The sequence below is a fragment of the Astyanax mexicanus genome, chromosome 13 (genome assembly GCF_023375975.1).
Source record: "Astyanax mexicanus isolate ESR-SI-001 chromosome 13, AstMex3_surface, whole genome shotgun sequence".
Taxonomy (NCBI): domain Eukaryota; kingdom Metazoa; phylum Chordata; class Actinopteri; order Characiformes; family Acestrorhamphidae; genus Astyanax; species Astyanax mexicanus.
In genome coordinates this window covers 44,490,484-44,628,368 of record NC_064420.1, presented here as the reverse complement: position 1 = coordinate 44,628,368, position 137,885 = coordinate 44,490,484, and the positions used below count along the sequence as shown (strand labels likewise).

At 36.1% G+C, this 137,885-nt stretch overlaps 7 protein-coding genes and 12 non-coding genes across 29 annotated transcripts; 7 read left to right on the top strand and 12 right to left on the bottom strand.

The window, feature by feature from the left end:
* The first annotated feature begins 11,913 nt into the window (after nt 1–11,913).
* On the top strand, nt 11,914–18,933 carry ormdl2 (ORMDL sphingolipid biosynthesis regulator 2). The gene is made up of 4 exons (XM_007235714.4): nt 11,914–11,990; nt 13,065–13,248; nt 14,669–14,820; nt 15,044–18,933. Exons 2-4 carry the CDS (start codon nt 13,075–13,077, stop codon nt 15,177–15,179), a joined length of 462 nt encoding a protein of 153 aa, XP_007235776.1. The 5' UTR covers nt 11,914–11,990; nt 13,065–13,074; the 3' UTR covers nt 15,180–18,933.
* Nucleotides 18,934–22,819: 3,886 nt separating this feature from the next.
* nemp1 (nuclear envelope integral membrane protein 1) lies at nt 22,820–40,800 on the bottom strand. 6 transcript variants are annotated; one of them, XM_049462963.1, is made up of 9 exons: nt 40,574–40,800; nt 39,029–39,153; nt 38,456–38,675; nt 37,859–37,931; nt 26,956–27,049; nt 26,496–26,610; nt 26,033–26,258; nt 25,581–25,757; nt 22,820–23,330 (listed from the first exon to the last, which is right to left on the bottom strand). In XM_049462963.1, exons 1-9 carry the CDS (start codon nt 40,680–40,682, stop codon nt 23,135–23,137), a joined length of 1,335 nt encoding a protein of 444 aa, XP_049318920.1. In that variant the 5' UTR covers nt 40,683–40,800; the 3' UTR covers nt 22,820–23,134. The 6 variants fall into 6 exon arrangements, with proteins under 6 accessions (XP_049318920.1, XP_049318919.1, XP_049318916.1 ...); XM_049462962.1 differs by lacking the exon at nt 26,956–27,049 and adding an exon at nt 37,686–37,779 and having other exon boundaries at nt 40,574–40,799; XM_049462959.1 differs by lacking the exons at nt 26,496–26,610; nt 26,956–27,049 and adding exons at nt 37,279–37,393; nt 37,686–37,779 and having other exon boundaries at nt 40,574–40,795.
* Nucleotides 40,801–41,990: 1,190 nt separating this feature from the next.
* si:dkey-126g1.9 (uncharacterized protein C1orf115) lies at nt 41,991–53,902 on the bottom strand. Its single transcript, XM_007235709.4, has 2 exons — nt 53,538–53,902; nt 41,991–44,483 (listed from the first exon to the last, which is right to left on the bottom strand). The coding sequence occupies exons 1-2, from the start codon at nt 53,844–53,846 to the stop codon at nt 44,346–44,348; spliced, it is 447 nt and encodes a 148-aa protein (XP_007235771.2). The 5' UTR covers nt 53,847–53,902; the 3' UTR covers nt 41,991–44,345.
* A 3,185-nt stretch (nt 53,903–57,087) lies between these two features.
* nlrp12l (NLR family pyrin domain containing 12-like) lies at nt 57,088–71,063 on the top strand. 2 transcript variants are annotated; one of them, XM_022676842.2, is made up of 14 exons: nt 57,088–57,175; nt 61,093–61,179; nt 61,289–61,381; nt 62,028–62,147; nt 62,983–64,791; nt 65,070–65,243; nt 65,778–65,951; nt 67,121–67,294; nt 67,472–67,645; nt 67,871–68,044; nt 68,385–68,558; nt 68,647–68,820; nt 70,317–70,490; nt 70,655–71,063. In XM_022676842.2, exons 1-14 carry the CDS (start codon nt 57,129–57,131, stop codon nt 70,662–70,664), a joined length of 3,558 nt encoding a protein of 1,185 aa, XP_022532563.2. In that variant the 5' UTR covers nt 57,088–57,128; the 3' UTR covers nt 70,665–71,063. The 2 variants fall into 2 exon arrangements, with proteins under 2 accessions (XP_022532563.2, XP_049318787.1); XM_049462830.1 differs by lacking the exon at nt 65,778–65,951.
* A 758-nt stretch (nt 71,064–71,821) lies between these two features.
* On the bottom strand, nt 71,822–71,940 carry LOC125780694 (5S ribosomal RNA). Its single transcript, XR_007423974.1, has one exon. It is a non-coding gene; the product is annotated as a 5S ribosomal RNA (ribosomal RNA).
* An 822-nt stretch (nt 71,941–72,762) lies between these two features.
* Nucleotides 72,763–72,881, top strand: LOC125780693 (5S ribosomal RNA). The gene has a single exon (XR_007423973.1). It is a non-coding gene; the product is annotated as a 5S ribosomal RNA (ribosomal RNA).
* Nucleotides 72,882–78,733: 5,852 nt separating this feature from the next.
* Nucleotides 78,734–82,695, bottom strand: LOC111194054 (uncharacterized). Its single transcript, XM_049463098.1, has 9 exons — nt 82,177–82,695; nt 81,336–81,648; nt 80,773–81,142; nt 80,544–80,631; nt 80,211–80,452; nt 79,733–80,095; nt 79,453–79,643; nt 79,032–79,368; nt 78,734–78,874 (listed from the first exon to the last, which is right to left on the bottom strand). Exons 2-7 carry the CDS (start codon nt 81,548–81,550, stop codon nt 79,638–79,640), a joined length of 1,284 nt encoding a protein of 427 aa, XP_049319055.1. The 5' UTR covers nt 81,551–81,648; nt 82,177–82,695; the 3' UTR covers nt 78,734–78,874; nt 79,032–79,368; nt 79,453–79,637.
* A 1,676-nt stretch (nt 82,696–84,371) lies between these two features.
* LOC125780692 (5S ribosomal RNA) lies at nt 84,372–84,490 on the top strand. Its single transcript, XR_007423972.1, has one exon. It is a non-coding gene; the product is annotated as a 5S ribosomal RNA (ribosomal RNA).
* Nucleotides 84,491–84,821: 331 nt separating this feature from the next.
* Nucleotides 84,822–84,940, bottom strand: LOC125780691 (5S ribosomal RNA). Its single transcript, XR_007423971.1, has one exon. It is a non-coding gene; the product is annotated as a 5S ribosomal RNA (ribosomal RNA).
* Nucleotides 84,941–88,457: 3,517 nt separating this feature from the next.
* On the bottom strand, nt 88,458–88,617 carry LOC125780697 (U1 spliceosomal RNA). Its single transcript, XR_007423977.1, has one exon. It is a non-coding gene; the product is annotated as a U1 spliceosomal RNA (small nuclear RNA).
* A 2,430-nt stretch (nt 88,618–91,047) lies between these two features.
* LOC125780712 (5S ribosomal RNA) lies at nt 91,048–91,166 on the bottom strand. Its single transcript, XR_007423990.1, has one exon. It is a non-coding gene; the product is annotated as a 5S ribosomal RNA (ribosomal RNA).
* A 713-nt stretch (nt 91,167–91,879) lies between these two features.
* LOC125780711 (5S ribosomal RNA) lies at nt 91,880–91,998 on the top strand. The gene has a single exon (XR_007423989.1). It is a non-coding gene; the product is annotated as a 5S ribosomal RNA (ribosomal RNA).
* Nucleotides 91,999–92,283: 285 nt separating this feature from the next.
* On the bottom strand, nt 92,284–92,402 carry LOC125780710 (5S ribosomal RNA). Its single transcript, XR_007423988.1, has one exon. It is a non-coding gene; the product is annotated as a 5S ribosomal RNA (ribosomal RNA).
* A 508-nt stretch (nt 92,403–92,910) lies between these two features.
* LOC125780696 (U1 spliceosomal RNA) lies at nt 92,911–93,074 on the bottom strand. The gene has a single exon (XR_007423976.1). It is a non-coding gene; the product is annotated as a U1 spliceosomal RNA (small nuclear RNA).
* Nucleotides 93,075–96,190: 3,116 nt separating this feature from the next.
* On the top strand, nt 96,191–96,309 carry LOC125780700 (5S ribosomal RNA). The gene has a single exon (XR_007423978.1). It is a non-coding gene; the product is annotated as a 5S ribosomal RNA (ribosomal RNA).
* Nucleotides 96,310–96,599: 290 nt separating this feature from the next.
* On the bottom strand, nt 96,600–96,718 carry LOC125780690 (5S ribosomal RNA). Its single transcript, XR_007423970.1, has one exon. It is a non-coding gene; the product is annotated as a 5S ribosomal RNA (ribosomal RNA).
* Nucleotides 96,719–97,175: 457 nt separating this feature from the next.
* LOC125780695 (U1 spliceosomal RNA) lies at nt 97,176–97,339 on the bottom strand. The gene has a single exon (XR_007423975.1). It is a non-coding gene; the product is annotated as a U1 spliceosomal RNA (small nuclear RNA).
* A 3,779-nt stretch (nt 97,340–101,118) lies between these two features.
* On the bottom strand, nt 101,119–105,543 carry armc1l (armadillo repeat containing 1, like). 2 transcript variants are annotated; one of them, XM_007257839.4, is made up of 7 exons: nt 105,429–105,543; nt 103,909–104,073; nt 103,371–103,462; nt 103,095–103,275; nt 102,805–102,921; nt 102,529–102,603; nt 101,119–101,863 (listed from the first exon to the last, which is right to left on the bottom strand). In XM_007257839.4, exons 1-7 carry the CDS (start codon nt 105,495–105,497, stop codon nt 101,672–101,674), a joined length of 891 nt encoding a protein of 296 aa, XP_007257901.2. In that variant the 5' UTR covers nt 105,498–105,543; the 3' UTR covers nt 101,119–101,671. The 2 variants fall into 2 exon arrangements, with proteins under 2 accessions (XP_007257901.2, XP_015463506.2); XM_015608020.3 differs by having other exon boundaries at nt 103,909–104,076; nt 105,429–105,513.
* A 35-nt stretch (nt 105,544–105,578) lies between these two features.
* On the top strand, nt 105,579–117,886 carry mtfr2 (mitochondrial fission regulator 2). Of its 4 annotated transcripts, none has more exons than XM_049462922.1 (9): nt 105,579–105,648; nt 105,963–106,215; nt 108,294–108,398; nt 109,436–109,560; nt 111,238–111,440; nt 111,669–111,969; nt 112,919–113,105; nt 114,384–114,468; nt 115,398–117,886. In XM_049462922.1, the coding sequence occupies exons 2-8, from the start codon at nt 106,132–106,134 to the stop codon at nt 114,429–114,431; spliced, it is 1,053 nt and encodes a 350-aa protein (XP_049318879.1). In that variant the 5' UTR covers nt 105,579–105,648; nt 105,963–106,131; the 3' UTR covers nt 114,432–114,468; nt 115,398–117,886. The 4 variants fall into 4 exon arrangements, with proteins under 4 accessions (XP_049318879.1, XP_022532565.2, XP_049318881.1 ...); XM_049462924.1 differs by lacking the exon at nt 105,579–105,648 and adding an exon at nt 105,666–105,753; XM_049462923.1 differs by lacking the exon at nt 105,579–105,648 and adding an exon at nt 105,730–105,820.
* The last annotated feature ends 19,999 nt before the right edge of the window (nt 117,887–137,885 follow it).

The following is a 137,885-nucleotide window of genomic DNA, read 5'->3' as shown; positions in this document are numbered from 1 at the left end:
TATTAAATATTAAATATAATTAAAGATTATATTTGTATTCTATATAACTTTTATATATATATATATATATATATATATATATATATATATATATATATATTTTTTTTTTTTTTTTTTTTTTTTTTTTTTTTTTTCACAAATCATTCCTAAGTGGTAAAATAAACGAAACATTTCCTGGTACCTCATTAGACGTAATACTGCCATGCTTTACTTCAGTGTGCAGATTTTTTTTAATGTAGAGGGCGAGGCTGAACTGCTGTTAAATTGGCTGATAAATGTATATATGATGGACAGCAGGTCTTAATCTTATATGTTATGTGAAATAATATGCAATAATGAAGAAAATACATGATGCCCGTTGGAATGTTGTATCTTTTTAATGGCCCTTCATTTGACCACAAGGAAAGATGTATAGTAAATTTAATCAGAATTTTAGGTAAACTAAAATAACTGATTAGTCATTCTATGAACATCTAAAAATTACACCATTTGTACTCAGAGTTTATTATATGGGCATGACACAAAAAGGTGCACCATGAGCTACAGGTATCTGCAGTTTTATCTTCTAACTCATACATACATAAACACATACGCTGATAAAGAAGATAAAGAAAATCTACCAGAGAGAAACTAATTCATTTGCCTTCCCTATTTTGCTGGATTACAGCACTGATATAAATGAAAGAGTCAAACGTCACTCATTGACTCATTTAATGTGTGGTAATCTATTTATAGAAAGCTTGGTTAATATATAACTTGTGTTCATGTTTTATTCATTTTTGTATTTAGCTCATGGAGACAAAACATTAACATAAAAACAACTGTTTGTCAGCCATATTCAAATATTGCATATGTTAGAAATATCCCAAATAATATTTAACACAACCATTTAACATTTTTAACCATTTAACAATGTTGGTAATCAATATAAATACATTCCATAATACATCATACACTCTAAGAAACAGAGGTACGATATGAGTACTTTTTTGTACTCGAAGGTACACTCTTTATAATTGTACCCTCAAAGGTACAATATTGGTCTTTACAGGGTCAGATGTGTTCCCTTTGAAGTACAAAGTCATTTCTAACGGCAGTAAGTACAAATTTGTACCATTTAACCAGACAAAAGGTACATTCAGTATTCTGTATCACTGTACTAATAAACAATATATATTTAAATTGCACATTTTTTATTTGAAAGCCAGACAATTTTGTATCATCAAGTTTTTGAGCCATATTTAGTTGATGATAATGTTTATAATCTTTATAATCTTTACTGGCACAAAAGCCATGGGTACAAAAAAGGACTTTCACTGAAAGGTACTTTTTTGTACCTCAATATAAGGTACAGCCCCAGCGACAAGCTTTGTACTCTTTTAAGTACAAATCTGTACTTATATTTCTTAGAGTGTAAGGTGTATTTCTAAATATACATCTGCTTTGACTAACCAATGACTGATCATTTATGATCATGACTAATCCCATCTTTAATACTGTAGAAATCAAAATAAGGCTTCCCCACTCATGACAGGCTGACAGAAGATAAGAAGGGAAAAGCCATTTTTGATATCATACAGCGGTGTGAGAAAATATTTTTTCACTGGTATTTTATGTCCCTGTACTTTCTGACAGAGTTATTGATCTAACTTAATCAAAGGGAATTTAGTGGGGCAGACAGAAGCTAACAGTCACGTAATACTGAGGGTGTGAATCTGAGGCCTGACGTAAAGAGACACACACTCAGGCTATCTGTAAGAATGACTTACAGATGAAGCCACCAACCCACTTCCTCTGTACAAAGTTCAGCACGTGCTCCTGAACCACAAAAAAGAGCACAACATTTCTGCAACTGTACAGACTGGACAATAAGATCATTACGGCTGGAATTCTAGGAATATCGGGGTCTGTGTGCCAAATGATGGAAATTCTATGAGAGCCATGAGAGGTGTAGTTTAGGCTTCGTTGGAATTAAAAAATTGCCCCAACCCCAATGAAACTCTGCGCTGAGAGATGAATGATGGGATTTGGTTTAGTTGGAGTTAAGGCTGAAGTGAGAAATGTACACTCTGACTCTATTGTTTTGTATTAAATGGAAGAAACAAGTGATGTAATCAGATGAAGGTCACATGGTGGTTTGGTTGAGTGTAGATGTAGTGCTTGTAAGCTGCTGACAGATTTTGTGTGAATAATAAATCACACATCCTCCATGTAGGTTTTATATTGTTTACATTGTTTATATTGCATCATACACTATATATATATATATATATATATATATATATATATAAAATTATATATATATAAATACTGTATAATGCAATATATAGCTGGAAACAAAACTATATATATATATATATATATATATTTTTTTTAAATATATATCTATTTTCTGTCTGTGACATTTTAAGGGAGACCTTTGGGAGACAAATTAAGGATTTAGTTTTGAACTAAATGACTTTTTAAGAAACTTTTTATCCATCTAAAAGAAGCATTTTCACCTGATGCCAGTACTGTGCCGAATTCAGCACCACTGCAAGGAAAAGCACCCCCTCTCGGCTTCTTGGCTTTAACTTTTTTTAGAAAATGAAATTATCCAAAATGCTGTTATAAGCTATGCTGACTCCTAAGAAATAATGAAAATAGTCATGTCACCTGCAGCCTCTCCCATGAGGAAGTGCTGAATTCGACCCCGTGACCCTGACAGATAAAGCGGGTATTGACGATGAATGAATTAATAGAAAAAAAAAACATTAAAATAAAAGTAAATTTGTTGTACAAAAAGCTAGAAATGAGACTAAAAGGAGATGTATATCTGTTGTTGGAATTAAACTATGAAATAACGCTAACATAGATTTCATGTTCAGTTTTCAAAAAATGGTATGTAGGGCAATTTATAAAGATCATTTATATTATTTAAAGATTAAATTATGTTAATGTTTTTTTCTTTTAATACTGTAAGAATTCTAAAGGATTGCATAATTTGCTGACAATGTTTGTAGTGTTGATAGTTATTGTATTATATGATGATTAACTAGCTAAATAAAGATTTTAATTATCATCATCTGCAGATACCCTGTCAAAGATGCTATATATAAAAAAATCCAAGTAAAATAAAACAGTGTAGCAGAAATTGACCCAGTTTTAGACACAAGCTGTGGCTGAAGGGGGAAACATAGTGGATATCTTCTATGCCACCATCTTGGATTCAACTTGAGATTTTAAAATTAGAAGTAAGTGACTGTCAGTAAACTGGTAAAGAAATTTCATCAGAAAAATAACTGTATGCTTTATATCATCATGACGACAACACCTGGATGAACCTTTCCGGCATTATTATTGTATAGTCAGGTATATTGATGCTTTTAAATGACAAGCAAATATAGTATAGTATATATAGTGAGATTGAGCAAATTCTGTAAACCGGAGGTGCTCAAACCTGGTCCTGGAGATTTACCACCCCTAAGCCAACACATCTGATTTACGTAATAACAGTTTACAATCATCTTGGTATTAAAAGCCAGGTGTGTTTCAAACTCCTCAGAGCAGTAGATCTGTGGTTTGGGCACACCTGCGGTGAACTTTAGGGTAATTTTCTGATTTCACATAAAAACACAATTTGAAGATGAGAATTAATAAATTTCCATTAACATGAAACACCACAACATATTCTTCTGGTGGAATTCCCTACCAGTATGATGCATTACACACCTTCACACTGTAAACTCTGAAGTTGAATGAAGATGGTGTCATTAAAGATGACCATTATATTGGTGACATGGCCTAAAACTGGATCACCATCTGCTGGTTTCATTTTTCATTGGTGCTTCCTCAATTTTGAGACATACTATACATCCTATAATATGCTACATCTGCTATTATTTGTTTTCAGCCTGAAGGAATATTAAGTTCATCATATGTTGACTTTCTAAATGTTTTAGGAATTTAGCAAAAATATATACATATAACATATCAATGTAAATAATAAATATGGTGGATTCATCAGGCAGAACAACAAGAATTAGCAGCTTTATATTTAATAAAAAACATATTTATTTAGGTTAGCATTTTTATAGACATGGCTCATTCATTTGAGATGTAATTTGTTTTCATTCTAATACATATAAATAAAATATCGTGTTCATTCATTTATATTGTATTATTTTTTAAATAATTATTTAGAAATAAAGTGTATTTCTTTAAAATTATATTTTTATTATTTTATATTTATGTTCCATTCTCTTTATTTTTGCTGTTTTAATGCTCTGATATTGTCTAATCTGGTGAAGCACTTCAAATTGAAAAGTGAAAGTGCTTTGAGAAAGAAAAGTGCTGAATATATATTACTACTAAGTAATTACTACCATTATATTTTTGCTATTAAAACAACATAAAAAAACACAATTGTACATTCTTTATCCTAGACACATAAATAAGCATTTAAGTCAAACACCAGATCACAAAGTACCCACAACCAACCACTTTAAAAAAAGAAAGCAAATAAATAGGTTCCTAACATAAGCAAAAAGCACAAACATTCAGACTACTTCTTATTTCATTTTCCAAAGGCCAGGAGTGCATGACACCCACTTCATAAATTCTAATCACATGACAATGGGAAGTAATGGTTTTACACTATTACTTAAAAGGGAAACAGAAAGTAATAAAACTCAAAAACATCAAAAATAAAAGTGGTATCACAATGGGTTTTGCAGTGTACAGCACTGAAAGAACATTTCAAAGATTTGTGAAACTATTTCCGTATAAAATATACTAAAAATTATATGCTGTGGTACCCAGGTCCACCTATGATGTTTGTGAATCTAAAATGTATAAATTCAAACTGAAGTTTTCATCCATACAAATATGTATAATATTTCTTTCAAAATGTGCATGAAAAGGAACATGCTCATATGTTTAACAATAATAACCTTTCTAATTACTAATTTCAATTTAGATTTAGTTACTGTTTCATGTTATGATGGAATTTTAAAATATACATTCAAATAAAAACTTTTTGTAGTGTAATATTGATGTAATTACATAGACAGTCGTTCAAATTATGAGTTATGAAATACAGAAAATATAAAAATGCCAGCATGATAGGTTTAAAATATTAAAGTAATTATTATAGGTATTTGTATCGCTTGCCTACTGTTTTAACTAGCATTTACGCATAATATAGTGTATTTTGTTGATATACTTTTTGAATTCATTTGAATCAAATTATTAGTTCATTTAATAAAGGTTATAAACAACATTTATTTGCTTACTTTCTTATTCATACAGATTGTAAATCCTTTTTTGGTAATCAGTAGAAACCAGGAAAAACAAGATGATATTATTGGCACGTTCTATTTATCTAGAAATTCAGTTTTTACCTCATGTAGCTTTTATCAAAATATTCGCTTTAAGTCTGTGTGATATTCCGCCCACTTAAAAACTCCATGATCCGCATATTCGATTAGTAATGATTAATGATTAATCCGCTACTCAAGCCCAGGGTTTTTATCGTTTTCAAAGAGAATACATCATACCATCATCAGTCATACATCCTAGTCATCAGTTCCACACAGACATATGTCGTTTATTGAACACATTTGGTAACATTACATTGAGGCTTCCAAATGTTTGTAGTAAAAAGAGAGAATGGACTGAAATATCATTCCTTTAAAAATGATAATTAATTTAAAATAGGGTGAATTGAGGGTGATTAACTGCCTTTAACGGGACAAGATAACCAAACAAATAGCTATTGTATAGCTAAACTGTCCCATTTTACTTCATGTAGCCTACAAATATTTCACCCCATGATTGATTTTTCCCTACCTTTAAAAATGGTCTTACTTGTAAAGTGTTTATATTAATGGCGCAATAAAACCTCATTGATTTGCGTATTCGCTGAGCAATGTGCTTATAATTATAGTGATTGACGTGTTGTCTATTCGGATTAAACTTCAGCGCTAAACTAGAACCTGAGAAATGTAAGCAACCAAGGACCTGATTTAAAACAAAAAAGGTAAATTAAAGCTATTACTAATAACATTATAAACTTAACATGAAGGGTTAAAATGTGCGTTAACAGAGGGAAAATGGATTTATTAAAATTAAGATATACATGTGATGTATTAAAATAGGGAAAAACGTATCTCTGTTTTTTTAATGCAACAATTTAAATACAAGAAATACAATTTCTAATATAAAATATCTAGATAGAGAAAAGCTTTATCAAGTAGATAACGATTCGTTAACAGAAATACCAGCTATTCACCAGTCTGGGTGAGACTTGATCTTCACAAGGCTTTTCTTTTAAATACACCTCTTTTAATAAATGCATTACGCTACGTTAAGCTGCAACCATTGCTGGTACAAATGTGCAAATGCACACATACAGCTTATAACACTATATTCCACCTCCCTAAAATACATGCAATGTATTCTGCAATGCAAATATATATTAGTTGGGACATTTTGCTCGAGTTCTCTCGAGTCTCTCCACGGATCAACTTCATAGGCTACATACTTCTGCTGTTCTTGCTGAAGTGTGTCCGAATATAGTATATGTTTATACTTCTCTACATCCAATCAAAATCAAATTCTCTGGATGGAGAGATTTGTCTGGAAAATATATTTTTTAACAATATGAAGCCGGAATAAAAACAAGCCGAAATGAAATAGTAACGAGTAAGAAGGCTATTTTTAAAATGTAAGGAGTAGAAGGTTCAGGTAATTGTTTGAAAATAAGGAAGTACTCCAGTAATAATTACTACTTACTGCTACTTTATAAAGTATAGATAGCAAAATTTGTACTTATAAGCAAAGTAATGAAACATGTGCACTTTGTTAACACACTACAGAAACATTTAAAATGTAAATTATTGTTGAATATAAAATCACTTATTTTTAAACCCCGTCATTGTAAATCTATAGCTGAATTGTGCGATGTTTCAATAGTGTGAATTGTATTCTATTTTCTACCCAGCTGGCACACAACCGAACTTCAACGTTGAAATATAATTAAAGTAATGTCTATTGTTGATTCAACGTTAAAATATGGTTGAAATATGATTAAAGTAATGTCTGCTTTTGTTTCGACGTTGAAACAACTTTGAACAAACATAATGTTAAATGGTGCAAACGTGGACATTTTAACGTTAAATCAAACTTCTGCCTTTTAATTAGCATTTTACATTTCATTACCATTTTTTTTTAAAACGGTTGGATGGAGGAATGAAAAGTGTTTTGCTTCCATTTCCAGTAACTGTTTTTTTTTAACACCAATTCTTCAGACCTGGGGGAATGTCCATGTTTTATTTGTTTTACTGTTGTGTTTTTGAGATCAGCTGTTGAATCAGATTCAATTTTATACTCAGATTTACTGCAGTGATGTAAGTTTATCGTTAACACTGTTTAGTGAGCTATGGTTATTAAAGGTTGAATATACAACGCAGAAACAACGTTGCTATTTTAACGTTGATTCACTTTTCAAAATCAACACCAAATCCAACGTCGATTCAACATAACATCAACGTTGATCAACGTTGATTTAACGTCTATATGCCACCTGGGAAAATAGAATAAAATTCACACAAATGAAACATCATTGCTTTGGCTATAGCAACGATGTTTCAACGTTCAACCTTTGATAAACCTTTAATAGCTCGCTAAAATTAGAAAATCCTATGGTTAACAGAGTGTTAACAATAAACTTACATTACTGCAGTAAATCTGGATATAAAGAAAGTTACCCATCACTACCAATCTGATTTAAAACCTAACCTCAAAAACACTAAAACAAATAGAACATGAGCATGGTGTTAAATTAAAAAGCAGTTACTGCAGATAGAAATAAAACAATTTTTCATTTCTCCATCCAACCATTTAACATTTCAACGTGTGCCAGCTGGCTACCGTTAGTTTTTTTTTTAAACTAATATTATATAAGGTTTTATATAAAGTCTGATGCTTTATAATTATTGCTGGCTGTGTTTAAGTGATTTTTGAGTATGTTTTTTGTATATAATGAATAAATGTGGGGAGTTTGATGGAAGGAGGAGTGAGGGCTCCGGTTTACCTGCGGGGGAATCTCCGCGTGAGTCATCGCTCCTAACAGGTCTATAAAACAGCGCGCGCAGAGCATCAAACACAAACACACAGCAGGAGAAACAGGGTTTACTATTAAATACCATCATAAATAACAGCAGCAGCAGCAGAATGGGGTCTTCTCGATGTCTCGCGCTCTTCTCAGCGCTCTTAGCGCTCCTGATGATGTGCGCGCACGGAGCTCCAGCGGGAGCGCGCATCCAGACACAGCTGGACTACAGTGCAGGAGAAACCCTGGCATTGAAGCTCAACTCAGAGGCCAGACATCTGTACAGAGAGGTGAGTGTATCTATCTATCTATCTATCTATCTATCTATCTATCTATCTATCTATCTATCTATCTATCTATCTATCTATCTATCTATCTATCTATCTATCTATCTATCTATCTATCTATCTATCTATCTATCTATCTATCTTTGGTCTGTTGGCAGAAGTTGGTTTATGCAGCAAGACAATGACCATTTCCAGAGCTCATCTGCTGTCTTCTCTTTAGATAGATAGATAGATTCAGTAGCAGCAGGTATACACACTACACAGAAGTTACAAAAAAGGATAAGATAATATGATATAGATAAATATACAGTAAAATAATAAAATAAAGTATAAAGTATAAAAGTAGAGTCTTTTTAGTGTGTGTGTGTGTGTAATGGGATTACTGCAGTTAACATTAAGTTCAGCGCCACACTAATATTTTCTTTACACAGCTTTTTTATTTCAAATAAATTGTAAAGGATCTAAAATTATTTAAATCCACTATAATAATATTTATTTTAGGCTACATAGTAATTTTAATATCTACATGTCTGTCTTGACTCTCTTCAGATGAAGACGTTAGATGTGCTGACTGCAGTCACAGAGCCCCCACTAATGATCCGGACTGAGGACAAGTGTGATCCTGAGAGTCTTCTGGAGAATCATGAGGTAATTAGTACAAAGCTGAATTTCAGGCATTGCATGGGATTTGGTCAAATGGTTTTGATCTGTACCTGTGAAAAAATGCATTAATTTAAGTTGTATAACACATTTAACAGTAAGGTCTAGCAAATGATGTTGGTAAAAGTGTGGGCTGTTTATGTATTTCAATGCTTCAGTGATGAGAGGATGCAATCATTGTAATAATCACCACACTAGTAACCACATCAAAAATGCTTGAAAGGATAGTGTTAGTAAATGAAACTTAGCACAAACTCAGAAAATGATCTTAAATGACCCACACTGGGTTATAAATACTCATTTTACGAAAGTGATGTCATAATGTGACCTGATCAATTTAATTTAATAAATTCTTACCATGTGTTCTTCATCTTCCAGCCTTGCCTGATGAGGGTTGCTCTTGCTTTGAAAAACTACAGCAGGATCTTTGGGGATGCTGGACTTTTTAAGGAAGGATGTACCAAGTGCAGCAAATGGAAAAGCAACGCTGTGACTGTGGTTGAAGTAACAAGAAAACTCCTTGACGAACTGAAGGTATGAATTGATAATACCAGCAGATTTAACTTTAGCAAATGTGTGCAAAGTGCCTTATTCTCATGCCTAATTGTGGGTTAAAAGTCCTAAATGTAGATATAGTCTATGAATACCTAAAAACTCTAGAGATTGAAAGCTATTATTCAGCTTTTAATCATTTATCCCACATTATGGTTTGGTTTCCCAGATAGGGGTAAAACCTTGACTATAGAGCAATGTAATTGGAGATTCTCTCTATAGAAAGAGAAATGTTGTCTAGGCTTAGGCTTAATCCCTGTCATGGCTGGGGAAACCATCCCTATATGTCTTTCATGACATTTTAAGTGTTGTTATTCTTAAAGATCAGTCTAAAGACACATTATTAATAAAAACCTTTTGACAATACTGGTATAGAACAAACTGCAAAAGTGCAAGTTCTGCAGTTGCAATACCAAGGAGTTGAATTAAAATTCCAGGGACTTTTTAACATGCAGTTTCTTACTTATGACAGTTGTTATCATTAAATTCCTGCACTGCCCCTCTAATGTGTCTTTAATTTCTTCTCCCACAGCAAAAACATGAAGCTCCAGAGCCATTAAATCCAGCAGACTGGATGATTGAAGGGTTACTGCGTGACAGTGTGGACCGCCTATATTCCTTCTCCATCATAACGGCTCGCATCTTCAGCTTTCTATCTCATCAGCACCAACAGACAGGAAACTCAGTTAATGATAACCTATTATGACCATGTTGGTCTAAATGTATTTGACTGAAATACTTAAAAAACCCAATGTTCTCATATATTATGATTACACATAGTAGCTACATTGATAGCCTCTTTTAAAAATGATCAGGTGTTCATGTGTTCACTTTTTGCATTGTATAAGATTTATGGTTTTATGAAGATGTATTTATTATTGGTCTTATTTATTTTAAACTTATTTATAGTTTTTAATTTATTATTTATTTAACTGTGTATATGTGGCATGTGCCAACAGTATGTTACTGCTGTTTTGTGTAAGATTTTTTAATGATCAATAAATGCATGAACAACTATTACAACTGTCTTGCGCAAGATGTTTTATCTTTTAGTTGCATGTTCCTTTAGTCTGTAGGGAATTACTAGGGAAACCAGTAATTTTCAGGAAGCAAGTTCAGACAGTGGTAGACCAATGAGGAAATGACACGATTGATAAAAGCGAATTTCCCAATCTAAAGTCAAAGCCTGTTTGTGAAATAAGAAGGAAGGTGTGCTTTCCTTAAATATTCCCATTGCTCTGCATTGCTTCCTGATACATTTAAATACATTTATGCATTTAAATTATAAAATAAGTATGTTGTTGCTGTCACACAAAAAACTTGGTTATCTCCATTTCCTTTTTTTGTCATATTTGAAAAATGTGACATTTTAGTCAATGTTCTTTACACAATGTGGAGATTTTTATTTGGAGATATTTGTTCTTTTTTCTGTGATATTCATACCATTTGTTGCAATCTGAATCTATTACTTATTTTAAAATGTGGTACATTGTTTGTATTTATGCATTATGTTTTAATACATGTAATACATGCTAAGGGAGAGCACACAGTCCTGGGCTCTTTGACAGATCGAACCTGCTATCTCCCTTTCTGACGTTTTTCTTTTTGATCATAATCATAATATTAGTGGTTGTTTACATTGCGTCACAATGTTATAATAAACTGACCTATAGAAATGCTCCAAAATTACTTACATTTACTTTCAATGAGTTAATGAGTTAAATAGATTTCGCCCCGTTGTCATATTAACTCTTATTTTAGAGATTTTAGAATAAAAACTTATTTTGGAATATTGAACACTTTTATTATTTTTGCAATGATTAATTAATATTTTTTTGTAAACCTTTTAAGGAAACAGAGCTAAATTAATATACACACAATATACTCACACACTTGTGAGTGAGAGTGGATAATCCTGGACACTTTATAAAAATTTCACTCATTGTAGATTGTGTTTACACAATCAGTGAGTCACTCTGCATCTCTTCCTTTTTCCTCTTCGTGGTGAGGAAATGGGAATGCTGCTGACTGGGCAGCTAAGTTATCTGGAAATTGACATGTAAAAATGTGATAAATGTTACAAAATTATTGGCGGCACACAACATTCAACTACACTACACTACAAAATTTGAATAAATAAAAATTAAAATAAATATTACAAAAGTATAATTTTTAAATTAACTTTACTTTGTTTTTTCACGGTAATTATAAAAGAATGAAAAAAATTGTCCAATAAAAAACTCAGGCGGGACAAACGAGAGCAGCTGACCAATCAAAAACACAGAGGGGCGGTGCCTTACAAAGGGCGCCAGCCAATCAACGTTGAGTAGGGTGGAGTCCGCCGGGGAACTGCGATTTCCTGGTTACGGTGGAGGTGTGTTATATGACAGCAGTCGTTAGTAAGTAGCGTGTTTACACAGTTTTACTCGCTTTAATCGGTTTGTTCTTAATAAAAACTCTATTGTCCGGGGTAACGCGCGTTTACGGAACGCAGAAGCCACAGAGGCTTGTAGGTTAACGAGTTTAATCACTAGTTTACTAGCGATAGCAGATGTTGCTAAGCTAGTTAGCATTAGCTGTAACTGGTTACGCAGTTTGAACGAGAGAACTAACTATAGATATATAAACTTTTTTTTTGGCTATTATCTATTGCTGAATTCAATCTAAACACAGTCTAAAATGGGTGGGTAGTAACTGTTTACTATTAGTTCGGGACAAGATCAAAAACATCCCAGAACTATTCGGAAAAGACAAAAAGAAAACAAATCAGCCGTTCTGTTGTCAGTAAAATAATTTATAATTTAAATTAAAGGTCAGGCCACCCTAGCAGGTACTAAAGTGTAATCCTTATCTTTTTTACCCACTTCTGCAACAAATACTGAGCAAATGCTGCTGTAAATACTGAAAGTACTCTGATTTTAATTTAAAAGTGGAACTTATTTTTCTTTGTTTCTACTTTTCTATGCTTAAGCTTTCAGCTGAAATGTTTCATATTTCAGCAATTCCTAAATATGCTTTAATCACTGTAATCCTAAAGTGGAGTCCAGGGTGCAGAGGAGAAAAATTCTAAATTCAAGAAGTATGATGTCAGTCAGTAGTCAGTGATACTGTGTTTTATCTAGCATTTGCACAGTTCTTAATCATTATTTTGTGGTATATATGGTGAGGTGTACGGGAACGATTCATAAATACCAATGTTGTGTAAACTATTGTGTGTCAACTTCTCCATCTCTGATTGAACACAGAAGCTACATCTGTGTTCTCTAGTAAAATAAAAAAACCCACACAGCTCTCATTGATGGGAATGTATGAATAAAATATAGACTCCATTGTGTAAAATGCTTTTAGCACTTTTAGATCCCTTAAGACTGAGATGAATGTGAAAGATCAGATAAGTGACTTGGAGCCTATGTGCATGTGTGCATGAGTTCATGAGATGTGCATGAGCCTCCTTACAGTCTTTTTCCTTTCAGATCTGTCACAATGAATGTGGGCGTTGCTCACAGCGAGGTGAACCCCAACACCCGGGTGATGAACAGCCGAGGGATCTGGCTCACCTACTTGCTGTTGACCATCGTGTTGCATGTCGTCCTGCTGAGCATCCCTTTCTTCAGTGTGTCACTAGTGTGGACTCTAACAAATGTCATTCACAATCTGGTCAGTCACAGTAACATCTTAGATAATAATGGGAATATAGCGAGCACTACACTGAGTTGCCATGTTGATATTTATGTATACCTACCATGTGCATGCACTGTATAGCTGCATCTCTAAAGCTTTACATCACTGGAAGCTGTTCCTTTTTTGTTGGATACCTTAAATACAACATGGATATGGCAAAAATATATATATTATATTTCTTAATTTCAGTCGATACAGTATAATTTTTACACTGATGTGAACAGTTTAAAAAACAGGAAAAACAGCTTGGAACGCCTGTAATGGTTGTGTGTACCTTTAAACATCTGAAAAATGAATTGGCAAGTTCCTGTAAAGCGCCCTGTAATGAATTCCGGTCAATAACAGGTGAAGTAAATGATAATGAAATATTGGAAATGTGTTAAAACATTTTATTTTGTGACATACGTTGTTATTATTGTCCAGTCATTAATACAACAAAGAAATGTGCCCTTTGCTACTGTGAAGGACTCAATGTTAGTGGCTACCCCTTCTATTTATCGCATTTAGCTACCTTAAATTGCACCCATTACTGACACAGATATGCAGATACACACACAAAGCCCCCCATCCAACATTCTGATATCTCTTGTCTACCACTACCACTTTTGTTGCTTAACACAGTCCAATTCTCACAGCAGTGTTTTACTATAAGACCTAGTTGAAAGCCTTCTACGCACAGTAGAGACAGATACTCCAACAAAAGCAGGATAAACTCTTTTTTAATATCCTTGATTTTAGAAGCAACAGTGCATGCACAGTTGTCCTGACACCTTTGTGCATATGGGACAGGAGGCAAATACAGACTGTAAAACAGCAAAAGTCATACAGAAGTCAAGTTAAACACACATTTAACATTATTTAGAAATGGACACTTTTTGTAATCCTTAATTTTTAAAAGCTTAACGAAACCAAAGAAGTGAGTGTGGCCAAATAGCATGCTCTTTTTACTGCAAGCTGAATCATATTCTCAGTGATAAGCTCAGTTGTCAGCCACTGGAACTCCTCGATAGTCCCTATGATACTGCTAAAGATGAAACAGATACTTCGCGTGCAGCATTGCTCTTTAGCATATGGAAAGGTCAGTGTTCACCTGCTCATCCAGCAATAATCCAGAGTTAACAAGGTGTGGGTGTGAGGCCTTTTCTGCAGAAACAGCCTCTACTGTAGGGACATTGCTGTAAGGAACTCACTGTATTTTGCCACAGTAGCATTAGTAATTGCAAACAAAACTTCAGTTAATTTCAAATGTATTTTAATAGAGCTCCATCTTTTGAAGGAGTAACTACAGTTCCAGAGTTTTTACTTTAATTGTATGTACTTTTAGGTTTGTTACTTCAGTTCTGCATCCTTAAACTCTCTCTGTCTGTGGTAAAGTCCTAATTGTTTTCTTCTCTAGGCAATGTATGTGTTCCTGCACACAGTCAAGGGGACTCCATTTGAGACACCTGACCAGGGCAAAGCACGATTGCTCACACACTGGGAACAAATGGACTACGGCATCCAGTTCACATCATCAAGAAAATTCCTGACCATTTCACCCATAGTGCTGTAAGTTACTGTTAATGTTGTCTGTACTTGTATTGTAATTGTATTGTAATATCGCACCAGCTACAAAATATGCCATAGAAAGGTAGCAGTATAACAATAAATTTATCAGATACTGGTGCTTTATTATTATATTTTAGTAAATTCCCATAATTTTCTATCATATGCTTCCATTTTCCAGTAAAAATAAATGTGACGTGTCATCTTTTTTCTCATTCTCTTCTAGGTACCTGCTGGCCAGCTTTTACACCAAATATGATGCCACTCACTTCCTGATCAACACAGGCTCCCTCCTCAGTGTCCTCCTTCCAAAGCTGCCTCAGTTCCATGGAGTTCGTTTGTTTGGGATCAATAAATACTGACGCATCGCTCATCATTCATTCAGGAGGCTTGACGAGCTAAAGGAACAGTCTAGCAGAAAGCAGTGGCTTAGTTTATTCTCTGGTTTGTTGCCTTTACATTATCCAAGCTGGAAAAAGCTGTCAACCTAAACTGAACTGCATTTTTACACTGTGGTAATGTCTTGATTTTTTTTTTTGTGCTTTTGTCTGATTGATTGATATTTTTCCACAAATTTCAGTGGATATATATATAGGTGAACCAAAATGTTATGCCTGTATGACCAACATGCTGCTAAAACAACTTCACATTATAGTGCCTCTGAAGGTGTTGCGTGATACATTAGGCACCAGTAGTTCCTTTAACCTTTGACCAAATAGTCATCCATCCATCCATTCATCCAGGACAGGGCACCATTCCAAAGCTATAGGGTATTACATAAAAACAGTCATGCACACACTTACAACTAAGAGGAAAGACAACATCAAGCTCCATACAGACACTGACCAGTGATTAATCCCATAAACCTGTATGTATGCAGTACCTGCAACACCACATTTGTGAATTGGTCTTAATTTGAGCGTGGCATAGGACCAGAGTTGTAATTGAATACATTTGAAGCTGAACAAATACATGGAACCATATATGAAACCTTTATCTTAGTTGACAGTTGACAAAACAGACATTGCTCCAAGTTTAAATACCTTTAGGTTGCTGCTTCATAGAGTTTGTTTAAGATAACACATTGGTCTCTAAGAGTTTCAGCTTTTTAGACAAGGTTAAAAAGCGGTACCCTACAGGACAAGTTCTTCTGGGATAGAAGTATGTCAATTGATCATATCGGTCAGTAAAAGTTGTTGTGAATTAGCAAATGAGGTTGAACATTTAGCATGCTCATAAAGTGGCATCAACTATTGGTGTGGGAGTGAGGTCTGATAGTGGGTGCAGATGGATGGGGCATTCTATTTCTAACGTTTTAGGTGGAGGTATTTGAAAATTTTTCATTCCACAGTTTTACATGTGTACTGGGAATACATTACAGAAGGCATTACCACCCACAGCAGACAGCGCAGTGTGTGGTAATGTTCGTGGCCAACTGTGTATTGCTAGAATTGTCTGGATGGCTAGACTTTTTTTCTATTCACACACATCAATTTGATTTTTTACGTCTGCTGATTTCTTTCATAGTCAATTTGTCAACTGTACAAACTGACTTCACTTACCACTTAGATCATATCGCAAGTCTCAGACCATAACATGAGCTACTGTTATATATATATATATATATATATATATATAAAATACATTATTAGCTTCACCTTTGAATGTTCATAATGCTTTGGTTCATCAGTGTAGAGGGTCAGTCAAAGGTCGCAGGATATATGTTTACTTTAGAAACGAAAGGGATTGAGATGAAAAATGAAACAAGTCAAAAGGAAAATTACATATATGAATACACTAGAAAGTAATAAGTGAGGGGGCTGTTGTTTAGCCTATTTCTGGAACATCCCTGAAAAGCCACCATATTTTGTGTCCTGTGACTTTTTACTCACCCTGTATATTCCAGGCTGTTAATTCACTTCAAATGCAGGTTAAATTAATGAGTCTTAATAAGTCTCACTGCAGGCAGTGTGCAATACCCTGATTCCAAAATGTTCCAAAACGATGCCTGGATCCAGTTTAGTTTGATTGTGGAGTTCCTTGACTTTTTTTAGTTTCTGAGATTTTGAACCTTCTTTCATTATCATGTCAGATAGCAAATCAAATGCAAAAGTCACCTGAGTGGGCTTAGAGAAAAATAAGAATTAAATGATTAAAATGCATTTATTTAATACAGTTTCCTTTTAAAACTGAGCATCCCTCCTGCAAACATTTAAGTTGATATTCCAGTATCAAGTGCCTTGCTCTTCTACCATGTTTAATGCAGTTTCCGTTTTAAATGTTATTTATAAATTATTGCATTGTTTTTCATTTCCAGCCGTGGCAAAAATGGCTTTGTTTGTGCAAATGTAAAGATTTTTTCTTGCATCTTGAAAACTGAACTACTGCTCGATGAGATGTCTTTTTTTTTAAATGAGGTTTTGTGGATACTGGTGTAGATATTTGCCATTTACAGGTTTCAGTGGTCATCTACAGCTCACTTCTGCACAGTGGTTGGTTAATTCTGGTCAGGGGGAGGAATTAAGAATGACCAGCTCTCCTCTACACACCGGAATACCTGTTCCTGTTGGAATTCCGATTTTTTTTTTTCATGTTTTAAAGACTGTCCTGCATTTATTTCACATTTTAGATTTATGCTGTTTTGGATCTGCAGCTATGAATGTTAATGGCACCATAATAGATGATGCTTGTTTCTGTATTTGCTAATTGCTGTGTACTTTCACATAGTAAAAATGAGCTGCTGCCATTGTCATACATTTTATGATAAAAGATTAAACCACACATTAACACTTTCCTTTTTCCACTGGGTTTACCACTACATAGCTGTTGGTTATAGCCTATGCCTGTCCCTATTTAGCCTGGAATAACCTCTGAATCCTGCACAATTTTAATGTTTTCCCAGCTTCAATAGAACAGTTCAGCTTGGAAAACTATAATTTAATGGGTCTAATTTCCCCAAGCTTTGTTGTGTTGGGGTACTTTGATAATTCTGTTGGGCGTAACTTGTATAATAAACATGTACAATAAATAATGGGGGAAAAGTGTTTATATTATAGTATGTTAATATACACTTTCAAGCATAACATTATGACCACCATCTTGTTTCTATACCCATTATCAATTTTTCAGATGCACTGATCATATAGGAGCACATAGTAGTTCTATAATTACAGACTGTAGTGCTGTATCAGTTTTTCTGCATACTTTATTATCATTACACTGCATTCTCAAAGTTCTTCAATGGTCATTGCTTGCTCGGTTAATTATTTTCAGCACTGCAGTGATTAGCACTGATTAGCGTGGTGGTGTTTGTTGTTCTGGTACAGTGAGTGGATCAGATACAGCAGTGCTGCTGGAGTTTTTAATCACTATGTTTAATCTCTTACTGTCCTCCACTCGATTACACACTCCTACCTCCTGGTTTACTATTCTCAGTCCAGCAGTGACACTGAAAACTCATGATGGTCATAATGTCATGCTTGATTGTGTATATTACACACTTAAATCTTCCGGGTCAAAATTGAACCAAAACTGAGGCCAAACATGTATTTAAATATTTATTTATTTTTGTGTGAATTGTCTCCATAAGTAAACCACAGTATGTTGGGTGCATGTTTTAATTGTGGTAAATATTTCAATGCAGCAAACTTTGACTATTATTAGTAAATATTGATCATCACCTGTTTACTTTGTATTGTTTAATACAGGTCAGATGGGAATATCACTGCAATTCCTCTCTAACAGAAGTGGTTATCTGTTGGAGAGAGTGGTTAAGTGTGATGTTCCCGATCTTTTTTCAACAATGATCTTTGTGCTAAAAGGCTTTTGGGAAATCCAGCCCGACTAGTCGGATCAGGTTTTTTGGGAGCTGGGAAAGTTACAGGGAGTTGTGAAGGATAAGGGGTATTCCAGGATGCATTGATGGTAATCACTGTTCTGTATCAATTGAAATGATCTACTGTGCATTATGAATGCTTTTATAGTGTATTTTGTCTCTTTTTTTTTTACATGCAAATCTACTGTAAAAATGCACAAAGCTCAGAGATCTCTGGATATATTTCCAAAAGCCCAAAAGTGTGGACATTAAATATGCAATAAACATTTTAACCACTCCTATTAATGCTTAACTGTTTTTTGTTGGGACTAGTAGTTTAGAGTGTTCACTGAGAGTTATTCAGGCTATTATATGAAAACAGTTACATGGTAGCATATTGCCATTGTCACACACAAAAGGTATCTAAAATAGTTTTAAAAAATAGTCTTAATTTGCCTAGAGACTACAGATGAAAATGAGCTTTTTAGCTCACTCTGGCACATTGATGTAGAAACTACAATGTTGATCATGTGCATTGTCCCTGTTAAATACATGAAAAATTATATCTTTCAATGAGAGTTCAAATTTATTTTCTTTCTGGGGCATTTCTAAAGGTCCATTAATCAAGAATGTTTGACACAATGTAAAAGAACACCAGATTCAAAATAGCAAAAGTAAAGATTACCTTTGTTCCAATGATTGGTCAAGCATATGAAACAGTTTAGTATGGCTTAGATGATGTCAGAAGAAAGATCCTGTATCTCTTTTCTTTACAGGAATTAATTATGAATTATAATATAATTCTGAATAACATCATAAAATATTCATTGTAAAAAGTAGCATTTACTTCTGAGGCTTTTTTGTCAGCCATTTTTTGGTGCTGTTCTTTTCCCTTTCACTATTTATACTGTGCAAAGAATTGTGAGTAATAAGGGCTATTAATGATACATCAATTGCATCTTGAAAATCATTCCTGCACTTTGGAACAGCCTTCTGTGACATAGTGGCTGTAAAAACGCAGTGGTGGCTCAGCACTCAGCACCAAACCACTGACGACAAGGTTATGGGTTCGATACCCAGGTTGGCAGGCCCCCAATGTTGAGCCCTTGAGCAAAGCCTTCAACATTGGTCTGCCCATTGCTCCGGGCATGGTGTGTGTCTTCTGAGTTTTCCCACTAGTGTGTATATCGATGCTGTCCACAAGTTTCTCCAACACAGCAACTTTACAGGAGAGAGAAAAAACCTACTTAACTTTCAATGGAAGTCAATGCAAAAAGAGTTTTTTTTTTTAATCATTTTGGATAGTTTTTTATTGGTCCGTTCATCAAGAAAATTTAGCACAGTATAAGAAACAGTTTGTTCAAATTATGTAGTAAACTAAAAATCGGCAAAAATGGAGATACTTGTTTTTCATTGGACAGCGACGATATGTGTGTACACTCCACTCCATGGGGGAAAAAGTGAAGTGTTCTCTTAATTTTTACCAGAGCTGTATATGGTTGTCTTGTCTTCCTTAGCTTAAGCCTAGGCTTTGGACAATATTACCCTGTTTAACAGTAACCTTCCTGCACTGCTTAAGGAACCGAAAGCATCGCCCTTATCACCCATATCACACTTATAATAAAAGTAAATGGGCAGCTAAAGTAGTCATAGTCAACAGGTTAACTGTTTTTTTTTCCATGAAGATTTACTACCTTAATTTTAAGTACCTTAACTTTTAAGTATTTACCAGGGGAAATGTGCTCACATAGATGGTCACAGATGGTCACTACAGATTAGGCCAAATTTCTGTGCTTAGTAACACGGGAACCCTCCCTGATAAGAGTGACCACAGAGGAATCCTCTACAGCCCACGCAGTGTGGGGGCGTTAGCAGGAGGAAGCCCAGCGTACACCCACATCACACACATATACATTCTTCTGGACTACCTTTGTAGGCCCACCTGCGCGTCCCAGGGGAAATCCAGGCAGTTTTGCATGCCGCCTACACAGGGGATAGCCCGATGCAAGCTAGCAGTGGTGTCTGTAGGGAAGTCCCCCCTCCCTCCACAGATACTGGACACTGCTGGGTGTCTCCTGAACCACGCTGAGGGCCGGCTCTAGCGAGTTCAGTCAGGGAAGAAGTTGACGAGAGGAAAATGAGTTCCCTCCGGCCTTTAGCATTTGCCTAGTGGGTGAAGCGTGCTATCTGTTCATCAGGGAACTACATGCAAATGGCCCACCGTAACCGTGCTCTGTAGGTTACTACTGAAGAACCCGGTCAGCATGTGTCTGCTGAGAACAGTGGTGCAAACATTATTTCAGATGATTTGCATCATGCAGTGACCTGGCAAGTCTTCACACCTTACGAGGAAGTGTGTGTTTCATCAGCTGCGGGCACTTCTGAATCTCAGCAGGCAGGAAAACAAAAGCAAAAGCTAAAAGGGACGCGGCCCAGCACAAAAGAGCACAGTGTCCCGCATTTCAGTTCTCTCACCGTTCCTGAACAACAGGGCCACAAGCGGCAGAACTCTCTCAGAACACTGAAGGTCACCATCACCACACCATTTGAATAGTGGTGAAGGGCCAGACAGGAGAACTCGAAAGGGAACTGAGGTTGAGTCTGGTGACTGGAGACGGTCGTTTAGGGGAACAGAAGTTCGGTTTTGGGACAGAACAGCACAGCACTTTCCAAGAGTACAGAGACTTCGCTAGAAGTGCTACAAGAGCTGGGACAAAGAAGAAGAATTACGAGAATGCGAAAACAGGGAAATTAAGCAAAAATGCCAGTTTTCTAAAAACAACAACACGACAGTTCCTCAAAAGCACTGAAGAACTAGGCTAGTTCAGATAACACTGATTCACTCATTTCATACGTTTCATTAGCATGATATACAGCTCTGGAAAAGAAAAAAAAGAGAGACCACTTCAGTTTCTGAATCAGTTTCTCTGATTTTGCTATTTATAAATATATGTTTAAGTAAAATTAACAATGTTGTTTTATTCTATAAACTACAGACAACATTTCTCCCAAATTCCAAACAAAAATATTGTCATTTAGAGCATTTATTTGCAGAAAATGAGAAATAGCTGAAAATAACAAAAAAGATGCAGAACTTTCAGACCTCAAATAATGCAAATTCATAAAGTTTTAAGAGTTCCGTAATCAATATTTAGTGGAATAACCCTGTTTTTCAATCACAGTTTTCATGCATCTTGACATGTTCTCCTCCACCAGTCTTACACAGTGCTTTTGGATAACTTTATGCTGCTTTACTCCTGGTGCTAAAATTCAAGCAGTTCAGTTTGGTTTGATGGCTTGTGATCATCCATCTTCCTCTTGATTATATTCCAGATGTTTTCATTTGGTAAAAACAAATAAAAAAACATAGTTCATTTCATTGTGCTGAGGAATTATCAGAGTCAGAGTCATTTGATGAATTTCAAAACTCAAATGTATGTACCAAAAATGTACCAGCTGTTTATGGCTACTTTGCTGCCATCTAGTGGCCGCCTTACCAGCCCTGCTACTGAAGAGCATAAAGTTCCAGAAAAAAATTAAAAGACCACTTAAAAATGATCATTTGTTTTTTATTTTATGAATATGTATATGTTTGAGTAAAATGAAGATTATATTCTAAAAACTACTGAAAACCAAATTCAAAATAAAAATAGTCATTTATATAGAGCATTTATTTGCAGAAAATGAAAAATAATAAAAAAGAATAACCCTGGTTTTTAATCACAGCTTTCATGCATCTTTGCATGTCCTCCTCCACAAGTCTTACAAACTGCTTTTGGGAGACCTTAAGCCACTCCTGTAGCAAAAAGTCAAGCAATTTAGCTTTATTTGATGGCTTTTCCCCCATTCATCTTCATTTTGACTACATTAGAGGTTTTTAATTGTCAGTAGCTTTATTATAAAACAATGTTCATTTCACTTATACCTATAAATATACCCATAAAAAGTAAAATCAGAAACTGATGATATCAAAGTGATCTCCATTTTTTCCAGAGCTGTATTTTGGACCGAACTGTAATTCAGCTAATTATGCTTGCTTTTTTGAATGAGGTGAATTATTCTGGGCTAGAGTTGAAACCTGCAAAAAGCAGAAACCTCTCCTAAAAGAAGATTAGAGAAGTCTGCTGTGTAGTGTTGATTTTGGCTTTAAAATGGAGAAAGAAAAAAAAAAATCACAGGCGATAAAAATGTATCCATTTCCATTTTATTTTTTTGAATAATATTAAAATAAAGTTTAACGTGATTTTAAGAGACTAACGTGTAAATTATGGTTCTCAAATTGCTAACTTAAAAAAAAAAACGTAATAAATAAAAAACTCAAGTCGTACAGTGGGACCAATCCACAATATTCCCCAAGTAAAACAAATTCCATGAGCCTCTTCATCCATAAATATGACTCCACGCAATCTAATGGCTGCTGCTTAGGAGAAAGAAATTACATCCATGAGCTGTCTTCCATACCTCATCACTTCCATAAAAAGAGTGAAAAGTCAGGTTCTTTTTTCAGCTCTTTCTATGTGTGCTGTTCCACGAGGAGCTGATATTTGGTTTCTGATCCCCCTCCGTCTCCCACCCTTCTTCCTCGTCAGTATCAAACAGATCATCCTCGAAGAATGACCCTCCTAAACCGTACTCCTGAGCATGGAGCGACACTTCATTGGAGATCAGATGAGAAGAGCCCTCAACGAAGTCTGCAAACCTGAGAACATGATGACTTGTTTCAGAATAGGTACCACACATAAAATATTTTGCATTGTAGATTAATATTAAAGTCATTTAAACTATGAAGAAAAACATCTGGAATTATTTAATAAACAAAAGTGTTAAACAAACCAGAATTTGTTTTTTAGTTTACATTCTTCAGAGTAGCACCTCTTGCTTAGATTAGACATTTTTGAACATCTTGGCTGGATTTTTTTTTAGTCAGCTTTATGAGGTAGCGTCACCTGGAATTCAGGCTTTCAGTTAACAGCTGTGCTGAACTTGTCAAGAGTTCATTACTTGAATTTCTTGCCTCTTAATATGTAAAGTTGTGAAGAGGTACAGTTGGTATACAGTGCATATCCCTATTTTAGTAATGCTCTAATCCATCCTATGGCAATTACTTCTTTACTAAGTATATAAAAAATACTTCTTTATAAAAATGAAGATCAGTAAATACAAAAAACTTCGAGAGCTTTGAAATTATCCTTAAATGCAGTCGCAAAGACCATTAAAAATGTTATGATGAAACTGGCTCTCATCAGGACCACTCCAGGAAAGGAAGAACAAGAGTTACCTCTGTTGCAGAAATCCATTGATGCCAGTATTAGCTTTTTTTTGTATCGTATCTGACTCGTACCAAAGAAATCATTATTAAAGAGAGTGATCACTGGTTAAAATATGAATGGGATGCACAACATGACATCAGTTTCCTCTTACTGCAGAAGCGCCCTCTAGCGGGCCCGCCGGCGGGCCCGTTCTGACTATGTAAATTAGAACGCTTAAAAGCGTCAAATATTCTAAACATACCGACCAACTAACCAACTCATATTCATTAGTACTACTTTAACTACCTGCATGCAAATTTACAGCCATCTACATGAAACCAGTCGCCAGAAATCGCCAACTGAAAACAGCCTGTTTTTTCACATTGTTTACACGAGAAACACGCCTCCCCAACAAAATAGCCTTATAAAATAATATTAGTGTATAAAATAACATCATATTATATTATTGAAAATTCACTTACTATCACAGCATCCACAATACAGCACTGAACCGCAGGTAAAATATCCATAAAGTCCTTTATTTGCCTGCTCACGGCTCCTCAAAAACATGCGTTTAGTTTCAGCGCAGCCGTAACGTCGTATTCTCAAGCTCCCAGCGCCTACACAATGGAATATTTTCCGTAAAGTTGTACGTGAATACAAAGCTAAGGGTGTCCTCTTCTAGATTCAGTGGTTTTTATTGGTCTACAATCCACTACTTTTCTTGAGTGATCGTCTTTTGAACCAATGGCGTGAGCGCTGGATCGCGCTAGTGTTCAGGGCTGTCCAATCAAATCAGATCATAGCCTTTTTCCAGCGTCACAAAAGTGATTGACACCTATTTCAACCAATAGTCCACCCTTAGACGAAAACACTGATACGTAATTTGCCCTGATTGGTCTCCGAATGGCTGGGGGAGGGGCATGCCAAACCGTCACCAAGTCACAAAAAAAAACACCCCTCTCCAAACGCTAAAACTCCATAGCGCACACAGCGCGCAAACATGTGATTTTATGTGTCATTTCATCAAAAAAATATTAATATTACCCTGAGATGGACTCACATTAATTTATTTTATCACAAAGAAACAAAAAAATATTAAAATGTTGTTTTATAGAGACAGATTCATCTCTGCATTAGACTGGGGCGCTCTGGAGAGGTTTTTAAGCCTTTGGTGACGCCTGGTGGACACCTTATATATAATGCAGTATAAATTCCCATGCTGTTAAAATAATGTTTTCAAATTTTGTACTTTGTTTGACAAGACCCTAATAAACCAGGAAATGTAGAGAATGATTAGCTAATCATCACCAACATCCATACACACACTATAAACTCAAAATATAATAGGCGCTTTTTGTTTTTTTTACATTTTCCTCTGCATTTAATGTTCTCAAATAGATCCTAAATAATGAAAATTACCTCTTGAAAGTGAATTACTGTTTTGTCCCAAGTGTCTACTTCAGTTTAAGCCCTGACTGGTCATTGTGCTATATGTAAAACTTAAGATATCCAGTGTGATAGCATAGTAGTGCAAATCGCATGAAAATGAGCAAAAACATGGATCAGCAGTAAGGGGTTAAAGGCCCGTCCCTCAAACAAAAAGAGCCAATCAGCAAATTTAGGGTAGTTGAAACAGTTATATACATATTGTGTATGTGTATATATACACATTGTGTATGTCTACAGACTTCTCCTACCTCTTGGGAGACTGCAGTCCGCACACAGTTTTCAGTGTGTTGAAATCTGGATTGCTGCAGTACTTTCTCAGTTCCTCCAGAGCTTTCGCCGTCTCTTCTTCAGCTTGTTGGTAGTACTCCTTCTTTGTTAACTGACGCCGAGGTGCTGGTCTGCAGCGCGGCTTTGGCTTCAACTTCCTTCAGATTAAAAAAGTGCAAACGTAAATTAAAACAACAATTAACTGCAGTAACCCTTACCATCTGCTGGTAACAACACTACATTGTTTGTTCAAGAACCTACTAAGAACTCAATATTATATCAATATTGGATTGGTACATCTCTACTCCAAACATAAATACATTACACTTAAAGATCGAATCTACTACAAGACAGCACTGTCTAAAGATAAAAAATATGTAGAGATCCCACAGTAAAGCAGAAACTGTCCTGGGGATTTTAACATAATACTCACTGGTAAAGAGTGATGGCCATGGTCACTGGGTACTCCAGGTTTTTAGAGCAGAAAGCAGCCACCATAATCGCTAGTGCCACCTGCTGAACCTGAATACCAGCATAAATCAGCAACATGCCAAATAACTGCAACGTCCAGGAGAGGATGTTGATACTCCGCTCCTCTACCAGCGGACCATGACGGTAACACACTGCAAAGCTAATGAAGCCGACAACTGCAACATAGGCTGGAAAGAAACATATAAAAAAATAATAATAAAAAAATAATGTGGTATCATTAATAAAATTATACTATGCATGTGTGGACACCCCTTATAATAAATGCATCCAGCTAATTAAAGTTGCATCCATTGCTGACACATACAGCTTGTCTAGTCCCCATAGATCAGTACAGAGTTCACATTCCATATGCATTGGAAGATGTGTATATCTCAACTACTGGGCAGTAAATATACTGTGCTTACCAGCTGCTAGGTGCCAATACTCTTTAAGGATGACCTGCAGGTTCTTAAACACTAGTTGGATTAGGTACAGAGCAAAAGACCAGCCTCCCACTATCAGCACATAGAAAGAACTTTTCTGTAAAGCACAAACAAGAAAAGTACATACAAACATTATTATTAAAGTACAGTCCAAGAACTCACATTGAAATGCATCACACTGTGAATAATGAAGCCTAAGGATAGACGTTGGGGATTGTGGAGGCCAAACACAGTGTTTACTACATAAATCTGTCTATCTATCTTAATTATTTTGATGTCTTTAATATTAATCTACAATGTAGAAAATAAATGTAACAAAGAAATAAAGAACAACATGGAATAAAAAGGTGTAATCAAACTTTTGACTGACACTGTGCGTATGTATATATAAAGATTACATAAATAATGAATGTCAACTGTATAAGAATGAACTGGGTCTCACCTTCGGCAAAAATCGCCCCAATACGAAGATGAGGATAATGAGGGAAGCTGTCAGACCTGTGCTCAGTCCTGTTGAGTAGTAGAACAGCTGACTCCTTAAAGACAAATTACACTTTCAGTCATTATATAAAGGGCGTGCACTGACTTTACATTCCTGACAGACCATGCCTCTCAAATCACACAGAGCGGCAAAACATTCTACAACATCACTGTTTCTTAGGGGTAATGGATGAAGTGGCCATAAAACACTTTAAACATTTAAATTTGTTGAAATTGAAGGCAGCTGGTCTCAACACCAATCCATCGATTTTACCAAAGAAACAATGGCGCTTGGAAATTAATAAGTGGCCAGAAATTATTTCATGACCTTTTTACTGAATTTTCACCCAGCTTTCCTCAGAGAGGATCAGGTGGATCAGGTAAATTGTGATTAGTATAAACTTAATATACATTCTTAGTGCAGAAACACTGCAGTTTGCCAGTCTGTAAAGTCTGAATCTGTTTATACAGCCAATTACATGACAGCTCTTTCTTAATTTGGTTTTCACAGCATTCACACTGAATGCTTACTATGCTGTGACTTCACATGCACGTCATTTCACATGTCATTTCTAAGTCTCTCTCTCTCATATTTTACAACAGTGGTAAAAATAAATAGGAAAACACAGTAATATTACCTGCTGAGCGTATCTGCAAAGAAAAACAGCAGCAATCCGGCCAGAAACACCAAGAACAGTAAGATGTCGAATTCTATGTGAAGCAACAACAACTTATTAATAATCATTAATCATCATTTATTGTACAATAAGTCGATAATGTAATCATCACGAGAAGACAATTTAAATGTATTTATTCTTTTAAATAAGTAATACTGTAATTTTTAGGACTGTATTAATAGAATGCATTGCAACAAACTGGAACATTGTGTATTGTATAAAGTAATTGTATCAAAACATTCACAATTAACCTTGTGAGCATTATTAAGATGCACAACTTTTGTTTCAAATCGCATGCACTTATACACATTTAACTTTTTCCCTATATTTCCTTTCTTTATTTCACAAAATGTACCCAGCCTAGACACCACTGTATTGTATTGCATTGTTTTAAATTCATTTGTGCTCATGTCTCAGTCTTGTGTATATGCAGTATATTTTTTCTGTATGTATGTTTTACACATATTTCAGCCCTTTGTGTTGAATCTATACCCACAGTGCCCTCAAGTCCTCAGCATGTTTGCAGGGAAGTAAACTCACGTCGGCTCGGTTTTACAGTATATAACGTTCTGGAATCTGAAGGATCCACCCGGAAACACGTCTTAGGGCTGAAGAGGCTGACGCTCACAGTGGTTTCATTAGTCTGCTCTCGTATGAAGTACTGCACCAGGTCTGAGATGCTGAAATGCTCAAGATCATCAAGCTTCTCTTCATCACTAGCAACGGTAACCTTCAGCTCCTTGGAACTCCGAACCTGAACCTAGAAAATCAACAAATTAGAAAAATACATAAAAATCATACAAAAAAATTATCTAGTCATGGTTACATAACCAGTGGGGTAATTCAGAAAGCATTAGATTACCCAGAAAACATAAGAGAAAATCAAGCATCATTAGGGTATTACTACATTAAAGGTAAATTAATTCTATTAACATTTTATTTTTGTATAATAAACACTAGATTACCCGAACACTACACAGGTACCAATTACTGTATCTCGTCTGGTATGTTTATTTCGAGCTACTATATTAATGTGTGGTACTTTTTCCAGCTTTGTCAAGTTGATCATGCTTGCCCTGCTAAAAAAATCCAGCTCAAGACCAGCTGGTTAACCAGCATTGGGTATGTTTTCTCCAGATGATCAACTTGAGCTGGCCAGGTTGTTTATTTTTCAGCAGAGTACTGAATCATGATGAACTGAATTAAGGATATTGGGAATCGCTTCAACCCCAGTAAATGCACAGTTATCTTCCCTGGATTCTCATCCAGGTCTCTTTCCACCCAGGATCTGGAACCGGATTGATGTAGCAGAAGTGCTGCGCTTCATGGATTTTGACTTCTTGTTCATCCTTGACATCAATTGTGCTACGTGGAACACCTGCACAGAGAAAACACACATTTTCACTATATACAACTTTCTAAAGACATTCTAAAGAAATTAGTCAAAAGTAAAAACGTTGGTACTTGTTTCTCACTAATCTATATAAAAGGACAGTCATGTTATCACAGATACACAAACTCATAACATCCAAAGATCAACCAAAGCCATATTTTACTCCTAACAAAGAAAGTGGAACTCATATGTAACAGAAACAGGTCATCTCAACCGGCAGAAAATATGCAACACCACCTTCTCCATGACCAGTAATTAAAAATTCTGGTTACTACAATAGAAAATCTCCACAGAATCCACATTACAGGATCTAAACTTTACCGTAAGGGTAATTACTACTTTCCTATGAGATTTGTCCTCTAATTTAGCTGTTTCGTTTGGAGGTCATGAAGCTGCTCTCAGAGATTTTAGGACTTGTCATCACCCTCTATCTTATTATAGCTCTTCTTAATGATTTTTCTTCATTTACAGCACCTAATCATTTTAAACTATTTATAGTAATATCAATAACCATTGCTAAAAAAGTAATACTGCTAAACTGGAAAGGTAGAACTCAAATCTTAATTAAACATTGGCTTAATCTCTTACAGATCATTCCAACCTGGAGAGACTTACAGATAATCTTAAAAAATATAAATAAATAAAAAATCATTTGAGGAAGCCTGGTCACTTTTATTACAATACACTGAGACCCAACTTCTCTGTTTATGCTTTTATAAATTGTTTGTTTGTCCTGTCTAGTCTGTCTTGTCATTTTGTTATATATATATATATGTAATTTGTTTGTGTATGTATGTATGTATGTAAATCTGTGTATGTATGTGTATCTATATATTAGATATAAAAAAAAACACACACCATTCACAGTGCTTTTACATACCAAGTATTTTACACAATCTTACTCTATAAAAATTGTAGTTTTAAACGCAGTTGAGCTAAATGTTTTAAATGTATTAACAAAAAAGGGCCCTAGTTACATTTCTGGTGAAACTGAATTTATCAGTAAAGGTTTTCCAGTCAGGGGGTAGGCATAGTTGCAGATTATATTTACATTTTAATGAAAACTCTTATTTTAAAACTAACATAGGCTAAATCCTTGTCTATGAAACTGACTCAAAAGTATTTATTTTGATGTTTTTATTTAGCTAAACAAACGTTTCAAAACGAGGCTGAAGTTAGCTGTGCTTTCAAACGTCTACCAAGGACTTTTATTATGTAATGAACTGTATTGATCTTAACACTAATCAGCTAAAGAAAGACAGTCACTGACTAAGACTGATTGAATGAAAAAAGCCCATAAAATTAGTGGCAAACAAAACAACACAGTTAAATAATTTTTACATTTTTTATTTAATAAATGTTTTAATACAAAAGAACTTTTACGGTTGATTTAGGCTACTTCATTTATAAGAACTACAACCGCTAACGCTAGTTATCTAACCTAGATAACTAACTTTCCTGTAGCACAGACACACAGAAAACTCGCTACCCTGCAGCGGAGATTATACTCTGTGTAATAAAACAATACATTACCTGATGAGAGCTGGAATAACTGAAGGAGAAACAGTAGAAACGCCAGAGTAAATCTAATCCTAATCCTCAACAAACTGCTCTCCCCTTTGGATTTCAGCTTTCCCGCCATGATTCGTGACGTCATTTTGTAGTCGGCGCCATGTATGGTATGGTATGTATGGTAAACTGTTTTAGCAGAGCCGGTTTGTGGCTAACCGCCAGAGGGAGCCTGCGAGTGCGACTAAAATAAATGGGGGTGAACGGAGCTAAATGGCACTTAAATTAAATAAAAAATAGTATTTAACTATTTATCCATAACATATTTTTAATTTTAGAAAGTAGAATTATGTGTTTTGTAACTATATATTTTAATTGTTCTATAAAAACGGATTTGATCCGAGCTGAGAGGCTGGAGTTACAGTCAGAGCACAGTTTAAAATCTTTAAACATTATTTATTCAGCACTGAAACATGTAACATAGTTTTATGTTCAGGAAATTTGTAATTTATATATATATATATATTTATATATTTATATATATATATATAATATATTTATATTCTGATAATTCTGAGAAATTTTGGACTTACTCGGGAGCGCCCGCTGGTGGTCAAACAAGCTCACAGCTCTCTGTAATGTAAATTTTACCAGCAATAATTATCATTTCAGATATTACCTATCTACGGATCCCTTAAGGTGACATCATGTAAAAAAAATATATAAAATTATTAGGGCGTGGGAAGAAAATAATTAAGCCGTGGGAATGAGAGAGTTAAGTCTGAGCCTGTTAGCTTTCAGTATCAGAATGAAGTGTGTTTTACTTAGAATTATGCCATGTCTCACTGCAAGAAAATATCACCATAATTCATTCAGATATTAGAATAAAAATAAGTAAATTCTCTCTCCATTTTCTTTACAAAAGATTATCCATGGATTTAAGCTTTGATGTAATATTCAGTCTTCGTCATGAGCATTAATTTACAAAAAAAAGCAAGCTTTATTATTCTCTGGCTTCAGTTTTATTTTTCTTACTTTTTTTGGCACACTCTTGATATTTTAATCTGTGTCTTTATGAGGTAGAGTCACCTGAAATAGTTTTCTCAGCATCTTGAAGGAGTTCCAGCTCATCCCAAATTACCTCAAATCACCATCTCAGTGCATCAGATTTTATAAAAAAAAAAATATTGAAGCATGTCTATTGTACCATTTGACAGCTGCCAGAATAACATTACGTATAAAAAAAAAAAAAGTTTTTTTGCATGAAGTGTCCGAATGTGTGTTGCTGCTTTAAATTGCACCCATTGCCGACACAGACAGCAGCACTGTGGTCCTTATAGAAGACCACTGCCAATAGAATAGGGCTTTCTCTACCAGATGAACATGAATCTATTGGAATGTCTAAATTTGAGTGTGGGCTACAGGGGTAAAAAGCTCCCAGCACAGTGTTCTCTGGAATGGTGGAGTTCCATCCATTAGTTTTGAAAGGAGTTGGAGAGTTGGACATCCATCTCTCACTAATAATCTTGTTGCTAAATTCAATCAAATCTATGAATGGTAGAGACATAAAGGATAGTGATTCAACCAAATATTGCTTTCAGAAATTAACAGAGTTGAAACCTGCAGAAAAGTAGCTAGCTGTCCAGAAAAATGGTTGTTTTTTCTGGAGAGCCTTTAAATACATAAAAAAACACAGTAGAAAAACAATGATTTCTTTTTCATTTTTATTTATAAAAAATAAATTGAGACAAACAATTTAGGTAATACATTTATGCAAGTCACTCAAATTTCCTACTAATAATCAAAACTATGCAATCAACAGCAATAAAGATGGTACCTACCTAGACTCAGATATAAAACAAACAGAAGAAATTCATTAAATAAAAAAACATGAAAATGTGTGTGCAAAAACCTACAGTGGGACCAACATCCTACAAACTCCTCCAAGTAAAACTGAACTGTATGAGCCTCTTAATTTATAAATATGGCTTCATGCAATCGAATAAACGCTGCTTACAGCAAAAAAAACAAACAAACAAAAAAAACACCTCAGGTCTGCTTTTCCAGTGGAAAATAAATGTAGAAAAAGACAATAAGATAGGAAAAAAATTCAAACAATGATCAGATCTGGTCACAAAAAACAGTGGCAAGAAGTCTCTGGTTTAATTGGCACTCGTTATAGTCCTTGTTGACCTCGGCCTGAAGCTGGGAGTCAGCAGAAGCAGGCAGGGCTGCGTCACATTCACGAGTGGTCTTCACATTCTTTATCATCAGTTCCATGAGAGAGAATGAAGTCAGGTTCTACTTTTAGCTCCTTCTCGGTGTGCTGTTCCGCAGGGAGCTGATATTTGGCTTCTCGTCCTCCGTCTCCCACCCTTCTTGCTCCTCCTCCTCCTCCTCATCTTCCTCATCAGTGGCAAAAAGCTCGTCCTCGAAGAATGACCCTCCTACTCCGTACTCCTGACAATGGACCGACATCTCATTGGACATCAGGTGAGGAGATCCCTCAACGAAGTCTGCAAACCTGAGAACATGACATATAGGTCAAGTACATTAAACACACACACAAGGACACTCTTCTAAAATATATATATCTAGTCCCAATGAGAGAGAGCCTCAGTAATCCAAGATGGCAGCACTATTATACAACTTTGTTTAACAATGATGTTTGGATGTGTAAAATATTGTAGGCGTCATCAACTAATGTCACCAACTAATGTCATCCTTAAACTCTCAATATTATGTACAACATCTGCCACTAGATAGGAAGACATGGGTATATAGCTCAGGGGGGAAAAAAGAGACCACTTAAAAATGAGGAGTTTCTTTGATTTGACCAAATTGAAAACCTCTGGAATGTAATCAAGAGGAAGATGGATGATCACAAGCCATCAAACCACTAAGCTGAACTGCTTAAATTTGTGCACCAGGAGGAGTGACATTACATTATCCAAAAGCAGTGTGTGTAAGACTGGTGGAAGAGAACATGCCAAGATGCATGAAAACGGATTAAAAAACAGTGTTATCAACCAAATATTGATTTCTGGGCTCTTAAAATTTAAATAAGAATATGAGCTTGTTTTCTTTGCATTATTTGAGGTCTGAAAGCTCTGCATCTTTTTTGTTATTTCAGCCATTTCTCATTTTCTGCAAATAAATAAATGCTCTAAATGACAATACTTTCATTTGGAATTTCGGAAAAAATTGGTTCATAGTTTATAGAATAAAACAATGTTCAGCAAAATCAAAGAAACTGATTCAGAAACTGAAGTGGTCTCTATTTTTTTCAGGGCTGTAGGTAGTTCGTCGCTGTCCAATGAAAAACAAGCTTCTTCATTTTTGTTGATTTTCACTTTCCTATATTATTTGAACACACAACCGCTCCCTCACACACTATCAAGATTTACTGATCAATGGATGAATAGAACTCTTAAAAATGACTAGAAATAAACTTTTATCTCTCCCTGTTAAAGTTGCTGGTTTTAAGATCTTTATCTTATCTTTGGACAGCTACAATATACACAACACATAGAAGACAGACAGCAATAGACAGCTAGATTAATTTATTAATCCCTGAGGGTAATTCACAAACTGCAGTACAAACAGTACAACATACAGTAAATTTTAAAATGCCGATATTCATATTCACCTACGGTTTATAACTCATCTTACCTGGAACACCAAAAAGCTTATTTCAAGTCCCTTAGAAAATGATGGTCACAGTTTAAGTGTAATCAAAACAGTCATCATAAACAGTGTGGGAAATCCTAAGTAGCTGTTCTCCGCTATCAGTAATCTCAAACCACAAGCTCCCTCACTTACTGGAACTACAAAAGAGCACTTAAATAATTTTCTGACCTTTTAAAAAAACTACTCAATTTATGTTGTCCCTTCACACCAGTCCCCTCACAGTGTGAATTTTCCCAGCCCTTTAACTGTTTCCCAGAAACCTCACAGTAAGAAGCTGAAGACCAAGAATTTATCACCATAATTTACACACACTGTATACAATTTGGTAGTCAAATGAGTAAAGATAGTCAGACTAAATAGTGCAGCAGTTATTACAGCTGAGTTTCACTTGTGACGCATCAGTTTTCATTTGCGAAACAAGATCTATACATGGCGTCATATATATTAATATTTTAATTGAAACACAGGAGCTCAAAACATGGTAATACTCTCCCCACAAGTTCATTTACTAGAGTTACTGCTTCATTACTCCACATGGTGGCACTATAATCAAATGAATAAAGTAAACCTATGGCGACGAATACTGGTTGTAAAATTCTGTCACTGATAAATGTATAATAATTGCTGGTATTTAGATTAGATTAGATTAGATAATACTTTATTGTCAGATCCATGATCTGAAATTTGTTTTGCATAAAAACAGTAGCTCCGTTACAACATCATACATTAACAACACAACATATAAGGGCACAAACAACCATTATAAAAGGGGAAAAAAAAAAGAAAAGGGGGTACATTAAATACATAGTTCGCTCGCATCATCTCGGTTCATAAAGATCTTGTATGATTATAGATTAGGCTCCCGGTTCAATTTAAGGATTGACTGGTGCACGAAAGAGTGCTTCAGTCTGACTTTATTAAACCGCGGAACACTGTATCGTCGTCCCGATGGGAGAAGTACATATTCGCTGTTCAGAACATGATTAGCATCAGAAAGAATGTTTTTAGCTAACCGCATTGTGTTATGATAAGCGGTCTCATACTGACCTTCTAAACGCTGACCCACAATTTTTGAACAAATTTTGATCAAGCGTTTCAGTCCAGACTTTTCAGATAAGGACAAGCAATTATACCACACAGCATTACAGTACTGCAGAACACTCAAAATAACAGCAGTATAGAACAGTAGGAGTATCTGCCGAGTAGCTCCAAAAGATCGGAGACGACGAAGAAAATAAATTCTTTGTTTAATTTTTTTACAAATATAGTCCATATTTGCTTATTTAGGAGTATTTTATCTTAATTATCAGTAACACATACGCTGTAAAGTACTGTAAGAGAATGGTCTTGCCATATATTGAGGATCACAGAATCACAGTATGTGATTATTGTGATTCCCACTCCTATTGGTGAATTCGGCTAGGAATTGTATTTAATTTAACTTTTCTTTGGAAATGTAGTTATTGTATTGGGCCCTAGTTAATTACGATTAATAATAACTTATCCCTGAAGAAAAAAGCTGCTTAAAATAAATAAAACATTGGGGCTTGTATATTTCTTTTGTCTGGAAGCGGGGCAGGGAAATACTGGGTATACCCAGCCGTGACACTGGCCAAAAATGGAGAATTATAATTCATTATTATATTATATTATATTATATTATATATTATATATGATATTATACCATATTAATCTATGTTGTGTTATATTATATTATTTTATATTATAATATGTACGAATAATTTATACCAAACTTAGATTATTATTATTAGTTATTTTTTTAGTTAAATGACATGGTGAACTTTCCTACCTCTTGGGTGACTGCAGTCTTGACACAGTCTTCCATGTGTTAAAATCTGGACTGCCACAGTACTTCCTCAGCTCCTCCAGAGCTTTCGCCGTCTGTTCCTCTGCCTGTTTCTGATACTCCTCCTCTGTCAACAGACGCCGAGGCTCTGGTCTGAAGTGCAGCTTTTTCTTCAGCTTCCTTTAAATCAAAAAAGCGCCCGACCAAAAAAGGACATTACTTACATTACTTACTCATTTTGCATGTATCTGTAGCAGGTATATATCCATTTGTTGTATGCGTGGATGAGAATAAAACGAAAAAAGAAAAGACTGCAGTGTGTCTTATAACTAATAACTAACATTTATAAAGTTATCAGTGGGGGTATATTTTACACAATAATATTGCCAAAATTTTAACATTCTTAAAAAAATAAAGAAATAAACAAAAATAATATAAAACTCCATATCATAGTATTGCTATCTATTTTTATTTTGATATTAATGTCTATTTTAAATGTTTGCAGTTTACATGCACTAAATATGCTGCACCATTTTATACACAATCAGGGTCTTGGTATTTTTGTTAGGGTTTCTATATTTTTTGTCCTCTCTTGGTAGTTTAAAATGCTTATATTTATTGTAAAACAATGATGCCTAGAATAGTGCGGATGCCAAAAGCCAGACTCAATATTATATCAATATTGTGATTGATATTTAATCCTAATATTGGATTGGTACATATCTACTCCAAACCTAAATACATTACACTTAAAGATCGAATCTACTACAAGACAGCACTGTCTAAAGATATAAAACATGGGATCCCACAGTAAAGCAGAAGCTGTCCTGGGGATTTTAACATAATACTCACTGGTAAAGAGTGATGGCCATGGTCACTGGGTACTCCAGGTTTTTAGAGCAGAAAGCAGCCACCATAATCGCTAGTGCCACCTGCTGAACCTGAATACCAGCATAAATCAGCAACATGCCAAATAACTGCAACGTCCAGGAGAGGATGTTGATACTCCGCTCCTCTACCAGCGGACCATGACGGTAGCATACTGCAAAGCTGACGAAGCCGACAACTGCAACATAGGCTGGAAAGAAACGCACATACAGAAAACATACAACAAAAATAATTTGCCGTAATTTATACAATTTTATACCGTAGGCAACACAGTAAAAACATTATAATAGAAGACATCTTCATGATACACCATTTGCTTACCTATGGCCAGGTGCCAGTGCTCTTTGAGGATGACCTGCAGGTTTTTAAACACTAGCTGGATTACGTACAGTGCAAAAGACCAGCCTCCCACTATCAGCACATAGAAAGAGCTTTTCTGTAAAGCACAAACAAGAAAAGTACATACAGATTTCATTAAAAAACACACACAAAACGGGACAAGTAGAGTGTCAGCCTCATGCCTTATCTACAATAAACTGTAATAGCTTAACTTTACTCAAAGCCAGCGTTTAATTTTTTGGGTAACTGTTGAGGTAATAATTGTTTAGTAGAATAAAATGTTGGAATCTCAGCAATTTAGTCACTACAATCTAGAATACATACTCAGATTAAATTAAATGTGAACCAAAAATAATTTACGTCATCTGCACAAGACTGCAGAGTCTCACCTTCGGCAAAAATCGGCCCAGGACAAAGATGAGGATGATGAGGGAAGCTATGAGGCCTGTACTCATTCCTGCTGAGTAGTAGAACAGCTGACTCCTTAAAGACAAAAACAGCAAGTTTACTAATTACAATAACATGCAGGAACTACTTGAGAAATAATGAGTGATAATGTTACCTGCTGAGCGTATCTGCAAAGAAGAACAGTAGAACTCCAGCAATAAACACCAAGAACAGGAAGATGTCGTATTCTAGGTGAAACACATAAAATTACATCAGCTTGATGGTATTGCTAAGATGCACAAATGTTCAATAATATTAATTCACAAGTTAAAATATTAACATATACATTTCATATACTTTTATAGCTAGATATTACTGTATCATAATATCTAATTCAATAATGTAGTTAAACTAATTGTGTCAATCGATTATTTTTTTTATAATTAATCCAATTATTCAACCAAAATTCTGTGATTAACTGTGATTAATCACATTTGTTTTTCTACAGGCGCAAATTATTGCGGCGGAAGTAGGAGTCAAACTTGGTGCCTTAATTAACTTGCGTTAAAAAAATGTTTCCGCGTTACTGATTCCAAATTAACAGTGTGCGTTAACGCTTTAACGTTGACAACCCTAAGTTAAACCCTTCTGTGCTCATGTCTCAGTCCTGTATAAAGGCAGGGTATACTGTATATACTCATACATATTTTAACATGTGCGTCATATACAGTGCCCTCAAGTCCTCAGCATGTTTGCAGGGAAGTAAACTCACTTCTGCTCGGTTTTACAGTATATAACGTTCTGGAATCTGAAGGATCCACCCGGAAACACGTCTTAGGGCTGAAGAGGCTGACGCTCACAGTGGTTTCATTTGTTCGCTCCCGGATGAAGTACTGCACCAGGCCCCAGATGCTGAAATGCTCGAGCTCCTCAAGGTCCTCCTCATCGTTAACCACTGTAACCTTCAGCTCTTTTGAGCTCCATACCTGAACCTAGAAAATCAACAAAATTTCTAATTCCATAAAGCCAGTTCCAGGTAGCCTGAAAACCTATGCAAAAGTCAAACCTGGCCAGTAGTAAGTATTAAGGGATTCCGTTAGTGGACAAGCCTTTATTTTGGCTTTAATTATGAAACAGAAAAAACTACTTTGTAAAATGAAACCAGGACTACTTAAGACTAATAACAGGTCATAGAACATTACACATTACTTGTATTGCTTGTGGTAAAAGGTTGCCAGGGCATATGTTTGCTGAATCCGCTCTACTGATTTATAATGAACTGAATTAAGAGTAAGAGAATCACTAAAGCCTCAATAAAGCCAACAAATACACATTAAGATCTTGCCTGGATTCTCATCCAGGTTTCCTTCCATCCAGGAACTGGAACCGGATTGATGTAGCAGAAGTGCTGCGGTTCACGTAATTTAACTTCTTGTCCATCCTTGACATCAATTGTGTTACGTTTAACACCTGCACAGAGAAAACACACAGCAAAAAAAAAATAGTAAAAAGCATTGTTTTATTGTTGAGTATAGATACTACACATGATATCAGTATTTAAATCAACATATTAGAGCAGTGTCAACTCAGGTGCATTTACACATTGATAAATATTTAAACAGAAGTGTGGAAGAAGTAAATACATTTTGGGGTATTCATTTTTTTATTCTTGTAAAAAAAAAGGTTTTGGTTGTAAAAAATTTTGATATTGTCCAGGGTCTATGCAGTCTTAACCATGGTACAAAACAAAAAAGCCCTCTGGACAACAGACATGCAGGGCCTATATGTAGGTGTATAATCTACAGCAAGAAAAAAAATCTCTGCATTTTCCAGGTCTCAAGTGAAGGCAATGCTTAAAAGACATAAAAGGTCTGTCCAAAATTTGGACTGGTCCTGTATGCAACTTGAACCTATAGTGAGCTAAAGCTAGCAGCTACAATGCAACATTTTGCAGTCCTCAAAACATGTTTGACCCTTTCAGACTCCATGTGCACTGCAATGTACATGTTTTTTTTTCTTTCTGTCTTGTGCGTTCTTACACTTAACACAAATTGAGACCTGTTCTGCATAGGAATACAAATCTGTCAAATAATTACACAGCAGATTACCTCTGCCCACTTCACTGAAAAAAAAGAAAAAAAAAAAGAAAATAATAATAATAATAATAATAATAATAATATGCACACTGGAGTAAAGAATGGCAGCATACAGCTAATAAAGCAGAGTAAACACTTTAGAGAAGATTAGTGAAATAAAAAATATACTTAAAAGTTCCATAAAAAAGCAACTTTAACAAATTATTGTAATTTGTATTGCAATAAACATGAATACAATTAATATCTATGATTTGTGTTTACTTATTATTAACTTTTTTACTAAATTTTGTTTTTATGTGCAATAAAGCCAACAAAACTGCATTCTTATTTTTCCATAACTCAGGTCTAAAAGGGTTTAATACATTTTGTGTCTATCTACGTTTTTAAAAAGCAGTTAAATAATTTTTAACTAACCCGAGGCCAACGAATGAACTTTATACAACAAAACGATTTTTAGTAAAGCAGATATAAACAGGAACAAACATTTTTCTAAGAAGATTAGCTAACTAGGTTAGCTAAGCTAGCTAGCTTGCTGTTTAGGGTCTAATTAAATACAGTAGTTTATTATAATAACATTATACAGAACAGGGAATACAGAACAACACAGCTTAACTGGAACATTTACAGACAGATTATTTAGGCTCTAAACTGCGGAACAGCAGCGGAAACACGAACACTAAACTAAACTAACGTTCTAAACAACTCCTCCACACATATTACCCGCCGCTATCTCTCTGATTTATCTCAGAACCCCGCCGCCCTGCAGCAGAGATTAATAAAGGTATAAATATTACCTGATGAGAGCTGGAATAACTGCAGGATAAACAGTAGAGAAATCAGAGTAAATCTCTCCCTGATTCTCAACAAACTGCTCCCTCCTTTCAATTTCATCAGTCCCGCCATGATACTGAGCTGCTCTTATTCTCCCCGCTGTGTCTCACCGATCCTGCAGCACAGCGCCGCCTGCAGGTCTGTAGCGCTCCAGTACTGCAGCGCTGTTGGGTTGTTGCGTTTTAGAGCTGAAGTGGAAAATCCTGAGAAAGTTATGAAAATTCCTTAAATTGATGGCTAAATTTCAAACCCATAAATATAGATCTTTTCATACACTAATATCAAGTTTGGTCTTGTTTTGAAAGACAAAAAAAAAAAGAATTTTGAATTTTGAATAATATCATAATTATAGACAACCCAAGTTAAGATTAGATAAGATATAAGATAAAATAGCACTTTAATGACCCTGAAGGACATTGCAGTGTCACAGTACTGTATAAAATAATATAACATAATCAATAATATGATATTATTATATTATGATAATAATAACATAATCAAAATACATTAAAATAATAAATACAACAAAAGTTAAAGAGCTATTAACACACAAAATAAGATAAATAAAAATAAGCACGGCTAGTATTTTAATGGTATTTTAAGTGAAAATAGATCAATTTTATTACTAGGAATAACAGTAAAATAATAGTAAAATGAGTGCCTTAGATAATAATAATACACACAATAAGATAATAATAATAAAAAATAGAATGACATAGCAGTAGGTTTAGATCCGCACGGTTCAGAAAGTAGAAGATCTAGAGATCAGTAGTAAACATTGTTACATTATCTAACCTATAAAAAAAACCTTGTATTGTGGAAATTTCTGCCTCTGCAGGTCTGACTGTGCTTCAGGCGTGGATAATGTGTCCGTGTATTTTGCTACGCAGACACGTCACAATATGCAAATCAGTCAATCAATAATACTGCCCCCATCATGATGTCCAACCATCTGCCTCTTACTGCTATCAGAGGCACACTGTTCAGCCCAATCAGCTCTCCCTTCTGCCCCTCCCCTAAACCCATACATCAATGCAGTGCCCCTTTCAGGCTACTCCTCTCATTTTTTTGAATTTTTCACAGTATGATATGATACAGACTTATATTTAAGTTCTTGGACATGATATGGCAAAACCTGATTAATATATTCAATTGTCCATTTCTCATTTATTAATAAACCAATGTCATTTTTTATGTTATGCTGAAGAACACAGCGTATCTGTGATTGGCTAATGGTAACTGTGCAACAATTGAATAGAAATTCAATAAACACTTGAATCAGGTTATATTTTCAGATCATTGAGCAGCCCACACACTGGTGACAAAACATGAAATAACCTGGGGTCAGAATGTCTGCAATAAAATAAAAGTCAAAGGAGATTTAAAGATTAAAGAAACACTTTATTTTTATTATTATAACACCCAAAACACAATGTAGAAAGAGAAAATAACAATATTACACACAGTTATAAGCAAAATGAAAAAATATAGATGTTCTGTTCCTGGGTTGGGGGTGGCGGGTTGAATTAGGGTAATTTTCTAGTGGGCCAAATCAGACATTCTCATGCAGGGCCACACTTTAGGCAGGCCTGGTGCAGGCCATAGTTTCTTAAATGTAATGCACTTCAATACATCGATTAGGTCTATTTCTTTAACTAGAATTGCCTTGCTGCATGATATTAAAACTCTTACAAGATATTATTAAACAACCCTTTACAAACCATTACGCTATCTACAGTGAAATTCATTCCATCACTTTAAAAAAACATGCAAATAATCTGCTTTAATCTGTCTCTGCTGCACTTCCACTTTATACATTCTTTTAGCACTGAACAAATGTTAATGAAATTCAACCTTAAACACGCCTATAATAGAATTAATAGGACAGATTCTTCCCATTTGGTCTCTGTTATAAGCTGCAGCTACTTTAACAAGTTTGTAAGATGACCTCACTCAGGCTCTTGTTGGTTAATGCAATCAAATCCTCACTGCCTTGCTCAAAAATGTAAAATTTAACAGAAGTCTTCCCTGGACAGCAGATACATTTACTCCAACAAAAGCAGGACAAACTCTCTTTAATTTATTAAATTCATAATTAACAGCAAATGAGTACATGTACCATTATTTCTGTCCATATAGTGATATGCTACAGGTGATATATGCAGTATTGCTTTTAACCATTGAACGTTGAATGATCTTACTAGCTTTCAGGCTCAGACTTTGATCTCAGATTTTTTTCTCATGCACCTCCACATCCTGTTTTCTCCTGTCTCCTCTTCCTCCATAAACCCTTCCTGTCTCTAAAGCCGTCCAAACAGATTAGCCTACCTACAAACGCAGGCTACAGCCTAAATCTGCACCACCGACAGACGCACATACACCACACCATCCTTCACCTCACACAGCCCTGCCAGTCTCTCCTCTGAACAACAAGACAGCTTAGTTAAAGCTATAATAATCACAATACACATCAAATCTTGAATGAAGATCTGGTTCAATGTACATGATCATTCATACATAAAAAAAAATCCTAACATGATCAATAGGAAAAAATAGAAATCTCATGATAGTCTACACAAAAGAACCTTAGCTTATGATATACAACTATTATTAATTAGGGATGCAACTAATGATTATTTTGTAGTCGACTAATCTAATGATTATTTTTCATGATTAGTCGATTAATTAACGATTATTTCTGCCATGTTCTCCATCTCTACTATAGAATGATAAAATGAAAGAAACAGCTGAATATCAGATTTAAAAGGTCTAGATGTTATTAAAAAGATGAAGGTACTGTTATTTAGTGGTTAAAATGGAATCTGTAGTGTTTGAGCACTTTTAGAGTGAGCAAATTACCCATCTCCCATTGCACTTCTGTGCCCGTCACTTTGTGTAATGCAGTACAAATTACAAAGTAACAATTACAAATGAACAATTAGTCGACAATGAAATTTGTAGTCGATACATTTAAATAATCGACATTGTCGATTATATCAACTAATCATTGCAGCCCTATTATTAATGATGTCCCAGTCTGATGCAGGGACTCGGGATCCGGACTGATTCAGGTATATCAGTCTTTAATTTAACCATTTTTAATCTGTTGTCCTCAATGTGCCATTAATGCTTATTATTGTCTGCTTATTTGCAGCACTGAGGAGAGTTCTCAGAGGGTAAATAACAATTTTAGATAGAGTGTGCAGTGTGAATCTATTTTACCGTGGGGCATGAAAACATACCATAATACTGTATACTGACACAGAGCCCTTTATAAAATAATAGTGGGAGGAAAACCCAAGTGTTTAAGCGTTATACCAAAATAAAAAAAAAATGTATTATAATACTCCTTATCCTATATAAAATGAATTGGGGCTGAATTGTTGACACAAACACAAAGATTGCATCAGATTGGTAATGGTATTAGTGTTGGCTGACACTAAGCATTGCAAGAACAGTCTCAGATTTGGAAGATACATTTTCTATTAATGATATAATAACAGAAAGTCATACTAATGTAGGCTTTCCTCTTCATCACAGGACACATTAGCATTATCAATATGTACAGATAACAGTGTGAGAACATGAGCCAGGCTCTCCAGAGCAGGAACACGTGCCACCCAGTCCAGGGCTGTAAAGGCACAGTCTGAAACACAGGAATCTGATGTTCTCCATCAGAGACGTTCACAGCAGGTCAGCCCGTGGGGACTGTAAGAGAATAGAGCTCTGATCTCCTCAGCTCTTGGCGCGTCCTGTTCTGAACTCTGGGACGAATGCGGCGGCCGCGGTGACAGGGGTGGAGTAGCCCACAGTGAAGCTCTGGAGCCCAAACATCAGACACTTCCAGCTGTAGCGCAGAGCTTTCCCCACATTCTGCAAAACACAGAGATCAGCAACAGATCACAAACACAGCCAATGCAGAAAACAGAAAAACAAAAAAATAATAAATAGAAATTATGGTGACATCAGAAATTACATCCACATTCAATCAGGAGACCCCACACACATATCCCACAGATCAGTGCAGTGTTCTATAGCTTCTATGTGACATGGCAAAAGTCATGGGACGTGACAGTATTCCTTGTCTTGTGATTTTTTTTAAGCAATAATTTTTACATTTATTTTGCATAATGATGTCCAATGAAAAACACTGTCCATCTCCAAAATAGAAACTTTACAGGAGAGAAATAAAACCCTCTTAACTTTGAATGGAAGTCAGTGAAGAATTTCACTTGGTCCATTCATCAAGGGTAAGTGTTGGTCCATACACACAGTGTAAAGGACAGATTGTGAGTTCAAATTATGTAGTAAACTAAAAATTGACAAAAAGGGAGATACTTGTTTTTCAATGGATAGTAATGATGCGTTATGATTTATGATGATATAAATACATTAATGATTAAATTCAGCATGATTATGCATAAAAAATGTCTTATGCACTGTATTATGACAATGCTAATCAGTAAATATTATAATAACATTATGATTTATGATGATATAAATAAATTAATTATACAATTCATATAAAATGTCTTATGTATTATGACAATGCTAAATAATCAGTAAATATTACAATTACATTATATGTAACTTTCTACTAGGTTCTAGACCATTGCTGTGAGACTTTGATTGCTTTCAATGTACCATCATTCCAGAGTACACAGTTCCACTCTGTGTGTGTTTGTGTGTGCTTTTACAGATTGATTTCAGCAATGCGTGCAACTTGAGGTAGCTGAATGCATTTATTAGAAGGGGAGTCCACAAACATGTGGGCATACAATGTATTATGCATTATGATCATAGAAATACTGTATATGCAATATTTGCAGAATTTTTAACAAAGGCACAAAGAAATCTAACTTGGTTCACATAAAAACAGCTGAGCTCTAGGTTGGATCTATTGTGGACCACATTGTGGACAATAATTTAATGCTGATATTTATAAATATATATTTAAGAGGTGTGATTTTTACACATATTTCATATTTCCTAACTCATGTTTCTCAAGTTTTACCATCTTGTCCTGCCCTACTGACAAATATGAACATCTAAAGAATTCGTGACAAAGAATAAAATACACTTAGGCTATTTATAAAAGTAGAACTCACAGTAACAAACACAGGTAATTCAAAACAAAACATCTAACAACTGTAAAACACAGCCCTCGTACAGGTACTTTACGACCAGCACACCTTGTAACTCTCCATGATAAAAAGTCATAAACAGGATGTGCCAAAAAATGAGCTGGAAGGACATTTCCTCATATTCACAATGGTCTCCCTGCACATGGCTTACAGACGGCCCTTCCTGCTCCGAGAATAAACACAGACCTTTCCTTCTGTAACGCTACTGTGTGTCTGATCCTCAGAGAAAAATGTATTTAACTCCAACATGGCACTCACAAACAAAATTTTAAGATATCATTAAAAAAAGACATATTTAAATGTGCCTTTTATACAGTAGGAACTGATTTATGACTGCATGGAATGGCAGGAACCAGAGCAGCGTTTAATTCTGGTGAACCAATTATATTCATATTGATAAATAGTAAAATTGTGTAAAATACTGTAGACTTTGTTGGGAAAATCAGCACTACCCTCAACTGCTCCAGTGCATTCCCCTTGATTCTTTTGATGGAAGCCCAAAGTAGAGTTGATAGAGAGACAGGATACTTAGATCTTCAGCAAATTAGCAATTTATTACAACAGAGCTCTGGGAACCCCTTCCACTCAGACAGAGTTTCAGTAGAAGAAGTTCAACTATCCTTACATTTGCAAGACCTTATATCCCCAAAATCCCACCCATACATACTGTGCAAAGGCCAGTTAAGCGGTTCCTCAGCAACTGTTTCTAACTGATTAAGTTAAATCATTTATTGATTACTACTGTTTTCTATGTGTCCTCCGGCCTCATCTCTGCTGCTTAGGCGCTGACTTCTGCATTACATGCTACATACTGGACATTCAGTTTTGAGGTGTCAGCCTAACTGTCCTTTGCACACTCACCCACATACACAGTTCAGGTCAAATATCCAGAAACAACTCACTAGTTTCAGACACTTGAGTCAGCCCAAACAAGATCACTCACATGACACTTCATTCTCTTAATCATAATCAGGTTTTTGGATTAAATGTCATTTTGTCTGATCAGCTGAAAAATACCTTTAATATTAATATTTACTGTTTCTTAACAACTTCTTTCAGTTAGGGTTCTGTATCTCTCAGCTTGTCCAGAAATGCATGTGTAAGGCATGTGCTTTACTATAATTTACCACATATCATATACTATAATTTATAACAAACAGCACTGATTCTCCAAAACAGCCATAAAACACCTGATAACTGCCAGGATGGGTCAATAGCACAAAGTTTAATTATGTTTTTCAATCAGGTAACTTCCCCATATTCACTGTTTACCACAGCAAGTAGGACCTCACATAAACACACGTGCAAATTTCTGTTCCCAGAAAGCCCCGGAAATAAAATTCCAGGAAGAGTTTTATCACTTCAACTGTATTAAAACCTTTCCAATGCTGATCGCATTTACAGACTTAGGCTATAGATTTCCCGTTAAACTACAAATAAAGAACCTAAGGGGATTTTCATCAGAAAACACACATGATATACAGTAATATTGATAAAATAGCTCTGTAACCACCATAAAATCATGGCTAAAATGCAACATAATGCAACATAATTTATGCTTGTCTACCAGCAAAGGGTTTATTTTAATCTGGATGACCAACTTTTTAACCATCTTTACCATCAAAGACCATCTTAAACCATCCAAAACCATCCGTGAGCTGGATTCTTCTGAAGAATAGTTTTAAAAGATTGTGTAAAACTAGTGTAAAACATTAAAATAACACACACTGGAGTTTATTATATACAATTAAAGTCTGTCACAGAACCTAAGCAACTATGTTTTGAAAGTATATTGTTATTTTTCTTGGTAGCAGCTGAGCTATTTCATATTTTCAAAAGCTGATTCCTTCTGGTTTCAGCTCTTAATTGTAGTAGAAGTTTAGTAGAAACTCTGTTTAAACTCAGTTTAAATATGAAATTGAGTCAAATTGGAATCATATTTAACATGCACATTTTTTACGTGCATACAACAGGGCAGAATTTATCCATCTTTTTCCTTTATACAGTGCTGTCATCTCCAGGCAGTACCAGTGTCGTGCCGAATTATGACTTACTGCCAAAATCAGGCTGCCCTTTGTACACATGCAGTTGTAAAAAGCAGCAGTAAAGGCACAACAGATTACAGATTTTTGTTGCTTCTGTTTATGAAGTATTTGTTCCTTACAAATAACAGAACATTGCTATAGGGAAGTCGGATTCTGGTGGGAAGTTGTATTTCAGCAGCCCAGCAAAACAACAGAAGAAGAGGAAACAGCAGAGATTACATTTATTTGGTTGTAACCTGTCAACGCTTCAGGAGGGTGAGGAAGCGCACTGGCAAAATCACAACTGACCCCTCACATCCTGGACATCACCTCTTCTAGACTCTCCCCTCTGGTAGAAAGCTTCGGACCACGACATGCTAAGCACAACACGACATGCTAACAGCTTCTTCCCTAGAGCTGTAGCACTCCTTAACCACAGTGGACATCTCAAAGTCTCCAACCCACACTCACTGAACTGTATTGACTGGATTTACTATTGGCTCACTTGCACTTTGCTTATTTGCACAGCTGTACAGATGTTCTTCTGTGATGTAAACATCATCTGCAACATTCTTTAAACCAGGGGCGGATTTCGAAAAATATTTATGGGGTGGCAGGTGGGGTGCAGGTATTTTTGAGGGGTGGCAACTTACGCCAGGCGTATATATATATATATATATATATATATATATATATATATATATATATATATATATACAGCAGTTAGCAAAATAAAATTATCTCAAAATCAGCACTACAACTATACTAGCACCGTGCTTTCATTATAATTTACTGCAGTAAATGTCAAATTGGCCATAATACATTTTATTTTAATTCTGGGGTTTCAGCAGGGGTGGCAAGGCTTTCTTTTGCCACCCTATGCCACCCTGGTAGATCCGCCCATGCTTTAAACAATATTTAACATAAACCCTCCTCAAGAATATTTAGATAAAATAATATTCATATGTGTACAGTTCTGATTTCTATTTTATTTTATTTATTTATTATCTCTAAGCTTCTTGTTAACAGTACCTTCTTTCATAGTATAAAGTTTGTCAATAGTCTGTGTAACTGTTACATGTCATACATGTGTTGCTTTCACCAAGACTAATTCCTTGTATGTGTAATAAAGTGATTCTGAATACTAAATGTTTATCAGTGGCTGATAAACACAGCCTGACCTGACTGGTAATAAATAAATTCCAGGGTTAAGGTCAGTGCTAAGAGAAGTCCGGGCACACAGGACATGCGCTTGAAGCAGCAGCAGTGGAAGACTGGGATTAAGCTGTTTGGCTGTATGGGTTTCTCTGTAAGTGAGGCTGAAGATTACAGAGCTGTTCTAGTGAATGAGCTTTAATTGGCTTAGTCTGCTTCTTTAGCTCAGACAGTTGACGCAGATGATCGAGTCTCAAGCTGAAGAAAGCCCAGCGTTTCCTAAAGAAAGGAAGCCCTGATGCAGAAGAATCAACACTGGCTCATCCTGCATCCTCTCTAAAGACTATTAAAGTTTACGGTCTGAGATAATAAAGTTATACAAGGGTCCTGCTTTCTGGTTACGATAAGGAAATAAGTAAATTTTCCTCATGATTTCTCATTTATGATTGTGCAAAACAATTTCAAATTCTATTTTTGTTTTATTGAAAAAGTCAATAAGAATTATCACTAGAAAACATAACAGTCATTCATCAAAAACACTGTTTTATCAGTTGAAATAATTGAAATTCTCTAATTTAGTTGACTTTAATATTTTATTGGTTATATTTAAGGCTCATAAAAACACATTACCTTTAAACATACTATTTAATTTTGTTAATTGAAAGAGCTGTTTCAATCATCTTAAGGGGATAGATATGTTTGTAAACCCTAAATGTCGAACTAGTTTGAAGGAGTGGTGTACTTCAATTTAAGGAATAAGATTCTGAAATAATTAGAAGAGTGATGTTAAAAATGCTAGATCAATGTGTGTGTTTAAATAAAATGATAAAAGTTGGTTTGTTTAAAAAATATAAAATAGTATAATGTGTATCTGCACAAACTTTTGTTCGAGAAGGATTTGATGTTTTGTTTAGTTTTGTTTTTGGTAAATTACTATTGTTTGAAATTATTAATGGGAAAAAAGGTCTAATTCTTATTAGATTTTTTTTCTCCTTCTCCTGTCTTTCATGTTATTTGATATTGTGTATTTTTTTCTTTCTGTTTCTTCTGTACATAGACTTTCTTTTGTTTATAATGAAATTAATACATTTTCTAAATAAATAAATAAAAAAAATATATAAAGCTGGACAGAGAAGCTACAGTGGAAGTGTACACTCATAAACCTATATAGGGCATTAAACCATCAAATTAACTGATGCACTCGGTTGGTTGATCAGGTGTTTTGGTTGTTAAATGTGTCTTTTAGAGAGATGGATGATGCATTTACACTGCTATAATGTTTACAAAATGTGTAATGGCTCCCATTTACATCTGCTCACTTCGTGGATCTTGAGTAGGAGGATTTTCAGACCCTTTCAGACCCTGCACCCATTACAATGGACATCATGTATTTCATTTTTTTCTCTGATGTTTTGTTGCACATAACACCAACTGAGACCTGTTGTCCATCAGAATAGACCATAAACCAGCCAATAAAATGTTCGCAAGCCATTGAAATAGTAGATTAGTCCCGCCCACTGCGCTGGAAAAAAAACAAGGGCTAATTTTTACGAATTTTATGTTATTTAGAACCCTTTTTATTAATATAAAATAAAATGTTAAATAGGTATACAATGAACAATAAAATAAATTCAATATTTTAGTTAATTGGATTTAATTTTTATATATATTTTATATATAGTATGTTTTTTGTGTGTGCATTACATACAGAAAATAGCATTCAAATATTTGGAGTGACTAGAGTTCAGGTATGAAAGGGTTAAAATCAAATGTGGGCTGGAAGGGTATATAAATCCCCCCCCCAGCATTGAGCTGTGGAGCAGCTGAACTTTCTATTCTCTGGAATGATGGAGCTCTATACAGAACTTTTTGGATGAGGTAGAGATTTGAGAATGAGGTTGTTTGGTGATTATTCAAAACCCTGACCTCACTTATGCTGTTGTACCTGAATGCAAACAAATTCACATAGCAATGCTCCAAAATTAAGTAGAAAGACGTCACTGGACAGTAAAGACTCCAACAATGTTTAACTAATGCACAGGTAGAAAAAGATTGCGTTAGATGTCCTAAAAATAACGGTGCTTCAAACTGAAGTGGCAGTTCTTAATTTCTTAATAAGTTTATGTTAATACATCTCTATTACAAACAACTTGTAATGGTTCTTCTATGGAACTGGCTTGTCCAAAGAAATCGGTAAAGAACCTTTAAGAACCTTTATTTTTAAGATTCAATCCAAGAATGCTCATTTATGTAGTTCATTATTTTGGTACACACTTGAATCAAGAAAATTCTGAGAATTCATTCAAATTGCTTTATATTTAGATTGAATTGAGTGAGTGAAGTGCTTGCTTGGGAGCCAGCTGCATCAAAAATAACAAGATAACAGTATTATTTTAGCTACCCACTGCATCTTCAATCTGTATAATCAAACCAGTGATTTGTAATTGTTATAATACCTAGGCCTGTCATGATAGCTGTTTTAGTTTGGACAATATAGTGACCTTTGTATAATTAAGAATATTTATACATTGGGATTGGAGTATAACAATATTGAAACATTCTAAATAAATAAAATATAAATTAAATAAATAAACTATTTTTTAACAGTCAGCATACTGGCTTAATTACATTAATGGACTTAACTTCTTAGGATAACTTAATAGACAATATCTAAGTCAGTATTATTGACGTAATTTCCATGTATTTTATAAGCCAATAACACATGTAATTTTCATGACAGGCCTAAGTTTAATTAAGAAATAAATAAATAGCCAAACTCATTTAGAAAATTATCCAGAGAAAAACGCAAGAATCAGATGATCAGAGGAAGTGGATGATTAATTGAAGCTGTATATCAGTATCAGAACCTACTTACCCTTCGTCTGAGTATAGGCATAAAAAAATCTACAACTGCAGTGTCTGAAATAGAAATAATGCTGGGGTTTAATTAACTAGTTAGATATCATGGCCTGTGTCTGAAAAACAAGAAATGCTGACTTAATGCCTTGCTGAACACATTATCTCATTTATCTTAGACAGTGCAATGATTCTGATAGAGCATTTTGCTCTTAATACTCTTAATAATATGGTACTTGCTGCTGAACAGAAGTTTGTGTTTTAATTTTTTTTGTTTTGTTTTGTATGCAGCTGCCTTGTGTGAACTGCAAAAAAAAAAAAAAACGCCAGGAAAGTGATTTTACTCTAAAATAAAAAAATACTCTAATAAAATGTTTAATTGATCAGACTTTATTTTAGCAGGTTTAAATAAAAAATATTCAGTTTAGTCGTGTTTTTCTGTTGACATGTACACCAAACACATCTGAGTTTGCTAATCTAACTAAAAATATTTTAGCAACTAATTTCAACACATTTTTTAGTTGGCAAGTCTAGCATACATTTTTCGATTTTTAAGTTTAGCGAAGTTAAAATATTGGATAATGATAAAAGAACTATGATACATTTTATGTTAATGATTCAATAATTTAAGCTAATATTTAAGACTTGTTAGGACAACTTAATTTTGTAAGTGCAGAGAACAAATGAGCCATAAGGTTGTACTAACTTAAAAAGGCCAGGAAATTAGTTGCTTAATGATTTTAAGTTGTTTCACCCCTTACCAATACTGTATCAGTATCTATAATGATACTGGCATTTACAGTATCAGTATGCTATCAGTGTGCATGCCACTATATGATACGTGACTGAGGTCCACAGCATGCCCACAGTGTGGACTTACTATGCTTTCTTTACTGCATGTGTTTCTGAACTCTGAGACTGTAAATGCTGTTATATTAAGCTTATTATAGGATTGTCACAAATTTGACTAACTTTAATACCGATACCAAGAATATTGTCATGAATAAGTCAATGCTTTGGCCTGAGAATAAAGCATTTATTGACATACTTTAAAACAGGTCACATCTAAATAATAGTGATTATTATTATTTAGCGCTTATTAACTGAAATTGCAGCTGTTCTGCATTAATTTGTAATGATTAGATTAACACATCTATTTATTGATAAGTTATTTACAATACTTTACAGTAGTGCAGTCATATTATTTGTCTGTTATTTGTCAGTCTACTTGAGTTTTTGACATGGTCATGCTAGCTGACTACGTAGATTATATTAGATTCTCTTATTCAGTTGTACATAGTATTTAAAGCTTCAAGTACAAAATTGTTTATGATGTTGTCATATTGAAAAAGTATTGAACTTTAAATGGCTAGTGCAAACTTTAACTTATATAATAAGAGTTTGTCTTGGCATCTCTACTCTGTATCAGCAGATATTTAAAAAATTTAGTTCTCACCCAATAAATTAGAAGTCTAGATAACTAAACTTTGATTCAGAGATGACTGCTTTCCTTCCTGCATTTCCTACATATCAGACACAGGGATAAAATATGGGAAAACATACACAACTTTATGTTACATAGTGACATTTCTAAATAATACATACAACATAAATAAATGCTTATTAATGTAATGCTTATTAGAACTCATAGAAATGGACATTTGCAGGCAATTACAATAAAAAAAATAAGTTTTCCTGTAGTTTTTCTAAATTCTAAAGAGGTATTAAATGAATGGGTTGACCCTTACCTTTTTGTATTTCTTGTACTTCTCCTTCTTCTTGGCCTTCTTCTCTTCCTTCGCTCTCTGTTTACTCTCGTTCTCTTCCAAAGGCACATAGTTTTTGGGTAAGAAGGCAAAGTGCACTTCCTTTGACTGCTTCCCTTTAGGCAGGTCCTCCTCACTCTCTCCTCGTCCACAGCTCTGCACTGGAGCTGTTGTGTCGATTTGTCTCTGATACCCAACACCGCTGCCCCCCCAGCCTTCATTTAGGGTCTCAAGACCAACAAAAAGGCCAATCTGTGGCAGATGCACATCCAGGACAGATTTAGGCTTCATCTTTTCCTGCAGATGATGCTCCTCTGAAGCTTCAGGCCGGGCACTGGCTGACTTTTGTTCTCGGGGGTTGGACTTCTAAGGTGGAAGGGAGGGATTTATTGGATCAGCTTTGCATAAACAGTCGTCGCCCCAGCAGATTCCAAAGGGCTTCTGGCAGCCGTTGTAGGCCGCTAATCAAATGGGTTAATGGGTCACTATCTCTGCAGTCACAGACTTCAATTACAGGCCTTTTTTAATGATTAAATGTAAAAAATCAGACACGGGCCATTACTGTAATTTATTACTGTGGTACTGTGTTTGGTTCCCCCTGAGGTTCTACATTGTGATACGTATTACTAAGTAATAACACTGGAAACAATACAATTTAACTGCTTAAATGCTGTTATTTAAAGCTTATTATAGGGTTGTCACAAATTTGACTAACTTTAATACCGATACCAAGTATATTGTCATGATTCTGAAAAATAAATCAATGCTTTGGCCTGAGAATAAAGCATTTATTGACATACTTTAAAACAGGTTACATCTAGATAATAGTGATTATTACTATTTAAGCAGTGATGCGGTATTTGTAAGGATTGGATTGAAACATGCATTTATTGACAAGTTATTTACAATACTTTACAGTAGTGCAGTAATATTATTTGTCTGTTATTTGTCAGTCTACGTGGGTTTTTTTGTTATTTGTTAGTTATTATTAAAAGTGCTGTAAAATGCACTTATTGACCTCTTTAACTTGTTACTTGATGTGTAAATAGTAAGTATGTGGATGGTTAAGACAAAAAATGATAGCAGTTTTACCAGTCTGTTTGACACCCTGTTATTTTGCATCAGAATGAAGACAAGTGATTTCCTTTTTAATAGAATGCATTGCATAGCATAACAAGCTGAACAAGAACATTGGGTGTGAGCCAATTTTGAGGCTACTAATCAATTGGGTTAATGGGTCACTATCTCTGCAGACACAGACTTTGATTACATTCCTTCCAATGGTTAACTCTGATAAACAGATATGCGCCATTACAGTACTTAATAACTGTGGTATTTCAGTGGGGTCCTTTCTGAGCTTCTTGTTAATAAAGGCTCTTTGTTATTTGCTACATTGTGATGCTTATTACAGAATAATAACACTGACACACTATACAGTTAAAATGAGTTGCTATTAAAAGTGCTGTAAAATTCATTTATTGACTTCACTAAGTTGACATATGTAATTAGTTGACATATAGTTAGTGTGTAACTGGTTAAGCAAAATAATTAGATGCAGTTTTACAAGTCTATTTACCACTCTGTTGTTTTGCTTGTTGTTTTGACACAGGCACTCACCATGACACAAGAGGCACTCAGCATATCTTAGCATAGCATAGCTAGCCTAGCTTAGCACTGTAATGAGAACATTGGGTGTGGGCCAATTATGAGGCTGCTAATCAAATGGGTTAAGGAATCACAATCTCTGTAGTCACAGGCTTTGATTACTTTTTTTACTAGTTTTAATGATTAAATGTGAAAATCTGACATGTGCCATTACTGTACTTCATTTCTGCAGTGCAGTCCTTCCTAGGCTAATAATTGTATAGGCTTTTTCATTTACATCATTTCATCTACATACTGGGTAATCACACTGAACACAACACAATTTATAGTCAATGTAAATTCCAAAAATATACAAAATGCATTTTTTAGGTATTCTAAGCTGCTAAGTGGTGTATAAATAGTGTGCGTGGCAGTACCGGTACATGTGTAGATGCAGTTTTACAAGCATTTACCTCACAGTTATTTACTTTGCTTAACCCAGTTAATTATTTGCTTACTTATTATTTAGAATGTACCTTCTTTTCTATGTTTTTTATTATGAAAAAGACAAAATGAATGATGTGTTTGCACAATTCATGTGATACAGTATATAAAACAAAGGGATATATATATATATATATATATATATATATATATATATATATATATATATATATATATATATATATATATATATATTTCTTATACTTATACATTTATAATATAGCAATTTACTAATTTACTTACATTTATGTTTATACCCTTTATTTCATATACAGTGGTGTGAAAAAGTGTTTGCCCCCTTCCTGATTTCCTGATTTTTTGGCATGTTTGTCACACTTAAATGTTTCGGAACATCAAACCAATTTAAATATTAGTCAAAGACAACACATATATAGAGTATGTGAATAGAGATATTTAGAAAAATATACGTCTAATTTATACAACATTATCACTGGCTCATAAGTTCGTTGTACAATATGGACATAACTGTAAAGTTGTACATGAGCACCATTCCACCTAGAGAGAGAATGGGCAATTGTGCTCTCTCTGACTCTGGCTGCTGATGGCAAGCATCATAACCTGGCATGGAGCATGGAGTTTTAAAAAATAGATCAATAGAAAAGCTCTAAAATGATTTACATTGACTTCCATTGAAACACACAAACATCTTGTCTAGTCTGTGTAGAGAAGTATTGCCAAATGAATAGGACACTCTGGAGCAGATAAACCTACCAAAGAACCTGTCTTGAGCTTACTTATGACCGCTCTCCCACAGTGTTCCAAAATGTATTATAAGAAATTGGCACAAATTAAACAGTAGAGACAGTAATTTCCCCAATAATTTCGTACAAAAATAGTATATATTACTATTTTTGTGTACAGGGTGTAATGTGGATGAAGAAATGTAGACCACGAGGGCACAGATGAATGGAATTGTTGCACAAGACTAAAGACTCACTAGATGTCGTCATTGCTATTGTTGTTGATATGACAGGCATGTAGCATCTTGAAATGGAAAGTACCAGTCAGACCAGCCAATGTAGCAATACCTTCCTCAAGTTTTCCACCACTCTTATTTTTCTTTTCATGTTCACCTCTATCAGTGGGACTAATAACAAGTGGCACAGCAGGTAATAAATTATTGAATTCTTTAGTAATATTGTAATTTCATAATAATTCACACACACTAATTGGTGTTCAGCACAGTTTGTGAGTTTCGTCATTTAAACACACACCTAGTGGAACTGGCTTGTTAATGAACAGGTTTATTGTTTGTGGTTTATTACTGTCTTGTCAGGACTGGAACTGAAGAAGTTGGAAACTCTTAAGCTTTTCATTTAAGAAACAAGCATGGTGCAAGTTATGGCGGAACTGGCGTTACCGAAAAAGGCAACAGAAACTCAGGAACATGTTCAGTCATTTCTCAAGCTCCTCCCAACACCTCCACATGCGAAGCAGAAGTAAAGCCAGATTTAATACGACGCTATGGACTCATCAGAGTTAATCAAGAACATAGTTCCTGAGCTTCCTTCGTAAGTATGAGTTCGTTTACTTAAACACTTTCTTAAGAGCTTGTAGCTTTTATGTTAGATTTATTAGTTTATGTAATTTGTACAGTACTGTGCACAAAGTTTAGGTACCTAAATGTATTTTAATGTAATTTAAAATAATTTATCTCAGTAATAAGATTTTTTATGCTTGTAAAAACTTAACATTACATTATAATAGACACAATCAAACAAAATACAGCAAAAATGTAAAAAGTATATCTCACTATGAAAATAGTAGTTTATGTCTTGTGAACTAGTTTGAAGAACAAAGTTCAGGTTCAATTTCATCACCAGCTCACCTGATTTAACATACATAAGCACTGATGATATAAATAAACTATAAATAATACTAAACTCCCACTAGTAAAGTCTAAAGCGACCATGAAAAAAGAAAAAACACCACTTTCTGTTCTGCGTGCAATTACTAAAATATTAGTGCAATATTAGAATATATAATAAATATTAAATGTAATATTTACTAATTAACTACACTTTTACTTTCCAGACAAGGGTTTTTTAATTCAAATCAGTGGATCAGGTGCTTTTCTACTTCAAAATGTTTAAATATACACTTTTTGGCTTTTATTCTAATATATAAAAAATGTGTTTGCTACACACTTCTATTTTAAATTGAGTAACATTTTGACATGTATTTACACTGTCACTTTTAACTACAGTACTTTACTCTGTGCATTTCCACATTTCACAATGTAAAATTTCTTAGTTCTTCAAGCTCTGTTACTAAAATGGTTCTTTATGGAAACAAAAATTGTTATTCTGCTAGCACTTTTATTTGGTGAATAATGATAAATATAATTCTGACATTGAGCACAGTATGTGATAACCAGACATCAGATTGGGTCAGATTGGGTTTTAACAAGTTGGTAAAATTGAAACTGAAAGGATTTAAAGAAGGATTACGCTAAACTGTGTAACCCATATCATAACTATGTCAGTAATAGCTGAGCCAAAACTGTGATGTATCGTGTGGTTAGGATTCTGTAAATGACATGGAATTGAATCCACACTAATTATTTACACATCATTATTACATTATTTGTGTAGAAAAACTTAATATATGTATAGTAATCTTTGGAAAATGAAACTTTTATCCTTAAATGGGATTAATTAGTGTAATTTATTGTAATTAATTAGTGTATTTATGTTCTATATGTTTATATGAGACCCATAATGATCCTCAATCTGACCCAGTAGTGACAATAAAGGTGGTAACAGGTAAAGATTTAGAACAAAACTTATTAATTAATAAATGAAAAATAATTGTTTTTTTTATAATTTTATAGGTAAACCATTATCTGTAAAGGTTTTTATATTTATATGAACTGAGCTAAATATCATTATTTTAGAGAAATATATTCTTTTTACGCTTTTATTTTTGAGTTAAAGTCCAAAACGTTTAATATATACATGTTGGGTTTGCTGCTGTTCCACACATTTTTTATTTTATTTAATGAAGAAATTACAAAAAAAAAAAAAAACAGTTACCCTAAATGTAAAATACCTATATTTTAGTTTTGACCCCACTTCATATCGAGGGCACTGGGGAGGCACAACATTAATAATGTGAGGCAGTGAACAGGATAATAACAAGAGTAACACTCTGGTAGAGGCAAATTGTGAATGGCACTAAATAAAAAAACAAAATAAATCACACCTGTTTCCTAGAAAGCAAATATAGGGGACAGCAACTAACTACACAGAGCAGAACTCTTGCGTGGCATAGATTATGAATATATAGATGCACCTGCCTTATCTCTTAGAACTTCCAGCTGAGTTAACAGTGATAAAAATCCAATGCGAATCACGTCACAGAGAAAATACATACAATGCAAAGAGGACAAGACAACATTCCAACTATTGTGCAGTAGCAGTTCTATCTCTATTGGCCATCTTTCTTAGATAGACATGTTTCTCAGCATGTGTTCTTGTGTGTTTTGCATTGTTGTGTTTTTGCTTGACGTCATCGTCCACTGGCCAAGTTGCATTCCAAGGATGCATTTATTAAGAACTGTTGAAGTTCTGGATGTGTACAAAGAATGAATGAAAATATCCAACATTCACTGTGAATTTGATCGGGCCCAAAAAAATCCAGTCCGACCCTGCCCAAACCCGTGCATGCTCTACCCAAGCCCGACTCTTCCTGACCAATAAACTGTCCTTTTGAGCCCGAGCCCGAATTAAGCATGACACTTGTAAAGTAAAATAAAGCGTTAAAACTGAGCTTTTTTTAAAATAATTTTCGGGCTGTTTAAATGAGCGAAATCTGTTCAAAACTATGTTAATTAACATTACAACACTGAAGAAGCATAGACCTATTATTTAATAAAAAAATTTATTAAGAACCGATCTCCCTGTCTACTCTCATATAATAAACAATGTCTAAGAAAATAAAATACTTTCTGAACAAACAAATTTTTTAAACATATAGCTTACGACAAAACACAAATAAACTACAATAAGGCTACACACTGCACGCTTATTTAACCGAACTAGACTCTAAAATACACTAAAATAATTAACAATGTTTAAGAATATAAAACACTTTCTGAATCAACGATTTATTTTATTTTAAGCATACAGCCTCAGTACAAAACACAAAAACAGCAATAAAGCTATGCACTGCACAATCATTAAACCGAAATAGACCAAGAACAATAACATAATTTACAATTACTTTCCTCTACTCTTATATAATTAACAATGTTTTAGAGTACAATAATACAGGAAGATGATAAATCCTGCACCTAACAACTGGGGTTATGCATAGGGCTCAGCCAGGATCTATTATAACAACAACCCACCAACCACAGCACACTCTCTAGACACAGTAGTACAGAACTTTTTTTTTTCGAAAATAAGTGAACAGAGCATAAAATACTTTCTGAAGAAACAATATTTTTTATTTTAAGCATACAGCTTCAGTACAAAACACAAAAACAGCAATATGGCCTTCGCTGACTTTTTGCTGTGGAATGCTATAGGATCATGCTGAATTAACACAGTCTACGAAGCGCCACACGTGTTGTTATGATCACCAACTAACTTGAAGTAGCTCCATACCTCTGATTTCCTTCGCAGACCCAAAATTGTAGCTACGTTTTTAATTTTGCTTTTAAAAGTCTGCTTTGTACATGTACATGTTTTTTACTGTGCATGTTGGACATGTTTTGTCAGCTTGTTTGTACACTGTACAAGCGTTTAACATTAAGCGGTTTACAGAACGTCTCTGAACTCTCAACTAAGTGTGACCAAATGACCAACTCTACAGTCCACTTCCCTATTTTGGGTTGCAACACACTTTATGTGCATGACTGTCTATTAATAGTTGGGAAATTCTCATTACAGGATCTGTTACTTTTCTGTTTTTGCTGCTATTCACTTTTCTGATGAAATCGACATGCTAGAAAACTAACCTTTGGTGAGATGTTTGGGACACACTTTATTTTGATGGTTTGTTATGATAAAACTCAATGGATTTTCATCTTCAATGTTACGGCTGGGATACAGATTAGGTTTAGAGATTTAATAGAATCTTGTTTGATATTGTGTAATGTTTGTTTATTTAGTCGATGTTGAGGTAAAAATTTGTTAAAGGTGAGCTGATCAGTAACACACATTTTTAAACAGTGTCCACAACTGCATACAAATATTATAATTATAAGTAAAATAAAATAAAATAAAACAAAAGAGCATAATAAAAACTGATTGTTCAAGTCCAGCCTTTATGGGGGAAAGAGAGGTAAAGCTGCAATATAAGGAATATTTGCCATAATTAGATTTCAGTTGCTGAAAAAAGTGAAGAAAAGACTTGTTAAAAAGTGAATTTTTCACACCAGTTTCCATAGCTTGATTACTTTAATATTGTTTATGTTACGCAGGTGCAAAAATGCCAGAAGCCTAACAGTCAGCACAACATCTACAATGAATCACTGTGGAAAACGTGCTCATAACTTTGAGACACTGAGGTGAGGACCCGCCAGGTCTTGGTGCTTTGCTACTTATATTGTAAATCATTGTATTTGGGTTGGTTTGAGTCTCATTTAGATGATGATTTACATTTTTTGTCATTTGAAGGTTGGATAGACCAACATGTCTTTCAGTGAAAAGCTCCAATTCAATATTGGAGCCCATTGCATTTAAAAAAACAAACATTTCCCCCACACACAGGTAAGCATCTTGGTGATTCATGTATTTTACTTTCTGTCTTCCAGTTAGTTGCACACTCTCCAAATGTGAACAGTGAATGTAGAAATTAATTAAAACCAGTGTTCCTCTACCTATCCCAATACATTTTAGTGACCTAACAACCCCATCCATTTTCCATCACACTTTTTTTCTCTAAACTATCTTTCCATCTCCAGACCAGTCCAGACTGTTCCAATAGTTATTTATCTCTGTGCTAATATTGCCACTTTTTATTCTCTCCATAAATCCGTTTTTAAACTTTATTATTTAATAATATAAGAGTACCTTAAAGGATGAAAACCGAGGTTGCACATAAGAATATTGTGATTGACAGCCTTGGCTGTAAAAGGTCAGTTGCGTGTATGACCTGCATTGCGCTCATTTTCTTTACTACATGGAGTAGCCAACTTATAGTGGATTTTTTCACAAAGCATCCTACTAGTACAGATGTAAAACAGGCACATCAAATTTTAAAATTAACATGCTAGGTTTTTGATGATTTGGATTCAATTCTATAAAATGGAAGGGACAAGAACCACTAAATGCATGTTTTCTATAGCCATTCCTTAAAAAAACATTCACAGGATTGTGATATGTGGTAATGTAATTATCTGCATGATGTTTTAAGGTCACCTAAACGTCCCAGAATCATTTCCCTGGAGGCTGAATGTGATTCCGTCAGAAGTGAATCATCGCTGTTTGAACTTGTAACTTGTACAACAACAACAGACCTGTCCATCTACTCGGGGTAAGCCACTTATATAGCATTATTAACTTTTACACATAACATAATATGTACACTTGAAAAACTAAAAGTCTAAAAATTGTTTCGCTATGGAACTGTCTCTAAATATTACATAACTGCTCTGAACTGTCTACATTTAAGATCTGATCAGATCTGCTTTTAATTTATACTTTTTGTTTTCTTTATATGTTTATTGTATCTGTCATTTGTTTTAAGCCTTCTATGTTTTACTGTTTGTTCAATTAAATGACTGTATTTTGCATTATTGTTTTTAATAATGATTTTACTTTGTGCTTTATGCCTGTTTTGCTTTGTATGTAAAGTGGTTTTGAGAATCTTGAAACACACTATATAAATAAAATGTATTAATATTATTATTATCATTATGTTGTCTCTACTCTCCAGGAAAGACTTTCTAATCGATTTTAGAGAATTGTTAAGAGGATTTGATTGCATGCAGCAGCAAATAGCTGAAAATACAATCCCATTGCTCCACAGCTTGAAGCTGGGGGGCTTTATAACCTTCTAGGCATGGTGTCCATAGGTTTGTGTTTATTGGCAGTACTTATTTACATGAACTGCACAAGCTGTGGGCGTTTGTGTATGTGCATTTGCATATCTGTGTCAGCAATAGGGGCAACATTTGGTCATACATTTAGTATTATATGTTATACATAATTATATACTATATAAGTATAACTACATATTGTATACTACATAGCTATATAACAAAAAAAAAATTGCTGTATGTTTATGTAATTTATTTTCTGTGACATATATATGTATAAACAACTATAAACAAGTAATTTAAAACAAAAACTTTCTCATTTTCATCTAGGAATCATTCTATTGGCTTCAACAGTCCATCCCTTCTCTGGGATACAGAAATAGAGCTGCAACATGTGCACAAACGCAGGCTAAAGGAAAAGTTCCAGTGCATTTACAATGATGTGTCCGGACAAGCCCAACCGAAGATGCTGAATGATATTTACACTGAGCTCTACATCACTGAGAGTGATAACGGCAACGTCAATAAGGAGCACGAGGTCAGACAGATTGAAATAATATCCAGGACACAAACTGCAATTGAAACACCAATCAAGTGCAACGACATCTTCAATTCGTTTCACACACACAGCAGATCCGTTCGGAGTGTGCTGACTAAGGGCGTCGCCGGCATTGGAAAGACGGTATCTGTCCAGAAATTTGTTCTAGACTGGGCCGAAGGAAGAGCGAACCAAGACATAGAGTTTGTTTATCCACTTGCTTTCAGAGAACTCAACCTGATGAAAGGGAAGCCCTTCAGCTTGGTTGAGCTGCTGCACCATTTCAAAATGAAGACCCCTCAAGAAAGAACATTTAAAAACTGCAAAGTTCTCTTTGTCTTTGATGGACTGGACGAATGTCGCTTTCCTCTAGACTTTCAGAACAATAGGAAGGTGTTTGACCCAACAGAGGAAGTGTCTCTAGATGTTCTCCTTACAAACCTCATCAGTGGGATCCTTCTTCCAGCTGCTTTTATCTGGATAACATCTCGTCCAGCAGCAGCCAATCTGATTCCTTCTCAACTCATTGACCTGGTGACTGAGGTAAGAGGATTCAATGACCTCCAGAAGATCGAGTACCTCGAAAAGAGAATAAGCGACCAGAGTCTAGCTTGCAAAATCATCACCCACATCAAGTCTTCGAGAAGCCTCTTCATCATGTGTCACATTCCTGTCTTCTGCTGGCTTTCAGCCACCGTCCTGGAGCGAATGTTTGGAGACTCAGATGGAGGAGAAATTCCCAGGACACTGACTCAGATGTATACACATTTCCTCCTGATCCAAACCAAAGCTAAAAATGTCAGATACTCTGAGAGGAACGAGGCCAAAGATGAAGACATGATTCTGAAATTAGGCAAACTCGCTTTCCAACAGCTGGAAAAGGGAAATCTGATATTCTACGAGGATGATCTAAGAGCTTGTGGCATTGACGTGAAGGAGGCCGTGGTATACTCAGGAGTGTGCTCTCAGATTTTTAGGGAGGACTGTGCACTGACCCAGAGTAAAGTCTACTGCTTTGTGCACTTGAGCATCCAAGAGTTTCTTGCAGCTATTTACATGTTTGCCATGTGTAAAATACATAACTGGAGCGCTCTTGATCAGAAAAGCTTCAGCACATCAGATTCCACCCAGGATGCTCTACATGAGCTACACAAGAGCACAATAGATAGAGCCCTACAAAGTGAAAATGGCCACCTTGACCTCTTCCTACGTTTTCTTTTGGGCCTTTCTCTGGAGTCCAACCAGACCCTCCTCCAAAGCTTGCTGAAGGACAAGGAACATAGCGTTCAAAGCTTTCAAAGCACAGAGGCCACAGTGGATTACATCAAGAAGAAGATCGAGGAGAACTCCTCCACTGAGAAGTCCATTAATCTGTTCTACTGTCTGAATGAGCTCAATGAGCTCTCGTTAGTGAGGGATATCCAGCACTACCTGAGCTCTGAGGGTTTCTCCAAACTCTCCTTGGCACAGTGGTCAGCCCTGGTGTTCATGCTGATGACATCAGAAGAAAAACTGGACGTGTTTGATCTCAAGAAATACGCCAAATCAGACGAAGGCCTCCTAAGACTGATGTTAGTGGTCAAAGCTTCGGAAATTGCTTTGTAAGTTTCAATGGAAGCTTAAAATTTCATCATGCTTGATGACTGTAGATTCCTCTTTTCAAAGATCTTTCCAATCTTGTGTAATAAAGCTCAGTTAGGTGTTTTATTTGGTAACACTTTACAATAAGGCCAATAGTAACTGTAATAAACATACAGTTAAATGCTTAAAAATGCTGTAAATAATACTGGATTATGACATTTAGTTTAAAAAAATCTTTATAAGTATAGTGAGACACTCTCATAAGTACATTTAATTAATATTTTTGTATTTGCCTCAGGCTGGAAAACTGTGGCCTGACCGAAAGATGTTGTAAAGCTCTTGGATCTGCAGTCAGCTCTGCCTCCTCAAGCCTGCGGGAGCTGGATTTGAGCAGCAATTCCATAGGAGACACAGGATTGAGGCTTTTTACAGAAGGGCTGGGAGAATCAGAATGTAAATTGGAGAAACTCAGGTAAATCTAATGCGTTTCTAGCTTCTAATTATGAACATTGGGATAATTGGTGATAAAGATAAACAGGAACAAAAGGTAAAAAACTAACTAAAGACTCCATGATACTGAAGTTTTTAAGTATGGTATTGTATGCACAATAAAATCCTATGTATAGTTCAGTACCCTAAACATTCGAGATAGAGAACACTGTATTGTTTTCAACTTATCACTTACAGTAATATAAAATGTAAATAGCATTTGGCTAGAAATATACAGTATATATTATTTATATGTTATTGTGCTACCCTTCTGGTTTTATTCTTTTAATACTGTTTCCTCTCTCAGTAATTTTTCTAATTCCTTTATGATGAATTAAATGGAAGGGTATAGTTAAATTTCCTGAATAAAAATAGGATTTTTTATATACACATTACCATAGTCCTAACTTCTTTCTTTATTAGCATCACTGCATCAAACAATCTATGATACCCTTGTCAGGATATGGTGCCCACTAAGTTATAGCTCAGAGCTGTTTTTGTTCTTCTGTATCTGCAGATTTTCCTACTGCAGAATCACTATGCAGGGCTGCTCAATTCTGGCCTCACGTCTCATTCCAAAACTTCCACATCTAAAAGAACTGGACCTGAGTGAGAACAGCCTGAGACAGGCAGGAATCCAGATATTAGCTACACTGTTGGGGAATCCAGAGTGCAAACTGGAGATATTGAAGTACGTATAGATATATAGATATATAATTTAATAGTAAATTGGAAAACTTTATCTGACTGTCAAGCAAGTTTACAGCATTTGTTTCAGGATGATTCCTTGAAACTGATTTATTAGATTTACTAGCTAGACTGTATAGATAACCTTAAATTGATTGTTGACACATTGATGACACTAATTATCTGGTTTCAGTGGCAGTGGGAACAATTAAAGTGACAGTTGATGTTGTGGATGTGTTTAATCCTACATTCCTGCCCTTTATTGCACGTTTCAGTTAGCACGTAAAATCTGAAGCATGTCAATAGACAGAAGCCTGTGAATGGGCAGAAGCCTGTGAGTGGGCAGAAGCTTGTAAATAGGCATAAGCTTGTGAATGGGCAGAAATCTTGTGAATGGTCAAAAGCCTTTGAATGTACAGAAGCCTGTGAGTGTGCAGAAGCCTGTGAATGTACAGAAGCCTGTGAGTGTGCAGAAGCCTGTGAATGTACAGAAGCCTGTGAGTGTGCAGAAGCCTGTGAATGAACAGAAGCCTGTGAATGAACAGAAGCCTGTGAGTGTGCATAGGCCTGTGAATAGGAAGAATCTTGTGAAAAGTCAGGAGCCTGTGAATGGAGAGAAGCCTGTGAATGTTCAGAGAGCCTGTAAATGGGCAGAAGCCAGTGAATGGAGAGAAGCCTGTGAATGTTCAGAAGCCTGTAAATGGGCAGAAGCCAGTGAATGGACAGAAGCCTGTGAATGTTCAGAAGCCTGTAAATGGGCAGAAGCCAGTGAATGGACAGAGACCTGTTAATGTTCAGAAGCCTGTGAATGGGCAGAAGCCAGTGAATGTTCAGAAGCCTGTAAATGGGCAGAAGCCTGTAAATGGGCAGAAGCCAGTGAATGGGCAGAAGCCTGTGAATGTTCAGAAGCCTGTGAATGGGCAGGGGTTGTGTTGATCTAAAGGATAATTTATTTCAATTAATGCCTAAATGTTTTAGTTTTGTTACATCAATATCTGAATTGTGTTGATAAAAAATATGACCATGCTTGAATTAATAAAGATTGGTATAATACATTTGTTTATTTTAAGTATTGTTTAAAAAGAAGTGTAGTATAGCTATATTCAATCTTTCAAAAATCTTCCCTTTATACCCGAATGCATGAATTCTAAACTTTTTCCTCTGTGTTTGTAGATTGAAGGACTGCAGAGTTACTCCGAATGGAGTTTTTGCACTTGCCTCAGCTCTGAGGTCCAACCCCTCACACCTGAGAGAGCTGGACCTGCACTGGAATAACCCAGGAGATGAGGGGGTAGAGCAGCTGGTTGCTGTTATGGAAGATCCTGTCTGTAAGCTTGAAGTTTTATGGTAAGACTACTGTATCATTTCATTCTGTTATGTGTATTTTTTTAAATATTCCACTTTAATATTTACTATTTCTTTTTCTCATGTAAAACTAGGCCATATTTTCATTATTAGGTCTAAAATCATTATCTTCAATTAGAAACTTATGAATATTTGCTTTTTTGTCCGTTCTTGTTTTAGGTTAACTTATGGTTTACTGACTAAGAAGTGCTGTGAGTCGCTTGCTTTGGCCTTCAGGCGGTGCTCCAGTTCTCTGAAAGCTGTGGATCTGAGTGGGAACTCGATACTGGATGAAGGAGTGGAGCTGCTATCTGATGGGCTGGAAAGTCCAAACTGTAAACTAGAGATACTGAGGTCAGAGTTACTAAAACACTTTAAATCCTTTTACACATTCAAGCTAAAAAAAAAATAACACTGTAAATGTGGAAAAAGGCGATTTCTTTAGGCTGAATGACTAGAATGAATAGATGTAATGTAATGTAATGATGCTATTCACAGCTCATATTTTAAACACATACTGAATATATAAGCAGTGTGCTATATGATCTAGACTGAGGTGGAGAAATCTTGTTTTTGCAGGCTGGCATTTTGTGGAATCACAGAAAAAGGAGTGTCTGTTTTGGCTTCTGCACTTTTTGCACACCCTACAACCCTGAGAGAACTGGACCTGAGTCAGAATCCCATAGGAGATTCTGGACTGAAAGCAGTCTCCCAGGTGGTGGAAAATGTAAAATGCAGGATTCAAACATTGAGGTGACGTTTTAGAGGGTTTTCAATGTTCAGCAATTTGGGTTGTCAGTTTATCAGGTGGATAATTGCACAGCTGGGGACCATTTAGATTTGAAAGTCTAAATAATATTAATTAATTAATTAAATAATATTAATTAATTTAATATTATTCAATTGAACTGTGAAAAATAGGGCCCAGCTCTAAATCAACTATATGGTTAATACATACATGCATATATACAAACATACTGTGTTGACAAAGTAGAAATTTCAAATAAATAAGTGTAAACATTAATTCATACATTTGTATATTGGTTAAGCATGGCAAAGGGTGTCCCTAATCACTCTCTGTCTCCCTATACAGGCTTACAGAAAGTGGGATTACAGAGGAAGGCTGTGCTGCTCTGGCATCAGCTCTGACTTTAAATCCCATCCATCTGAGAGAGCTGAATCTGGGTAACAATAACCTTACAGATGCAGGAATAAAGACTCTTTCTGCTGTGCTTAAAGACAGGAAGAGTGGGATTTTGAAACTGGAGTGAGTGCTTCAGACATCATAATGATCTCGTGATCTTATATCAGTTTTTACAACATACTCAAAATGACAAAATATTTCTTCCCACCAGGCTGGACCAATGTGACTTAACTAAAGACTGCTGTGATGTGCTCAGCTCTGCTCTCTGCAGAAAAGCTTCAGGACTAAAGGAACTGAACCTGGGAGGCAATAATCTACAGGATGCAGGGGTGAAGGCTCTATGTGTCGGACTAGAGAACCAACACTGTAAACTGGAGATTCTGAGGTAATACACTGCAAAAAATTAAATCTTAGCAAGTGAATTTTCTCACTTTAAGGCAATAAATCTTATTTTCTTCTCTGATAAAACATTTTGTCTTACTAAGCATTGTAAGTTGGAATAACTATCTTATTCAGTCTTACTTAGAATTTTAACATTATTTTAAATAATTTGAACTCAAAATAAGCACAGAAAAGTCAGCAATCAAGTAATTATAATTCTTGTGTCCAGATTTAAGGTAATTTTGTTTGATTTAAGTCTTACTTCACTCATTTTGAGACTCAATTTGAGCGATTTTTATTTTAATAAATAAAGAAAAATCAGCTTACCCCATTGGCAATTCTTTTTCTTCTAATGTAAACATATATGTCTTGATTTACATATTGTTTGTCTAGTTGTTGCCAATGGATATTTTTGCACTGTACATTTAAGGGTGAATAACTTTTGCGAATAAATCACTTTTAAGAATAAATGATAACATCCTGTACACTTTATTGGATCTTGTATATAAACTTTACAACTGTACAACACTTTTTATTTGTTTAGTTACACTAATACTAAGTGTTTCCACCCCTGGTGGTCCTAACCAAAGAAGATTCAGTTAGATTGTACACATTTTTACTGGTTAGTTTGGTTTCACACTGCAGTTTCACGAGAGCACTAAAGAACTTTACTACATTGTGTCATCATCACCTACATGGACTGCATCTCCTATAATAGGCACTGATTGGGTTGTAGAAGAGTATTCATTGCATATCTGTGTGTTTCAATTGGGCAAGTTGTCTTTCCAGGTGTTATATTGAATTCTGCCTCCAAGCCAATGTGCTCATGTTGGGCTTACATGGTTAGAATGTTTATTAGGCTGGTTTCAGGCATGTTCCCGGTACTGGCACCCAGACTGGCCTCCCCTTTGGATTTATCTATTATATGCCACCCCATGTGCAGGGAACAACTTGGACGAGGCCCATGGGGACCTTCTGGTGCCATCCATTACCAGATATGGCTCACCAATATATCCATATTGGGGGCCAATGTGGGATTTGTGTACAAAAACTTGGTCCCATTTAATTTACACATACAGGCCTCACATGGGCAGATTATTTAGCTGCCCTAGGATCCAGTTATTGGTCCAAAAGTGCAAACTATATAAAAAGGTATTTTCACACTGCAGATGAACCAAGCCATGCTTTAATATATCCGGATAAATTTGGGTTCTTTTACCAAAATTGCTTTGTGCCATCTTTAACACCTGTTTTTTTGGTTCGGACCAAACTGAAAAGTCAGAAAGTAATGCTGTATTTTCCTCCATGCACAAAGAGTAAAAATCCAGTTCTCTCAAAATACACTTATAGACAACGGGTACACTCTTCAACACCTTCCAATAAGCTTCTACTATAAGTATTTTAAAGCCATGTTTTAATAAATAAGTGGAACATTATAAAGTATTCCTTTAAGTCTTTTATTTAATTATGTAATTTACGAAACTGTTTTTTTTCTTGCAGACTGTTTAACTGTGGGGTCACAGTGGAAGGCTGCACAATGTTAGCATCAGCCCTACGTAGCAAACACACAGTCCTGAGAGAACTGGACCTAAGAGATAACAACCTAAAGGACACAGACATACGGCAGCTGTCTGCTATACTGGAAAATCCAGACTCCAAACTGGAAAAGATTAAGTAAGCTGGCATTTAATTACTTAAGCACTATTACTGTACTGGAAATGTATTAATTGTATTTCAATTCTTATATTTGTATATAGTTTATATTCTTATATTTATATTTAATTGTGCACCTTCAAGTAATTGTATATTGATCACTAAGACATGTTCTCTTTTTGCAGCTTATACTAAATGATCACTCAATCACACTCAAAACGTGACAGCGCATCAGACCTGAAAGAATGGGATCCATGAAAATGGGACCCAAGGAGATGTTCTTATTTATTGTGTATTTATTATATTTATGTTTAGGGCCAATATCATAGTATCTATGTAGCCCACACATACTGTATACAGTGTTTCAATAATCCTACAGAGTAGGTTTACAGTTAAATTGGAGAAAACTTTAGGCCTATTGTGGTTAATGCCAGTTTTTTGTTCTGCTTAGGTGTTATAGTTTAAAGCATTAATGAGAACAGGAGAGAACAGGAACATTGAATACATTTGGCAAATGTAAATGAAATGGCAAATGTCATAAATTTGTGTATTTAATAAATACATTACCTAGTTTTATAAAGAAACAAAATAGCATTTCCAGTGTTGTCGATTTGTCTTTTTTCAGAGGACACACACCACATACATACACGCAAACAAACTTAAGATATATTTGAAAACACTTTCTCATTAATATGTGTTACTTATTTGTATTACTACACTGTACTACATTGTAGATTCATATTAAAAACTATGAAAGGAACACATATTCAATTTGGTGAAGCTGACAGAGAGAATGCCAAGAATGCTATCAAAGCAAAATGTGCTCTCTCTCTCTCTCTCTCTCTCTCTATATATATATATATATATATATATATATATATATATATATATATATTTATATATGCAGATCATGAACTAGTCAATGAACAAGTTTATACACCAATGAAACAGTAACTTGGCCACGCCCACTGCACTATATCTATAACAATTACTTTTTACTATTTAGGGATGGTTCATGAAATAAAACTGTCAATTTGTAATATAAAATATTACTTTGAGTAAAATGGAAACAAACAAAAATAAATGTTTAAATATTTTAGTTAATTGAATTTATTTATTATATACATTTTATTGTAGAATTTGTCTTCTTTTCTGTGCATTACAGACAGAAAACAGCACTCTTATTTTTTTTCCATCACTGAAGATAATTCAGGTCTGAAATGGTTAAAGTGAGTGAGGGTGGGAAAAGCTTACAGCATCTGGTAATAAGTTGTATTAATTTCTGAAAAAATAAAGTATCATGTAGAACAATGTTTAATACAGTGAGAGATAAAGTGCATTTAGAGTGAAAAAGCTTACAGCACCTGGTATTCCCAGGCGGTCTCCCATCCAAGTACTAACCAGGCCCGACCCTGCTTAGCTTCCGAGATCAGACGAGATCGGGCGTTCTCAGGGTGGTATGGCCGTAAGCGAGAGCAGCTCTCCCAACTAACCTACTTATAATCATATATCAGGAGAAGAGAGTTTATTCATACCAATATTCTTATAATAGAATACATATAATAAAAAATACTCTCACTTGGCAAATATATACCACAAACAAGAAATAAAATATAAATAATGTTTATTTAAGCTGTTCTTCCGCTGTTACCATAGCATATGTGCTATGCATGTAACTAAATTCCATTTTAAAGTGAATTGTAAATGAAGGTAGTATAAGCTTCAAATAGGGTTTTAAATTGAATCAAAAATCAAAAACTTAATATGGTCAGATTAGCCAAATGTTAAATATTTTGTCCCCCTTTTTTAAGACACATTTAGGAGATAACAATGCAAAACAAAACATAAAAAATAGAAACCTAAAACGGTGAATTTTACCAGAAAAACACAACAGTGTCATTTATATCTCCTATATATATATATATATATATTTTTTTTTTTCATTTTACATTTTTCTCATAATTCAACGCCAAGTGAGAGGGGACTTTTATTTTGGCAGGAGTCACCCAGCCCGTAACTACAGCTCTCTGACTAAACATCCCTGCATGTATTTTAGATTAATAAAATAGATTCTGTTTCACTGCAGAAATATGATGTGATACATGTTTATATGCTATATAGTTTTAATAACTAACTTTACTGTTTGTTTTGGAACGCATATAGATAAATCTAAATGAGTCGACTCCACTTTATTTTGAAAAATGGTAAAACTATACAGAAATGAACTTCACTAGGCTGTATTCACGTCTCCTGATCTGTGATTATAAGAGGGTAAGTAGGGAAAACTGTTCTCGCTTACGGCCATACCACCCTGAGAACGCCCGATCTCGTCTGATCTCGGAAGCTAAGCAGGGTCGGGCCTGGTTAGTACTTGGATGGGAGACCGCCTGGGAATACCAGGTGCTGTAAGCTTTCTTTAAAATTGTTTACTTTTTTTTTTTAACTCTTGTTTATACAGCTCTGGAAAAAAATAAGAGACCACTTCATTTTCTGAATCAGTTTCTCTGATTTTGCTATTTATTGGTATATGTTGGAGTAAAATGAACATTGTTGTTTTATTCTATAAACTACAGACAACATTTCTCCCAAATTCCAAATAAAATTATTTTCATCTAGAGCATTTATTTGCAGAAAATGAGAAATGGCTGAAATAACAAACAAAGACGCAAAGCTTTCAGACATCAAAGAATGCAAAGAAAATAAGTTTATATTCGTAAAGTTTTAAGAGTTCAGAAATTGATATTTGGTTAAATAACTGGTTTTGAATCACAGTTTTCATGTATCTTGGCATGTTCACCTCCACCAGTTTACACTGGATATTTGGTTTGATGGCTTGTGATCATGCATCTTCCTCTTGATTATATTACATGGGTTTTCAATTTGGTAAAATAAAAAAAAACTTATTTCCAGAGCTGTATATTCAAAAATTGTTAATTATCACATTGGTCAATCTTAAAACCAAGTATACAAATACGAGAAAACTCATTATACAAATACAAAAAAATAATTCATGATGAATCTCAGAACAGGAAAATGTTAAAAATAACTTTGGCATAAATGTGTAAATACTTATAATATATAATGTATGTTATATAATTATTTGTTGCAATATTGATCTATATGGTCAATCTGTGACATACTTTTCTCAAGTACGATTATGTATTTTCCCTCCGTAATTAAATGAAATCCAACCAACAAAGACAATACATAGACCATTTCTCCCTTTTGACACATACCTATTACAACAACAACAAAAAAAAACAATCATGTCCGCCTCCATTTAATCTGTCAGATATATCTACATGGATTGTTTTGTTATTTTAAACCTTAATAATCTCACATTAAAAGTAAATTTTGAGTAATACTGTAACAGACTTTTCCTATGTTGTCACTTTTCCTGAACAAATGCTGACACCTACTGGCAGCAGTCAAACTGAACTATAAATGCACTGTTGCAAGTGAAGATACTGAAGAGCTGTTTATATTTCCTAAATAAACCTTTTTTAATGGGTATTTTTCTTATTTTGCCATAAAATGTGCAAAGGCACAAGTGTATTTTCACTGTATCTGTTAGGTTAAACTCAAAGATTAAATTGCTGTGCAGTTTTTATACAAGGTGACCTTATTATATGCCTTACTGCTACAGGAAGAATTTCTGCCATTTCTTGTGATACCCCTGTGAAAATCATTAAAAAGCATTAATCCACAAACACATATTTATACTGGATTTCTTACACAGACAATTATTTTTACCTGCACAGGCCCCTAATCCCCATGCTCATAAACAGAAACAAAATGATCAATATGTAAACAATTGTAGCATATGTGTAAAAACACGCAGGTGTTTATTATGCAGGTAAGGAGCGAATTTTTAATTTTTAGGACTGAAATTGAGTGAAAAGTGTAACAAAGGAGCAGAACGCCTTGGAGGCTCTTTTTACCTCCTTAAACTCCACATTTCTGACTCTGTGTTTGGTAAACATTATTCTATCAGTTTATGTTCTTTATTTAATAGAGATTTAGCCGCTTTATTAATCCAGTGCTGGCAGTTTTACACAGTTTTCTACTGATGAAAGATGGCGCTCAGCTCGACTTCTTAAAGAGAAGCTGAATAAAGATGGTGGACCCAGCTGCACTAAACTACAGGCTGTGATGCTGAAAACTGTTTATTCGCCGCTTTATAGTTATTATAAACAGGCCATAATATTGTATTTTAAGTGGAATTTAATTATTTTAGAACAAATAAGGGTTTAAAAAATTAAATATACACTAACCTACCACTATAAAGCAGAGCTTTCCTAATCTGGTCCTGGAAGCACCTCCTGCTACTCTTAATTAAACCCCGGGTTTCTGAATCAGGTGTGCGTCTGTGTTAAATTGAAGGTAAAAAACTATAATATATTGATTAATATTATTAATAATATTGTAAAGACAAAAATAAGAGAACCAACAGTCTGACACATAAAACAAATGAAAATACGAAAAACAAAGGCAGAGAAATATTTTAGAGAATCAAATTCTTTTGGTGAACAAAAAACAAACATGGTCTTGCCTAGGGTTAAGGGAATTATCTGACTGCAACTATATTTCCAGATCTACTATATATATATTACTGTTCTATTTTATTATTCTACTCCGTTGTAAATATTGTTCTCTGCATTCGAGTGGGAACCTGCACGTTTTTCACTCACCTGTACTTTGTGATGTGACAGTAAACATCTTGAGGTTTGAGTTTAAGATAAAAGGGTATATAAATTGAATTGGTCTATTTTAACTCTGCAATATATGTACAGTTAAAAACACAGTAATTATAGTTAATAGTTCATTAGGCCAGTTCTCATATCCAAGCTAAATGCTACCGAGGGGTATGGGAGGGAAAGAAAGGGAACATAAGCTATTGCGACTGAGAGAAAGGGAACGATCGTGATTGGTTGAAACAGATCGCGGTGCTTTGTGGGATATGTAGTGTATTTCCTCTCTGCAGTCGTTCGCTAAACGGTGTTATATCTTTGTTTTTTGTTTGTTTTTCAGATCTGTTCTCGCGCTGTAACAGTTTATATAGTGTGCTGTTTATTCTGGTATCCGGTAGTTTCGGCTGGATTAAAGGATTTAAAGGAAACGGCGGGAGAAAATGAAGGGGGGTTTTTACTTCCGGACTCGGACACACGTCCGGAGTGAAGAGTGGTGGGCTGGTACTATACATTCGCGCAAAGGATTATGGGAGTCACTAAAATATTATTTTTAAATGTTTTAAAGGGGTAAAGTGGAAATTTGGAGCATGGAGGCTTTAATTGTGTGTGTATTGCACTGTGTGTTTATTGTACTTTGTGTGTTGGATACAGCAGTGTATTTTCACCCTCTGTGTGAAACAGAAAGGGCAAAATGACTCCTTTCTATCAGCTCTGAGCAACTCATACTTACCTGGCAGGGGAGATACCATGATCAAGAAGGTGGTTCACCCAGGGTGAGGCTCAGCCGTTGCACTCCGGTTGTGCTGCACATTAAATTCTGGCAGACACACAGGTACTTACAAAGGCTGGAGGGTGAACAGTGGAGGTTTCGTCACTGGTAAGAGTGATGTGGGGCAGATCGGCATCCAGGACACCCTTGTCCACTTCTACGTCACTCTGGTATGCCTCATCAGCTTCATCTGGATCAAGCTGCCCAGGCTGAACCACCTCCTCCTCTGGACTGGGTCCATCGTCGGCAATGTCCTGAAGAGAGAAAGGCTCCCCACTGCTCTGACTGAACAAATACCGTATTTTTCGGACTATAAGGCGCACTTAAAAACTTTAAATTTTCACAAAAATTGACAGTGCGTCTTATAATACGGTGCGCCTTTTGTATGGATTTTACTCGTCAGGTTGTAAGGAGCAGTAAACACACACTCCGTGCAGCGTTATAGAGAGTTTCAGTGCTATACAGAGTCCAGAGCCGTGCAGCTCCGAGGCTGGAGCAGCAATAGCATTAGCTAGATGCTAACCGCTAAGCTAGCTAGCTTATTCACTGTTCAGAGATCAGTATTATCTAAATTTTACTCGTCAGGTTGTAAGGAGCAGTAAACACACACTCCGTGCAGCGTTATACAGAGTTTCAGTGCTATACAGAGTCCAGAGCCGTGCAGCTCCGAGGCTGGAGCAGCAAATAGCATTAGCTAGCTTATTCACTGTTCAGAGATCAGTATTATCTAAATTTTACCCGTCAGGTGTAAGGAGCAGTAAACACACACTCCGTGCAGAGCCGTGCCGCTCCGAGGCTGGAGCAGCAATAGCATTAGCTAGATGCTAACCGCTTAGCTAGCTAGCTTTTTCACTGTTCAGAGATCAGTATTTTCTAAATTTAGCACTTTTAATACTGCTGGAGCAGTATTATTAGAGTTAGATGCTAATCGCTAAGCGTTCACCGTTCAGAGGTGAGTTATCGGCCTGTAAGTCTGTGCTGCTTTGCCTGGCTAGCATTAGCTAGATGCTAAGCGCTAACTCTCTCAGAGGTGAATTTTATCAGCCTGTAATCTGCTTGTTTACCGTGTTAAAACAAGCTACGGGGGACGAATCGCTAGCTAATATCTCACTGTCTTACCAGAACACGCAGGATTACTCAGTGTAACGCTGTCGTTTAAGTTTGGGTTAACTTTACTAGTTTAGGTGACTAGCTAGCGTGCTAGCGGATAGCTATGCTAACGCTGGTGCAGCAAGCCTTAGTGGACATCTGGAAATCTAAGCTTACTGTAAATAAACTGAAGCACGTTACTCACCCAAATAAACAGTTTTCAGGAGAGGAATCTGTGTAGATTAATATCCAGCACTCGTTTGACTTTGAAAGAGCTAACGTTAGATTTGTATACTGAGACGCTCCACCGGCAAGCGACCACCCCCGGTGGGGGAAGGGAAACATGGCGCCACCCCTGTTCACTTTGATATAGGCACCCTTTCTAGTGTCACTTAACGCGCCTTATAATGCGATGCGCCCTATGTATGGAAAAATAGCAGAAAATAGGCGTTCTTTGATAGTGCGTCTTATAATACGGTGCGCCTTATAGTCCGAAAAACACGGTACTCCAACCCGAGCAGCTCAGCAGAATGGACATCAACAGAAGCCCGGAAATTCTCCTCCACAGGCTCTCCAAACAGCTGCTGACAACGGGCGTTGAGGCGATCGATCAGAGGTGCAGAGTATATTCTGTGGTGTCGCCCTTTGCCACCAAACACAGCATCGGAGGTCCTGTCCGAATTCCAGCGCGCGATACCGCTTATCAGGTAAACCTGATAGGGGCGTGCAGCACAGTGGGGACCTGAACATTGCAATAAAACATATTAGAATATTTACACAATTAAATGTTACATTTGTTACAAGAATAAAGACTACACTTGCATAAGTTGCATACCTGGAATCATATTTGGAAGTGATTTGTGGAAACCCTCCATGCTGTTGCTTCCACGAAGACATTTATAGAACGGCACATCCACATTGTTGATGGTGGTGGTTCGTGCTACCCTATACATGCTCATGTCTGGGGGATCTTGCAAGCATTCCAGGTGTTGCTGCTGGGCGGCCCACACCTCATCGATGACTTCTGTAAATACACACAAAGTACATCCACATTGCATGTTGCAACACACAATTGGTTTAACTTCAATTAAGTAATTATTTAGGTTGAATAAAACTAGTTAATTTATTTTTACAGTGTACAGGCTTAACTAAAACTAAAACTATTTTATAGAGCCCATGCATTTGGTGTATTCGTTTTACTATTAACTTTATACAAAAAAAGTTATTAAAACATTTGATAGACTTTCATACCAGGTGTTTTAAAGAGGCTCACTCCATTCTCGTCCAGTCCGGCGGGGCCTTTCAGCTCCTCGATGGCCAAATGGATGAGTCGGAACGTTTCCTGAGCCCCAAGAGTCACCCTCCGCACACGGTGCTTCAGCTGTTCCCTCGAGATGTGGTGGCGGACAACGACCTCATCTGAGACCGTAGACATCGTTGCTGGATCTTTTGCTCGGACAGCTTTGATGAGTAGCTCCAAGTCCGTGCGGTTATAGGCCAGCACTGCCCCAGCTAGCGCAGATTTAAATGCAGCGTACTTGGAGTGAGACTCTGTTCGGATGGCTACATCAAAGCGGTGGATCCAGTGAAATATGTCCAGACGCACGATCATTCCATCATCCACCCAAGGCTGGAACAAAACCTCCACTGCTGTACGGCCCTGGGCACGGCAACAACCACTATTCACGTACAGGATTTTAGGAACGGGTTGATTGGCCATCCGAAACCTTCCAACTCAGCTTCTCAGCAGACTCCTCGCAAGTCAGAACAAAGGAAACTACCTGGGAATGCTCGTTTCCGATGCTGGTGAACCACTCGGCAGAGCGTGCACCTTCCCCAGACAGCTTCTTCACCACCTGAAAAACAGGTTTAGGTGGCATAATGCATATTGCATAGGTAGATTCTGTTTTGAGTAATTTATCAACAATGTTTACAGTTGACCCCAATTAAAAATGAATAAAAGCTTTCATGTTTTGCATTGTATGGAATACCATTATGTACTGATTTACATACCTTCTTGGTTGAGTCCATTTTCAGTACAGTGCCAAAAGTGGAGAGGATCTGGCTCCTGTAGTCCTGAACGTTACCAGCCTCTGCCAACAGGAAGGCATGTCGCAAGAGCCGCGCAGAGGGAAGCTCCCTTTGAGGAGATGGAGCCTGGAAAGTGTGCCCTAATGCAGAGACGATCCCTCCGGGTTCCACGAGAGTCATGAGGAGCGTGGTGTACAGGTCCATACGCTGAAGGTGTTCCTCGACGTGACTCTCTTGAATCTGCCGCCACACTTTGACCATCGTGTTACCTTCGGTTCTGTCCCTCAAAAGGCGCACAACGTTTCTATCCACACCGCGCCTGTAAGCAGAGCAACAGTCATTACTTTCTGTTATTTAGCTTTAACTTGTGTAAAGCGCACACGTCATCGTTCGGTATACTCACTTGCTGGTGAGGATGGCAGGGAACATGGCCTGATGAGCCTCGCTGAGTTGAGTTACAATAGCGGAATCCCATGCTAGCCATCGGCCGAATGCGCTGCCTTCTCCACTTCTGGCTGCCTTTGTACATGGCCCACAGCACAGGACTTCAGTGACCATCGTGTACCAGCTGGACACGTCACAGATGTGTCATACCTGTTGGTGAAAAAAAAATTAAACATGTGGTAATAAATATTCAACTGTAATGCAATAATTAAAATATGGTTGAGGTGAGACATACATACCCGGTGGTGGTAGCCAGACTTGTAGAGGTACACATTCTGTCCTCTTCCCACACACTCATCCCCTCGAGGACACTTCAAGGAGTACCTCCACACTCCTACAGGGCGCCACACAAAGACACGGTTCCGGAAAAAGGGCTGTGGAGATGGCACACCACTCCTGACGTAGCCAGGAGGCTCTGGTGGGTAAAACCACATGCGGTCAGACCTCATCACCCGCCGCCTCTTGAACAGACCCGCGTTGTCCTTGTACACCTGAACAGAGGTGAAAAGCCCTCTTTCTGTGTCCTCTTTTAGCCAGGAAATGTCGGCAGGGGGGATTCCGTTGGGCTTTTCCCACAGACGCACCCAACCCTCCAGCTCCACCTGCAACATGCAGCGCATACAAAACATTTACAAAACATTAAATGTACAGAATATTTTAACTACAAAAATCCTATAAAACACTGTTCTCATTTACACTGTTTATAATAAAAATTACTTTTGCAAGGGATTCCGCAGTCTGCGATGGCAAAGGACAGGCATGAGCCTGGCTTGCGGAGGGGACCTCTGTGGACTGGCTGGGACACTTTTTCTGAGGTGCAGGTTTTTTGGGCAGGGCGGCTGGCTCCGGCTGTTCTGGCTGGACAGTAGTCTCTGACCTCTTCGGCCGAACAGCGGCCTCCCGAGTCTTCTTAGTCTTGTTCTCTGGCCGAGACGGGGACTTTTGAGACTTCAGTGAGTCTAAAAATTCACAAAACAGAGTAGTCCATTATTTTATTATCTTGTCATTTAAATAAAACATGCATGTCTATGAAGTTGCTATCTCCCTTGCCTTCCACACGCTGGCTAGCAGCAACCAGTTCCATGTCATCACCTTGCCACGATGAGGGATCAAACTTAGAGGTGCCTGCCTGCAGTTGCTGGACAAAGAAAAAGGAGTAAAAACATCTGGTTGATATTGTTATTGTTAAAAAATAAAATCACTGATTGAACAGTTTTCATGTACTACACTATGCTGTCCATTTACTCTGCAATTCTTCTATTTTCCTGTTTACACTTACTTGGTCCTTATCAGAAATAAACTTCCTGAACCTCTTCATCTGCACACTTGTGATGTGGGTCACTGGTGTGTGTAGCCACCTTCTCACAGAAGTGTATGCCTTTTTAATGAGCTCCCTCTGATCAGCAGTAAACTGCTCTGGCCTGTCCTTTTGGGTAGGATACTGCCTGTAGAGTTCCCACATCTCTATAAAGGTGTGATCCTCAAACCCTCTCTGACCATAGATGCACCTGTCGATGTTAGCCTCGAGTACAATGGAGACTGGCGGGAAACTCTCTGCGTATTCTGTGAGGAAGTCTTTCACCCACCGGTTCAGTACCTCCCCCTTTTTCGGTGGGTCGGCCACCTCTGCCCTGTGCTTGTCAATTATACTGGAATCATATAAAACAACTTAGTACTGTCATAGTTTATGCAACTGCGAATGAGAGACGTTATTTACAAAGACTAAAAATTAACACTTGATAACAGCCGTAGTTTTACGCAAACACATATTCAGGTAACTTCTTTAAAGCACACTATTTAAGATGCACAGCTAATAATGGAATTTAATATAATACTGCTTACTACTTCATGTAGCCCACATCATTTGCCACAAGCCAGTGGAAAGAGCCATTCTCGTACTGGCCAAATGGCACAACCAGCCTTCCCAGGCACATCTGATTTGATGGCGCAGGAATCCCCTCTGCTCGAAGGAGCTTCTCAGCATGGGCCAGTGCTGTGGTCTCGTGCAGAAGCTCCTGTGGAGGTTTGGGGAAGACCTTTTTTTGTCCCTGTAGCATCGGGCCTCTTTAGTTGCCACCAGTATGGCCTGCTGACGATGAACAGGGGCATCTGGATTTACAATGCGGACCGTTGGGATCGCCATCCTCAGCTGTAGCTAAACACACACACGCACACACACACACACAATGTTGAAAGAAGAGTTCAGATCCTTTGTTCAATTACCAACACACAATTGTAAAAACATACCGTTATAAGTAAGTCTGACATGTATAAAAATACTACATGTGTAAAAGTATTAGAAGCGAAATGTGGTAGTAATAGTATAATAATGTAGTATTAAAGTACCAGTTTGGATTCTGTCACCACTAAATTATTAATGGTGAAGTATCTAAAAAGTAAGCAGCAAGTTGGGTATGCTGGGGGTGCAGCTAGTACATACTACTGTACGTACAGTTTTATATACAGCTATACATTATCTAGACAAAGGTAGACGCCAATTAACTGTTACTTTAGAAATTATGGGAACACAAAAAAGTTTGTCCAGCTTTTAGATTTTGGAGGATTGCTGTCAGGATTTGATTTCATTCAGTGTGTCAGTGTGTGTAAGCAAAAAGATTGCTTTAACTGAAAATTTACAACAATTCTGAAAGTAAGTAAGGTATTCCCAAATTTCTGCACTCACCAGGCTGATGATGGAGAGGATATTAACTGAGCACGGCCGGGGTAAGGGCTCTTGACTGCGTGTGGGGCTGCGGGAGTACCTCTCTCCACACCACTGGCTGACCCACACACTGGTCTGCAGGACAAGGAGAAGGTAGTGCTGGCAATACAAACACACGTCCAGCAGGTCTTTCGTAGGGAGGTGGTCTGCTACCGGAAAACCCTGAAATTAAAAGAGGTTTGCAAAATAGTGAGGGTTAGGAAAATAGTGTCAGAGAGACATTTTGTGAGGATATGATTGCATACAGTAGGCAAAAAGATGATACAGCTGGCAATACAAACACACGTCCAGAGGGTCTTCACTAGGAAGGTAGTTCTCGTTCCGATATCTCTGAATTGGAAAGAAGGTTGGGGAAAATAGACAGTGGCAGTAAAACATACAAACTCACAGATGTTGTCCAGTGCTACGCTTAATCGTAATTAAGATTATATATTATATGAGAAAAAAGTGTTAAAACACCTGTTAATTATTTTTTCCCAAATCAAGTTATTAAAAACAGAATTCTGATTTTGTGAAAGTAAATGTGCGTAAAATTCTACAAGATTTTGGAGCATTTTTGTGAGGATATGATTGCATACAGTAGAAGAGAAGATGATAGCCCTGGCAGTACAAACACACGTCAGGCGGGTCTTCACTAGGAAGGTAGTTCTCGATCCAATATCTCTGAAATGGAAAGAAGGTTAAGAAAATAGACAAAGACAAATTTACAGATGCCATCCAGGGCTACGCTTAATCCCTGTCCCTGTAATCAGTCCATATTCTAGATAGAGTTAAAAGCAAAGACACATTATATGAGCAATGTTGAAATTCATTTATAATTTCTTCCAAAATCAAGGTATTAAAAACGTGAGTAAATGTGCGTGGGAAAAACTTTCTACTAGATTTTAAAGCATTTCTAGATTTTAAAGCATTTCTGAGGGATCTGATTGCACACAGTGACGAGCTTTAGTGAGGTTGGGATGTTGGATGGAGCACCATCATTCCCAAAACACATTTATACACCTTTCTGCACCTTTATGGCATTCGCTATGGTGTCCGTAGCTTCTAGCTATATAAAAACTAGATGAAATGGTAATTTTAACTATTTTTAAGTTGAAGTGCAGACCCACAGTGAAATACAGAGATTGCCCCCAACGTATTTAGTGCTCGCATCATTCAGCCTCGTGTAACTGAACACATTTAACGCGATACTGAACTGAAACTGACATAACTGAAGCCGGGGTGGGTTAAAAAACATGTAGATATAGTTATTTAATTAGTTATTAACCTAGCTAGTTAAGTTAACAGATCTCCGACCTGGAGTAAGCTACGGAGATATAGATAATATAGCTAATTAGAGATAAACTTGCCGTCCAAAGAGCTCTCTAGAAGGCTAGCTAACTAATTAATGGTGTTATTCAAACATCGATTTGAAGAAACATGAACTTTATCCACTAAATATGTGTATAAATTTTATTTTTTAACAGACTGACTTACCGCACACTCGCGTCCGTCAAAGCTATCAGCGCAGCGCCGAACGAAGACCCGCGATTGGTCCGGACTCGTCTAGGGCGGTAGTATTCAAATATCGGCAATCGGATTGGTGTACAGTCTACAGTGACCGTAGACTCGACCGTAGACTCCCAATCAGATCGCGTAATTCCCCAAATGTGGGAATCTCGACTGCATAATTTCTGGTAGTGGGGGACTGCGTTCGCGCTCACCCCTGATAATTGGTGAAAAAATAGATTAATATACTAATTTTTAAAAATCTGATTTACAGCTGTCCAGAGCTTTGAGTATTTTTGTTGGTGATATGTGTTGTTTGTTTGTGTTGTATTTTTACATTTCACATGAAAGTTTTTTGTTTTATGTGCACATTGAATAATTGGCCCTGTTACGCTAAAACTTAGGCTCAGTAACCTATTGCCAGATTGTATAGCAAAAAAAGAAATCTTGATTTATATTTAATTAAACAAAAATAACTAAGAACCATAACAAACCAAAACCAGCAAGGAGAAAAAGGTTTTCAGTAATGTAATACCAAACAAGAAAAGAGCTTTTATTTTGACAACCTTGAGCTTCAGCTTTTTATTGTATGTATTTTATTATAAGAATGTTGGTGACTATTCTCCTGATCTGTAATTATAAGTAGGTTAGTTGGGAGAGCTGCTCTCGCTTACGGCCATACCACCCTGAGAACGCCCGATCTCGTCTGATCTCGGAAGCTAAGCAGGGTCGGGCCTGGTTAGTACTTGGATGGGAGACCGCCTGGGAATACCAGGTGCTGTAAGCTTTTTTCAGCCTCACTCACTTTACTCCACATTTACTACGATACTTTGTTTTTTGAAATTTTATTAAAAAAAATACAATTTGCTCATTCTCACAAATGAAGACTTCACTCATTATTTACAAAAAAATACGACAAAAATAAGTTTATATTATTTCTGCGATCTGAGAACTGTGAAATATTTTGTAAACTGCATGTTAAGGAAGAACAACACTACAACAAATAATCTAATTAAATATTCTATAAAACATTTATTTAACTGACTCAGTCAGGAGAAGCAGATTTTTTTGTAATTTATTTATGTGTGTATTAAAGTTAGAGAGTAAGGGTGAAAAAAAGCTTACAGCACCTGGTATTCCCAGGCGGTCTCCCATCCAAGTACTAACCAGGCCCGACCCTGCTTAGCTTCCGAGATCAGACGAGATCGGGCGTTCTCAGGGTGGTATGGCCGTAAGCGAGAGCAGCGCTCCCAACTAACCTACTTATAATCACATATCAGGAGAGGAAAGTTTATTAATACCAACATTCTTACAATAGAAAACATACAAAAAAGCTGGACGGCTCAAGGTTGTCGAAATAAAAGCTTTCTTCTATTTGGTATTATATTAGCGAAAACCCTTTTTCTCCCTGCTGGTTTTGCTAAATTACATGTAATGGTTCTTAGTTATTTTCGTGTAAATAAATTATATATCTACTCTACACATACTCTTTCTGTCATATTTCTTTTTTTGCTATAGAACCTGGCAGTACGTCAGATTGTGTTTCATTCTCTAGTAAAATTGCCATTATTCAACTTGCACACTATAAACAAAATCATGTAAAATGTAAAATTAAAATAGAAAGAAACAAACAAACAACAAATCTCTCCGAGAACACTTAGAAGACCTTTAAACAACCACTGATCCCAGATGTACTCAAGACCATGTTAAGCTAGTATATTAATCTATTTTTTTCACCAATTATCAGGGGAGAGCGCGAACGCAGTCCCCCACTACCAGAAATTATGCAGTCGAGATTCCCACATTTGGGGAATTCGCAGGCTTTGTGTCTACGGTAGTGCAAAGTCTACGGTGACTGTAGACAGTTACGGCTCCTGATTGGTAGTCTACGGTCGAATTACGCGATCTGATTGGGAGTCTACGGTCGAGTCTACGGTCACTGTAGACTCTACACCAATCCGATTGCCGATATTTGAATACTACCGCCCTAGACGAGTCCGGACCAATCGCGGGCCGCCGTTCGCTCACCGTCGGCGCTGTTGTGAATCTGGCGCTAGCTTTGACGGACGCAAGTGTGCGGTGAGTCCCTCTGTTAAAAAATAAGATTTATACACATATTTAGTGGATAAAGTTCATGTTTTTTCAAGTCGATGTTTGATTAATACCATTAATTAGTTAGCTAGCCTTCTAGAGAGCTTTTTGGACGGCGGATTTATCTCTAATTAGCTCCTATGTCTCCGTAGCTTACTCCACGTCGGAGATCTGTTAGCTAGCTAGCTAGCTAACCTAGCAAACTAAGTAAAAACTATATATCTGAATGTTTTTAAGTTATAGTTACCCATCCCGGCTTCAGTTATGTCCGTTTCAGTTCAATATCACGTTAAATGTGTTCAGTTACACGAGGCTAAATGATGCGAGCACTAAATACGTTGGGGGTAATCTCTGTATTTCACTGTGGGTCTGCACTTCGCCTTAAAAATAGTTAAAATTACCATTTAATCTATTTTTGTATATAGCTAGAAGCTACGGACACCATAGCGAATGCCATAAAGGTGCAGAAAGGTGTAAACATGTGTTTTGGGAATGATGGTGCTCCATCCAACATCCTAACCTTACCAAAGCCCATCACTATGCCTCACATTCCTCAGATATGCTTTAGAATATTAACTCTAACAAAAGCAGAGTCATATGCTTGCTTTCAGAAGTTTGGTCCATTGGAGTTACCTTTGTCTATATAATATATAAATGTATATAAAACTGTACTAGCTTTACTTACAACATACCCAACAATAACATGCTGCTTATTCTTAGATACTCCAGTATTAATAATCTAGTGGTGACAGGAAACAAGCTGGTACTTAAATACTAACTATTACACTACTACTGCCACATTTTACGTCTAATAATTTTACTTTTACTTTAATTTTCAGCTACAACTGAAGATGGCAATCCCAACGGTCTGCATTATCAACCCAGATGCCCCTGCTCATCGTCAGCAGTCCGTACTGGTGCCAACCAAAGAGGCCCGATACTACAGGGACAAGAAGAAGGTCTTCCTCAAACCCCAACAGGAGCTCCTGCACAAGACCACTGGACCACAGGCTGAGAAGCTCCTTTGAGCAGAGGGGATGCCTGCACTTTCACATTAGCTGTACCAATGCCACCGCTGGTAAAGAAAGCACCTGCCACCTGTACCATCGCCAGACCAGTGCCTGCATCTACTGCAGCTTCTGGAATTGCTGGTCCACCCACATCAGTCCCTCCGACTGTGCCCTCAAAGCCTTCCACTCAGACTCTTAGCGCATCACACAGTACAAGCAGCTCTTCGCTATGGGCGAGAGCTTCGCAGTACAAGCTGAATGAACAGCCTTCAGAAGTAAGAGCCAGACATTCACAAGTAAAAAAAATCTCCCTGTCTGCAACCCAGGGATATATATTCTGCCCCGTAAAAATGATGGCACTTTTGCGTGTTGTTAGCTGTTTTTGTTCTATGTATGCTTTATGTTCTTGGTTACTGGAAAAAAAATGTTTTTTTTTTTTGTAAATATGTGCATCCTAATGTAAAAGTTTTTGAAAGTGTTTAATGACTTTATATTCTTAATTATTCTAATGCCAATGGTTATTTATATTTTTGCTGTATTTTGTACTTTGTTCCCAGTTTCATGCACTTAATTGATAACGTGATGTAACTTTACAGTATATGTATGTTGTGGAGAAAAAAAGACTTTGTAACTATGTACATCTTAATGTAAAATTTGTTGATAGTGTTTAGTTGAATGACTTTATATGATTAATTATAATGCTACATTTGTTAACACTTTAAAACATTTTTAATAAAATGTGTTTGTTGGAACAATTATTAACGATTTTTCATCATTTTACATAATGCCTAAAATATGTTTTTAAATTAATTTGAATTCAGTGGATTTAAAACTAAACATGAATAAACATGAATATATATGTATATCTATTTATATTTTATACACATACATTATTTGCCTATACAGTGCATGGCCCTACATGCCAGATTTCTGGTGCTGATTTATACTGAGTCATAACAATAACAACTATAAAGTGCTAAAAAAAAAAGTAAACTTGTAAAATTCAGAAAGGGTTTGAAAAGAATAACTGATTTCCTATGTATTGTACAATAAATATAAGAATATATATTATAATTATGTAGACACACACTGTTACTAGCCTAAAAGTTCAGAGTTTATTAGTCATACAGTAATATACAGTATACTTGCAGTGAAATGCTTCATGACTGAATACATGAAAAAAAAAATCAATACAAGTAAAAAGAGTATGCAAGACAAAATTGTAAAAAATGAATAGACTGTAAAAATATAAGCTAAAAGAAAGATGTCAAACAATATGAAAAGAGTAGGTATATACAGTGAACAATGATCATAAATATATTTACTATCAGGGATTTATCTCACAGAGATCAATAGAAACACAATAAGGAAAAAATCCATGTGAAACCACATACAGAATGAACAAAACGAACAATTCACATAATAATCTTGGACGAAAATTATTAAATATGAGAGGAATAAAGCTTCAGAATCGTCGCATCCCTGTAAAACATGCCCTCAAAAGGTTATAGTTCACCCGGTAAAACGGCAACAGACAGCAGCTGTCAGGAAAACACAAAACACACGTGGATTAGAGGTTTGACAGACAAACAACCAATCAGCGCCCTCAAACTCTGTCCCTCCCACTGACGTATAAATCGACACATACAGCATCATGAACGTAGACAATTATCCAATCACATCGCGAGGAAGTTGCACTACGGTACGGCGCACCCCCATTCGCAGGGGTCAGCACAACCGGAGTGCAATGGCTGAGCCTCACCCTGGGTGAACCACCTTCTTGATCATGGTATCTCCCCTGCCAGGTAAGTATGAGTTGCTCAGAGCTGATAGAAAGGAGTCATTCTGCCCTTTCTGTTTCACACAGAGGGTGAAAATACACTGCTGTACCCAACACACACAGTACAATGAAAACACAGTGCAACACACACAGTAAAAGCCTCCATGCTACAAATGTCTATTTTACCCCTTTTAATATTTAAAAATCGTCTTTACAGTTTCCCATGATCCCTTGCGGTCAGCCCGTGTCCACTCCGGACGCCTCCGAGTCCGGAAGTAAAAATTCCCATTTATTTTCTTCCTCAGTTTCCTTTAAATCCTTTAATCCTGCCGAAGCAGCCGGATATCAGAATAAACAGCACACTATATAAACTATTACAGCTCGAGAACGGATCTGAAAAACAAACAAAAAACAAAAATATAACACTGAATAGCGAACGACTGCAGAGAGGAAATAAACGACATAACCCACAAAGCATCGCGAGCTGTTTCAACCAATCACGATCCTTCCCGTTCTCTCAGTTCCCTTTCTTTCCCTCTCTCGCCCATCCGGTGGCGTTTACTTTGGATATGGTAACTGGCCGAATGAACTATTAACTATAGTAATTATTATTTAAAAACACTGTACAGAAAAAAGTGCAGGTTTCCACTACTGTACAGGGAACAATATTTACAACGGAATAAAATAATAAACCAGAAATAGAAAAACATATATTTATTATACTAGCAAACTCTTCATAAAGTGTTATATATAAAATTCATGTTCATAGGTTCAAGATTTGAAAATATAGTTGCAGACACTTAAAACACAGAGCCCTATGCAGATCATGTCTGTTTTTTTTCCCCAAAAGAAAAATATTTTCTAAAAATATGAGATTACAGTCTAATAAAACTCAGTAAATAAACCGGTTTCAGCATTACAGCAAGTAATTTAGTGCAGCTGTGTACGCCATTTTTATTCAGCTTCTCTTTAAGAAGTCGAGCTGAGCGCCATCTTTCATGAGTAGAAAACAGTGTAAAACTGCGAGCACTGGATTCATAAAGCAGCTAAATCTGTGTTTATTAAAGAACATAAACTGATAGAACATAGAACTGATAGAATGTTTATCAAACAAAGAGTTAGACATGTGGAGTTTAAAAAGGTAAAAAGAGCCTATGCGTTCTGCTCCTGTTACACTTTCCACTCAATTTCACACACGAAAACAGGAAATTCACTCCTTACCGGCATAATAAACACCTGTGTTTTATTCTCCGTTCATTAAGAACCTTTATTTATGAATTTAATTAACCTGTTCTTACAAAACAGCTTCGACTTAAACTAAGAGCAAACAATTAGCTTAATTGGGAGATGGAAGGGGAGGGAGTCTCACTAGAGTTCTGATTGGTTGGTTTGTGGTCAAAGTCTGAAACGTGATTGGTAGTCTACGGTCAAGTCTACAGTGCGTGTAGCCTCTGAGCCAATCAGAAGGGTTAAAAGTCTGTAGACAGTGCAATACTGTATATCTAGGACACTGCCTTTGATAATATTCTGTGAAAAACACATTTGGACAAAAACTTTCGGAACACTCAGAATTAACAAACGGTTAGGAGTGGATAAAAAGATAAAATATGTATTTCTTAAATTACGTTTTTGTCATTTAAATATTTAATATTGTTTTTTCATGTACAAGTATTTTCACTTGCAACAATGCATTTATAGTTTGGTTAGACATCTTTATTATTAAAAGGAGAACATGGTGTATAATACTGATATAAGAAATAAGATGCATTAAAAACACGCCAGTAGGTGTCAGTATTTATTTAAGAGAAACTGACAGTGGGAAAGGTCTGTATACATGAGGAAAGTCTGTTACTGTTTGTATGTGTAAATCAAAACTACAACAAATAAGAAAATTACATCCTATAATATATATTGTGTAAATGCATGTATTAAAATCTATGGCAAAAGCATCAACCATTTCACCATATTCAAAAGGCTACATAAAGTGCAAGTTAAAAAAAGCAACAACACAACAGATAAATAGTAGAAGATTATAAATAGATTAATTAATAAATGAGGATTGAGGATACTGAAAATAAATAAGAGTAAAATGCATTTAAACTTGCTAGCAGGTGTCATTTATTTAGGAGAAACTGACATGTGAAAAGTCTGTTACAGTATGTCCATGTATTTTAACACTAAAACAAATATTCATTTTATAAAACTTTTCATATTATATTAACCTTTATATATATATATATCACTTTTATTAAAGTCACTGAAATGTAAGGCCACATCACAGTATAAAAAGTACTGATATTCAGATTTTTAATATCTGTATATTTGCCTTTTGTTCTAGAAATAAAAAATGAAATATTAATGTTTAAGAGTGCGTAAAATGTAGAGTTCTATTCATTCCTGAAAAGAAAATATCATGCAGAATTTTAAATATAAATGAGTGAGAAAGTGCATTTAGAGTGAAAAAGCTTACAGCACCTGGTATTCCCAGGCGGTCTCCCATCCAAGTACTAACCAGGCCCGACCCTGCTTAGCTTCCGAGATCAGACGAGATCGGGCGTTCTCAGGGTGGTATGGCCGTAAGCGAGAGCAGCTCTCCCAACTAACCTACTTATAATCACAGATCAGGAGAAGAGAGTTTATTCCTATATAGCTTTATATAATATATAACAGAATGGGTTTCTTAACAAACCATTAAAACTACATATTACACAGATATATTTCATATCCACATATTCATACATTTCTATAGTAAAACACTATTTATTTATTTAAATAAAATTAAAGATGTTTATTTAGAAAGCTCCATCCTGTTAAAAAAGCTCTCATTCATGACAAAGCTAATAATACCAAATAAAACCCGGTTAGTAAATATAAACAACTCTGCTGTGTCTCTCTTTGCAGTAACATTTCCTGTTTAGTTTGTCTATTTTATGTTAAAGAGTGGAACTGTAAAACTAAACTAAAGAATATTTGCCTAATTTGAGTCTGTTTATTACTTTTCTCCTGAAGACCTTCTTAGGAGTTTATACTAGATTCACTTTAAATTCACTTTAAACTGAACTACATTGTACATTTTGAACAAATTTGAGCCTTTAATTTTCTAAATAAATTATTTTTATATTTTTCTTAGTTTTACTATTAATATACTGAGTGAGAGAGCTTTTATTTTGACTAAATTGAGACATCCAGTGGTTAGCTTTTTATTGTAGGTTTTCTATCATATGAATGTTGGTGTTAATAAATGCTCTTCTCCTGATCTGTGATTATAAGTAGGTTAGTTGGGAGAGCTGCTCTCGCTTACGGCCATACCACCCTGAGAACGCCCGATCTCGTCTGATCTCGGAAGCTAAGCAGGGTCGGGCCTGGTTAGTACTTGGATGGGAGACCGCCTGGGAATACCAGGTGCTGTAAGCTTTTCTTACTTTAATAAACACTCTCACATTCATACACACTTTCTTACCTTATGATTTTTGATATTATTAAAACGTACACTGTGCTCACTTTTAAAAAATAAAGATTTTATTGTTTGTTTACAAAAAATATGACAAAATTTATTTAAAAACTTCGGTGTTTTGATAAATATTTTGGATACTGCATGTTCATTAAGGTCCATTTTTTAATGATGTTTGAAAAAATAAAGCATTATGTAGCAAATGTGCAGAGTGAGAGTGTATTAAAGTGAGAGAATATAAGTATAAAAGCTTACAGCACCTGGTATTCCCAGGCGGTCTCCCATCCAAGTACTAACCAGGCCCGACCCTGCTTAGCTTCCGAGATCAGACGAGATCGGGCGTTCTCAGGGTGGTATGGCCGTAAGCAAGAGCAGCTCTCCCAACTAACCTACTTATAATCACATATCAGGAGAGGAAAGTTTATTAATACCAACATTCTTACAATAGAAAACATACAAAAAAGCTGGACGGCTCAAGGTTGTCGAAATAAAAGCTTGCTTCTATTTGGTATTATATTAGCGAAAACCCTTTTTCTCCCTGCTGGTTTTGCTAAATTAAATGTAAATTGTTCTTAGTTATTTTCGTGTAAATAAATTATATATCTACTCTACACATACTGTTTCTGTCAGATTTCTTTTTTTGCTATAGAACCTGGCAGTACGTCAGATTGTGTTTCATTCTCTAGTAAAATTGCCATTATTCAACTTGCACACTATAAACAAAATCATGTAAAATGTAAAATTAAAATAGAAAGAAACAAACAAACAACAAATCTCTCCGAGAACACTTAGAAAACATTTAAACAACCACTGATCCCAGATGTGCTCTAGACCATGTTAAGCTAGTATATTAATCTATTTTTTTCACCAATTATCAGGGGAGAGCGCGAACGCAGTCCCCCACTACCAGAAATTATGCAGTCGAGATTCCCACATTTGGGGAATTCGCAGGGGTCAGCACAACCGGAGTGCAATGGCTGAGCCTCACCCTGGGTGAACCACCTTCTTGATCATGGTATCTCCCCTGCCAGGTAAGTATGAGTTGCTCAGAGCTGATAGAAAGGAGTCATTCTGCCCTTTCTGTTTCACACAGAGGGTGAAAATACACTGCTGTACCCTACACACACAGTACAATGAAAACACAGTGCAATACACACAGTAAAAGCCTCCATGCTACAAATGTCTATTTTACCCCTTTAAACATTTAAAAATCGTCTTTACAGTTTCCCATGATCCCTTGCGGTCAGCCCGTGTCCACTCCGGACGCCTCCGAGTCCGGAAGTAAAAATTCCCATTTATTTTCTTCCTCCGTTTCCTTTAAATCCTTTAATCCTGCCGAAGCAGCCGGATATCAGAATAAACAGCACACTATATAAACTATTACAGCTCGAGAACGGATCTGAAAAACAAATAAAAAACAAAAATATAACACCGAATAGCGAACGACTGCAGAGAGGAAATAAACGACATAACCCACAAAGCATCGCGAGCTGTTTCAACCAATCACGATCCTTCCCGTTCTCTCAGTTCCCTTTCTTTCACTCTCTCACCCATCCGGTGGCGTTTACTTTGGATATGGTAACTGGCCGAATGAACTATTAACTATAGTAATTATTATTTAAAAACACTGTACAGAAAAAAGTGCAGGTTTCCACTACTGTACATGGAACAATATTTACAACGGAATAAAATAATAAACCAGAAATAGGAAAACATATATTTATTATACTAGCAAACTCTTCATAAAGTGTTATATATAAAATTCATGTTCATAGGTTCAAGATTTGAAAATATAGTTGCAGACACTTAAAACACAGAGCCCTATGCAGATCATGTCTGTTTTTTTCCCCCAAAAGAAAAATATTTTCTAAAAATATGAGATTACAGTCTAATAAAACTCAGTAAATAAACCGTTTTCAGCATTACAGCAAGTAATTTAGTGCAGCTGTGTACGCCATTTTTATTCAGCTTCTCTTTAAGAAGTCGAGCTGAGCGCCATCTTTCATGAGTAGAAAACAGTGTAAAACTGCGAGCACTGGATTCATAAAGCAGCTAAATCTGTGTTTATTAAAGAACATAAACTGATAGAACATAGAACTGATAGAATGTTTATCAAACAAAGAGTTAGAAATGTGGAGTTTAAAAAGGTAAAAAGAGCCTATGCGTTCTGCTCCTGTTACACTTTCCACTCAATTTCACACACGAAAACAGGAAATTCACTCCTTACCTGCATAATAAACACCTGTGTTTTATTCTCCGTTCATTAAGAACCTTTATTTATGAATTTAATTAACCTGTTCTTACAAAACAGCTTCGACTTAAACTAAGAGCAAACAATTAGCTTAATTGGGAGATGGAAGGGGAGGGAGTCTCACTAGAGTTCTGATTGGTTGGTTTGTGGTCAAAGTCTGAAACGTGATTGGTAGTCTACGGTCAAGTCTACAGTGTGTGTAGCCTCTGAGCCAATCAGAAGGGTTAAAAGTCTGTAGACAGTGCAATACTGTATATCTAGGACACTGCCTTTGATAATATTCTGTGAAAAACACATTTGGACAAAAACTTTCTGAACACTCAGAATTAACAAACGGTTAGGAGTGGATAAAAAGATAAAATATGTATTTTTTAAATTACGTTTTTGTCATTTAAATATTTAATATTGTTTTTTCATGTACAAGTATTTTCACTTGCAACAATGCATTTATAGTTTGGTTAGACATCTTTATTATTAAAAGGAGAACATGGTGTATAATACTGATATAAGAAATAAGATGCATTAAAAACACGCCAGTAGGTGTCAGTATTTATTTAAGAGAAACTGACAGTGGGAAAGGTCTGTATACATGAGGAAAGTCTGTTACTGTTTGTATGTGTAAATCAAAACTACAACAAATAAGAAAATTACATCCTATAATATATATTGTGTAAATGCATGTATTAAAATCTATGGCAAAAGCATCAACCATTTCACCATATTCAAAAGGCTACATAAAGTGCAAGTAAAAAAAAAAAAGCAACAACACAACAGATAAATAGTAGAAGATTATAAATAGATTAATTAATAAATGAGGATTGAGGATACTGAAAATAAATAAGAGTAAAATGCATTTAAACTTGCTAGCAGGTGTCATTTATTTAGGAGAAACTGACATGTGAAAAGTCTGTTACAGTATGTCCATGTATTTTAACACTAAAACAAATATTCATTTTATAAAACTTTTCATATTATATTAACCTTTATATATATATATCACTTTTATTAAAGTCACTGAACTGTAAGGCCACATCACAGTATAAAAAGTACTGATATTCAGATTTTTAATATCTGTATATTTGCCTTTTGTTCTAGAAATAAAAAATGAAATATTAATGTTTAAGAGTGCGTAAAATGTAGAGTTCTATTCATTCCTGAAAAGAAAATATCATGCAGAATTTTAAATATAAATGAGTGAGCTCTCCCAACTAACCTACTTATAATCACAGATCAGGAGAAGAGAGTTTATTCCTATATAGCTTTATATAATATATAACAGAATGGGTTTCTTAACAAACCATTAAAACTACATATTACACAGATATTTTTCATATCCACATATTCATACATTTCTATAGTAAAACACTATTTATTTATTTAAATAAAATTAAAGATGTTTATTTAGAAAGCTCCATCCTGTTAAAAAAGCTCTCGTTCATGACAAAGCTAATAATACCAAATAAAACCCGGTTAGTAAATATAAACAACTCTGCTGTGTCTCTCTTTGCAGTAACATTTCCTGTTTAGTTTGTCTATTTTATGTTAAAGAGTGGAACTGTAAAACTAAACTAAAGAATATTTGCCTAATTTGAGTCTGTTTATTACTTTTCTCCTCAAGACCTTCTTAGGAGTTTATACTAGATTCACTTTAAATTCACTTTAAACTGAACTACATTGTACATTTTGAACAAATTTGAGCCTTTAATTTTCTAAATAAATTACTTTTATATTTTTCTTAGTTTTACTATTAATATACTGAGTGAGAGAGCTTTTATTTTGACTAAATTGAGACAACTAGAGGTTAGCTTTTTTTTGTAGGTATTCTAGTATATGAATGTAAGTGTTAATAAACTCTCTTCTCCTGATCTGTGATTATAAGTAGGTTAGTTGGAAGAGCTGCTCTCGCTTACGGCCATACCACCCTGAGAACGCCCGATCTCGTCTGATCTCGGAAGCTAAGCAGGGTCGGGCCTGGTTAGTACTTGGATGGGAGACCGCCTGGGAATACCAGGTGCTGTAAGCTTTTCTTACTTTAATAAACACTCTCACTTTTTTACACACTTTCTCACTTTCTTACCTTATGATTTTAGATATTATTAAAATGTATACTGTGCTCACTCTTAAAAATAAAGATTTCATTGTTTGATTACAAAAAATGACAAAATTAATTTAAAAACTTTAGTGCTTTGATAAATATTTTGGACACTGCATGTTCATAAAGGTAAATTTTTTAATGATGTTTAAAAACATAAAGCAGTATGTAGCAAATGTTCAGAGTGAGAGTGTATTAAAGCGAGAGAATATAAGTATAAAAGCTTACAGCACCTGGTATTCCCAGGCGGTCTCCCATCCAAGTACTAACCAGGCCCGACCCTGCTTAGCTTCCGAGATCAGACGAGATCGGGCGTTCTCAGGGTGGTATGGCCGTAAGCGAGAGCAGCTCTCCCAACTTACCTACTTATAATCACATATCAGGAGAGGAAAGTTTATTAATACCAACATTCTTACAATAGAATATATTTGGTATTATATTAGCGAAAACCCTTTTTCTCCCTGCTGGTTTTGCTAAATTAAATGTAATGGTTCTTAGTTATTTTCGTGTAAATAAATTATATATCTACTCTACACATACTGTTTCTGTCAGATTTCTTTTTTTGCTATAGAACCTGGCAGTACGTCAGATTGTGTTTCATTCTCTAGTAAAATTGCCATTATTCAACTTGCACACTATAAACAAAATCATGTAAAATGTAAAATTAAAATAGAAAGAAACAAACAAACAACAAATCTCTCCGAGAACACTTAGAAAACATTTAAACAACCACTGATCCCAGATGTGCTCTAGACCATGTTAAGCTAGTATATTAATCTATTTTTTTCACCAATTATCAGGGGAGAGCGCGAACGCAGTCCCCCACTACCAGAAATTATGCAGTCGAGATTCCCACATTTGGGGAATTCGCAGGGGTCAGCACAACCGGAGTGCAATGGCTGAGCCTCACCCTGGGTGAACCACCTTCTTGATCATGGTATCTCCCCTGCCAGGTAAGTATGAGTTGCTCAAAGCTGATAGAAAGGAGTCATTCTGCCCTTTCTGTTTCACACAGAGGGTGACAATACACTGCTGTATCCAACACACAAAGTACAATAAACACACAGTGCAATACACACAGCAAAAGCCTCCATGCTCCAAATTTCCACTTTACCCCTTTAAAACATTTAAAAATAATCTTTCATTGTCTCCCATAATCCCTTGCGCGATTTAGATGTATACTACCGGCCCACCACTCTTCACTCCGGACGGGTGTCCGAGTCCGGAAGTAAAAATCCCCACTGATGTTTTCACGCAGTTTCCTTTAAATCCTTTAATCCATCTGAAACTATCGGATACCATAACAAACAGCGCATTATATGAACAATTCCAGCGTGAGAACTGATCTGAAAAACAAACAAAAAACAAAGATGTAACACTTTGTAGCGAACGACCGATGAGAGGAAATGGACTACATATCCCACAAAGCACCGCGAGCTGTTTCAACCAATCACGATCCATCCCTTTCTCTGAGTCACAATCGCTTTTTTCTCTCTTTCACCCACTCGGTGGAATTTAGTTGGACACTACCTACTAAACTATTTATTAAAATAATTATTATTTAAAAAACAAAACAAAAAAACACTTAAATACTCTTTTCATACCCTTTTCATATAACATTACTATTTATTTAATTATTAATAAAACAATACAAACGCATATAAATAAACTCTTTAATCATCCTATTTATTATTACAACCATATTATACTAGCAAAATCTAATAGTTCTAAAATTATATATCATGTATATAAAGTATTCATTTCATATATAGTATCCATAAATTTGGATTTGAAAATATATTTGCAGTCATTTAATTAATTGAGCTCCTCCTTGCAGTAAATAAAATAGGTAGAATTACTCGATGTGAGAATTGCAAAAATATTCTCAAAATATTTACTCTGGTATTTCTGTCTTCACAATATGTGAAATATATTACTGACTTTCGCCTCAATTAAACACACATACACACAATGCATCAAATCCAGGACAGAGTTAGAAAAACTGCTTTAAATCTAGCCATATTTTAATATTTAAACCGTGATTGGTAGAAACGTACCCCTACTGTCCTTAAATGAATACATTTTACTTAAAATACAAGATTACGGCCTAAAAACACTTAGAATAACAACAAAACCGCGAACAAACCGTTTTCAGTATTACAGCCTGTAGTTTAGTGCAGCTCTATACGCCATCTTTATTCAGAGGCTGCGAATATCGAGCCAAACGAATCTGGAGCTGCGAATATCAAACCAACTTCAGCCTCGTTTCTCTTTAAGAAGTCGAGCTGAGCGCCATCTTTCATCAGTAGAAAACAGTGTAAAACTGCGAGCACTGGATAAATAAAGCAGCTAAATCTGTGTTTATTAAAGAACATAAACTGATAGAATAATGTTTACCAAACACACAGTCAGAAATGTGGAGTTTAAGGAGGTAAACCGAGCCTACAACGCGTTCTGCTCCTCTGTTACACTTTCCTCACTTTACTCAATTTCACACATGAAAACAGAGAAATTCGCTCCTTACCTGCATAATTAACACCTGTGTTTTAATCTCCGTACAATTAAAACATTTATTTATTAATTTATTTAAACTGTAACTTACTTACAAAACAGCTTCGATTTAAACTTCGAGCAAAAAAATAGCTTAATTGGTGTGTTTGGAGTATCTCAAGCCCACCTGCATTCTGATTGCTACGCTGTAGTGAAATTCTGAAACGTGATTGGTTGGTTTTGGTCAGAGTCTGCAACGTGATTGGTTCACTATGGTCCCATTTTGCTATGGCAAAAGTCTGTAACGTGATTGGTAGTCCACAGTCAAATTCTACAACGTGATTGGTAGTTTACAGTTCAAGTCTATAGTGAGTGTAGACTCTTAGCCAATCAGAAGGCTTAATTGTCTACCTTAACCCATTAAAAGAGGAGACCGTTTCTAAATATTGATACCAAATTCAAAATTGCATATCATTAATGTTTTTTTACTTATTGTGGCCACATAACTGTAAATATTTAAAGTCCTGATAAATACATTTATTTACATTTGAATAAATATTAATTAAATCAAGTTCTTAACTTATATTTAAACAATTTGTTGTAGAACTTGTTATATGCAACATAAAACATTAAATTAAAGCATTTTAATTGTTAGAACTGTATAAGCAAAATAGACATTTAAAATGAGATTTTATCTCCAGTACTAACCCTAAAGCACTCCTACATGCTGTAAATAAGGTCAGAAGAAAAAAACACACATACACAAACTGTCCTGTAGTGGTGCTCTCAAGATGTTCAGTGCATCTGTGTATATGTCACTTAGGAACTTCATGAATTAAAGTAAAGGACAGAGTGCTGTAAGGAACTTTACACAGCTTTTAAAGGGTCTGCAACACTTATGTCACCATGGACTCTTGGGTTACCCATAGATATGTGAACTCCTCAACAGTCAATTTAATAATATGTCCATTTTTTGTGTACACTCCTTCTAATGAATGCATTCATTACTTGTCATGTAACTGTAGAAAAGTATGGCCAATAACATAGGACTGATGCACACAAGCACAAACAACCTCTAATACCATGTATGGGCTAGAGGGGTATAAAGTCCCCTTGCATTATACTGGTGAATTTACACTGCTCCGACGCGACAACGCACACGGTCGCACTACCCCCCTCCAACCGGTCGCATGTGGGCGTGACAAAGGCGTTCCCTGCGTCGTCCAATTGAATCGTTTTAATAAATGGGAAATGCTTTTTATATAAACTATTATTATTTCCAATAATTAATAAATATAAATGTGTCTTTATTGATATAAATGTTTGAATGAGCTTCATTACACTGTCTAGTGAGCAGTATATAAGCTGACAAAAGCAATTAAATTACATTTTAATATTTTAAAAACCCACCAGAGACTCCAACAATCACAGCAGCCTTTCTCCTCGCTGACAGAGTCCCTGTGAATCAGCAGGGATTTTATAAAGAACAGGGAAGCCTGAAACTTCTCTTCCAGGCTTCTCTGGACGCTTGAAAGCGGAACTAAAATGTTTTCATGCGCTGCGCTGAGGACGCGTTACAGGCCAACACCTGCTCTCTGATTGGATAGACGCATTGCGTCGGACGGACTCATTTGCATAAAGTTCAGCTCGGCTCAACTTTTCATCGCATCGCATCCCCTGCTCTCGAAGCGTCGGACCCATGATGCACCGCGCGACTGCGTCTGACGGAGGCAGCGCTTCCCATTGAAAATGAATGGGATCCGTCGCTGTGCGTTGTCGCGTCGGAGCAGTGTAAATTCACCGTAAATTCACCGTCAGTAACAGTGGAAGTGCTGTGGTGATCATCTAACATTTTAATCTCACTATTCACAGCAATGCTCTAAATCAAGAGAAATTGACTGAATCATTGACTGTTCATTTATAGTCAAGTTTACAGTTACTCCAACAACAGCAGTTGTTGGATCCAACACATGTTCATTTATAAGCAATGTGTAGTGTCTATATACCAAAATCAAAGTTTCAATAAAAAAGGATTTTAAATAGCTTCCATTCCATGTTATACATGACTACTAATACAGTCATATTTTCTCTGCCTGCCTTGTAAGCTTTTCATTACTAATTAGTTCAATGAGGCTAAACTAGCCAATGCTAATATGAGTGAAAAATTATTTACTTATTGTGTGCTGTTTTGTCTTCACAGGCTGGAAATAAAACAGTAATAAAAACATATTTTAAATAACAACCAAAATATTATTTTCATGTTCTTTATTACAAACATTTCTTTGAGACAGAATCAACTCTGCCACATAAAATAAATCAATATGACCATATGTACACAGCTGATCAAGTGAACAGGACAACAGAAACAGTCATATACACAAAGACAAACTTTAACACAACAGAAAGAAGAAAACTGGAACACTGAGATGTTAAACAAACAAAAGGTGTGAAAGAAGCATTTCCAAAGCCATGAAAGAAGTGTCTTAGTGGTGGACATTACAGTGCCACTTCATATTTACACTTTCCAAACAAAGTAGATCTGCTTGGCATTTGTGTTGCCATCAAAGTACTTCATAAATTACATTTCATTTGCTTGAGAGTCCTGGTGGATTTCTCATGCAGCAGGATTACCTGCTAATCATAAAATTAAGATAAATGTTGAAAAACATCAGCAAATGAAACTACCAACAGGCTCCTTTTTTGTTTTAACAGGTTTAACATTTGGCTTAGTTATCCAGCTTTAATAAACACCTCCCTGCTGTGGTTCAGATATTTACATATGACAACACCATCATCAACAGATTCACCAATAGAAGGTTTTAGTGAGAAAACTAGCAGCTGTGTTTAACCAGCTTCCACCTGACTCCTGTTTGGCTGCAGTGCGAGAGACAGCGCGGTCCAGCTCCTTTTCTGGACTTTCATCTTCAGGAAGATAATCTGGAATCTGGGAATTCTGCTCTACCTTCATGCCGGTAGTGCTGAGCGGGATGAAAACCTATAGATGAGGACAACAGAATAAACAATAAGGTCAGCAAAGGATTTAGTTAAAGACATAGGAAACAGAAACTTGATCTTATTTACAAGCTTTATCCTAAGAATTTCAGAACAAATCGGATTTTATCCAAGTGTTCATATTATATTTATTTTTCTGGACATCACAAATGTATCTGCATGAGTTACTGTGGTAAGGAATTCTTGCAAAATCAGATCTCATGTGGTTTCTGTATGTTCACACTATCAAAAACGAATCTAGATTTCCCAAAAATCAGATTTGTGCTGGATGCCTGAGCACAGTCAAATAAGTCTCATAATTGGACTCAGATAGCTCTGTTCTTTTAATGATGGACCCCACTGTCTTCATAAACTTAACAAATCACTAATAAGAAAAATCAACCTTAATAAAAAAAAAGCACATAAGTGGGTTTTTCTTTAAGAATGACAAGAGATTGATTACAAAAATAGTTTTACGCCTTGTTTTTTATTGCCGAAATGTTAGTATAAATACCTTGTGGTGCCTCTATATGAAAACTAACCCTTTTATCCATTTACTAGTTCTATTTTACCACTATTGCAGTTTTACCAGTTATCCCTTGTTTTGCACACTCAGACTATTATATTGGGGCATTCTAGACAATTTGACTATTATTTCTATCTACCTACCTCCTCTCCACTCTCATTCTTTACCACTTGCTGAGCTGAAAGCACTTTAGTGGAGGCAATGGCTGAGGCCAGACTCTGAAAAAGGGGAATAAAAGACATTTATTTTAGTATTTTTTCATTCACATCACTTTGTAGTGCAAACGGAAACAGTTGTAAATCTACAGCTCTATAATACTACAGCAAACTAATCAAAACTAAAATTAGTATAAGCCTTATTCAGATAAAAGTAAAAAGTAATGGTAAACTCTAGGGTAAAGCTGAACATATACACTGTACCTCAGTGGGCAGATCTGCACGCACACGCACTGTGCACCTCTTCAGTGCCATTTGGAATGTGAAGCTAATCACCCCTTTAACCTTCAAAAGAGCGTCCTCACACACCCCTCTCTGATCCTGTGAAAGCAAAACAAGAAAACCATTTCAAACCCACTCACCTTGTGAATAAAGTTAAAAGACAGCATAACATCTGTGTAACTACACAATAACTGAAATACACAATATTATATTTTTAAAAAGTTGTGCCAGTTTCAGATTATGTGGGAAAAAAATAAAATAAATACACCTACATTTCCATCCAAACCCTGTATGTGCAAAGTGACAGACTTGGCCTTTTTATTGGAGCTGTTGATGAAGAACTGATGTTTATTCTTCCTCCTTGGCTGCTCTGGAGTTCTGAAAGTATCCATGGCACTCAACACACCATGCACCTCTTTAGCGAGATCTGTTATGTCGCTAGTCATTGCCGTACTGAAACAAGAAAAAAAAAGAAAGGTGGAATATTGATCAGTTCACTTAAACAAAAAAGTGTACAGATTAAAGAGCTCTAGATCTGTGTGACTCACTTTTCGATGAGTGACTCTAGGGTTACCATCATGCCAAGCTCATTCTTCATGATGTTAATGTTTTGGGACGATTCTGCAAGGTACCTCAAGGTCTAAAAGGTTTAAAAGAATATGGTTAAATGAGATTGATGTTCCCACACAAATAGTGCTAAACTTATACCCTACTAAAGTGGCATGTAATCTCTGTGCTTTATTAAGTGAGTTGTTACTTAAATCACAAAAGAAATCACAGAATCCTCTGAATAAATTAGTTGTTTTCCTCAAACCCTCTACTTTGATCCATGTGTATTTTTTTCACCTTATCCCCGCAAACAAAATGATTAGGATAAACAGTTACTGACATACAGAGTTTGAACTGTGGGGTAACACTTGAAACATTACAGTGAAATGAATAGCAAATAAACACTATGCCTAGGAATCTACTGAGCAGATGATACCACAGAATACTGTCCAAAGCCAGACACACAGACTGCTTTCCATGCTGATGTCCATAAAGATATGGTGTCACAAATGGAGATAAACATAAAAATATATATACCTGCAGAGTGGCAAAAACTACTTGAGGATCTTTGTGGTCTAGAAACAGCACAAGGCCTGGTAAACAGCCCTGGTCCTGGACTATGGCCTCTCGATTCTGGGGCTCAGATGCCAGGTCCCGCAGCTGAGACACCACTGACAATGCATCCATCATCTTATTGGATATCTGCTGAAGACAGAAAAATGGTCAGGAACAGTGAGGATTAAGTTGAAAACAGATAGATGTTTCTTGATATGTAAAAGTATATTCAAAAGCCTAGTGTATTATACTCTGCGTAAGGGCTAGACTCAAAACATAATAAAACAAGATAAGATTAAAGGTGTACATGGTATTGGGAAACAAATCTTGTGGGTTAATTTATCATAAACACAAGATGATGTGATAAATTATTCCATATTAAGCTTATTCCAAACCCAGGAACAGCTTTATGTTTAATAAAAAGAGACTATAGTTTCTGTTTATTCAGACTGGATCTAGTGCTGTAAATTGACAAAAGAAAATAAATATTAGAGGAACTACTATTGTGTCCCATGACCTTTGCCATGTCACATAAAGGCTAAAGAATGCTGTGCTGATCCATGGGATATGTGTGGGGGGCCTCCTGCATTGAATGTGGATGTGATTTCTGCCAGAGATGCTTGTCTGGCTGTCCCCTTAAGTAAAAATTTTATAATCAATTTACACTTACATACTCTTAGAACTGGGCAATATAATCAATATTTTAACAATAAATTATCACTGCTTAAAAAACACTGACCCAACTGTACATTTCATTACAAAGAGTGTAAAAAAATCGAATTTACTTTGAATCATGTACAACAAATAAAAAATGATTTTTGCTATAACCAGTAAAAGAAAGTTGTACCCTTATGGCCCATATGGTGCTACAGTTAATTCACTATACATCAGGGTATTTTTTGTGGTATAGATATTCAAAATTATTGGCAATATTACTGCGTATGATACAATATGGCACACCCCTACTAACTAACTGACTGACTAACTAACTATCTGTCGCTAAAAAGAACAAAACAGTAAATAAAAGTGTTCCTCAAGATTATTATTTGCTTCATTCATTAGAACTAAACATCTTTAGCTAACGTTAACTAGGTTAGCCAACTTGGTGATGTCTCACAGATAATGTAATCCATAAGGTAAATGTGCACACATAAGCTAGTTAGCTAGCTAACCTGAAAAAAAGAAATATCCAACAACTTTCTATTCAGGCCCTGTGAATACACAACCGACACAGTAAGCTAACGTTAGTTTAGCATTACCACAGACACCAAACTAAGCTAAACTGAACGGATATTAGCCAGCATGCTAGCGAGTTAGCTAGCTAGCTTTAAGCACGGCTGAAGGTCTATCACGTTTTATGTTACCGTTACTCAAATTATTTTATTTTCTCAACTCCCAACCTGAGCGCTGGCCCACGGCCTTTTAATTCCGGGCTAAAACAAACCGTTTCGTGTCTCATTTTAACTCATTTTACTCTGTAATTCAATAAAATGGGTTCTTACCGCAGCTCCGTGAAAAGAGTCGCTGGACACACAAATACAAATTTCGCACTTGTTTCCGCACAACACCATTGGTCGAAAATCGGTGCCGACAAAATTAGACTCTGCGGTTTGATTGGCTGGAGGCGGCACTTCGGCTTTGAGCCGTCCAATCAGAAGCAGCCTTGCTCATACAGCGTTATTTGATTTCATATGAACGGCAAGCGTGAGGAAGTTTAGGAAGGTAGCGTTAAATGTTCTATATTTGTAATGTATTTAATGCATGTTTGAGTTAATTCAAATTGTTTTAATGCAGCGGTTCGCGGGTAGGAGTGTGTGGGACTCTGTGGTAAATCTGTACTGTCTTTTTTTAGCTTGTAAGCAGGAGTTAATCAGCCGGATCCGCTGTAACCTAGGTTAGCTAGCTAGCACTAATAATGATAATAATAATAATTATAATAATGGGAATTGGGCTTTTCTGGTGTATATTGTGTATTATTAATGGTATATATAGTTTATTTATATGTTAATGTGTATCGGTGGTGTGTTTGGTTGCAGATCTGAGTTTGATGCGGGTTATTTGATCAGATCACGTGTAAAAGCTGCTGCTGCTGCAGCTGCAGTGAAACAGTGTCCCTGTGCTGAAGCTGATCATCATCCAGCAGCCAACGCTGCAGAAATCCTGCTGACTCTTTTATCGCCTCGTTTGGGGGGATAAAAACGTTAGATGTTGGTACAGATGTCTCTGCTGGAAGACATCGTTGATTTGCTGAGATATGTCTTTGAATATTTTGGAGTGCCCACTGATATGGTAAGTAAATTTATATTGGGTATTGGTATAGTATTTTTAATAAAATGTATTTATATTATAATTTTATACGACAGTTTTAAATAGCCTTAGTTGGTAAATAGGGTAGCATTCTGATTGAATTTTTACTTTTTGCAGTATATTCAAATTCTAGTATACACAGCTTTTTCCCACCACAGGAACACATATATGTTAAATGCCAAGAGAGAATAGTTTCTGTTTATTCAGACTGAATCTAGTGCTGTTAATTGACAAAAAAAAAAAAAAGAAATAGGAGAGGAACTACTATTAATGATGAGTTTCTTTGATTTGACCAAATTGAAAACCTCAAGATGGAAGATGGGTCATCACAAGCCATCAAACCAAGCTGAACTGCCTAAATTTTTGCACCAGGAGCGACATAAAGTTATCCAAAAGCAGTGTGTAAGACTGGTGGAGGAGAACATGACAAGATGCATGAAAACTGCGATTAAAAACCAGGGTTATTCCACCAAATGTTAATTTTGGGACTCTTAAAACTTTATGAATATGAACTTGTTTTCTTTGCATTATTTGAGGTCTGAAAGTGCTGCATCTTTTTTGTTATTTCAGCCATTTCTCATTTTCTGCAAATAAATGCTCTAAATGACAATGTTTTTATTTGGAATTTAGGAGAAATGTTGTCCGCAGTTTATAAAATAAAACAACAATGTTCATTTTACTCATTTATATACCTATAAATAGCAAAACCAGAGAAACTGATTCAGAAACTGAAGTGGTCTCTTAATTTTTTCCAGAGAAAAAAAGTGTCAGTGTCCTAAAGATAATCGTTTTTTACTGACCAAGGCATTTGTTTGCATACAAACAACATTACCAAAACCCTAAGGGTACCATGTCCAAGTGTTCTGATAAAGATCTTTTAAATGACTGAGTTCTAATCTCTTGAGTTGGAGTGCCATTTGTGATTCAGGACTGACCTGATCTTATTATTCCACATCAGTACCCAATGTCTCTAGCACTATTTGTGGCTGAATGTAATTAAATGTTCCTATAAATACCCTTGATCTTAGAAGAAATGCTGCATGAGCAGGTGTCTACACTATGTGTATTTTAAGCAAGGCGCTCTGCTCAAAACAGTTCTATTTTAGTCATTCACTTTAAACACCTAATTCCCTTTTTGGCTTTGATTTCTGATCCTGAACTGCTTTTGTGTTGCTCACACCTCAAGCTTCAGAGCTTTATTGTTCTATTTTCAGTCAAAAGGCTCCAAAAAAGAGATGTTTAGAGTCATACAGTCTTCAGTACCTGTGCTTATAGATGCTGGATGATGTACTAAGAAGTTATACTGCTGGTCTATGTGGATCTAGTGCTCTGGCTATGCACAAAGTGAAAAATGTAATGTGAACAATGTATTGTGATTACATATTTTTTTTAAACATATGTTTCTTACTGACTTATCACAGGAAGCATTTTGTAAATTGCCAATTGTTCAGTAGTTTGTATGTACAGACATCTGTTGTGGGTGTTCTCAGCTGATTTTCTGTTGATTTTATATTGTTCATATTGATAGCAACCAAAATAAAATAAAAGTTTTTTGATGTAAAGTTTGGCCATAATGTCCAGTCCTTGGCCACCAAGGTATCTTACTTGATAGACTGGTACCAATATATATTTTTTCATATGCCAGTTTAAGTTGTGTGTCATGTAAACACCTACATTGTAAGCTAAAGTTGTTTTTGGTGTCTCTCTTAGCTTGTTCTAAAAAAAAAAAGCTAATTTTCTTTGGAGCATGGTAAATACACAGACTTGTGTATTTTAAATTTTAAGCATTTTAAGTACTTCTTCTGTAGGAGAAGTACACAGTTCTGGTGAGGCAGGTATCCAGTAACTCCTAGAAAGTATTTGCATAAATTTCCTCATAATCCCACAGTTCTGCCACATTAAATGTAAAAAAAAGCTTTTTTAATATTAATCAGAATTGACAGATTCTTAAAATTAGCAGACTTCTGTAATTCCCTTTCATATGTGCAGTATTTTGTTTCTGATGTTCTGTGATACAGTCTGAAATCTAATCCATCCGAATGTACTCCTGTCCCCCGCAGCTGACTCCAGTCTGGGAGACAACTTTGTGTGGACAGTATCGCAGCATCGTCCGCATGATTGGGACAAACCTACCTCTGGCTCCCTACCCACGGGTGCATTTTCAGGTACTGTAAAAGACAAATTGACCTAATCTACATACTGTGTATAATGTTTATCTCTCATCTAAAATCATGACCTCAGTTATACTCATGTCAGTAAATGCAATCAAATCCTCACAGCAATGCTCCACAATTTAGTAGAAAGTTTTCCCTGGACAGTAGAGACAGTTTCCCTCATAACAGCAGGATAAACTCATTTTAATACCCTTGATTTCAGAAGAAATAATGAATGAACTGGTGTCCTAATACTTTTGTCTATATAGTGTATCTTATTGTTGTTATACACAAAAACTCTTAATCTGGCATTTATTATTAATAGTATGTAAGAGTTTCATGCAGAGTGGGACAATAGAAATACTCAAGAATGACCTGATGTTGAACATTTTACATTGACGTCCGTTGAAGGCTCTGAAAGTTTTCTTCTTCTGAAAGGTTATTAGGAATGCATGCAAAGTATTTGTGTGGCAGTGATAATAAAGTACACGAACTAAAATGAATACCTATATGTTACAGAATATTGTTTAACTAATTTTTGACCATTTCTATGAATTGTCATGCTAATTCTTGGACATGAGCCGGTTGGGGCATCAATATTTTATTTACTTTATTCATTAATAAAAATGATATTTGGCAAAATACAATTAACTGTTTTAGCTCTTTAAAGTTTTAGTTTACAATGACCTAGGAATCCTAGTTTTGTGTCCTCAGTTTTGCAAGTTTTCACTTTGACATAATGTGAATCTTCCAATTGTTCTTTATATTATTAAAAAAATTCACAATATATGAACCAATAGAAATGTTCTAAAATGCAAAAAATAAAACCATTTTAAGTTGTCTTCCATTGAAAATTTGAGAAATGCTTTTTCCCCCCTTCATTTTAATTTTTATTTAAGTGTACTGAAGTGTTTTGAGAATTCTTCCTCCAGTAGGAATGAAATATTAATATTTATTTACCAGGAAACACTAAGAGCCGCCTCTCATTGTACTGTATTGATTTGCATTCAGTTTAAATGTGTCTTTAATGAGTTTCTGTCTCTGTGTAGATTCCTCTGCAGACGTTCAGGAGACATGGCCACATTAATGTTTCAGTGGATGCTCCTGGAATTCCATCCCTGGCAGATGTGTTATATGTTGCAGAGGATGAAGGAGACAGCTACACTAAGTTCAGGTATTCGGGGGGGAAAGAAACCTAAACCATATCAGAATCTGGTTCTTTTAGCAGATATCTCCAGTGGGTCTTCTAAATGAGGATTCCACATTTTTCTGCTCTAATTTCTGTGTGGGAGAAATTCTGTGTGAATGGTAGTGATGGGAACCAGTCATATCTGCATTGGTTGAATCCTAACCAATATATTATGAAGCAAAATAATAATAACAATAATACTGTGGTATTGTAATAGAATGACATCCCTCCAACAGGTCAGCTGGTAAAATATCTTCCTAGATATTTTACCATCAGCTGTGTGTTATCCTTAAAAAATACTTTATAGCAGGGGTGTCCAAACTTCTTTTTGTTCGGGGCCAGAAGGAGAAATATATTTGAAGTCCTGGGCCAAAGACTCTGTAATAAAACAAATAATGAAATATACCACTTTAAATAATACTTCTTTATCTTTGACAGTGTTGTGTAAACTAATATTTTTCAAATTGATGTTTCATTTCAGGATGTCTATTAATATTAAACTCCTTAATTACAACTTATAGACTCATTTTTCTGTGCTAGAAACGCGCACTCTCTCCGCTTTTAGACTCTTTGGCCCATTTTTCTGTGCTAAAACTTCACTCTCGCCGCTTTTAGACTCTTTGGCCCGTTTCTGACACCTAGCGTTCAAACTTTGAATCTCACATTATAAAATCCTGCTTAACAGCGGGCCAACTTTCATTCTATATCTAAAATACCTCGCGGGCCGCTCCAAAAAAGGAAATGGGCCGCAAATGGCCCGCGGGCCGTAGTTTGGACACCCCTGATTTATAGTGTTTTCGAAACCACAGCAACTTAGCCACAAAGTTTTCATCACATAAAGTTTACAGAGCAGGGTGTAGCGCAGAACAGCATATAATGCCCTGCTGATCAATAACTTGGGGGTTCCACACCTGCTGTTATATCTGCAAAGGGGGACCGTCTCCACACTAATAACTATGGGTTAAAATGGGTTAGAATGGGACTTTATAAGGTGTCCTAAATACTGTTGTCCATGTAGTGCAGGGGTCGGCAATAGGCCAGAAACATCTGGCCCGTGAGGTTGTTTAAACTATAAAGAACGTTGGTTGAAAAAAAAATAAAATAAAATGCTTCTCCGGCAAACTTTTGTTTACATTCCTCCCCTGTCTTTCTGGTGTGCTGGGCGTGACTTTAGTTTCCGCCCATTCTTGGGTTCCCTATCTCCTTATAAGGGCGTTATTTCCCGGCCATGTCCCAATTCACTAGCTGGGGCAGCGGTGGTGTATTGGACTGCAACCCTGACGACACAGGTTTTTTATTTTTTTCCTTTCTTCTTGGGTTTACCTGCTTTGAGATCAACTGTTCTGTAATTGGGTTCAACCACCCTCTGGGCTGGAGAGCTACTAGTCTGTAGCACTCCATCCCATTACACTTCACTTTCCAAAACAGATTTTTCATTTGTATTCCGCGACGCAATGGCTTGGAACATATCTGACCAGCAGCTAAACTTAATTGCTGACCCCTGATGTTGTGTATTATATGCACACCCATACATATAACTTGAAGGCATCTGTACTATCTGTATACTTGCATCATAACTATAAATCATATATTCTTTCATTACTCGACACCAGCCCCAACAAATCACCAACCAGCAACTTTTTGTTGGTTTGTTTTCTGCAGGAGTGCTGTCCCACTGAGTAAATACGAATGGCCTCAGAGGATGGAACGACCAGCTGAAGCAGCCCAGAGCCTCCCTAACGCATCCCTACGCAGAGCACCTGCACAGAGTGCACAGCCTGAGGCCCTGCAGAAGATTTCAGCACTGGAGGCGGAGCTTAATAAACTCCGAGCTCAGATAGCAATGATAGTCGCTGTTCCAACAGGTAACAATCCCCATCACAAATCAAGAAAAAGAAGTTTTCTGTTTTTAATCTTTCCTGGAGTAAATCTGTAACTGAATCATAAAAATTAATATATTTTTTTAATTGTTGCATGAAACTCTTTAATAATATACAGATTACATTTAGAACTACACTGAATACACATGTTTTACTGAAACAAAATTATTAATTAATTAATTAATTAATTGTATATGTGTTTAATATTTTCAGCTGACAGTATTCTCCTGAGTGCTCCAGCCACACCCTGTTCCACTCCTTTACCAGCTCCTGTCCTTACCTCCACACCTCTTTGCGCTCCTCCTCCTCCGCCACCACCACCGCCACCTCCTCCACCTCCTCCTCCCGGTGTGGCTAGCTCTCCACATGTTTCAGTGTCTGAGGTGATCAGACAGAGGCAGGCAGCCAAGAAAGACAAAGCTGGACCTTCAGAGTGCACGACATCGTCCTCTGTACCGTCCATGCTGGACGTTTTGAAGGACATCAATAAGGTCAAGCTTCGTTCTGTGGAGAGGTATGCCTGTATTCACAACTCGTACATTTTATTTCAGTTTTGTGTTTAAATTAATCTGTTGTTTAGAGCCAGGTCTGGTTCAGATGCTTTGTTTTTTAACCACTGTGTTATAGTGCCCTCTGGTGTCCCCTTGGTGCAGTAAATCAAATAAAATGTATAACACATCTGATATTTAGTTTAAGGTTTATTAACAATTGCCAGATGTACCAGGTGCTTTTAAAGGCCATCATTAAGCTTATGGCAAAATTCTAGATATTCTGCAGAATTATAAGAATTTCTTTCAATTTATTGTTTTTCTGGAACAGATGTGACTTGTTTATTTTCAATATGATTTAAAACAGGGCATTGGGAAGGCTATTTCTTATTTTTGTATTCTGTATTCATTGTACAACCCACTTTAATGTGTGCTTGGTGTCATTTTTGTCTTTGAACACTTTCACCTGTGTGCACGTTTCAATCATCTAATGGTTTGAAATAATAATAAAATGGTCTAAGATGATCCTTCAAAATTCCACCAGTTTGTGCTATGCATCAGTTCCACTGGCAGCAATTCAGCCACAGAGCATTATGCTCCCACCACCATGTTTAACACTTCTTGGGGTAGATTGTCTTTATCTATTATTTATCTCCAAACATAACTCACTGTGGTCAACGAGTCAATTTGTGTCTTATCTGCAAATACATGGCTTTTAACAAATCAGCTCATTAAGAAGCCCTTTCAGAATAGGTGTGGTGAACCTGTCAATCCTCTACAGTGTGCTTCATCAATTTCTGTGTTGATGTTGAGGCTTAAAAGTGTTAATTTTGGAGATGATACTTTTTTTTAAATTTGATGATAACCCCTCACTGATGTCAGAAACTGATAAGGCAGAACGAACCTAATAATGAATGTGATAATTATGTGTCCGAGTCCTCCTCTAACCTCCTTGTGATCTGTGTGTGTTGGCAGATCTCCTGGTGGGACCCCGGTGAGGAAGAGAAGGAGTAAGGGGGGTCCTGCATCTTTATCAGACCCTGCAGCGCTCATTGCTGAAGCTCTGAAGAGGAAATTTGCACACAAGCAGCGTGAAAACTCCTTTGATAAGGAGAATCACTCGGCTGAGCTGTCGCCTTTCAGCAGCCCGGACACACCCAGAGTAAGTCTTTTTTTTTTTTTTCTCTCTTATCTCCTCCATAGTTTTTTTTACAGTTTATTCCCCTCTGTAATGAGAAAATGCAGAAATGCAAGACTGTTTTAAAGCTTAGACAGGAAAAAAAGGTTTTACATTATTTATCTTTGAATTATTGCACCTGCTAGTTATTTTATTATGTAGTATAAAATAACTATTGGACTTTGTTGTCAAATGTAGCTTAAGTATTTAAATACAATCAATGTGACATTGCACATCAGTTGTTTGAAGACTGCCCGGTTGATTAAACAAGTGGATTCAGATTTGTTGCTGGTTGTTTTGAATAAAGCACAGCAGTAAAACCAGCCCAAAATAACCAGGATTGACACCCCTTATCTGGATCATTTTGACAGGACTAAGTGGGGCACATAGGGGCAATTCTCACCCTGTAAAGTATTTCATTGGCCTTTCAGTCTCTTTAGTGCTTTCCCTTTCAGGTAGTGAAGGGGGCATCCCCTCAAAGACCACATCATTGTACTGAGAGGGGTTTCAGTTTGTGTTTGTGGGGAGTGTTGGTCTTGTTTATTGTGTTTGTCTTGCCAAGAACGTCAGCATATCCAATTGTTTTAGCTTACAACATAAAAGCAAGTTTCCTTGTTATTCAGGACATGTACTTTGTGTACTGTAATGATGCCATTCTCATACAATGTTTTAAACTACTATATATTACGTAGACCTGTTTAAATGATGAGCATGTGTTCAACAATTACTCACATTCTCATAATTAATAATCTTAGCCATGGCCATAACCCTCCATTATCTAAAAAGCACTATATAAATACACTTAAATTGAACTGAATCGATTAGCCATCTTTTATTGTATTTTTTTTTGTATAAAATAAATAAAATATATTTTTTTGGATGACTAAGAAGATTAAAAATTGGATGACTAAAGTTGTACCACAAGGAGGAGCTGTTTTTCTATTGTTTGTTGGAGACTCATATGCTGGCATGTTGATGAGAGGATGGCATGTTGATTGTTGATGTAATATAAATGTGTTTATTTTAAGGCTGTCAACTTTAAAGTGTTAACGCACAAAATTAATGTGGAATCAGTATAGAGTTATTATTTTTTTTAAGTTTGATCCCAACTTCCACCGTAATCTGCCCCATCCCCACCCAGCGTGTGAATTAGTTTTTCTGTGTAATTGACTGAAAAGCTCCAATACGGACAACACAATGACTGTGGGTCATCTCCTGGTGTGTATTGTCCAGTTTTAACGCTCTGCTCCGGTATCTGTTCAGACTTTCAGCTCCAACCCAGATAGAATCTTTGGGGCAGGTGAAACATGAAGCACATGGAGCAGATAGGACACTCAGACTTGATCTGGTGATATTCCACTTACTGATTTCTTAGTTCATTTATGAAGTAATGCAGCACCAAAACACATTTATAGCGTTATTTACAAAAATAAAATAAATAAAAGTAAGGAGCTCGGTCCAGCGGTCTCCGTGGTGCAGCACAACACACACTTTGGTTCACTATGCTCTCAGCATAGCTACACATGTTTCTTAGCACTTAGCATAAGAGGCTCTTAAAGAGACAGTGTACACATTACTGAATACTGGCCATTACTTGTTTCCCCCCGGCCATATAAATGGTCATCCCCCAACACTTTCTAAGATTTTTATACTCGGCAAATTAAGTTCTAATACAGAAATCCTTACAACCAAGCTGAGATGTTTAAAATAAAGTAAAAAAAATAAAGTTTCCTCTATCCAATTCATTACATTACAATACATTTTGCAGACGCTTTTGTCCAAAGCGACTTACAATAGTAAAGTACAAAAGTAATAGAAGTTAAAGGTAAAAACATCTTTAGACAGGGCCTAAAGGAGGTTAAATGGAAATAATAGGATAGAGGAGTGAAGGAGGGGAAGAAGGAAATGAGGTTAGAAGTAGTTAGTGTGTTAGAGGTGTTAAGAGAGAAGGTGCTCTTTGAAGAGCTCTGTCTTCAGGGATTCATCGTACATTCTTTATTCCAACACCCCAATTTATATTTATCTCCCCTCAAGCATAGAAGTATATATTAGTATTTTATTTGAAACTACTAATATAAATATAATTACATTTTACATTTCTTACATTAATTCTTTAATTTACGTTTAAATATACACTATAAAAACTTGCGTCTTTTGAAGAACAAGTGCGATAAATTGCAGTTAATCACAGAATATTGTCGTGATTAATCTAATTAACTGTATTAATCGATTGACACCACTAAGTATATTTATTCCTATATTGTGTTCATTTTGCAGGTTTCACATCCCATAAGACGCGGTCAGGGGCGAATTCACCTGTGACCCTCAACCCACAGTTCAGGCAGGAAGTCTGTGACGGAGATGAGTCTACTGATTCGCCTTTGAAGATGTTCTCGCTCTCGCTTTCTTTCAGGTTCCTCTCGGTCTTACAGTACTTTTTCTCTCTGTGAACAGACAGAGGAGTGATTTTTATATCCGGCTTTTAAGATTTCAGCTTTGGATCAGTTTGTTTTTTTGTACAGTAATGCAGTTCTTACACTGGCAGTCTTGTTGTTCAGTCCGTTGGGAGGGAATGTTTAATGTTAATGTGAAAGGCGATGAAAGAATGATAATGTGTGTGTTTGTGTATATATGAACTAATGCTGCGCTTATCACGAAGCAATACACTCGGATGGACCTCTGGTACGCAATGTCTTTGATCTTTTGTCCTTTTTTTGTCCTTTTTTATGTCTCTTTTTTGTGTATAAACGCATTTGCACTGCTATGTTTTTTTAATTCTGTCATGAAGCCAATCACAGAAACGCTCCATGTTTGATATGTACATATTCATGTAACTCATTCACGAATGCATGATTTATTAAACAGCTTTTAAAGCAGTGGTTCAGTCAAAGAAACAAATGTATAAAATGTTTACCTTAAAGAAAATGTTTATTCAAGCTGTGAGGATAATGTAGCTAATGACTAATGGAAATGGGCATATGTAGAATAGTTTAAATGCAGCGTAATACCAGACTTTTTCTTTTGTTGTTTTGCTCCCCCTACATTCAGGAATCAGAATTCTTTAATTTGATGAATTTCTGTCTTTCTGCTGGATACAAAATTTCACTGAATGCGACAGAAGCATGTAGGCTGTGGTAGTAGGGTAATATTACAGGATTTTATGCAAATATGACTCAGGTTACACAGCAGCATAGCGCAGTTCTCACAAGCTTTCTTCTGCCCAGAGCTTTACCAGAGATACATAGTGCAGCATAGTGTAGCAGCACACTGAGCTCAGAGCAAAATTCTTCCTATTATAGCCTCACAATATAGCATCACAATGATTTTAAAGCTGTTATTTTTAAGGTAGTTTTTTTAACAGTAGTTGCTTTAACGCTTTAAAACGCAACTTGAAGCACATGTCTAATAGCTTAGGCATGCAATTTGATCCATGCAAACTAGTCACTGTAAAATTCCATTATTTATAAGCATTGCAGTCCCACAGCAAAACTGAAGAACCACACATCGGACACCAAAAATGTCTTAGTTAATTAAATACATTACGACAGGGATGGTAATGCTGGTTCTGCACAGCCAGATACCTACAGTTTAGTGATCTTTTAGAAGCTAATTATCAGGTTTAGGAAATTTGCCATAACAGGGGAAATGCTGCACCCTGCAGTTCCACTCCCCTGATTTAGGATGTCGGACAGTGTATGTTTTTTAATGATTGGCTATTAAACGGCTGGTGTGTGTGTCTGTGTGTGAAGGGCTGTCTTATAAATTCTATCATCTAATTATCGTACATTATATGAATCTATCCTTTGACTTCACTTGAATATTGATACTGAGTTTAAAAAGCAGTGATTTATTTATGTATGTATGTATATTGTGTTTATATTAGTTTTATATTCCAATTCCAATATTCCTATCACCCAATATTCTTGATAATTAAATGTTCAGTGCTCTTTAATGTATAAATGCAACATTAGGCTATAGTATTCAATATTAGCATTGTAACAGATGCGTAACCACATTGTCCACAGAATCTCAGTCTGTCACAGTAATTAAGTTATTGACTGATCTTGGCATGACCTTTGACCTCAATATTGCCCATTGTGTTTACGTTGAAAAAGAGGCCTTTAACATTATAGTGAGTCGATGTGTCAACTTGGTTTAAAAACCGTGTTTTTATTTTATTTCAGTTTTTTATATATATATATATATATATATATATAGGATATTTAATGATTTTTAATGTTCCAATTCCAATATATTATCAATATATCAAAATTGTCTCAACATTACAGTAAGATTAAAATGTCAATTGCAATTCTGTCTGGGACAATATATTGCCAAAAAAAAGGATTGTGTGACATGCCTGTGTGTGTGTGTGTGTGTGTGTATGTATGTATGATGTATGTATGTATGTTAAATGTGGAGGCACTGATTTGATGTGACTGTTCTCAGCAAATTGTGTAGCAAAACAAGTCAGGAAAACCGTTCCTGCTGTCTCAATCCATCCATTCCATCATCTGTCCGTCTATCCTGTGCTTTGCTTTAGCTTTGATGTGGAGACGTTTAAAACTATTTTTTTTTATTAACACAGGATAAACATTGCATTTTCTTCCTTATAATTAACTAACCTCAATGCATCTTAAGTCTGCTCATCACTTCAGCATGTGTTTCCAATAAAAAATGGGCTAATCTGTACTAGCAATGCAACAGACAGCTGAATGATCACATGTCTACAGGACAATAAATAAATTAAACTTTACTTTTAAACAGCTGACTGTGGGGATGCCTTTTTTCACATTGTTGTTTGCAGGATGATACTGTAAATGGTTGTGTGGATGTGGAGTGATTTCATACCTCCTAAAGTGTTTTAAAACGTAGTATTTATTGATAGTTAGCCTGTTAGTTGTTAATGATTTATATGTAGCATGTGAATGCAATGCTAAAGCTATGATAAAGTGTTTAGTCATTACCCTTCCGTCAGATTAGGGTTTAGATTACAAACCTGTAATGTAATGTACCAGGAATACATTACACTACATTGCATTACTTTTGGCAGACACTTTTGTCCAAAGTGACTTATAAATATGATGTACATTTAGTCAAATGAGGCCAAATGGAAATAATGTGATAGAGGAGGAAAGGAGGGGAAGAAGGAAATTAGGTTAGAGGTGTTAGGAGAGTAAGTGCTCTTTGAAGAGCTCTGTCTTCAGGAGTTTATTAAAGATAGCAAGAGATTCTCCTGATCTGGTAGTGGAAGGTAGTTAGTTAGAGGTGTTAGGAGAGTAAGTGCTCTTTGAAGAGCTCTGTCTTCAGGAGTTTATTAAAGATAGCGAGAGATTCTCCTGATCTGGTAGTAGAAGGTAGTTAGTGTGTTAGAGGTGTTAGGAGAGTAAGTGCTCTTTGAAGAGCTCTGTCTTCAGGAGTTTATTAAAGATAGCAAGAGATTCTCCTGATCTGGTAGTAGAAGGTAGTTAGTTAGAGGTGTTAGGAGAGTAGGTGCTCTTTGAAGAGCTCTGTCTTCAGGAGTTTATTAAAGATAGTGAGAGATTCTCCTGATCTGGTAGTGGAAGGTAGTTAGTTAGAGGTGTTAGGAGAGTAGGTGCTCTTTGAAGAGCTCTGTCTTCAGGAGTTTATTAAAGATAGCGAGAGATTCTCCTGATCTGGTAGTGGAAGGTAGTTTGTTCCACCATTGGGGAACTCTGTATGAGAACAGTCTGGATTGCTTTGTGTGAAGGTTTGGTAAAGCTAGGCGACGTTCACTGGAGGAGCGCAGCGGCCGGGAGAAAACGTAAGCCTTTAGGAGTGAGTGCAGTACATCGTAGATGATCGTGACTGTTGGAATCTGGCTAGAATTGTCCATGCCAAAATACAAGCTACTCTGGCAGAAATCACATTTACATTCAATGCAGTAGACACAACACTAGTTCCATGTCCCATGACATTTGGCATGTCAGTGTGTTTAGCTTATGATTGATTAGCACATGCCAGTTGTGGAGGGTCACCCCTATCTTGGACTGTAATTAACTAAACATGGCTTTAGGCCATGTACTAATTTGGTTATAGTTTATACTGACCCAAGGCCCCTGCAAGTCCTTTCTTGGCTCCGCCCCCTTTACTTGATTGACTCATTTACAAGGTGCAGGATTTGTATTGGTTTATGTTTCTCCTTGGTTTCCTCTTGAGTATTGGTAAGTACTCTGTGATACAATATGTATAACGATACAGGGGTTACAATTCAATATATTGAAAGACCAATTACTATGATTGTTTGAATCAAAAGCCACATCAGGACGGAATTAGTTTCTCAGGGGGTCCTGGGGCAATTTTTTCTTTTATGGCGGGTCCTCTGTGATTTTATTCCTGTCCGGAACGACCGTATATATGTCCTCTGAGAAAATTACAGGCTGAATTATCTACTGTTTTTTGCTGAACTTCGTGGTCCTCTGGTAATTTTAGTCCCATCCGGATCCACATCTCTGAGTTTCGTCTCCTTGCGCTTAATAAAACAGCTATTTGTCAACTGCTACACACCGTAATTACACTTTGGAAGTGCGTTTCCATGGAGATCCATGTAAACACAACAGTGAGTGGAAATGGAGGACCTACTGAATGTGATGTCACGTGACTGAGAAAACCAAAACAAAAAAAAACTCACTGGTCCTCCTGTTTTTTTCAATTGCAGTCCGGCTGCAAAAGTTTAATCATTGAGTAGAAGTGTGAAATATTTTTCACAGACGTCCCCCTGAGAAACTAATCCCGCCCGGATAGGGCTAAAGTTTACTTTTTATCAAATCAAGACATTAAAATCTAATGACATAGAAAAACACTGCCAAATGGGCGGGACAGGATAAAACATTAAACATTAAATTAACCACTTCTGACACCAATCTTTACATGTAAACTAATAATTAAACACCAATACTGTTTTTAAAAATCAATACAGTATTGCAGTACAATACATTGAGTTTCCTGTTGTTTTTAACCTTGCTTCATTCCCTAGTTTTGGAATTTTAGATGTGCGCTTCAATCAACCCAATAATTAATGAATTGAATTAAATTTATGTCATTTAGATGACACTTGTCACAAAGTGACTTACACGGTTATTTTTATTACAGAGATGGACCAACGTAGTGTTAGGAGTCTTGGCCAAGGACTCTTATTGGTGTAGTGTAGCATTCAGTCACCCAAAGCAGGAATTGAACCCCAGTCTCCCACATGATGCGGTAGCTCACTAGCAGGTAGGGGTGTTATCCACTGCGCCACACCAACCACCACATTAAATGAAAGCATGGTGCAATTTTACCTTGTCACAAACCTGACTGATATTAAGTTATACTGTGGTATTAAAATACTATCAATGTATTTTACATAAACAAGACCAGATCTAGTACAACATGCAATGTTCTTCAAATAAAGTAGGAATTTGTATGTTTCTCCTTCTACAGAGCATCATTACACTTCTGCGATTGCAGCATTAATGCAGAAACCTACTCTAAGATTTTGGTGCAACTTTTGCTGCGTTCATGATGATGTTTTCCAGGGAGATCCGTGCAAAAAAAAAAAAAAAGATTTTACAACAAGTAGATGCAAAACCACACGCTGCACACATTACAGGAGCATGGCTGTGGAAGAAGAAGGTACGAATAGTGGTCTTGACCTGTCTCAGGTGAGGAATGTGTGATAAATCGCACATCGTATGCTGAAACAATGTATGCAGGAACAATGGAACAATCCTAAAACGTGAATTTAATGAAGACCTATCATTCCTATAGTGTGTGGTTTGAAGGTAGGCTTATATTCCTGCATCTCTGCTCTTGTGGGCAGTGAATACTGTATTTTAGGGTTTATTATTATTTGGTTAGCGATGGTCGCTGTAAAGCACGCTCTCTACTTGACCAAAATACAGCAAAAGGAAAAATTGAGTCATATTTGACCCATATAAACACACACAGCAGAGGAGTGCTACCCTGCATGCATCAACTTTAGCATACTTTAGTGTGTGTGTGCATATGCAAGGCATTGTTTGTGTGTTTGTGAGTGTGTATGTGTGTGGTTGGGGGTGTAATGGAATAAATGTATTGTGTGGCATCTGCTGTTTGTTTCTGTAAACCACATCCTTTACAATTACAATTAACATGTTTTACACACAAGCACATTACACATTAACACTCATCCACACACCGGTGTCAGCTGTGGACGATTATAACACTGTTTAGAAAATTTTGGAGGTGTCTGTCTTGTCTTAAACCTCAGCTCTCTGAAGAATTCAGGAAGAAGGTTGTAGGTGCAGAGGATTCCGGGAAGGAATTTAAATTTTTAAAATCACTTTCCACGAAATATACTGACAGGCCAAAAGTCATGGGATATCAGTATGTAAACTGTATGTAATTTTTTTTTACTTCAAAGGGCAGACTTGTGTAAGTTGTAAGGTGTTATCTTGTGAATGAGGATGGTCACTGGCAGCACGAGCTCATGGCAAGACAACATGAGTTTTCAGAGTTCAAGCGAGGCCTGATAGTGGGTGCCAGATGAGTGGGACAGACGATAATACATCATATAAAGCATTATATAGCAAACTGCAAAAGTCATGGGCCATGATGCTAGCTAGTTCTTTGTCCCAAAACATGTCACATAACATGGGTGGTGATCGCCCAGGAACCTGCTCTTACTAAAACTCCTACTAAATCTAGTAGAAAGCCTGCTCTGGACATTAGACAGTTACTTCAACCAAAGTGGGATAAACTCTGAAACCAATGCCTTTAATTTCAGAATAAACAATGGATGATCTGGAGACCCAAAATAGTTCTACATAGTGTACATGTATATGTCTCAGATTTTATGTTTTTAATGTAATTTATGTCTTGCAGTAATGGCCTGACAACATGGATTCGCAATGTTTGCAGCCATCTGCACTACAGGGAAATCCCTTCATTAATCTGAACCAGATTCTGTAAAAAAAACAAATACTGAAGTATTGAAAGATGTTTTTACTAACAAGCCAAATGTCATGAGACAAGGACTAGTATTGTGTTCTATGGCTTTTGCCATGTCCCATTGGAGACTAAAGAACACTGCACTGACCTGTGGGCAGAGATGTATAAGTACTAGACTTGAGTAAAAGTACAAGTACTCTATCAAAAAAGTGACTTGAGTAGAAGTTGAAACTTTCTTTAAGCTCCACACTTAAGAGGAAGTACTAAAGTATTCAACATTTTTTTTAAATTAAGCATTGCAAATAGTTTATTGTAAATGTAGTACTGAAGTACTGAAAATAAAAGTACAGTACTGTGTTATTAGTGTAGTTATTAAAGAAAACAGTGGAAAGTTAGCAGCTCTAAAGGCAGAACAGAAACTGCGAGGTCTTCTTATCTTGATCTCTTGATTCACTCAATGATAAGCAGCTTCATCAAACCCAGTGACAGTGCAGAACATCTACTGCTCCGACTTTAGCGATAATGTAGGTTTGGAATGATTGTAATGATTACGGATACAGCACATAAAAAATGTATCAGAGTAAAATTGTTAAACTCATTCAAAATACTTAGTGAAGCAAAATTTGAAGTAGTATTAAAAATAATACTCCAGTAGATACAGATACAGCATTTTAGTACTTAAGTACAGTATTGAAATAGTTAAAAATAGTACTTCAGTAGATACAGATACAGCATTTTAGTACTTAAGTACAGTATTGAAATAGTTAAAAATAGTACTTCAGTAGATACAGATACATCATTTAGTATTTAAGTACAGTAGTGAAAATAGTGGGTGCCAGATGAGTGGGACAGACGATAATACATCATATAAAGCATTATATAGCAAACTGCAAAAGTCATGGGCCATGATGCTAGCTAGTTCTTTGTCCCAAAACATGTCACATAACATGGGTGGTGATCGCCCAGGAACCTGCTCTTACTAAAACTCCTACTAAATCTAGTAGAAAGCCTGCTCTGGACATTAGACAGTTACTTCAACCAAAGTGGGATAAACTCTGAAACCAATGCCTTTAATTTCAGAATAAACAATGGATGATCTGGAGACCCAAAATAGTTCTACATAGTGTACATGTATATGTCTCAGATTTTATGTTTTTAATGTAATTTATGTCTTGCAGTAATGGCCTGACAACATGGAGTACAGTACACAACATGGATAAGTACAGTAGTGAAATAATTAAAAAAAATAATACTCCAGTAGATACAGATACAGCACTTAAGTACAGCACTACTGTACTTAAGTACAGTAGTGAAATAGTTAAAAATAATACTCCAGTAGATACAAATACAGTACTTTAGTACTTAAGTATAGTAGTCAAGTAGAAATAATATTCCAGTAGATACAGATACAGCATTTTAGTACTTAAGTACAGTAGTGAAATAATTAAAAATAATACTCCAGTAGATACAGATACCACATTTTGGTACTTAAGTACAGTAGTGAAATAGTTAAAAATAATACTCCATTAGATACAGATATAGCATTTTAGTACTTAAGTACAGTAGTAAAATATAAAAAAAATACTCCATTAAGATACAGATACAGCATTTTAGTACTTAAGTACAGTAGTGAAATAATAAAAATAAAAATTGCTTCGGTACATCTAGGTACAAAAGAGTTACAGCAGAAGATAAAGAAGAAAAGGATAGTCAAAACATCCTAGTGATGCCTTTGGACCCATGACCCGCAGATGGCGCCAAAGCCCTTCAATATAGACTGCACCACCTTTGGTGTCTATTTTAAGGAGGGAGGTGTTTTTCAGAGAAACTCAGGGGGAACACACACACACACACACACACACACACACACACACTCTGGTAAACTGGGAAAAGCTTGAGTGCCAGAGATAGTCTTAAACTGGATTTGCATACCTATATGCACGCATTTGCAATGCAAAGCAGACATAGTGATTTGGACTGTTCTGTGCAGTCTGATTGGGCAATCGTGGGGTCACGTGATCCTGCCTTTGTTCATGAAGTGAACATTTACTTTGAATTAGAGTTCCCTGCAGGAGATTATGTCAAAATGTGTGTGTGTGTGTGTGTGTGTGTGTGTGTGTGTGTGTAAACGAGAGGGGCCTGCACTCAATAACCTACTACAAACCTGTACACAAACAACATGAGGTCAAAGGTCTGCACACACACACATGCAAAGTATTGTATGGAGTATACATAACCCTTCAATGCTATAGTTCATCAGGATATTAATGTATCAAAAGTCTTATCTATGCAATCATTTTATGCTTTTTATACATTCTTATACGAAAATGTTGACCCCTCTTAAATGACACAATTCAGGGGATCTGTGGAAGTCAATATGATGATATACTGTATGATGTATGACTGACATTAAACTTTCTGAGAGAACTGCACATACTCACATACTTAATGATTTGGTACCTCAAATACACAATGGACTCTTTTCCAAAAAACCACATGGGCGTCACCCATGTGGTTCAAGATCCAGGATCTTGTTAGCTTGCTAACTCCAGGAAATTTAGGGTAGAAACGTGAGACAGGACATATCTGATGACAGCAATTGTTTCGAGATGTCGTGCACATCCTGGTCTTGGTCCTGATTTTACAACACAGCAGATGGAAAAAGAAACCATGACCAGATTAAGGGCTCTGCAGTGGCATAGAGTGGTACAACGTAATTCAGGGGAAATGTGTAAGTCAAAACGGGAATCTGAAATGCTCCTATTTATTTGTTTATTTATTTATTTAGTCAATTTAACATATTGTAAATATTACATTTAATAGGCTCATTGTAAAAAAAAACTGCTGCACCCAAAAGAAATCTGAAAGCAGTTAAAGGAGAACCTTTGATGAATAGCACACCTCCGCTCTTCCACAGCATTCCGAGATCCAGAAATTCTAACAGTTTGTCCAAACACCCTTCAGACTGGGTGATACGGGGCATAATTTACCCCAATAAATCACTTTTTCCACCGTTATCCAGCTCAAAGTAGCTCCACACTTCCTTGCTAGAATCCGGAGAGCCCTGACATTTAAAAAACACTGTTTACAGCCTATAATGCTAGATTCAGCCACCAGACCTATCCCTGATTCAAAACAAGCAACAATTTTTGCAACTATTTATGAGTGTATATGCATTTACTGTATTTATCATTGCTTTGTTCAAACACGGCCATTAAATAAAGTAAAGCAAACCTAATTTTGCGTCAGAATTACGTGCAGAAGTGTGCCTCTTTCAAGGATGTGAACTAAACTTTTACACTTATGGCCACACAAATTATGTAATTTGACCAGGGGAGCCCAGACATTTGCATAAGAGTGTATGAAGACATCTGTAGAGGAGATGAAATGAACTTTAACGAGTTCACTCAGTGAAACCCAGTGAGGCGTTATATCTGATCACATGAAGCGCAGAGGGTCTGAGCCTCCACCATGATTTAATCTGCACTCATGTGTCTATTTTACACTCTAAATATTTACACCCAACACAAGGCTCTTCTCGCAGGAGCTGAGTGTGTGTGTGTGTGTGTGTGTGTGTGTGTGTGTGTTTTTGACAGGATGAGAAAGTGCACACTGATATCATTACATCTGGCATGACTCACACACACACACACACACACACACACACACACACACACATAGATGCATACACACTGCACCTCTATTTGTACATTCTCTATTACTGTATCAACTCATGTAACCCAAATGCACTCATTGTATGGTTATATTTTACATGCATTTAAATGTTCATGAGTAAGAAATTAATAATTCATTAATGAGAGCCTCTTTATTAGCTAATAGACCACTATCACTCACTCTCTCACTGTGTGCGTGTGAATCTCTCTCCGTGTGTGTGTCTAGATATGTGTGTGTTTCTGTCTGTCTGTTTTAACCCTTCGATGGCTCAGTGCAGGGGGACTTTCCCAGTTCGAGTCACATTACTTCTTATATGAGTAAGTCTCTGATTCTGGGAAAGCAAGGGTTAATGTCTCACTCCCACCATCTCTACTTTGCACTTCTATAATCCTCTCTTCTTTTCTTTTTTTCTAATCTTTTGCTGGTGTTTAAAACAATATGTATACATTTTACACATTCTCCCAGATTCCAAATAGAAATATTGTAATTTAGAGAATTAATTTGCAGAAAATGAGAAATGGCTGAAATAACAAAAAAGATGCAGAGCTTTCAGACCTCAAATAATGCAAAGAAAAAAAGCTCATATTCATGAAATTTTAAGAGTTCAAAAATCAATATTTGGTGGAATAACCCTGTTTTTTAATCAAAGTTTCCGTGCATCTTGGCATGTTCTCCTCCACCAGTCTTACACAATGCTTTTGGATAACCTTATGTCTTTACTCCTGGTGCAAAAATTCAAGCAGATCAGCTTGGTTCAATGGCTTGTGATCATCCATCTTCCTCTTGATTGTATTTCAGAGACTTTCAATTTGGTAAAATCAAAGAAACTCATAATTTGTAAGTATTTTATTTTTTCCAGAGCTGTGTTCATATATATATATAAGTAAGTTAGTGGTGACCTTAGTGTCGCCTGGCCTACACACTATGCACATTATCCATAATTACACATTATGCACTCTCTCCCTTTTCTTTGTGAGGTTGGTATTGTGCCCGATGTCTGTATTCGTCTGAAGGTTTTATGGTGTATCCTGTAGGATCTGTTCAGCAAGTCTGGCAACTTCTCAGCTGTTACTGCTTTAATCTTCAGCCTCAGCAGACAAAAGAAATGCTCTGGTTGAAGAAGTACAGCTCTGACTCAGGGCTGTTAGATCATACATGTTCATGAAAGGTGTCTTCCAAGAGCATGCTTTAAAAAAAAGTCAAGAATCAAAATAATGAAACTTTCCTAAAGAATAATAGTAAACTTTAAAAGTTCTAACGACTCTTATATTACCACCTAAAGCAGCATTATGCATCAGTCAGGAAGTGTAATTTGCACTTTGAGCCCCCTTTAAAAGGAACACACTTTACACATGCATTTCTGGACAAGCTGAGAGACGGAACTATCACTGAAGATTTCACAGACAAATACAGTAACATGGTTACGCAGTTTAACAAATAACAAAGTAAAAAAATAACAAAGTGTTTTATAGTTTGCTTCACCAGAGTTACAGTGTGCAGTTGACAGCAGGAAGAACATGTTTTACACATGTATTTCTGGACAAGCTGAGAGATACAGAACTGTCACTGAAGATTTCACAGACATACAACTCTGGTTATGCAGTTTTACAAGTTCTTGTAAGTGTTTTATAATCTGCTTCACCAGAATCACATAGTGCAGTTAGCAGCAAGAAAAATATGTTTTACGCACATTTTTGGACAAGCTGAGAGATGCAGAACCATCACTAAAAACATGACAGAAGCATGTGGCCTGTGGTGGTAAAGTAACATTACAGGATTTCACACAAAATGTAACTTGTGTTACACAGCATTATAAGTTCTAGCAAATGTTTTCCTGCCTCCTTCACCAGAGTGCAGTTAGCAGCAAGGAAACATGCTTTACACATGCATTTCTGGACAAGCTGAGAGATACAGAAATGTCACAGAAAGTGCGAGAAGCATGTGGAAGGTGGTGTTAAAGTAATATTACAAGATATCACACAAATATAACTTGGGTTACACAACATTGTGAGTTTTTGCAAGTATTGCCCCGCCTGCTTCAGTTACATAGTGCAGTCAGATGTGTGCTGAGTCTGGAGTAAAAAAGATTTAAGACCTATCTGGATGGGATTAGTTTCTCAGGGGGACGTCTGTGAACAATGTTTCACACTTCTACTCAGTGATAAAAACTTTGCATCCGGGCTGCAATTGAAAAAACAGGAGGACCAGTGAGTTTTTGGCTTTCTCAGTCACATGACATCTCGTTCAGTAGCTCCTCCATTTTCACTCGCTGTTGTGTTCACGTAGATCTTTGTAGAAATGCGTACCCAAAGCAGTGGACAGATAGCTATTTTATTAAACGTAAGGTGATGAAACTCAAAATGTGGATCCGGACAGGACTAAAATTACCGGAGGACCACGAGTTAAGTGAAAAACAGTAGATAATTCAGCCTGTAATTTTCTCAGACACGTCCATGGTCGCTTCGGATGGAAATAAAATCACAGAGGACCTCCCATAAAAGAGAAAAATACCCCAGGACCCCCCCGAGAAAATAACCCCGTCCGGATAGTAGGGGTGGGCGATATGGCCCTAGAATAATATCACGATATTTCATGGTATTATCGCGATAATGATACTCTTGGTGATGTGACAAAAAAAGTTAAAAATACACTACTGCAACAAAACGAAACTTACATTTTATTATTGTATATGGTATGATTTTGCACACCTCTAACTAAGATATTTTAAAAAAACAAGCAGATTTTTGCAGATTTGTAACAGAAGTCAATGATTCAGAATGTGATGATACTACTAATAATAATGCACTCCATATATCTCCATATATCCAGGATTAAAGTAAAATAAATTATACTGAACAGATATAATATGTCTCTAGTATATATTTAATAGGAAATGGGAATAGTGTTAATTTTTCTTTTGCTTAAAACAGCCAAAAATGTAGCACCCTGATGTGATAATTAGGGGTGGATGATATGGCACGATATTTCAGGGTATAATATCGTTCACGATATTCAAAAATGTTGGCGATATTATCGCGTACGATACGATATGGTACACCTCTACCGGATAGGGCTATAGATACTATTGTCCCTATTACAATCCAGTGGAGCATCCACATTATTTTGAATCTGATATTTTAAAATAAAATGTGATGTAGCGTTGCTTTAATCCAGGCCAAGAACTTCACGTCTTTGATAGGCTCTTGGAAAAGATCAGATTGGTCCAGCAAACAAACATATAAATTGAGTAGAAAATATGATTAAATAGAAAAGAAATGATTAATTCTCATGTTTTTTTTTCTAGAACTACAGTTTTTATAAAAAAAAAAACAACATTTTAAGTTTAAATGAAACAATATCTGTTTTTGCTGCTGTTTTTCAATCATTTTTGAAAATGTTCTACTGGTCTGTTTTATGCAATGTCAGGATGTGGGTTCATTCACCTCATTGCTGTTAAAACCACGTATGTCTATTTTTTTCTGGTCCAGTTTACATCATTTGATTACAACAACAATCCCCACAAAGCAGGGGAATGTTATGAGAAGAAAATAAGCCATGTTTCAGATACTTTTCAGCTTCTACATGATAAACACTAATTATTTAACAATGCTCAGTGTTAATAAATAAAGTTAATAAATGAATGCATATGTTTATACAAATATAGAGAGATAGATAGATAGATAGATAGATACTTTATTTATCCCGAAGGAAATTTAGGATATATACTCAGAGGTAGGGATTAATGGGGAGTGAATGCACCTAATACTATGTACCTGCAGGAACAGCACAGACCTGCCTGACAACAACATGTAGTTGAGCAAATAGGTGTGGTGTCAATCGATAAAAAAAAAAAACCCTGATTAATCGCAACATTATTCTGTGATTACCTGCGATTAATCGCACTTGTTCTTCTCCTAAGACTCCGTTTAAAAAAAATAATTGTACTAATTCCAAACTAATCACATGCGTTAACGCTTTAACGTTGACAGTAAAGAGTATGAGGGTCGTCGTTGTTATTAGGAGCGATTGTGTTTAATAATTAGGTATAGTAATGGGTTGGTTATTTTTGACCAAGAAATCAACAGTTATTATTATTTGGATGGTGGGTTATTAGTAGAGATATTATCAGGCCCAAAATATCCAGCCCAACCCGACCCGAGCCCGTGCACATTCTGCCCATCCCGAGCCGCCCCATATACTGTCATTTTGAGCACGAGCCTGAATTAAACCTGACATTTTTTTAGTAGATGGAGCTTTAAAAACTGAGCTTTTTAAAAGCCTTTTTGGGATGTTTGAATGAGCGAAATCTGTTCAGAATGATGTTAATTAACATTGCAACACTGAAGAAGCATATTATTTAAGATTTTATTTTTTTTTTTATTAAGAAGCGATCTCCAAAAGATTAAAACATGAACAATGCAAATAATGATCCACAGGCCTAAACATCGGTAAATTAGGCTACGAGAAGAATGTCTGAATTACCTTCCTTTAATTTAATATAATTTAACATGGTTTAGCAATAGAAAATCATTTCTAAACAAACTAAAAAAATTTATACTGAGCTTATAGTCTATGTGCAAAAACCCAAAATCAATAATAAGGCTATACAGATAACTGAAGTGTGCACTGCACGCTTGTGCAACTGTTTTTTAACAACACAGTTTGATTTGTTGCTTTGTGATATTGTGATTATCACGCCATAACTTTATATAAAATAAAAAAAGCATCATTTACACACGCAAAATGTTAAAACAAACTGGTTAATTTTTTTCACATGGTATTTTTGTGCCCCCGACTTTTGACATTGATGTGACGCCCTGAAGCATTAAAAAACAGACGCCTACATCACAGATTATTTCTTGAGCCTGAGAAAAGTGGTGGGCAATCTCGGCCCACTGAGATTAGCATGGTGGTGGTGTATGAGGTGTTAGTGTGTGTTGTGCTGGTGGTACAGTGAGTAGATCAGATACAGCAGTGATTAGCATGGTGGTGGTGTATGAGGTGTTAGTGTGTGTTGTGCTGGTGGTACAGTGAGTAGATCAGATGCTCAAGTGCTGCTGGAGTTTTTAAACACTGTGTTTAATCATCTCTTGCTGTCCTCCACTCTATTACACACTCCTACCTACAGCTGAAACACCCTGTAGATGAAGTAAAGTCAGAGAGAGAAGCTCTGAATCTGTTGCTGCACAGATTACCGTGTTGCTCATCCTCTAGTCCTTCATAAGTGGTCACAGGATGCTGCTTAGATATTTCTGGTTGGCAGACTTTTTCTCGGTAAAGCAGCGACACTAAGATTAACCATGTGTTATCATGGTTAATATTTGCCCTTTACCTTTCTTATGTTACATTTAAAAAGTGCTACTCTTTTTTTATTAGTTTTTTAATAAAATGTAAAAGAAAATGAATTTAACTCATATATGAGTAGAAAATTTGTTTAGTTTAAAATTTACAAATGAAGCAATGTTTATTAGCCCTCGGCCAAACATACTGTATGTAATATAAATGTGTGTGTGTGTGGGGAGGGGGGTATATGATAAATGTTTTTCACAAAAAATGAGCCAATGCCAATGAGTTTGAGTTAGAAAAAATTATTTTTTTGTATCATTTGATGAAAAATGAAAACGGGTCCCACAGACCCGAACACCACACAAGGGTTAAAAAATCGAGAAGGGTAATGCTGCAGGCCGGAGCCCCAGTGGGCGTGGCTAAAGAGCGGAGCATGTGTCAATCATTTTCGACTACAGCCTATCAGATACTACACTTTCGTTGTCAATCACTTTTTATTTAGCCAATCCTCAGACAGACCAAGCTGTCCATGATTTTTTACTGCAGCCAATCACCTTAACAGATCTGTCAAAAGAAGGCGGAAACTGCGGTGCTACCGGTTAAACGTAGCGCGATTTAAACTTCTGAACAGCGATGAAGCTGAATCTGTATAAGTATTTTACAAAATACTATATTAACAGTTTAAACACACACTATTGTAGTTAGTACTGCCTATATGCCGCTCTTAAACAGAAGTAACTGAATGAAAACGTTAAAAAAGCCCTGACTTTAGATATTTTTAAATCAAAGATTAAAATACTCGTTTTTATGGAATGGCACTTTCGTGTTTTTTTTTTTCCTTTATTGCAGTAATTGCATTAAATCGTGTATATGTATATATATATATATGACAAATCTGACATAGTTTTGTTTCATTGTAGCCTACACTGATTTCCTGATTATCAGTGCAAATCATTTTAGGCTGGGGTAGCATATATAATCAAACTATAGAGCCCATTAACACTTTTCAATTTTTAAATGACAATGAACTTACTTTTGATCCCTTTTCCAATGGAAACTTCTAATCACTGCCAAATGATTATTTCTACACTTGTCTTAAGTTCATACATTATGCATCTTTATCTCCTTTGCATAACATTTAACACATTAATCATCTGTAATGTTACTATCACTATTACTTTCAATATCAATATACATCTGCCTTTTTTACTGTCAGGCTGTGTGTGGTATACAGAAATTATTTACTTATTATTTGCATCTATGTACTGCAATAAAATTAATAAATAAAATTAAATTGTGTATATGTATATGTGTATATATATATATATATATATATATATATATATATATATATATATACGATTTAATGCAATTACTGCAATAAAGAAAAAAACAGGAAAGTGCCATTCCAGAAAAACGAGTATTTTAATCTTTGATTTAAAATATCTAAAGTCAGGGCTTTTTTAACGTTTTCATTCAGTTACTTCTGTTTAAGAGCGGCATATAGGCAGGACTAACTACAATAGTGTGTGTTTAAACTGTTAATGTAGTATTTTGTAAAATACTTATACACACTCAGCTTCATCGCTGTACAGAAATTTAAATCGCGCTACGTTTAACCGGTAGCACCGCAGTTTCCGCCTTCTTTTGACAGATCTGTTAAGGTGATTGGCTGCAGTAAAAAATGATGGGCAGCTTGGTCTGTCTGAGGATTGGATTAATAAAAAGTGATTGACAACAAAAGTGTAGTATCTGATTGGCTGCAGCCGAAAATGATTGACACATGCTCCACCCTTTAGCCACGCCCACTGGGGCTCCGGTCTGCAGCATTACATAGATGAAAAAATCCAGCAGCCCTGCTGCATCTGATCCACTCATCGTCCCAGCACAACACACACTAACACCTCATACACCACCACCATGCTAATCAGTGTCACTGCATTGTCACCACCCAAATAATAGATGCTCTGTTGAGTCCTGAGTATTGACGAACAGGATGAAAGGAGGATAATAATAAAGTACGATATGCTGAGAAGCAGATACAGGACTAAAGTCTGTAATTATAGAATGACATAGCGCTTTTATTTGATCAGTGTAGCAAAAAAAATGCACAGTAAATCTTATAACAGAATATTCTGACTGGACTGTGTATTTTAGTAATAGAGGCCTTCTGTAAAGATGAACATGGAAAAGAACTAAAAGAGTTGAATCTGACTGTGGGGTCTAATTCTCTTCTTGTGCATCACATGAGCAGCCATGTGTCTTTACTAAGTTACACATTTAGTTTTTTTTGGATGTGTTTAGAATCTATTGAAGGTTTGTGAAACTGTGTGTGTGTGTGTGTGTGTGTGTGTGTTTGTGCATGTTTTATGGACAAGAGCAGGCAGGGGGTGAGAAGTGAACCTGCATTCCGCGACCCCTGTGCTGACACGGCATCTCATTTGACTTGCAAATTCCTCATGCAAACGAAGTGTTCTGGGGCGAAGGTGTATCAGAAGGTGGTCTTGTGCCAGCCAGGTGTACGAGAGTGAAAGGATGTGTGTGTGTGAGTGTATATTCGTGTGTGCCAAAACTATAGTGCAATTTTTTGCACGCCCGATCATGTATGCTGCGGTCTCCGCCTTCCCTCGTTTAGTGCCACGATCCAAAAAACTGACAGGACCGTGTCACTCAGAGCAGAGACCAAGTTTTTCTTCATTCCAGAGTTTTCCACGTGGAGCAGCTAGCTTAGGTAGTTTAGCACTGGAGCTACGATGCTAATGTGTTTACAGATGCAGCAGTGCTGCTGGAGTTTTTAAACACTGTGTTTAACCATTAACTGTCCTCCACTCTATTATAAACTCCTACCTACAGCTGAAACACCTTGTAGATAAAGTAAACTCAGAGACAGAAGCTCTAAATCTATTGTTGCACAGTTTGTTGACCAAGTTTGTTTTCTTTATTCCAGCTTTATTCCATGTAGATCAGCTAGCTTAGGTAGTTTAGCACTGAAGCTACGATGCTAATGTGGTTACAGATACAGCAGTGCTGCTGGAGTTTTTAAACACTGTGTTTAATCACTCATTGTCCACTTTATTAGACACTCCTACCTACAGCTGTTCCACCATATAGATAAGTTAGACACAGAAGCTTTAAATTTGTTGTTGCACAGTTTGTTGACCTATTTTGTCTTTATTTCAGACTTTTCCACATAAAGCAGCCAGCTTAGGTAGTTTAGCACTGGTGCTACAATGCTTATAGAATAGAATAGAATAGAATCTTTATTGTCATTATACATTAGTGTAACGAAACTTTGGCAGCAAAGACACCAAGAGACAATAAGCCTATGACAATAAGTCATCAATATCACACAAGTAACAGAAAGGTAAAATGTACACAGGTACTAAATTACAGCATAAAAGGTATAAAATCCACCAAATATGAAATATAAGCACAAATAATGTCCGTACAACTGTATACAGTGTATAAAGTGCTAAGTTTCCCATAGTCAGGTGCATAGTGCAGTCTGTCTGTCTGGATAGGGGAGAGGGAAATAAAAGTTAGTAGGGTGTAATGGAGGCAACAGCCCTGGGGAAGAAGCTGTTCCTAAGTCCTATGTGGTTATTAATGGCAACTTAGTGCTGATTAGCATTGTGCTAACCATGCTTAAATCATAATACACTTCAGGTAACCTCTAAATAATCTCTACCACACTTTTCTCTACCACACGCATTATTTGACTCTGTATATATATGCTATAATCAGCAAGTAAACAGTGTGTAAGGAGAAAGTAAGGAAAATTTCCAGGAATAAGGATCTTATCCACTTTAACATGAATGAACTGCGATGGCTAGATGACAGACTGGATCAGAACACCTACCATGTATCAAAGTGCTAAAAGAAAGAACAACCAGTGAATAAAGAAAGAGATCATGGGCCCCCAAGGGTCCTTGATGTGAATTTACAGGACTAAAAGGATCTACTGCCAATCTATTGGTGCCAGATACCACAGAAGACCTTCTGAGGTCTTGTGGAGTCTATGCCATGGGTGCTTAGATCTGTTGTGATGATACACTTAAAAAGGGGACCTACTTAATAATAGGCAGTGGTTATTCTAATGTTATGCTAATCAGTATATATAATATAATCTATTTTAGCATAGAAAAAGTTACAGTAAAAATATTAACAGAATAAACAGTACTATACATACATATTAATAATAGTCACAGTAATAGCAGCCACCTTATAAACCTCATAGCTCAAAAAAATACAATTTGAAACTGTAATTATGAGTATTATTTGATCAGGTATTATTTGACCTATTGGCAGTAACAAACCTAAAGTTGCCAGATGGATGGGACACAGCACAGTGGGTGGTAAGGACCGTGAGAGGCAGTATCTGGCTAGAATTGTCCGTACAAGTAGAAAAGTGACTGGCAAACATCACATCTGCATTCAAAATAGGAGACCCCACACACATATCCCACAGATCAGTTCAGCCCTCTTTGTATACCATGTGACACGAAACCAAAATCATGGGACATGGTACATAGCATCTGTCCCATGACTTTTTTAATGTTAAATGTTTGTCTTCTGCTGAGTTTTTCAAATACAGAGTAATAAAGTGTGTAAATGTGTATTAAAAAGAATATGCTTCTTAAATTGTGAGCTATGTATTAGCTAAAATCCTCTAAAATAAACATAATTTATTCAGTAATTAATAAATGACTAAAATCTATAAACTAGTTTAAGTTATGTAGTTAGTTATGAGCGTTATGGGAGCAGATGTGTGGGTTCCAGCCCGTACAGTATAATTATTTTCCTTTTATTTGTGGTAAAAGTGATTCACTGTTGTGTTAGTTTATTGTTCTTTGTGAGTCATGGTTTATTTTTCGGTGTGTGTGAGAAAGAGAGAGTTTGTGTTTGCGTGTGTATGTGTGTGTGTGTGTGTGTGTCTGTTCTTTAGTGTTATTGAAGTAGGCTGTGGGGTTTTTGTGTTCAGTTCCTGCTGCTATTGGCAGAATGAGGCTGTGTTGGGACGTGCCACACGGGACCCCTTCACAGCATCAGGGGTAAGAGCCTCATTTGACTTGCAAATGTTTATGCAAATAAGCGATCTGAGAGAGTGTGTGTCAAGAAGGGAAAGGCAATGCTTCCAGGTGTGTGTGTGAGAGTGTGTGTGTGTGTGTGTGTGTGTGTGTGTGTGTGAGATAGAGTTGTGTAACTTGTGTTTGTTTTTGTTCATTTTAAAGAAGATTTGCTGAAGTTGAAATATTCCTTAACTCATTTTGTCAAATATTTATTTACTGCTGGATTAATCAGTAATCATTTCTTTTAAAGGAATTTCCTTTTAGAAATTTACATAATTATACCAAAACCCCCATAAACAGCCTGACTATGTTGCTATATTTATGTATTTTTCAGTGCTGTCAATGCAAACAGACGCTGGAAACTTTTTACCCATTTTTGACCAACATCCTGCCATGTCATTTACAGTCTCTGGTACTTTTACCTTATAAGACCCTGTGTCATCATATGGGGACATTACATTTCTGCTTTGCTGCACCATTGTACTATTTTTTTTATTTATTTTGACCCTTTGGCCTTATATCGAGACAATGCCCATGCCATCTAGTGGTCACGTGACTGCATTACACTCAATTGATTAAAAACAATGTAGCGGGAATCCCACTCAAAAGTTTCTACAGCCAGTTCAGATAGAAAGGAGGAAAGGGCAATGCTTTCAGGTGTGTGTGAGTGTGTGTGTGTGTGTGTGAGAAAGAGTTGTGTAACTTGTGTTTCCTTGTTAATCTTAAAGAAGATTTACTTTAATTAAAAAGAATCTCTTAACTTGTTTTGTTAAATATTTATTTACTGCTGGATTAATCAGTAATCATTTATTTTAAAGGAATTTACTTTAAGAAAATCACACAATTATACCAAAACCCCCATAAACAGCATAAATACGTTGCTCTATTTTTCAGTGCTGTCAATGCTATCAAACACAGTTAATCTGGAAACTTTAACATGTCTATTTTCTGCTGTGCATTAACCTTTTTACCCATTTACCCATCCTGCCGTAGTACACTCTTATTACAGTCCCTGGTGAGCATTAGTATTAACATGTTTTGAGAGTTATTAGGTGTCACTACTGGTCAGAAGTTCAGAAGGTAGATTAATTAAATTAATCCTTAGGTAGATTAATCCTATTACAGAGCCTGGTACTTTAACCTCTTGAGACCCTGTGTCCTCATATAGGGACATTACATTTCTGCTTTGCTGCACCATGATACTACTTTTTTTTAATGTTGACCTTTTGGCATTATATGGAGACAATGCCCATACCATCTCCTGGACACGTGACTGCATTTCACTCAACTGATTAAAAACAATGTAGCGGGAATCCCAGTCAAAGGTTTCTACAGCCAGTCCAGACAGAAAGGAGGAAGAGGCAATGCTTCCAGGTCTGTGTGAGTGTAAGTGTGTGTGTGTGTATGTGTGTTGGAGAAAGAGTTAGGTAACTTGTGGTGAACTTTCTTCACCATTATATCAAACCCCCATAAACAGCATAATTATGCGTTAATCTTTTAACCCATTTTGTGGTCAACATCCTGCCGTAATACACTCTTATTACAGACCCTGCTATATGTACTGTATTTCCAGTACACATGTGAGCAACTTTAGTAATTCAGATTGGGGGAGAGTCTTAGGGAGTTTAGAGAGCCCATGTTTTAAAAAAATATATCCATATTTGACACCACGTATCGATAATGCATCTCAAATGAAAAATATGTATTATATCGCAATATCAATATTTTGTACCACTTCTACCTCTGGATGGTCTACACTTAATCATGAATATAACACATTACACTTACACAGTTTTTTCAACAG

Excerpts from the sequence above, each read along its gene's own strand:
- si:dkey-126g1.9 (XM_007235709.4), bottom strand. The coding sequence starts at position 53,846 with ATGAAGCCTAAATCTGTCCTGGATGTGCATCTGCCACAGATTGGCCTT. Across the intron at positions 44,484-53,537 it reads AGTACAAGAAATACAAAAAG|AATGTGGGGAAAGCTCTGCG; the intron begins GTAAGGGTCAAC and ends TGTGTTTTGCAG.
- nemp1 (XM_049462958.1), bottom strand. The coding sequence starts at position 40,682 with ATGGCGGGACTGATGAAATTGAAAGGAGGGAGCAGTTTGTTGAGAATC. Across the intron at positions 37,780-37,858 it reads TTTGCAGATACGCTCAGCAG|GAGTCAGCTGTTCTACTACT; the intron begins GTAACATTATCA and ends TTTGTCTTTAAG. Across the intron at positions 36,250-36,921 it reads ATGGCCATCACTCTTTACCA|GAAGCTGAAGAAAAAGCTGC; the intron begins GTGAGTATTATG and ends TTTGATTTAAAG.
- LOC111194054 (XM_049463098.1), bottom strand. The coding sequence starts at position 81,550 with ATGCTACAGGGACAAAAAAAGGTCTTCCCCAAACCTCCACAGGAGCTT. Across the intron at positions 80,632-80,772 it reads TTATTTCTGATAAGGACCAA|CAACTGCAGGCAGGCACCTC; the intron begins GTAAGTGTAAAC and ends TTCTTTGTCCAG. Across the intron at positions 80,096-80,210 it reads CTGCGGAATCCCTTGCAAAA|GTGGAGCTGGAGGGTTGGGT; the intron begins GTAATTTTTATT and ends TGCATGTTGCAG.
- mtfr2 (XM_049462922.1), top strand. The coding sequence starts at position 106,132 with ATGTTGGTACAGATGTCTCTGCTGGAAGACATCGTTGATTTGCTGAGA. Across the intron at positions 106,216-108,293 it reads TTGGAGTGCCCACTGATATG|CTGACTCCAGTCTGGGAGAC; the intron begins GTAAGTAAATTT and ends TGTCCCCCGCAG. Across the intron at positions 109,561-111,237 it reads GACAGCTACACTAAGTTCAG|GAGTGCTGTCCCACTGAGTA; the intron begins GTATTCGGGGGG and ends TGTTTTCTGCAG.
- armc1l (XM_015608020.3), bottom strand. The coding sequence starts at position 105,497 with ATGGTGTTGTGCGGAAACAAGTGCGAAATTTGTATTTGTGTGTCCAGC. Across the intron at positions 103,463-103,908 it reads TAGTTTTTGCCACTCTGCAG|ACCTTGAGGTACCTTGCAGA; the intron begins GTATATATATTT and ends TAAACCTTTTAG. Across the intron at positions 103,276-103,370 it reads CTAGAGTCACTCATCGAAAA|TACGGCAATGACTAGCGACA; the intron begins GTGAGTCACACA and ends TTCTTGTTTCAG.
- nlrp12l (XM_022676842.2), top strand. The coding sequence starts at position 57,129 with ATGGACTCATCAGAGTTAATCAAGAACATAGTTCCTGAGCTTCCTTC. Across the intron at positions 62,148-62,982 it reads GACCTGTCCATCTACTCGGG|GAATCATTCTATTGGCTTCA; the intron begins GTAAGCCACTTA and ends ATTTTCATCTAG. Across the intron at positions 67,295-67,471 it reads TGTAAGCTTGAAGTTTTATG|GTTAACTTATGGTTTACTGA; the intron begins GTAAGACTACTG and ends TTCTTGTTTTAG.
- ormdl2 (XM_007235714.4), top strand. The coding sequence starts at position 13,075 with ATGAATGTGGGCGTTGCTCACAGCGAGGTGAACCCCAACACCCGGGTG. Across the intron at positions 13,249-14,668 it reads CAAATGTCATTCACAATCTG|GCAATGTATGTGTTCCTGCA; the intron begins GTCAGTCACAGT and ends TTTCTTCTCTAG. Across the intron at positions 14,821-15,043 it reads ACCATTTCACCCATAGTGCT|GTACCTGCTGGCCAGCTTTT; the intron begins GTAAGTTACTGT and ends ATTCTCTTCTAG.